Source organism: Ovis canadensis, chromosome 3 (assembly GCF_042477335.2).
Source record: "Ovis canadensis isolate MfBH-ARS-UI-01 breed Bighorn chromosome 3, ARS-UI_OviCan_v2, whole genome shotgun sequence".
NCBI classification, from domain to species: Eukaryota; Metazoa; Chordata; class Mammalia; order Artiodactyla; family Bovidae; genus Ovis; species Ovis canadensis.
This window is the reverse complement of record NC_091247.1, coordinates 156,713,578-156,831,390: the sequence shown is the minus strand read 5'-3', so window position 1 is coordinate 156,831,390 and position 117,813 is coordinate 156,713,578. Positions and strand designations below refer to the sequence as shown.

General features: G+C 40.7%; 1 protein-coding gene across 1 annotated transcript; it reads right to left on the bottom strand.

Annotated features, from left to right (window-relative positions):
- Window positions 1–16,528: 16,528 nt before the first annotated feature.
- CPM (carboxypeptidase M) lies at window positions 16,529–92,106 on the bottom strand. Its single transcript, XM_069584685.1, has 9 exons — window positions 92,055–92,106; window positions 91,588–91,750; window positions 46,725–46,822; window positions 40,553–40,725; window positions 38,783–38,967; window positions 37,927–38,094; window positions 32,654–32,806; window positions 21,761–21,909; window positions 16,529–19,653 (listed from the first exon to the last, which is right to left on the bottom strand). Exons 2-9 carry the CDS (start codon window positions 91,745–91,747, stop codon window positions 19,411–19,413), a joined length of 1,329 nt encoding a protein of 442 aa, XP_069440786.1. The 5' UTR covers window positions 91,748–91,750; window positions 92,055–92,106; the 3' UTR covers window positions 16,529–19,410.
- Window positions 92,107–117,813: the final 25,707 nt, after the last annotated feature.

The following is a 117,813-nucleotide window of genomic DNA, read 5'->3' as shown; positions in this document are numbered from 1 at the left end:
GACTAAACAGATTGTTTTTATACTAGCCGAAAATGTCATAACCTCTCTAAATTGTCCAAAAATTATACATTATTTTAAGAATAACAGAACAGAAAAAATTCTAAAATAACTCTCAAACTGTAGAATAACATCTTGATTTATATTAAATCTTCAACAGAATAGTGAAAGTAACTTTGATTTACAAGGTCCCTGTGTTTTTCTCCTATATATGACAGTTGTACATACTCAAGTGAGGATAATAAAATCAACTGAACTATGATTAAGATAGAACTGAGTGGTAATTTTGTACAGCAAGTTTGTGTGCCAGTTATAGAATATGGTATTAAACTTTAAAAATAACCCCCCCACACACACACCCACCCACCCCCCCTTACCCATGTATATAGATAGGTAGGTGATGACTGAATGGATCAGTACTTAGCCAAAGAGTGTTCCTCAAATAGAGTAAAGCTTAATTTGGGGTTTATAACACTTAAGCTAGGGCTAAGTAGAATTGATCTCTGAAGAGAAAAAAGATTATAAACACCGTATAGTCTTCTCCATAGCTGTGAGTTCCACATCCATGAATTTTAACTTGGTTTGGAAATAGGAAAAAGATACCAGAAAGTTTCAAAAAGAAAACTTGAATTTGTTGTACCCTCTCAACTACATAGCATTTGTGATACATTTGGTGTTCTAAGTAATCTAGAGATTTAATTAAAAGTATATGGGAGAAGGAGAACCGTTGCAAAGTTTATGTGCAGAACTATAGTATTTTATATAAGGGACTTGAGCATCAGATTTTGGTATCCCAGGGATCAGGGGGAATCTTAGAACCAATTCCCTATGGATACTGAAGGACAGCTGTACATTTAGAATGTAACTCAATAATTATGCTCCTTACAAAACATTCAAACTGCTGCAAATAATTTCATTCAACATACACATGGATTACTAATGCAGTCTTGATTGTCTAAATATTTTGATGTAGCATATGTATTTATTGATTTACAAATAAAAGATGTACTGAGTGCTTAAGAATTGTTTAAAAAAATGTGGCTATTGGATCCTATAAGCAGTTTTCCCAGAATGAGTTTTTTACTCGTTTTATTGAGATATAATAGACATACAGTACTCTGCTGTAAGATGTTACAGCATAATGATTTGACTTATTAATAACTAAATGATTATTTCAGTAAGTTTAGTGGACAGCCATTAGATAAATTATAATGATAGAAAACTTTTATTCTTGTGATGAGAACTCAGGGTTTATTCTCTTAACTTTAATGTAGAACGTACAGCAGTGTTAATTACATTTATCATGTTGCGCATTATATCTTTAGTGCTTACAACTGGAAGTTTGTACCTTTTTACTGCCTTCGTCCATTTCCCCTCCCCTAACTCCCCATCTGGTAACCACAAATCTTTTTCTGTTTGTTTGGTTTTGTTGGGAACTATAAAGACCTACAATACTGTGTTCCTGTTATACAACAAAGTCATGTGGTATTCTATACATTTTCAAATGAATACAATGTCTCGTTATGTACTGTGCAAAGATGTTACGTAGTTATTGCCTGTTAATCATACACTGTACATTTCACACCTGAGTCATTTACTTTGCAACTAAGTATTTGTACCTGTTAATCTCCTTCACTTACTTCTTTCCTCCTTTGATCTCTGTGGCAACCACCACTTTCTGATGATGATGCGTTCATGTTTTAGATTCCACATATAGTGAAAGCATGCACGTATTTCACTTGGCATAATACCCTCTAGGTCCATCCATATTCTTGCAAATGGTAAGATCTTGTTTATGGCTAGTCTTGTACAGTGTGTGTATACTACATCTCTATATCTTTACTCATTGTGCATTGATGGGTACTTGGGTTGCTTTCGTATCTTTGCTGCTGTAAATAGTGCTGCAAACATTGAAGTGCATGTAAATTTTTAAATTGGTGCTTTTGGCTTTTCAAGGCCTATGCCTGGAGTGGAGTTGCTGGATGATATGGTAGCTCTATTTTTCCACCTTATTTGCTGTCTTGATAATAGCCATTCTGATAGGTGTGAGGTGAGATCTCATTGAGACTTTGATTTTCATTTCCCTGAGTAGTGATGTTGAGCATCTTTTCATGTCCCTGTTGGCCATCTGTATGTCGTTTTTGGAGAAACATCTGTTCAGATCCTCTGCCCAGTTTTCAGTAGGCTTGTTTTTATTGAACTTAATCTATTTTGAATTTATTTTTGTGAATGGTGTGAGAGAGTAGGCCAGTTTCTTTTGCATGTAGTTGTCCAGATTTCCTAACACTGCTTTTTCAGAATATTTTATTTTTGGTTGTGCTGGTCTTGGTTGCTGCACATGGGCTTTCTCTAGTTGTGGTGAGAGGAGACTGCTCTGTAGTTACAGTGCGAGGGCTTCTCGTTGCGGTGGCTTCTCTTGTTGCTGAGCACTGGCTCTAGGGCTTGAAGGCTCAGTAGTTGGTGGCATATGAGCTTAGTTGCCTCGCAGCATGTGGGATCTTCCTGGACCAGGGACTGGACTGGTGTCCCTTGCGTTGCAAGGCAGATTCTTAAGCACTAGACCACCAAGGAATCCCCCAACACCCCTTATTGAAGTGTTGTGTTTTTCTCATTGTATATCCTTGCCACTTTGTCATAGGTTAAGTAACGATAAGTGTGGGTTTATTTCTGGGCTCTGTATTCTGTTCCATTGACCTATGTGTCTGTTTTTGTGCCAGTACTATCCTGTTACGATGACTATAGCATTATAGTATGGTTTGAACCAGGGAGTGTGAGGCCCTCAGCTTGCTTGTTTTTCCTCAAGACTTTTGGCTGTTCAGGGCATGTGTGTTCTCAGTGAAAAATACCATTTTGGCTGTTCAGGGTGTCTGTGTGTGTGTGTGTTCTCAATGAAAAATACCATTGTGTGTGTATGTGTTTTCTTATGTGTTTTCTCATACAAGTTGTTTAATTAGCTGTAGTTCTGTGAAAAATACCATTAATATTTTAATAAGGATTGAATTGATCTGTAGAGTTCCTTGAGTAGTATATAGTCGTTTTAACAAATCCTTCCAGTCCGTGAACACCGTATGTCTTTCCATTTATCTATATCATCTTCAGTTTCTTTTATTGATGTCCTGTAGTTTCTCAGTACAGGTCTTTAACCTCCTTAGTTACCTTAGTCTTAAATATTTTATTCCTTTTGATGCAGTTCTAAATGGGATTGTTTCCTAATTTCTCTTTCTGATGGTTTGTTGTTAGTGTATATAAATGCAACAGGTGTCTGTATATTGATTTTTGTCTCTGGCAGCTTTACCAAATTCATTGAGCTATAGTAATTTCTGTTGGCATCTTGAGAATTTTCTTTGGTGTTCTGTGTGACTTGCAGGATCTTTGTTCCCTGATCAGAAATCCAACCCAGGGCCACCAAATCCTCACCACTAGACCACCACTAGGGAATTCCAGGATTTTCTATGTATAGTATGTCATCTGTAAGCAGCGACAGTTTACTTTTTTGCAATTTGGATTCTATTTCTCTTTCCTACCTGATTGCTACGACTAGGACTTCCAATGATGTCTTGAATGAAAGTGGCAGGAGTGGACATCACTGTTGTGTTCCTAATGTTAGAGAAGATGCTTTTGCCTTTTCACCATTGAGTATGATGTTAGCTGTGGGCTTGTCATTTATGGCCTTTATTGTTTTGAGGTATGTTTCTTCTATACCACTTTGTTGAGTTTCTATCATAAATGGATGTTGAATTTTGTCATATTTTTCTACATCTGTTGAGATGATCATATGATTTTTGTTCTTCAGTTTGTTAATGTGTATCCCTTTGATTAATTTGCAGGTATTAGTCCATCCCTGGGATAAATGACATTTGATCTTGGTGTATGATCCTTTTAATGAATTGTTGAATTCTGTTTGCTAATATTTTAAGAATTTTTGCATGTGTGTTCATCAGTGATACTGACCTGTAAATTTCTTTTTTAGTGTTATCTTCATTTGGCTTTTGTAGCAGGATGATACTGGTCTTGTAGAGTGAGTTGAGGAAATGTTACTTCCTCTACAGTTTTTTGGAAATAGTTTGAGAAGAATAGATATTAACTCTTCTCTGGAGGATAGAATTCACCTGTGAAGCAGTCTGGTCCTGAACTCTCTTTTCTGAAAGTTGTTTTATTACTGATTCAGTGTTATTCCTGGTAATTGGTTTGTTCACATTTTTATTTGTTCTTAGTTCAGTCTGAGGACATTGTACATTTCTAGGAATTTATCGTTTCTTTGAGGTTGTCCGTTTATCAGTATATAATTGTTGTAATCTGTTATGATCCTTTTTGTAATTCTGTGGTGTCAATTGTAACTTTCCCCTTTTCATTTCTGATTTTATTGATTTGGGCTTTCTTTTGTTGTTGAGACTGGTTAATCAATTTTATCTTTTCAGAGAACCAGCTCTTAGTTTCCTTAATCTCTTGTGTTTTAAATCTCTGTCTCTCTTATTTCTGCTCTAATCTTTTAATTCCTTTCCTTCTGCTCACTTTGGGTTTTATTTGTTCTCCCTTCTCTAGTTCTTTTAGATGTAAGAATAGGTTGTTTATTTGAGGTTTTTCCTTTCCTGAGATGAGCTTGTAGCACTGTAAACTTCCATTAGGACTGCTTTGGCTGCATCACACAGAGTTGGATTGTTACGTTTTTGTTTTCATTTCCGGGTATTTTTAAGTTCCTTTTTTTGTTGATAATCTTCAGTGATCCATTGATTAGTAGCATGTTGTTTAGCAACATATTTACATTTAATGTGATTACTGATAGGTACTTATGGCCATTTTGTTAATAGTTTTGGAATGTTTGTGTGTGTGTGTGTGTGTGTGTGTTTTTTGCAGTTTTTTTCTCCCTTGTTTGTATTTTCTAGTCTCATAACATTGTAGTCAGAAGATGATATGATTTCAGTTTTGTTAAATTTATGGAAACTTGTTTTGTGGTGTGGAAAATCTCTAGACCATTCAGGTATGACCTAAATCAAATCCCTTATGATTATACAGTGGAAGTGAGAAATAGATACAAGGGCCTAGATCTGATAGATACAGTGCCTGATGAACTGTGGAATGAGGTTCATGATATTGTACAGGAGACAGGGATCAAGACCATCCTCATGGAAAAGAAATGCAAAAAAGCAAAATGGCTTTCTGGGGAGGACTTACAAATAGCTGTGAAAAGAAGAGAAGTGAAAAGCAAAGGAGAAAAGTAAAGATACAAGCATCTAAATGCAGAGTTCCAAAGAATAGCAAGAAGAGAGAAGATCAATGCACTATAGTGCTTCAGCGATCAATGCAAAGAAATAGAGGAAAAGAGTAAAATGGGAAAGACTAGAGATCTCTTCAAGAAAATTAGAGATACCAAGGGAATATTTCATGCAAAGATGGGCTCGATAAAGGACAGAAATGGTATGGACCTAACAGAATCAGAAGATATTAAGAAGAGGAGGCAAGCATACACAGAAGAATTGTACAAAAAAGATCTTCATGACCTGGATAATCACGATGGTGTGATCACTCATCTAGAGCCAGACATCCTGAAATGTGAAGTCAAGTGGGCCTTAGAAAGCATCACTACAAACAAAGCTAGTGGAGGTGATGGAATTCCAGTTGAGCTATTGCAAATCCTGAAAGATAATGCTGTCAAAGTGCAAATTTGGAAAACTCAGCAGTGGCCACAGGACTGAAAAAGGTCAGTTTTCATTCCAATCCCAAAGAAAGGCAATGCCAAAGAATGCTCAAACTACCGCACAATTGCACTCATCTCACATGCTAGTAAAGTAATGCTCAAAATTCTCCAAGCCAGCCTTCAGCAATACGTGAACCGTGAACTTCCAGATGTTCAAGCTGGTTTTAGAAAAGGCAGAGGAACCAGAGATCAAATTGCCAACATCCACTGGATCATGGAAAAAGCAAGAGAATTCCAGAAAAAACATCTATTTCTGTTTTATTGACTATGCCAAAGCCTTTGACTGTGGATCACAATAAACTGGAAAATTTCTGAAAGAGATGGGAATACCAGACCACTTGACCTGCCTCTTGAGAAACCTGTATGCAGGTTAGGAAGCAACAGTTAGAACTGAACATGGAACAACAGACTGGTTCCAAATAGGAAAAGGAGTACGTCAAGGCTGTATATTGTCACCCTGCTTGTTTAACTTCTATGCAGAGTACATCATGAGAAACGCTGGACTGGAAGAAACACAAGCTGGAATCAAGATTGCCAGGAGAAATATCAGTCACCTCAGATATGCAGATAACCTCTTAATCTTCTACCCCTATCTTGTCCTCTCTTCCTTTTCCCCTCACCCCTCTGGTAAACACTAGCTTGTTTTCTATATGTTTCTTTTTGTTATATTCACAAGTTTTATTTTTTTAAACTCCCCTTATAAGTGATAGCATACATTATTTTGGCTTTTTTCTGACTGACTTTACTAAACATAACATGGTTCATGTCCATTCATGTTGTTGCAAACAGCAGTTTCATTCTCTTACAGCTAAGTGGTATCCCACTGTGTGTGTGTGTGTGTGTACACACCATATCTTATCTGTTCATTTGTTGATGGACACCTGGGTTGCTTCCATACCTTGGCTATTGTAATAATGCTGCTGTGAACACGGATGTCCTCATTTCTTTTTGTTTGCTTGCTCTTTTCACGTTCAGCTCCAGTGAGTCCCACTGCTGTCTTCTAGCTTGTGGATCCATTCCTCTGTATCGTCTAATCTGCTATTGATTCCTTCTAGTGTATTTTTTATTTCAGTTACTATATTCTTCGTCTCTGGCTCCTCTTTATATTTTATCATGCTTTGTTAAAACTCTCTTAACATTTTGCTCTGTTCACCCACAGCACTTTGTCTCAGGTGTGGAACATCACTGTGATCATTGCCTGGTGACTAGGGCTGTATGCCATAGAGGCACCCCTATTTGTGCCTGAACTCTTCTGTTGTGGTGGGCTGATTACTGTGGGCTGTCTGATGGATGTGGCTGGCCCAAGCCCGGTTGGTTTCCAGGCCTTGCCTTGTGCAGAGGCTGCCATTTGCTGGTGGGTGGGGCTGGATTACAAGGCTGCTGGCTGTGGAGCTTTAGGGGATCCTGGACTCCAGCTAGTCCACCAGTGGAGTGAGTGAAGTGGCGTCGGGGGTTGTGGGGAATGAAGGGGTAAATGTGTCTCAGGTCTAATGTTGGCTTGCTTGTGGGCGGGGCCAGTTGGTGACAGCTGGCTGCCAGGTCTGAGGTGTGGTGTTGGCTTACTGGTGAATGAGTGGGCAGCTGGCTGAGGGTTACAAGGTGTCTTGGAGTTGGTGTCTGCCTGCTGGTGGGTGGGATTGGGGCTTCTTGGGGCTGGTGGTGTCTTGCAGGGAGACAGTGCTGGAGCTAATGCCAACTCACTGGTGGGCAGAACTGGGTTCTCAGGTCTCTGGCTGCAAGGCCCCGAAAGTCCTAGAGCTGGTAGTGTTCTGCTGGTAGGTGGGACTGTATCCTGGACCAGCTGACTGAGGGTCCCAAGGCGTCCCAGAGCTGGTTTTAGCCTGCTGCTGTGCAGGCTTGGGCCCAAGGGGTCCTGTGGCAGGTACAGGCCTACTGGTAGGTGGGCTGGATCTTGATACGGTAGGGCGCAGGGCTGAAGTAGTCCTAGATCTGGTGTCTGCTTGCTGGTGGGCAGGGCCAAGGCCCAGGGTGTCTTGGGGTTAATGCTTACTCACTGGGAGGTAGATCCAGCCCCTGAGGTCTTTAGCCCAGGGTCCTGGAGGTCCCAGAGCTGATGTTTTGTCCTGCTGGTGTGTGGAGTGGTGCCCATAGAATCCTGGCTCCACCCACTGATGGGTGAGCTTTGTCCTGTGAGTAGTGCCCATTGGTGGACCCAACCAGGGTCCGAGCCCTCTGGTAGAGATAGCCAGGTCCTGGGTTGACTATGGGCTTGGGATCATAAGGCAGCAGGCCTGTTGTTGGTGGGACTGTTTCTCCACCTGGTTAGTTGCTTGGCCTGGGCATCCTAATACTGATGCCAAGAGGCTGGTGGGAGGGGCTGGATCCTGAAGCTAATAAGCTGGAGAGAGGACTCCAAAATGGCACTTGCCAGCACCAGTGTTCATGTGATAGAACAAGTTCCCAAAGAGTTGTGCCAGTGTCTGTGTCCCTAGGACAAGCTGCAGTTGCCTCCTGCCTCACCAGGAAACTCCAAGATCAGATGGTGGATCTGACTCAGGCTCCTTGCAAATTGCTGCTTCTGGCCAGAGTCCTGGAATGTGTGAGGGCTTGTGTGCATCTTTAAGAGTGGGGGTCTCTGTTTCCCACAGTCCTCTGGCTCTCCCAGAAGTAAGCCCTATTGGTCTTTAAAGCCAGATGTTCTAAGGGCCCATCCTGGTGCAGGATTCTCTGGGCTGGGGAGCCCATTGTGGGGCTTGGACCACTCACTCCATGGGAGAACTTCTGCAACTTTTAAGTGTCCTCCAATTTGTGGGTCGTTCACCTGGGGCTATGAGTTTTAGCTATATCGCATCACAGGCCCTCTTACATGTCTTGTTACAGTTCCTTTTCTGGATCTTTGATTGAAGATATTTGCTGCTAGTCTTCCAGCTTTTCTCATCAGTAGTTTCCCTGTTGTAATTTTGGTGTTCCTGTAGGAGGAGGTGAGCTCAGGGTCTTCCTATCTGTGGCTATTTTGGCCACATCTCCATTATAATGAGTTTTGTTAAAAATTATATTTGAATATCATTTATTTGGGTAATCAAAGGCACTAGTGTAAGTATGCTGCTGCTTTTAGAATGGCCATGCCTGCCCACTATGGAAGTACACATATATGGGCAGCGTGACCCAGCTGGGAGCTTGTAAGGCATGGAATAAGACCAACTTGAGAATAATGACACAATTTAGTAGGGCCACGAAATGCTGTTGTCTCCCTATTTTGTTCACTTTTGTTACCATACGGCAGGCTGGCTTAAGTAGTTTCTCAGCAAGTGGTAATTCTGAACAGTCTGAAAGGGATGTAGCTAGGGCATGGATGGGACTAGGATTAGCTACCCTGTCACTTGTCAGCATGAAAGGTACTGTTGTAATCGCATGTGACTTCTCTGTGTTGTCTGTGAACCTAAATTCCATGAGGCCAAGAATGTCTTCTTGACTGGGATATACATACAGGTGCTTAATAGGAGTTGATATTGAATAAGTCTAAGCACTGGGACATGAGTCTTGAGCTGGCTTTAAAGCAGGAGATTGTGGGTCCCAAAGCCAAACCAAGATTAGCTGTTGGCGTAACTTAGTTTAGGTTTTTAACTTTGTTCAGTTGGTAAGTCTGATTTTTTATTTTTCATTGTTCAGTCGCTAAGGTACTTATTCAGGGTTGATTTCCTTTAGGATTGACTGGTTTGATCTCCTTGCTGTCCATGGGACTCTCAAGAGTTCTCCAGCACCACAATTTGAAAGCATTAGTTCTTTGGCGCTCAGCCTTCTTTATGGTCCAACTCTCACATCCATACATGACTACTGGAAAAACCATGTTCTTCAACTGCTAAGTTGTATCCAACTCTTTGTGACCCCATGAAATGCAGCACTCCAGGCTTTTCTGTCCATCACTATCTCCTTGAGATTCCTCAAACTCAGTGATGACATCTAACCATTTCATCCTCTGTCACTCCCTTCTCTTGCCCTCGATTTTTCCCAGGATCAGGGTCTTTTCAGTTAGTCAACTCTATGCATCAGGTGGCCAAAGTATTGAAGCTTCAGTTCAGTCACTCAGCCGTGTCCGACTCTTTGCAACCCCGTGGCCTGCAGCACTCCAGGCCTCCCTGTCCATCACCAACTCCTGGAGTTTACCCAAACTCATGTCCATTGAGTCAGTGATGCCAGCCAACCATCTCATCCTGTGTCATCGCCTTCTCCTCCTGCTTTCAAGCATCTATCTTTTCCAGCATCAGAGTCTTTTTCCAATGAGTCAAGTCTTCACATCAGGTGGCCAAAGTATTGGAGTTTCAGCTTCAACATCAGTCCTTCCAATGAACACTCAGGACTGATCTTTAGGATGGACTGGTTGGATCTCCTTGCAGTCCAAGGGACTCAAGAGTCTTCTCCAACACCACAGTTCAAAAGCGTCAATTCTTCAGTGCTCAGCTTTCTTTATAGTCCGTAATTACTGGAAAAACCATAGCCTTTACTAGGTGGACCTTTGTTGGCAAAGTAAAATGTCTCTGCTTTTTAATATGCTGTCTAGTTTGGTCATAACTTTCCTTCCAAGTAGTAAGCATCTTTTAATTTCATGACTGCAGTTACCATCTGCAGTGATTTTGGAGCCCCCCAAAATAAAGTCAGCCACCATTTCCACTGTTTTCCCATCTATTTGCCATGAATTGATGGGATCGGATGCCATGATCTTAGTTTTCTGAATGTTGAGTTTTAAGCCAACTTTTTCACTCTCCTCTTTCACTTTCATCAAGAGGCTTTTTAGTTCCTCTTCACTTTCTGCCATAAGGGTGGTGTCATCTGCATATCTGAGGTTATTGATATTGGCAATCTGAAGGGCATGTCCCTGCTAGTTAGGGCCTGATAAAATGTGGTTCACTGGAGAAGGGAATGGCAAACCACTTCAGTATTCTTGCTTTGAGAACCCCACAAACAGTATGAAAAGGAAAAACCATGGCTTTGGTTTACATATAGACCTTTGTTGGGAAATTGATGTCTCTGCTTTTTTATAAGCTATCTACGTTTGTCATAGATTTTCTCCCAAGGAGCAAATGTCTTTTAATTTCATGGCTGCAGTCACTGTCTTGATTTTAGAACCCAAGAAAATAAACTCTGTCACTGTTTCCACTTTTTCAGCCCTTCTATTTGCCATGAAGTGATGGGACTGAATGCCATGATCATTGTTTTTTGACTGTTGTTTTAAGCCAGCTTTTTCACTCTCCTCTTTCACCATCAAGAGGCTCTTTAATTTCTTTTTGGTTTCTGCCATTAAGGTGGTGTCTTCTGCATATCTGAGGTTACTGATATTTCTCCTGGCAATCTTGATTCCAGCTTGTGCTTCATCCAGCCCAGTGTTTCTCATGATGTACTATGCATATAAGTTAAATAAGCGGGGTGACAATATACAGCTTTGCATTCCTTTCCCAATTCTGAACCAGTCCATTCCATGTCCAGTTCTAACTGTTGCTTCTTGACCTGCATACATGTTTCTCAGGAGACAGGTCAGGTGGTCTGGTATTCCCATCTCTAAGAATTTTCCAGTTTGTTGTGATCCATACAGTTAAAGGCTTTCGCATAGTCAATGAAGCAGAAGTAGATTTTTGGGGAAATTCCCTTGCTTTTTCTGTGATCCAGCAGATGTTGGCAATTTGATCTCTGGTTGCCCTGCCTTTTCTAAATCCAACATGTATATCTGAAAGTTCTTGGTTCACGTAGTGTAGAAACCTAGCTTCAAGGATTTTGAGCATTACTTTGCTAGCATGTGAAATGAATTAATTGTATGGTAGTTTGAACATTCTTTGGCATTGCCTTTCTATGGGATTGGAATGAAAACTTACCCGTCCTGTGGCCACTGCTGTGTTTTCCAAATTTGCTGACATATTGAGTACATTTCTAACAGCATCATCTTTTAGGATTTTAAGTAGTTCAACTGAAATCCTATCACCTCCACTAGCTTTGTTCATAGTAATGCTTCCTAAGACCCACTTGACTTCACACTCCAGGATGTCTGGCTGTAGGTGAGTACTTTTAATAAATGTTTTAAAGCTACTGATTAGATCTGTAGGTTCATGATAGTAACTGCAAATATTCATTGTATTGTGAAAAGGTGATAGTTGCATTTTCTGGTTATTTGGATTCTGAATTGTGTTTTTTGATTTAGTTTACTAAATTTTTTTATTTGATTTACTAAAAAAATTAGTAATATTTACAAAAATTATATTTTAGTAATTTGTTTAAAAACTAGTTTAAAAGTTTGTGGCCATATTGTCTATCACACAGCCGGTTTTCTATAATATAGGGAATTTTTGACATTTACAAATACTGCTTTAAAAAGATAAATATCTGAAAGCACCAGCACATTTAGAAGTTGCTCAGAAGTGTTTAACATAATGGCAAATTATATAATGAACTATTAACAGGAACTAGCAAAGGAAAACAGAAAATAGAACAAGGGCAGTGTGAAGTGACAAGCAATTGTGAGAGTCCCCATGTGGTTAGTAGTTTGTATGAAATGCATGTGAAATTATATATTAATATATTGTTACAAATTATTATTTTGGATAAAAGCACCATCATTGATTGTTTTTAGGAGCGTGGTGATCCGAAAACATCCTTGAATTCTTACCATTCTCTTCTAAAACTCTCCTTTTAAAATTCCTGTTTTAAAAAATTGATAGATATTACCTTCTCTCTCTCTCTCAGCATGGCTTACAAAGTCTTAGTTCCTCCACCGGGGATGGAACCTGGGTCCATGGCAGTGAAAGCAGGGAGTCTTAACCACTGGACCACCAGGGAGTTCCCAATGTTGCCCTCTTATCCTTGTTTCAGTCCTACAGATCTGCCTTCAGAATACAACTATTTAGATATTTACCCAACTACTTAAGGTCAGCTTATCAAAATATCTTTCATATTCCAAATTTCAAAATGTCAACCTTTTCAGAAGATTTTTTTTACTATCATGTTAGGTGAATTTCATTTATTTCTCAGTTAAGTTTCAGTATTTTTATATGCTTATTTTTGGTTCACACCTTCCCAGGCCACATCCTGTACTAGGTCTTCCTCTAAGATCACAGTAACATCTGCCTAGATTGACCTTACCACATTAAAAAAAAAATTCATTTATAGATAATTTACAGATATCTCATGTCACTTCCCTGATTTAAATATTGAAAAAAAACCCTTCAGTAATTTTCCTGCTTGTTGGACGTTATCTCAGATGTTTGCCCAGTCATTCTAGACTTGTAGAGCTCTCTATGAAAGCTTTCTTTTCACCTCTCTCTCAGGTTTCCTGCGGCAGCAAAGCTCATTTGCCTCCTGAGTTTCTCATGACTTCATTTTCATCCTAGTGGGGTGGGACAGGCTAAATTCAGATAGCAGATCTGGTGCTTACTTGCCTTAGTGGCCTTAGAATTCAGTTCAGTTCAGTTCAGTCGCTCAGTCGTGTCCAACTCTTTGCGACCCCATGGACTGCAGCATGCCAGGCCTCCCTGTCCCTCACCAACTCATGTCCATCGAGTCAGTAATGCCATCCAGCCATCTCATCCTCTGTCGTCCCCTTCTCCTCCTGCCTCCAATCCCTGCCAGCATCAGAGTCTTTTCCAATGAATCAACTCTTCGCACAAGGTGGCCAAAATACTGGAGTTTCAGCTTTAGCATCATTCTTTCCAAAGAACACCCAGGACTGATCTTTAGAATGGACTGGTTGGATCTCCTTGCAGTCCAAGGGACTCTCAAGAGTCTTCTCCAACACCACAGTTCAAAAGCATCAATTCTTCGGCGCTCAGCCTTCTTCACAGTCCAACTCTCACATCCATACGTGACCACTGGAAAAACCATAGCCTTGACTAGACGGACCTTTGTTGGCAAAGTAATGTTTCTGCTTTTGAATATGCTATCTAGGTTGGTCATAACTTTCCTTCTAAGGAGTAAGCATCTTTTAATTAGAATTAGAGACAATAAATACAAATCCTGGAATGGAGTCTGGCCAGTGGGAGGGACTTCTTTTAATCATATTCTCCTTGCATCCATTACGACCACAAGTCCACTGATCTAGATTTGAATTCAACTCACCCCCATTTTTTCACCTGTGTTGCCTGAGTACTCTACTCACATTTACAGTCACTGCCTTGCTGCTTTGTATCTTCTCTCCACAGCAGATTATAACATCATTTTGAGTTGTCTTCTAACCCCGGGGGCCTCATGTCCTGTATCCTGTGCACAGTAGGCATTCAGTAAAGGATATTGCTTGGCAGGGAAATCAGCTGTGCAGCTTTCTCAAATTTACAAGAGGAAAAGACAGTTGTTATTGTCCATGCAATAAATTATTACTTAAATGATGAGAAACATTCTAATGAAACAGTGATCTTAAAAAGTTGATATAGTGTCAGATGTGTAATAGAATAACTTTCCCAGTTAAAAACAGAGCATCTCTCTGTATTAATACTTTTTTCACCTTTTCTCACAATCATTTATTTTTTTTTCCTAAGAGACATGTGAGAAGACCAAATCTCTGTAATTAATTCCTTTAACCACCAGATGCAGGCACCGCATTGGGCATTCTCAGAAGGCATCACTAATGGTAGGTAGACTCCTAACAGTATGCACAGAATACTCCCACAAGACAGATTGCCAGACTAGAAAGCAAAGAAATAATACAAATTCTATTACACATAAATCCTTCACTAGTCACCCTTAAGGGTTTCATGAGATAAATACTGTATGTAATAATACTATGCTTTCATGTTGAAGAACATATCCTTAACTTGATCAATTAGAAAAAAATTTAACCTAAGTTAAATCAACTGTTATTTTCATATAAGCTCTGGAAATCTCCATGAATATGTAAGGATGTGTAGCAGTTGTATAAGCTGGTGTTCTGAAATTTGAGGTTCCATTCTTTAAATCAGTCATATTTCTTTCCCTGGTGGCTCAGACAGTAAAGAATCTGCCTACAATGTGGGAAGACCTGGGTTCAGTCCCTGGATGGGGAAGATCCCCTGGAGAAGGGAATGGCTATCCACTCCAGTATTCTTGCCTGGAGAATTGCATGGACAGAGGAGCCTGGTGGGCAACAGTCCATGGGATTGCAAAGAGTTGAACACGACTGAGTGACTAACACTTCTTTCATTACCAAAGTAGCAAGTGGAAAATTTCAAAAATGGAGGAAAAACAAAAACATACTACCATCCCCAAATGTGGGCTAATGCATTAGTTAGTTACTTTTGGCTGTACTGGATCTTGGTTGCTGTGCTCAGAATTTCTGTAGTTCCAGCCGGTGGGTGCCGCTGTCTAGTTGCAGTGCTCAGGCTGCTGCTTATTGCAGTGGCTTCTCTCGTTGCAGAGCACAGGCTCTAGGGCGTGCAGGCTTCAGGAGTTTCGGCTCCTGGGCTCTCGAGCCCAGGCTCAGTAGTTGTGGCACACAGCCTTGGTTGCTCCACAGCATGTGGGATCTTCCTGAATCAGGGATGGAGCCCTGCATCGGCAGGCAGACGCCACCACTGAGACTGCAGAAAAGCCCCCTGGACTAATCCTTTTTAGAATTTACCTTCTTTAACTTTTTCCCTCTATGTCTATTATTTTAAAACTTAGTTTATTTAAAAATTGTATTTTGCTTTGGAAGGTGTAATGGGAGTAAAGAATGCTATAAGGAGCTGCAAATTTAAGTATCAAAATCCAGGGACTTCTAGGGGTCCAGTGTTTAAGACTCTACACTTTCACTGCAGGGGGTGTGGGTTCAATCCCTGGTTGGGTAACTATGATCTCACCTTGGTTGTGATGCAGCCAGAAATTTTTTTTTTTTTAAGTATCAAAGTCTAGGTAAGATATACCAGGAAACTGCTAAAGGCATGTCTATATAATGAAGTCACTCAGTTGTGTCTGACTCTTTGTGACCCCATGGACTGTAGCCCACCAGGCTTCTCCATCCATGGAATTTTCCAGGCAAGAGTACTGGAGTGGGTTGCCATTTCCTTCTTCAGAGGATCTTCCCGACCCAGGGATTGAACCCAGGTCTCCCGTGTTGCCCTCTCTTTCCTCCCTCTCTTTCCTTTTCCTTTCCTTCTGAAAATAGAAAAACTGTCCCCAATTTATTTTTAAATTGAGACACTTATCACTTTTAAATAATTGGTACCTATAAATTAGTTCCTCCTCAGTCTTGTCTCATTTAAACTATTATTTGTTTAGCATGTTTCAGGGGGCATATAGACACGTCCAACTTCTCTGCCCTATGACTAGAAATTCAGTGTTAAGAGGTTGCATCAATGAAGGAATGAGGGTTAGGGCTATTAGTTTTCTAACTCCTAGAAGAGGCAAATTCTTTTTCTGTTTCAAAAGCACTTTGAAATCAATAAGACATTATTTAGGACAAAAGCCCCTTCCCTATATCAGCATTTCCCAAAATGTGTTTGGAAATCTGGATAAGTCAGTTCTTAAGAGATGGCACTAGCCTAAATTATTCAAGCAAAGGTTCCATGGCTGAGTCCGTTGGAGGAATCCACTTTTTTCCTGCATGATTTCTCAGACCCTTTACTACATTAATGTGCACTGGGAATTTTCCAAAGATTTTTTTTGTGCATGTAGTATGTTTTTTGTGTCAGTAGGCATACTTTTCATCCATTATCCGACCCATGCACAAACTAATTTGGATGAATATATGTCATGTAAGCTCTCCTGGAAGGGCTATCTAGGCTTTGAAGAGTTATTGCAATATTATTGCCACATAAAAGGTCATTAGATTTGGTCTTTCCCAGGCTTTGTTTGATGACAATCAGTTCTTTCTGGTATGTGGACTTTGTACACTGGTGTAAGTATGTGGTTTCAAAGTAACATAATGGAAAGAAGCAGCACTCATTTATAGGAATATTAATTCTTTATTGAGAATCAGAAATATTCTGATTTTTACTGAATTCAGAGGTAGTCATGACCCCTACCCAACAAGACTTTATAGTTTTAGACAATTTGTATGTTTTCTTAATTATAGTACAAAAGAAAGTCACTGCGAAAACTTGTAAAATCATCTTATGCAATATCTATAAAAGGCTATGGAGTAGTTCATATGCTAAAGTATGATAAAACAATTTATGGTCAATACAGTACAATGCCTACTTATCAGTGATATAATGTAAACGTCTGTAATGAAGTTAGACGTCTCCCCAAATTTCTGCTTTAGGTGCTGTAAACTTTTTTCTCTTGAACCAAAATTTTCTCCCCTTCCACCCAGTCTAAATCAGTCATAAAATAGGCATCAACTGTATTATCACTGTGTAGAATAAGAACCAGATTTCTCAATAAGCAACTTTCCCTGTTACAGTGAAACAATATGCTATGTTCATTTTTCTATATTCCCTAGGAAAAGATACTTTGTTTCCAGATCGTATAGAACTTTCAATTTAAAATAAGAACTAAAGCAACTCACTTTCCATGAGGAATACACAGCAGTCAGAAATCTGCTTGCCATAGTTGCTATATTTTTCTGTTTGATAACCGCCCGACCCCTTTAACCTAATTTGTATATATAATGTTTTAAGAATAGCAGTTTGCTGGAGCACTTAGTTCACTTATTCAGTTCTCACCGTGTGCTAGGATTTGAGAATAAATAAATTTTCCAAACAAATTAAGTAGACCTTGGTCTCAAAGACCTCACACCAGAGAAAATCAGCCATGGAAGCAGATCATAATACAGTGTGGTAAGTCCCATAACAGAAGTAACCTGTGTGATTTGGGGAGCAAAGAGGCAGGGCCCTCAGATCAATGGGTGGCTGTGGGTGGCGGGGGTGGGGCGTGCGGCGCAATGAAACTGAGAAGTGAAATGGGACAACGGGCAGCAAAGGCTTCCTAAGGGAATTGAAACCTGAACTGAGGTTTCCTTTTGTTTTTTTTTAAAGGGAATCATCGATCTTTAAGTTTTACTTGTTTACTCTTAACAGACTAGTCTTTATTTTTGTCGCAGTTTCACATCAGCAAGTAAGAAAGATGTAATTTACATCTTTTAATTTAGCATGTATGCCTTGAAACCTTCACTTTGTAGAGTACATTATCACAAAGCACCTTATGAAACATTATTTTAATATATAATAGTTACTATCTTCATACATAAAATCTACCATTTTAACCAGTTTGAGTATATAATTCAATGGCATTAAATTCTTTACAATGTTGTACACCCATCATCACTATTTTCAGGACTTCCTTACCTTAAACAGAAACTCTGCACCCAATAGACAGCCTTAACTGAGTTTTAAAGGTGGAGTGGGAAAGAAAATGTAGCGGGTCAGAATGGCACTGCCAGACACAGGGAACACACACGGCATGTTATGTGTGTAGGAACTATATGCAGTTGATTGCTGATTGTTTTAAATAGACCCCTTTCCCTAGTGCTACATGGAGGTTGCATTTGAAGAGGAGAAGGCTGGGAGCAAGGGACCAGTAAAGCTGTTGCTGTGGTGCAAGTGAGTTATGATGGCCTAAACCTGGTGGGGTTAGTAGCCATGAAGAGAATGTAGAATCAACCAACACAAACAACAATCTTTATTGTTATTTGAAATCTTTGCTATTTGATAACATATGAAAGGAATGATTTCATATTTGAATTTGAATAATAATAATTTGAATCCTTTAAAATTCCTTTCATATTGTTATTTGATAACAATCTTTGTTATTATTGTAAATGAAAGTCAGGGACTGACTGAATAGAGGGGATGAAGGAGCAGGAGGAGGTATTAAGGGGGACTTCCAGGTTTTTAGTTTGGTGCTATCAGTAACTGAGACAGAGAATGCAGGAGGGAAAGCAGCTCTGGGGAGAAAAGTATGTACAATTTTTCAACATAATGAATTTGAGGTATCTATGGGTCACATCCAGGTAGATGTGTCCAGTGGGCAGTCAGACCTGAGTCTGAAGTCTGGCATTTGGGGGTCATCAGCATACCTGAGGACTGTGGCATCTGGTTTCAGAAAGGCAGGGACCCTTACTTAACCTATTATTTTGGGGGCTCTGTAGACAAATTTGTCATCCCATCAGGTCTGTATTTTCTTGGGCTTCTGGGACATGGTTGCCTATTTTCTCTTACATTTCCTTAGAACGTTGGCAGAACTTAATATTCCCAGTCCTATGTCATTTCTCCCTGTACTGAAAATTATATATGGCACCATCTCTTCACACGGAGCACACGTGGCAAGGCCTTGCATGTGTTAGCAGTATGCTATATGCTCACTCAGCTGTGTCCCACGCTGCAACCCTTTGCACTGTAGCCCCGCCAAGCTCCTCTGTCCATGGGATTTTTCAGGCAAGAATATTGGAGTGGATTGCCATTTCCTCCTCCAGGGGATCTTCCCGACCCATGTATGTAATAGGTAATCAATAAATATTCATCTTCATTGCTTATATTCAAATGGCTGTCTGTATACAAAATTAGTTGTTTTTTTTTTCCCTTGCAGGAACTTTTTTTAGCTTCTCAAGTTTAACTTCTTATAAATTTCTAAGACCACTTCAAGATTAAGTGTAAGTGAGCAGCACTTGATGGGCAGGTATCTTCCACATTAAGACTAAATCATTCCTTTCATTATCACCGTACATTGGTCGTTGCAGGATTTGAAAACAAACATTTCTCTTCTTAGGGAAGGATCATGGAGTTTATCCAATCAAGGTCCCACAGAGGGAGTTAAGAGTTGCAGTAACCTGGCATGATTAATCCCTGATTCCAGGTGATGATGGGGGTTGAGTTTCACATTTTGCTTTATTTGAACAATATGTGAAAAAGAATCACTAAAAATAAGAACAGACTGGGTTTTGTTGCAGCTGAGTGGCCTTGCAGTTCACTGTAAAGAGGAATCCTGGGACATAAAGGATTTGATTCTGTGATATGATCCAATTGCCCTCTGAATGGAAGTAAAATATCCTTTTTAAGAGCACTGAAGTTCTGGGATTTGGGGGGAATAGTCACCTTTGTGAGATGTGGATCATGTCCAGGGACTGTAACCTGAGAGGAAACAAGAAACAGTTATCTGAGTGATTTCAGATGTTTTGTGGTGCCAGCACTGAAAACCCTGATATCCACTAAAATGCAGCCTTTATGAAACACACGTAACAACCTGCCAGGTCTCCCTGGGCGTAGAAACAGCGTCAGTCCTGCTCGCTGAATGAGTTATCCTGCTGATATGGAGTACTGTGGTTAATGCCGTTGCTGAGAATTACAAAGTGAAATAAAGACAGCTCCTTTATCTGGAGATGTCAGAATTTGAAAGCAACAGACTGATTTCTGTCCCCATCATTTATCATGGATTGCAAAGGTAAAAGAGTTGACTGTTTCTCTTTGTCCCAATCTCTACTTGCTATCCTGATTCGGAATCTAGATTATTTACATGGAAATCTTTTCTCAATTTATTCCATTTTCCTGCAACTGATTTTATATATTTCTGTGTGTGTGTGTGTATAAATGTTATTGCTTCCTTAAAAAGCTTTGATTTTACCTGGTTTTGTCCACAAATCTGAATCTTCAGCTAGGTTTATCTTTTTGGTGGAGGAAATGATCAGGAAAATAACAACAAACGCTAAACTATGGACTGTTATTTACTGAGAAATGCTTTCATTATATATGGTAGTGGGAGAAGAGAATGGGGAATAACATTTACATGACCACTAACCAGCCTGTATTTAGTTATTCATCTCAGCTTCCACAGTCTTACCTTTTCCTTTTGTCCTAGACTAAAGATGATTTGTGCTGCGTTAGTCTAACTAATTGGAAGTCAACAATTTATAACTTTAAATTTTATTAGAGTACAGTTGATTTACAAGTTTTTTGTTTCAGGTGTACAGCAAAGTGAATCTGTTATACATATATGCAAGATGTGGCTTATATATGGGACTGCATAAAAACAATTTAGATTCACCACAAGGAAAACCCTTTTTTTTTCATATAATGAAAATGTCCCAGGGAAAAAAGGGCCTTTTTTAGGCAAAGATTCATAGTAAGTTGGGTCTTTCCAGTTCTGTTTATCTCCTCAGTAGGAGGAGAGACACTCAAGAAAAGGATGAGCACCTCACTCCAAGTGTGCTGGGCACTTTGGGAATAACCCCTGGATTGGGAAGATCCCCTGGAGAAGGAAATGGCAACCCACTTCAGTATTCTTGCCTGGAGAATCCCATGGATGGAGAAGCCTGGTGGGTTACAGTCCACGGGGTCGCAAAGAGTCAGACACGACTGAGCGACTTCACTTTCACTTTCTGGAGCGGGAGTTTCTAATCCTACAGAGTTGTACAAACTGAAAATCATGCCTTTTTTTATGTCCTAAAGACAAAGTAACTACAAAGCCAGTTTTTACTACAGAATAAATGACTACCTTCTCAGGAATAGCTCTGTATGGAATGTATGCTATGGCTGGCATTAGACCCATTAAATAAACTAGATATGACTTGACATTCTAGAGGAAGCCACATCAAAAAGGAAGAGGCACAATCTGGCCTACTAAATCAGCTACTTATTCATTTAGTTCATTTGCATAAACCCACTCAGCTTCAAACTAGGCCATGTATCCTTACAGAAGAAAAGCCTCATAAACATTCATCTAAATAGAATTAAAATCTGGAATTTTACTTGGATTGATTGAAAAACACCTTCATCTGCTTATGAGAAGGCTGCAAAAATATGTCATTTAATATACTGGTAGACTTTGTGGATCAAATTTTATTTGTAATGAATTCTAAGGAACTTGTGTCCCAGTCAGTTTTTTAATAGTAGAGATTATGGTTCATGGAATAGGTGTTAAACTGGTATTTCATGAACCTTGGAAGAACTTTGACTATGTTGGTTGTTTCTATAGGGTTTTTTCAATTTTTTATCATGAGAAATGTGATTTGGCTTCTATTTAAAAAAATTTCCAGTTGGGGAGAAAACATGATTTTGAGTTTGTTTTTACTATTGCCACTTTACCCACTCCCTCTGACAGATGCAAATCTGACATTGACTTTTTATTCTGTCCTGATGTATCTCCTTTTGCATATTCCAGACTTATTTTAGATTCTTTCTAGGTGAGTACGTATTGAGTTCTATAGTATTTTAATAACAGTAACTAGCATTGTATTCTTACCTCTATTACATAGGATCCAGGCAAGAGGAGGAGGTAATACTCTCCAAATTTGTTGGTTCTATAGGGGCAGATATGTTTTCTGTCTTGGACTTCTACAGTTACATTGGATAATGGAGTCTCATTCTGATCAAACACTTGGCCCTTTACACCTGCAAGACAAAAAAGAATTGTGTTAATACCACATTTTATGGCGTAAGAAAAAAAAAATTCTTATAATTGTTTAGAAAAATAAGCCCAATATGTATTAGCTATTCTGAGTTAATAGAGTATTTGAGAAGGGATGGTAAACTTTAAAAAAAATTGAGATATAATAAAAATATATTAGCCTTAGGTATACAACATGGCTAAATATATATATGTACTGTGAAGTATTCACCAAAATATGCTCAGTTAACATAGTTACACCTTTTTTGCGTGGTGATAACTTTTATTTTACTTTCTTAGCAAATTTCAAGTATACAATACAGTATTAACTATATTTACCGTGCTGTATACTACCTCCCCAGGACTTATTTAAACATACCACATTTTCTCTATCTATTTATCCATCTGATTAAGTTGCTTCCATTTCTTTTGGATAAATACCCTTAAGTAGAATTACTGGATCATATAGTAGTTCTGTTTCTAGTTTTTCTTAGACGCTCCATACTGTTTCCATAGTGCTGCACCAATTTACATTCCTGTCAATAGTGCAGAAGGGTTCTCTTTTCTCCACATCCCTGCCAACACTTGTTACTTCTTGTCCTTTGACAACAGCCGTTCTACCAGGGGTAAGGTGATATCTCTTATTTGTCTTTAACTTTTGACATATTAATTACAATATGTCTTGATGTGGGTCTCTTTTGGTTTATTTGGAATTCTCCAGGCTTCCTTGATCTGGATGTCTGCTTCCTTCTAGGAAGTTCCAGGTTAGGGAACTTTTCAGCCTTTTTTTCCTTCAAGTAAGTTTTCTGTGTCTGCACCTTCTGGGATTCCTGTAATGTAAATGTTGGCCTGCTTGATGTTGTCTCGTAAGTTCTTTAGGCCGTCTTCACTCTTTTTCATTCTTTTTCTTTTCGCTGCTATGATTGGATGAATTCCATTGTCCTGTCCTTGGATTTACTTTCCTTTCTCCCGTCTCAGCTCGTGTGTTGTTGTACCCCTCCACTGTATTTATTTTTCAGCTCCATGACTTCTGTTTGGTACTTTCTTATATTTTCTTTCTGTTGAAATTATTTTGTTCATGCATAGTTCTGCTGAACTCAGGGAGCATCTTTATGACCACTGTTTTGAACTCTATCATGTACATCACTTACCTCTATTTCATTAAGCTCTTTTCTGGGGTTTTATCTTGTTGTTTGATTTGGAACGTAGTCCTCTGTGCTGACACTGTGTTGGTTTATATGTATTAGATAAAACAACCATCGCTCCCAGTCTTGAAGGAGTGGGTTCATGTAAGAGATGAATTTACTATTCAACCCTACCCCAGCTCTGGGTTTTGTCTCCAATCTTTGTGATTACCCAAGCTGCTTACTTTAGTCTTAATGATTCCCATAGTTGAGAGTATGCCAAGGCCTGTTAGTGTCTCAAAGGGGAATATTTTGCACAAAGGTTCAGGTGTACTGGAAGCCAAACCCTCAGACAGCAGCTTTGAAGGTATACAAATATATCTCTTTCGGGGAAGGCTGGGAGATGAGTGTTTCTGTCTATTGCTTTTGCACTGAGCCCTGGGGTGACAGCCAGTTAAGAACCATTTCTTTGTTTGATATCATCTCTTTGAACTCGTGAGAATCAGGCCAGGAAAGAATGTGTTCTCTGGGTAGTAGCCACAAAAGCCAAGGGGCTAGAAAGGTATACAAGCTCCTTTCTTGAAGACAAGTTGAGAGTGAAGATGGTGCCCAGTGACATCTAGAGAGGACTGTAGTCAGCCACTAGATGTAAATTTAATTAGAAGCCTGCTCCTTAAGCCACAACTATGAAGACAAACTAATGGTCCTCTTTCTCCGGAAGACTGTTTTTGTTTTCCACTGCTGCCTCTCCCCTTGTGTCCTGGGCACAGCTGGTTAAGAACTCCTTTTCTGTTTGTTACAGTCCCGTGGGATCCATGAACAAAAGCCCTGCTGGTCAAACAGAACCAGGAAATGAAGGGGTGGCAGCTGTAGAAAACAGGGCACCAGACAAGTGCACAGACTCCTTTCCAGGAGACACTGGGATCCTGCAGGGAGGTGGAGGGACAGGGCAGAGATGGCAGCCTCCATCTTCGGAGAGTATTTCAGCTGACCCCTAGATATGCGTTAAATGAAATGACTGCCCCTCAGGCTGAAGCTTTCAGACAGGCAACTAGGCTTCTTTCACAGAAAGGCTGGGCACTTTTCCATCAGCTGCCTTAGCACGAGGTCCTGGGGGATAGCCAGGTAAGTCTGTGTGATTCCTTGAAGAACCGTTTCTCAGTTTGCTATAGCTTTGTGGGTCTCATGTATGCATGCCCTCTCATTTTCAAGGCTATATGTTTCAAGAGTCTCTGGAAGGAACCAGTCCTGCTGACACCTGGACTTTAAGCCCAGCGAGACTGGTATTGAACTTCTGACCTAGAGCTGCACATTTAAGTTCACTGTTATTAGGTGACAAGATGGTGGAGTAGAAGGACAGGCTCACCTCTTATGGAAACACCACTGACCAAAAAAAACCCTGGAATCTACCAAAAGAGATACCCTACCTTCAAAGAAAAGGAAGAAGCCACAGCAAGACAGCAGGTGGGAGGTACAATCCTGATGAAACCAAATCCCATACATGTTGGGTGGGTGACCCATAGGCTTCAAAATAATTATACCACAGAAATTCTATAGGATTGAAAGTTCTGAGCTCCGTATCAGGCTTCCCAGCCTGGGAGTTGGGCAATGGGAAGGAGTCATCCCTAGAGAATCTAGCTTTCAAGGCCAGTGGGGTTTGATAGCAGGAATTCCACAAAACTAGGGGAAACAAAAATTCCATTATTGGCAGGCATGCACAGGGTCTCATACGCACCAGAACCCAGGAAAGAAGCAAAGACCTCATAATCGACTGGGCCAGACTTACCTGCCAGTATTGCAGGGTCTGCCGTGGAGGTGGGGGTGATGGCTGTGGCTCACTGCAGGGACAGGGACACTGAAGTGGTAGTTCTGGGGAGTTTTCATTGGCACGAGCCCTCGGGAAGGCTGCCATTTTCTCACCAAGACTTGTCCCTGCCCAAAAGCCTGTAGGCACCAATGCTGGGAAGCCCAGGTCAAATAATCAAAATGGTAGGAATACAGCCTCACCCATCAGCAGACAGACTGTTTAATGTCTTCTTGAGCACATAGCTGCCCACTAACCACACACCCTGACACAGCCCTGCCCACCAGAGGGACAAAACTCATATCCACCCACAATGGGCAAAACTCAGTCCCTCACACCCGGAAGCCTGTACAAGCCTCTTAAACAGCCTCATCTACCAGGAGGCCAACAGCAGAAGCAAGAAGAGCTACAACCCTGCAGCCTGTTGAATGGAAGCTGCAATCACAGAAAGTCAGACAGAGTGGCAGAGAACTATGTCCCAGATGAGTGAACAAGATAAAATGCCAGGACAAAAACTAATTGAAGGGGAGATAGGCAATCTATCTGAAAAAGAATTCGGAGTAATGATAGAAAAGATATTCCAAGATCTCAGAAAAAGAATGGAGGCATAGATTGAGAAGATACAAGAAATGTTCAACAAAAACCTAGAACTAAAGAACAAAGAGATGAAAAGTTACAATCAATGAAATGAAACAGTACCCTAGAAGGAATCAATGGAGTAACAGGCAGAAGGATGGATGAGTAAGCCAGAAGACAGAATGGGGGAAAGACTGTTGTAAGAGCCAAAGACGGACACTACACAATGATCAAGGAATCAACCTAAGAAGATATGACAACTGTAAATACATAGGCACCCAGCATAGGACCACCTCAATATATAAGGAAAATACCAACAGCCGCAAAAGGAGAGATTGACAGTAATAGTAGGGAACTTTAATACCCCACTTTCATCACTGAACAGATCAGTTAGAGAATCAATAAGGAAACATAGGCCTTAAATGATACATTAGACCAAGCTGTATTCTTGACACCTTGAAATTTTAAGAATACAGTTAATAAAAGGCCATATATATTTTAAGACTCCACTCATTTTAAATCCTATTTTCCCATCTCAGTCTATTTCATTGACAAGTCATGTTATCTTAATGACATAAAATGTAATCAAATGTAAACCTCCACTTTGATTTTTTCCTCTTTTGCATTAAAAAAAATTGGTTCCATTTATACTTATTCCTACTAGAGCTAACCTTTGAGCAATGCAAGTGTTAGGGACATCGACCCTCCACACAGTTGAAAATCCACATACAGCTTTATGGTTGGTGCTCTCAGCGCTGGCAGAGTCCACCAACCATGAACTGGGTATTACTAGAGTAGATATTTAGTGAAAAAATGAAACCAGCCCCCCACCCCACCCCACGCATATAAGTGTATTCATGCAGTTCATACATGTGTTGTTCAAGGGTCATATGTATCCTTTTGGTCTTTAGGTACTACTCAACTGTTAAAATCAGTCATAATTTAGTAACCTGATTCTGCATTTATTCATTGAATTTCAGTGGCATTCATTTTTTGAAGAGAGATTTACATTATGTCCCAAGTCACTTAACATTCCCAAGCCTCAATTCCATCACCTATAAAATGGGCATCATATGTATATACCTTCCAGGATTGTCATGAAGATCAAATACAAGAGGAGGCTCAACAAATATTAATCCATTTCTTAATCCTTCTCTTTCTTATTTGGATGAGAAAAATGATACAAAGGAATCGAAAGACCACAGCTATGTAAGTCTGAAGTTGAATAGATACACTACATAAATTGCTGGGATCTCAATTCAACTTTGTTCCTCAGGAGCAAGAATATGTGAGGAAAGAAGCTATGCTTAGGTCTTCCTTCCTTAGGCCTCTGAACTAGCTTATAGTCTTCCTACTGCTTGGAAAATCTGTGCATTTATGCAAGATAGCTTGTGGTACTGGCAGTATGTGCGTTGGCATCTTTTGTATTTTTCATCTTCTTCAAAACCAAAAAAAAAAAAACACCACAAAACACCCAACTCATAGAAAAGTACATCCTTTGACATCTAAGATAATGCTAGAATAAGACTCAGGATGTTTGAAACTATCACAACATTGTTGATTGGCTATACTCCAATATAAAAAGTTTAAAAAGATTCAGGATGCAAGGCAGAAGATACCAAGAAAAAAATTCCATGGTACTTAAAAAAAATCAGCAAACAGTAATCAAAACAGCATGGTACTGGCACAAAAACAGACATATGGATCAATGGAACAGAACTGAGAGCCCAGAAATAAACCCACCAACCTGTGGTCAATCTTCAACAAAGGAGACAAAAGAAATACACAATGGAGAAAAGACGGTCTCTTTAACAAGTGGTGTCAGGAAAGCTGGACAGCTGCCTGTAAATTAATGAAGTTAGAACACACACCATACACAAAAATAAACTCAAAATGGCTTAAAGACAAATATAAAACATGACACTATAAAACTCCTAGAAGAGAACATAGGCAAAATATTCTCTGATGTAAATCATAGCAGTTTTCTTAGGTTTCCCAAGGCAGTAGAAATAAAAACAAAAACAAATGGGACCTAATCAAACTACAAGCTTTTGGGCAGCAAGGGAAATCATAAACAAAATGAAAAGACCACTGGGAGAAAATATTTACAAATGATCCAACTGACAAGGGATTAATCTCCAGAATATATAAATAGTGGGGCTTCCCTTGTAGCTCAGTTGGTAAGAAATCTGCCTGAAATGCAGGAGACCTGGGTTCAGTTCCTGGGTCAGGAAGATACCCTGGAGAAGGAAATGGCAACCCACTCCAGTATTCTTGCCTGGAGAATCCCATAGACAGAGGAGCCTGGCAGGCTACAGTCCATGGGGTCACAAGAGTCGGACATGACTTAGTGACTAAACCTCCTATATAAACAGCTCATACAACTCAAAAATATAAGAAAAATGGGCAGAACTAGACAATTCTCCAAAGAAGACATACAGATGGCCAACAGGCATAAAAAGATGCTCAACATTGCTAATTGCTAGAGAAATGCAAATCAAAATTACAATTAGATATCATCTCACCCAATACAGAAAAGGCAATGGTACCCCACTCCAGTACTCTTGCCTGGAAAATCCCATGGGCGGAGGAGCCTGGTAGGTTGCTGTCCATGGGGTCGCTAAGAGTCTGACATGACTGAGCGACTTCACTTTCACTTTTCACTTTCATGCATTGGAGAAGGAAATGGCAACCCACTCCAGTGTTCTTGCCTGGAGAATCCCAGGGACGGGGGAGTCTGGTGGGCTGCCATCTATGGGGTTGCACAGAGTCGGACACGACTGAAGCGACTTAGCAGTAGCACCCTGGTTAGAATGGCCATCATTAAAAAGTCTACAAATAACAAATGCTGGAGAGGGTATGGAGAAAAGGAAACCTGCCTACAGTGTTGGTAGGAATGTAAGTTGGTACAGTCTCTATGGCAAACAGTATGCAGATGCTTCAAGAAATAGTATTGCTATGTAATCCAGCAATCCCACTCCCAGGCATGTATCCAGACAAAACTAAAATTCAAAAAGATACATGTATCCCTATGTTAACAGCACTATTCACAAAGGTCAAGACATGAATGTCCTTTGGCAGATGAATGGATAAAGAAGATGCTGTATATACATACAGACCACAGAGAACAGTCTTGTGGTTGCCAAGGGGGAGGGGGTGGGAGAGAGATGTCCTGGGGGTTGGGGATTAGCAGATGCAAGCTGTCTAAAATGGATAAACAACAAGGTCCTACCGGGAACTATGAATAATACCCTGTGATAAATCAGAAAGGAATATGAAAAATATATAAAACTATATGTTATATATACATATATAATACTGAGTCACTTTGCGGTACAGCAGAAATTAAGACATTGTAAATCAATTATACTTCAGATTTTAAAAAAGTTAGCATTTCCTTCTTGGCTGGAAATGGTTGCTACGCTTTAACAGAACAGATCTGAATTTTTTGACAGTCTATGAACAGTGCTTTTGGATGACCTTAGATACGCACACAGCCCCCCATATCATCTGTGAAACTGAAGAAAGATTTCCAGGGACCTATAGTCTGCCTATCCTCAAGTATGGGGAAACAAAGAGTAATTTGGATTCAGTTGCTAAAGTGTTCATATTCAAATTTGACTTTCATTCAATGTCCTCTAAAGATTAAAAGATTCATTTCTGTATATCCCTTACCCAAACCTAGAGACAGTAGTTCAAGTTGGGAATATCTGAATATCACTGTTACTGAACAAACACAGACCATGCGTAACTACAGAATTTCTGTTAGAGGATAACCCCATACCACCAGCCAAATGTAAGCTACCTTTGGATCTTATATGTCTTTTCAATACTCTGTCCAGGCACCACCAAACTTTTCACTTATAAGTGACTGTTTTACTAAAAGAGATGATTTATTTTGATATGTTAAAATTGAAAATGGGAAAAGGACCAGTAGATCCAAAGATTTGCAGATAATAGTCAGCACTATGACATCAGGGGAACAAAAAGCAAAATTCTAAAAAACGTTCATGTAATAGGCAAAGGAGAATGAAATCTGAGACAAATTTTGTGGCCACACCTGGAAATGAGGGGGAGAAATAAATGCACATCCCTTGGGGATGTATCAAACTCCATGGATGAAAAGCACATTCTGGGTAAGAACTGGCCAGAGCACAGTCTGAGATAGTGGTTTTCGGGGGACTGTCCATTCCCATGCCCCCACCTGATGAGCACAGCACAGGTGTCACTGACTTTGGACCCCATGACAGATGTGTTATCTGTGTCTCTCAGGCTTCTGGCACTCAGCACATACCAGATTCTCTCGGGCCCAGGTTGCTTAGGTTTCTGGGTGCCGTGGGCCGGCCATCCCCTAACCTCTGGGTTCAGCTCTGCTCTAAGGAGTTCAGGGGAGAAGACAGCAGCAGATAATGTCATGTCTTGCTCCTCTTTACTTCTCCCCAGAGAGGGAACATTTGGGACATTCCAGGTCCCTAGAATTCAGACTCACCTTAATGTCTGCCTTACCCTCATCTCAACCTGAGCCTGGTCAACCCTCTTAAGCTTGACGACGCAGCAACAAAGAGCCTGAGTTTAGATTGAGGTTGGAGGTGAGATTTAATTGAAAGAATGACCAATCAGAACCTTAGAATAAGCTGGGGTGAGGCAAGGCATATGCTGTCTGTCCCAGCTATCAGTTGACTAAAAACAGTCGAGGCAAGTGACTTGCGAGGTTTCACACAGGCAGATAACAGAACAGCTTAGGCTTTACCCAGGCTCCTGCCCTCTAGACCAGTGGGCCTCAACCCTTTTGTCACCACAGACTGGTTTCATAGAAGACAGTTTTTCTACAGACCAGGGGTGGAGGGATGGTTTTGGTATGAGTCAAGCACATTGCATTTACTGTGCACTTTATTTCCATTATTACTACACCAGCTCCACCTCAGATCATCAGGCACTAGAGAGGCTGGGGGCCCCTGCTCTAGACCAGGTTCTTCCATTAGAGTAAGAGGCCTTTCCTTCCCAGACGAGGACGACTCACCAGAGTCTCTGACCCACCTGGAGATCTCAGATCTTAGCATCATAGCAAGTGGTGAAACTGAACCAATGAATGTGAGGCACCTTGACAAACCTCAATAATTTCCTTAAACCAGAGCAATAACGGTAAAGAAATGGTTGTTTCCGTTATCTGCAAGCATACTCTTTGGCTTCCCACTGGGCACCAATATGGAGAGAAGCGCTCTATCAGGTAACAGTAACCATGCTGTATCAGTATTTTGAAATAGAGTTTCATTATTAAACTAGGGAGGAAAACAAAAGCCCTGTCTTAAACCACAAGGGGGCAGTGCTGATGTATTAATATATATTCACACATATGGTTTAAGTGAACTGTGCACGTCTGATTATAGGGACACGCAGAGAGATGAATATTCTTTATAAAATCTAGTTAATTGGACTTGTAAATGCTTTAAATTAATAACAATAACACTTAGGCCATAATTTGTATGTTTTCTAACAGTTTACAAAGCTCCTGCACTGACAATATCATTTCAGCATTATATTTCAGAGCCCACCTTAACTCAGTGCCCAGTAGTACCCTAACCTTTCCAACTAGTCTGAAATTCATAGAGTGTATTTTGTGTTCCGTTGCATTCCCAGTTTTACTCTTCTAAAGGAGGAATTTTTAGAGTTTACACTAAAAGATTGGTATAGGTAGAAGCCACAGCCAAAGTAGAAATGTGCCTTGTGAAGAAAGTCAAAAGGAGAAACACCAGAACAGAGTCTGGTGACATAATGAAAAAGGAAAAAGACCCAATAATAAGCTCAATAAAAATTATTAAGATGCTGGTTAAAGTACACTAAGATGCTGGTAATACTACATTTTGTAATAACCCCCATCAACCTACTCCATTAATGTCTCAGCCAGTTAGACGCAGTCCTGCCAACTAAAAAATAATGTTTCTGGGAACTTCCTGGGTGGTCCAGTGTCTAAGACTCTGTGCTCCCAATGCAGGGGGCCTAGATCCCACATGCGCACAAGAGTTCGCATGCCACAACTAAAGATCCTGCGTGCCACAACTAAGACCTGGTGCAGCCAAATAAATAAAAATAAATATTTTAAAAATACATAATCTTTCTGTACTTGTGTTTTGGGATGGCAAGAGGTTGGGGGTCAAGTATGAAAGGGGGAAGGAATATCCATATTCGGGATGTATGGCCAAGAGAAGCTTCTAATTGTCCCTGCACTCAGCCCTGTACCCTTCAACTACACCATCTCTTTGCAGCAGGTGGGAAACTTTGGTGTGAAGCATGCAGAAAATCCAGAAATTCTGCAATTATGCAATAGGTCCATGATGAAAACTTCTTCAATACACACACACACCACTTGGCTTCATAACCACTACTCCAGTTCTTGACGCCTTGCTTCCCCCAACTGTTCTGAATGGAGAAGAATAACATGGGCAATGCAGAAGAGCCTTCCACACCCTGCCCAAGGTTCTACCATCACCACAAGCGATGTTCTATTCTTATGCAATGGTTTTCAAAGAGTAGTCCCTGGACCTGCAGCATCCGCATCACCAGGGAAGATGTCAGTCATTCCAGACCCACTAAATCAGAAACTCTGAGGATGGGCCTGGCAATCCATGTTTTAACAAACCCTCCTGGTGAGTCAGTTGCACATGTCTGAGAATGACTGCCCTTGTCACACACCGTCCGCTCATCTGTCATAAAGGTCAGACAGGCATCAAAAAAACAGGCTGCAAAGACTCCCAGTGCCTGGTCATTTGGCACAGTTGAGAGGTGGGAGGGGTTGAAGCTAATGGTGCTAAGTCACCACCCAGTTCTAGAAAAAAATGTAAAATGGCATGTCCAACATTCTCTGGGTCTGTGGTAGTGAATGGCAAATGACAAGCAAACTTGTCTTCTTTCTAAATGGGCGATGATGTAACAGAGTTACAGCCTGTTTTATTGATCTTTTGCCAGATTTCCAGGTCATTCAACATGTAAAACTAGAAGTACCCTGGATTTTACACCCCCATATTAAAGTAACACACACCATGCTCTCTCTTATATGAGCTGATGGGTGCTGCATTTTTCATATGCTGCAGATGCTCATGCAGAGAGAATTCTGAACCGTTAGTTTTGGTGCTAAAAATGAGGCTGGACCCAGAAAACAGAAATAGGGGCTTGCATTTTCTCAACCCAAAGGTTTTGCCAGATGCTATATTTTATGTTAATAGGAATTAATAATAAAATCTTACAAACCTATGTGCACCTGTTTTATATATTCAATCAGCGAATCTTTGTTATCCTTCCAGAAGCTTGGAAGCTTCTCCTTGCGAGGGTATTTACAGCATGACAGCTCCAACGTAATTTCAAAACACTGGGCCCAGATGTAGTTATAATCTTGCATTCCACCTAAACACAAACATATTTAAGTCTTTTAAAAAGTATGAAGTTGGAGTGAAGTCAAGTATCACATATCTTGGAGACAGGTGAATTAGACAGTTGCAATGACAGGACATGTAAACAGGAAAAGATGAATTTGACATATTGGCATGTACAATTGCAGCTTGACATTTTATTATCTAGACATGACCAAGCAATCCTAAATACTCCCATATGGGTAACTGAATCAGAGCTGACTGATGTTCATCTATGCATCCAGATTAACTGAGGAGTAAGGGAAGGGTCCTTTTTAAAAATCACAACTACAAAATTCTTCATATTACATTTCTTTCCTAAATTACATTTTAAACAGAGAGAAACTAGAGTGATATTTCTTTTAAAATATTTCTACAAGCCTTTCATAAACACATTTATTCTGTAAAAATAAGTATATGCTAGCGTGTGAGATGAGTACAATTGTGTGGTAGTCTGAACATTCTTTGGCATTGCCTTTCTTTGGGATTGGGATGAAAACTGACCTTTTCTGGTCCTGTGGCCACTGCTGAGTTTTCCAAATTTGCTGGCATATTGAGTGCAGCACTTTCACAGCATCGTCTTTTAGGATTTGAAATAGCTCAGCTGGAATTCCATCACCTCCACTAGCTTTGTTCGTATAAGGCTTCCTAAGGCCCGCTTAACTTCGCATTCCAGGATGTCTGGCTCTAGGTGAGTGATCACACCATCATGATTATCTGGGTCGTAAAGATCTTTTTTGTATACTTCTGTGTATTCTTGCCACCTCTTCTGTTAGGTCCAAACCATTTCTGTCCTTTATTGTGCTCATCTTTGCATGAAATATTCCCTTAGTATCTCTAATTTTCTTGAAGAGATCTCTAGTTTTTCCAATTCTATTGTTTTCCTCTCTTTGCTCTGAATGCTGAGGAAGGGTTTCTTATCTCTTTGGAACTCTGCATTCAAATGGGTATATCTTTCCTTTTCTCCTCTGCCTTTCACTTCTCTTTCTCAGCTATTTGTAAGGCCTCCTCAGACAACCATTTTGCCTTTTTGCATTTCTTTTTCTTGGGGATGGTCTTGATTCCTACCTCCTATACAATGTTATGAACCTCTTTCCATAGTTCTTCAGGCACTCTATCAGATCTAATCCTGTGAGTCTATTTGTCACTTTCACTGTATAATGTAAGGGATTTGATTTAGGTCATATCTGAATGTTCTAGCGGTTTTCTCTACTTTCTTCAATTTAACTCTGAATTTGGCAATAAGGAATTCATGACTGCACAACTGCACTCATCTCACAGGCTAGCAAAGTAATGTTTAAAATTCTCTAAGCCAGGCTTCAACAGTATGTGAACTGTGAACTTTCAGATGTTCAAGCTGGATTTAGAAAAGGCAGAGGAACCAACATCTGGTGGATCATTGAAAAAGCAAGGGAGTTCCAGAAAAATATCTACTTTTGCTTTACTGACTACGCCAAAGCCTTTGACTATATGGATCCCAGCAAATTGTGGAAAATTCTGAAGGAGATAGGAATACCAGACCACCTGACCCGCCTCCTGAGAAGTCTGTATGCAGGTCAAGAAGTAACAGTTAAATTGGACATGGAACAGCAAACTTGTTCCAAATTGGGGAAGGAGTATGTCAAGGCTATATATTGTCACCCTGCTTATTTAACTTATATGCCGAGTACATCATGCAAAATGCCAGGCTGCATGAAGCACAAGCTGGAATCAAGGTTGCTGGAAGAAATATCAATAACCTTGGATACACAGATGACACCACCCTTTTGGCAGAAAGCAAAGAAGAACTAAATAGCCTATTGATGAAAGTGAAAAGAGGAGAGTGAATAAGTTGGCTTAAAACTCAACATTCAGAAAACTAAGATCATAACATCTGGTCCCATCACATCATGGCAAATAGAAAGGGAAACAATGGAAACAGTGAGAGGCTTTATTTTTGGGGGCTCCCAAATCCCTACGGATGGTGACTGCAGCCATGAAATTAAAAGACGCTTGCTCCTTGAAAGAAAAGCCATGCCCAACCTAGACAGCATATTAAAAAGCAGAGACATTACTTTGCCCACAAAGGCCTGTCTAGTCAAAGCTATGGTTTTTCCAGTAGTGATGTATGAATGTGAGAGTTGGACCATAAAGAAAGCTGAGCACCAAAGAATTGATGCTTTTGAACTGTGGTGTTGGAGAAGACTCTTGAGAGTCCCTTGAACTGCAAGATCAAACCAGTCAATTCTAAAGGAAATCAGTCCTGAATATTCATTGAAAGGACTGATGCTGAAACTCTAATACTTTGGCCACCTGATGCGAAGAACTGACTCATTTGAAAAGACCTCGATGCTGGGAAAGATTGAAAGTAGGAGGAGAAGGGGACAACAGAAGATGAGGTGGTTGGATGGCATCACTGACTTGATGGACATGAGTTTGAGCAAGCTCCAGGAGTTGCTGATGGACAGGGAAGCCTGGTGTGCTGCAGTCCACGGGGTCGCAAAGAGACATGACTGAGCGACTGAAGTACATGAATTTGGAGGAATAATAGCCAATGTTTACTTAGTGTTTGCTATTGCTAGGTACTGTTTGAAGAACTTCGCTGTCAGCTCTAACCCTCACAGTAATTATCACCCATATTTTACAGGTGAGAAACTTAATTACAAATGGTAGGTCATGTACCCAGGGATTCTTGCCAGTGAATGGCTGAAACCAGAGCACATGCCACATTCCTAGACGCCCTGTGCTCTTATCCATCATACCACACTACGTCTGTGGATGAGAGACATGGTGCCATGTGGATTCTTGGGGAGCAGGGGAAGACCCAGGCCCCTGCTGCTTCTGGGATTACCACTGTCCATGCTCACTTTCTAGTTCTTACCTCTCAACACCCTATTTTCAAATGGTTATACTCATATTTTATATTTTTTAAGATGCAAAACTTCTATTTTAAAATCTCTGAATTGGAAAGCATCTTAAATTTGATGGCTGAAAAGCATCATTGTGTTATTAGTTCAGCTGGAAACTTTTTTCTTTATTGGTGGGACATATTTTACAATCACTGGCATCTTAGATTTGACGAAGTATGGTATCTTTGGATGAATTAGTCTCTGCCAGATTTTAATTAGTTATACTTGATATTTGCCTAGTGAAATAAGTTTTTTCAAGTCCATCAGAGTATTTGGGAAGTCATGAAGTAAATATTTATGCTCAGAAAATGGTCAAAATATTACATAACTATTAAGTAATACTTATGTAGGTCCCTGGAGAAGGAAATGGCAACTTACTCCAGTATTCTCTCCTGGAGAATCCCATGGACAGAGGAGCCTGCAGTCCATAGGGTTGCAAAGAGTCGGACACTTTGAAGCAACTTAGCACGCACGCACATAGGTCCCAGTTTTAGCCAGGGAGAATTACTCTTTTCTTCCTTTTCCTTTACTTGCAAGTCTTGTATTTCTAAGCTTATTTTCACCAAGAAATAGAAGAGGAAAAAAAGGAAGAAAGAAATGAAACAAAACAAAAGCCTTTGACTGGATGACTGTCTCAGGTAGAAAGAACGTAAATGGCAAAACAGGTGTGGAAAGCACACCGGATAGAGAACGCCAGCTGCGGAGAGTGTGGGCTGCTCTGGATAAGCCAGACAGGCCTGGCCAGCAAAGGCACACTTGGGAACTACTCACAGCAGCAAAACCAGGTTCCTAGTCAATCTCCCACGCATCTGGATCTGTCTTGGGGAGTCACATAGCACACTGAAGGACAGAGCTGGCCCTGGGCAGGAGGGTCTTTTCCCCCTGTGTGGAGTGGTCAGCGGAGACTAGGCTGCCTGTCTCTCAGACATGGGAGAGAAGTTTGGGGCACTGTGGCATCTGGCTGGGCCTGCCGCCTTCCAGTCATGGTCTAGGCTTATTTACGTTGCCTGGAAAGCTGGCAGAAACCTGCCCAGATATAAAAGTCCCAGCTTGTGCAAGATTACCTGCCTGTGCATCTACGCTGACAAGTGAGGAAGTGGCCCGAGTGTGGAAATGCAGGCTGCGCCTGCTGCTGCCCGGACCTGCTGAGCAGTCTGAAAGGGGGCACTTTTCACCGAGGTGGTGGAAACCTGTTCCCTGCCCACTGTCTCCCCTCTCACCCTTCCGTCCTCCATCCCTCCTATTCTCTCGAGTTTCCAGAATAGGACTATGACACCCTTGGGCTTCTGCTGATATTCTTCCTTCTGACAAGAACATCCCCTCTGCCATGTTCCCTATATGGCAAACTCCTCACTTCCTCCCTCGCCTGGCTATCCTGTTCCAAGGGAGCAAGACTAGAGGGCTCTTCTGTTCAGTCTGCAAAGTGGCTTGAAAAATCAGGAGACTTCCTGGAAACATCCATCTTGCTTCACAACCTGGAAGATCTGGCAGTACTGCCCCCTACTGCTGCATGGCAGTGACTACCTGGATGTAAGTAGCAACACCCCGCTCCCCTGGTGGCTCAGATGGTAAAGAACCTGCCTGCCATTGCAGGAGACTTAAGAGAAGCGGGTTTGATCCCTGGGTCATGAAGATCCCCTGGAGAAGGAAATGGCAACCCACTCCAGTGTTCTTGCCAGGATAATTCCATGGATAGAGGAGCCTGGTGGGCTACAGTCCATGGGTTGCAAAGAGTTGAACACGACTGGGTGACTAACACACAAGCAGCAACTGTCCCCACTGGGTGAGACATAAGAATGACATTTCTCCAAGGCCTTCACTACTTCCTGCTGTGATTTGGCTTTCCACCCCTGTGGTACACTGTGCCTTTTCTAAATCTCTGTTCTTATTCATATGATACTGCCATCATAATTAACTTAAATGTTGCTCTTCTCTGTTAAACTTGGGCTTAATATCTGTGTTCTGTTCATCTTTCTTGGCACAGTTCCCAGCTCCACAGTGACTGCTAAACAAGCGTCTGAACTCAGGCAACTTTGGCAGTAGGGAACATGTCTGAGCATATCTCAAATGGTCGTCCCCCTCCTGGCTCTGTGCTATTAGCTGACAGAGACATGACTAAAGGTACTGCACTGTGCCTGACTAACTTCTCCAACTACTGGGGTCAACAAAGGCCAGCTGGCACCTCTAGGTAAAGACAACTAGAGTAGCAGAATGAAGAGAAACTCACCTTTCAGTGGATACCAGGAGTATCCATTTACAATTCCATTAGAAAACCCTGTTTTAATTCTACATGAATTCCTTTTCATGTCAGGATTCCTTGAAGCATAGGTATTTGCAAGATACTGAAAAACATCATCATCAGGGGTTAAGCTCCGAGAGTATAATGTTCCAGTGGCTGTACATGGAAGACAGACCAAGACCTTTTAGTTGATGTGGAGGAAGTATACAGTACATTAGCCCCTGCATCATCAAATTCCACACAAAGGCTCTCATTTCCTAGAGAGATCCTCTACCCACTTCCAGGAATGTCTCTCTACTCTTATTCCCAGTTTCTGATGGACATAACAAAAGGGATATCGCACAAAATAACCATGTACATGTCCAAGCTCCTCCTCAATTAGCTTAAAAGTTAAATACCTTCTTAGTCATTCTTGTTGATTCCAGGAGATCAGTAAACTTTCCTTAGGTACTGTAGGGATTAAATGAAGCCACTAGAATATTTTAGCTCCTTGGTACATACCTTATCCTACAGTTTTAAGGGGAGTCAGGAATTATTATTCATGGGATTAGTTTTTTTTTTTTTTCAGTCATGTTGTCTCTTGTGTGCTAATATAAATTACAGTTTTACTATTTCACTGATGAATGTCAAGTAATCCCATTTTTGGTTGTCAGTTCAGACACCTTGCCCATCTACTGTTTATAAATTGTAGGAAGGATAGCTCAGAGTTGAGAGAATGAGGCTTTTTCCAACCCTGCCAGAAAAATTAAGTAGGGAGAGAAAGAGTGTGTCCCCGTTCAGAGGTGGAAAGTTTGCAGTCTCACTCTGGATTTAGAGAGCAAGAGCAGGGCCCCTGTGTGCTTACCTGGAACACCATTATCAAATGGGTAACTGGCCACCAGGGCACCACCATGGAGGTTTGCAGAGAGGACAAAGGTCTCTGTAGTCAGCCACTTCATGATTGCCACGGTCTCAGGCTGCCTCGTTACATTATTAAGCTCAAAAGCATCAGGGAAATTTCTATTCAGGTCATAGAGGTTACTATTATCCCTTTAAAAGAAAGAAGTTTTAAGGGTTTACTATTGGTTTATGAGGGAGCAAATTCCTGTAGAGTGTAGACCTTTGCTCTGGGCTCCAGCTGTTTTTCCAGATATGAATACGGAGATGGTGGATGGTTGCCTTGTCAGCCTCCAACGAATTGCACTTGGTATTCACGCACTATGTTGTTGCCTCCAGTGTGACTTGTTCTTGCCAGTGGGACAGGAGTGATTCGGATGTAAGCAGAGGTTGGATAAGTGCTTTGTGTTTTGGGGCTTTTGCTCTGGGAACACTCCCATTTGGAACCCTGAGACCTCACTGCTAGCTACATCAAGGGGCCACATGAAGGAATGAGGGACCCAGGTGAGATCCAGAACTGAAACTCAAGACCCAGGGTCCCAGACAGACCCCCGCTGAGGTCCCAGTCATCGTGGCATGGAGATGGACCCTGCTCTGCCCTGCCCAAATTCCCAACTTACAGAAAAGGTGGCTGTTTCCTCAATTTGGGGGCAGTTTGTTCCATAGCAATTGTTATCAGAATTAATAGGAACATGCTATTTTATACAAATATATTTCTGAAAAGTGGATTGGGTTTGTTGCCATAGTTGTTTAGTCACTAAGTCCCGTCAGACTCTGCGACCCTATGGACTGTAGCCGGCCAGGCTTCTCTATCCATGGGATTTCCCAGGCAAGAGTATTGGAGTGGGTGGCCATTTCCTTCTCCAGGGAATCTTCCTGACACAGGGACCAAACTTGTGTCTCTGGCTTGGCAGATGGATTCTTTACCACTGAGCCACCTGGGAAGACTTGGCCATGTTTAAATATGCTAAAAAAAAACTTATCAGTGGAAGGGAATCCAGTGGTGATTTATCTTTGGTAAAAACAAAATTTTAATTGCACAAGTATCAGTGTTTATCAGACATTTGAGAAATTCCAAACTCCCTGAGGCCATTTAAAATACAATAAACTTTAAATCAGAAATACTACAAGACTCACTCTTCTTTATGTTAGTTATTGGGCTAGCTGAATAAATCAGCCTGCCTATTGAGGGGTCAGGTTCTATACTAGGCCCTGGGATTTCCTAGTGATGAACACTATAGGCAGGGCTCCTGCCCTCGGGTAGACATTAAAGGAGAAACGAGACATTAAAATTGTGCTGTGAGGGTAAAGGGCCAGGTGATATAACTGAGGACCTAACATCCGATAGGCTAGGGAAGGAGGCTTTGAGGAAATGCTGTTGAAACAGGCCAGGGTGGGGCCAATGGGGGCTGAGAATGCCAGAGGTGAGAAGGAAGCCTGTAGTTATAGTTTCAGGGGTGAAGAGGGATCTAAGTGGCTGCAGCAGGGTGACAAGTGGGAAAAGCAATAAAGCCGGAGCAGTGGAGGGTGGGCAGGCACAGGAGTAAACCAGCCTTATTCAGGATTTCTCTTCTCACAGTTAAAGCCATGGGTGGCCCTGAAGAGTTTCCAGCACGGCAGTGACATGGCGCCGGCTATGAGATGTTTCATTAATTCCTCTTGACAGGGCCAAGGTGTCCAGTCTGATGGGGGCCTTTTGTGGTTTTGTTTTCTTTTGCATAGACGGGCCCGTTCTTACCTGCCGTCATTGTAAAAACAGTCAGGCTTTACAACAGCTTCGAATCCATCTGGGTTCATTGAGGGCATGACGTGTATCCGGGTACTATTGATTAGATTTGTGATTTCAGGGTCTCTTCCATCTCTGGTTACAAGATATTCAATTAAATGGAGCAGCAGTTCCCGCCCTACAGCCTGTAGGTGTTAAAACAGAGAAGAGGCTACTTGAGGAAAACAAGGGAAACAGTCCCCAAGGAACAAATTCCCCAACAAGAAGCACTACAGATGATACTTAAAACCAAAACCAGTTGTCAGACCACCGTTTCTTCAGGTACATGGCAATCCATCACTAGTATGCTGCAAAACCTTTTTAATATTTAAAAAAATTTTTTAAGTATCTAATAATTTACTTTTAAAAAATGAACTGGAGTGGAGTAAAGGTTATTTCTTATTATCTTGTTTTCAATTTGCTTGTCTTCCAACTGCTTCCTGGAGTGACGGAGAGAGGCAGAGCTAGAGATCAGGCGTGGGAGCTGAGCATCTTCACGAGCACATGGGACACACGGGAGAGCTGTGGTGCGTGTCTAGGTGGATGGTACATGGAGAACCCCTGCAGCAGACACGCAGATTTGAACACAGAAAAATCCAAATCGGTAATACTCATAATTTAAACAGGTTTCTGATTTCCAGATTCCCCTATTTCCAAGCTCTTCTATTTTCAAATTCCCCTCTTGCACACTTGTGTAATTTTTGCCATACCTCTGTACTTCTGATTTCTAGTCCCATGTTTCGTTGGCACATCATCCTCACAACTTTTTGCCATATCTCCATATTATCTATACTATTATTTAGTTTTCATTTTCTATAAATTGGCTTTCTTTTTACTTACATTAAAAATGATAAACTTTGTATAATTAGCATTTTGCTAGATTTCATGTTTTTAATTATACAGTAAAATAAAAGCATGACTATGAAAATAAACATGGTCATGTGTTTTAGGGGAAAAAAAGGAATTCACATTTTCAGCCTTATTCTGTAAAGATCTGATTCAGTTCAGTTCAGTCGCTCAGTCCGACTCTTTGTGACCCCATGAATCGCAGCACACCAGGCCTCCCTGTTTATCACCAACTCCAGGAGTTCACTCAGACTCACGTCCAATGAGTCAGTGATGCCATCCAGCCATCTCATCCTCTGTCATCCCCTTCTCCTCCTGCCCCCAATCCCTCCCAGCATCACAGTCTTTTCCAATGAGTCAACTCTTCGCATGAGGTGGCCAAAGTACTGGAGTTTCAGCTTTCGCATCATTCCTTCCAAAGAAATCCCAGGGCTGATCTCCTTCAGAAAGATCTGATTAGCCTACATTAATTTTCCCCTGTAAACCTGATCTCAAAGATTCTGCTTCTAAGTAAGGAATATCTACCTCTTGCATGTGATCAGATGTTGCTGAGGGGTTAGGATATGGGAAATCAGTGCAGCAGGTGTTAAATAAGGATGGTGCTGCCAGTGCGTTAATGAAGGCCACGGGCAACAAAAGAATCTTCAGTTATGACTCCATTGTAGCAATTCATGGCTGTGACAAAGAAGGAACAATGCTGCACTCTATATCCCTTGCTGGCAAGCAAAGAGATCACATCTTATGAATCTGGTATCCTAATGGACACAGAATAATTGAAAATGGAACTAAGAAAAATTTAAATATGTGAATTATATATTTATACATAGCCATAAAATTTAGAGTGGAAATAAATTCCATTCTGACTTCAATTTGTTTTTTCTCCCACTCATGTCTGTCTTCTTCCACTACTGTGATTTTTGTTTTTATAGTCCAAATTGTAGGTTGAAAAAGGTCCTTACAAACTAATAACTAAAAAAGTCAAGTGAGTCACACACTGGGTTTCCAATTCGGTGTTTTGGAAGCTCAAGCACATTTGCAAGCTCCTTACTGCCTTCCCTAAAACCAGAGGAGGAGGGGATGGTAATTTTAAGTTGTGAAAGGCTCTACAAGTGGATGTGTGGTTGGTTGGAAGGGGGGCTTTCCTGGCAAGGGGAAGGGAAGATAAAAGGGTCAAGGAAAGGGAGGAGGAAGTGAAATTTCTAAATGCTGGTTTGAGACTGCAGGATGCTGCCCTTAGAGGGATGTACCAGGAAAAACCTGAGGCCCATCTGAGTCCCAGGTCAAGCATGAAGTGAGCCATATTGGAGTGCCCACGTGATTCTAAAAGTAAATTTCCTCTTAACTATCTGAATCATACATTCTCAAGCATGCTTGAACTCAAGACAGGAATTGGCAATGAAATTCATCCACCCACAAGCAAATGAAAACAAAGAGTAAGAAGCTGTGATTAAGCTATACAACTAAATTAAGCAACTGTGGTGCTGTGAGTATAGGATAGAAGGTAAAAGTTAAGGTTTATAGTTAACAGCAAGGGTGAGGGCTAGGGGACGAGGGGGAGATGAGTTTTCAAAGTGCTAATTTTTTCACTTTTCATAGCAATGGGTCATAGGATATTATCCAAAGTTTAAAATATATATATATTTATATAAAATCATTATAATTTCAGTTTTTCCTAATTTTTTGAATTCAGAAGAATCTTATTAATAAGATAATTAATTTCTTATTTTGAGAAATCAACAAGTTCACCAGTCATTTTCACTTTCATTTTCATCAACTTCAGTTCTGTTAAGCTCAAGTAAAGTTATTAAATCTCATACTTCTTAAAGATAATACATATGACACATTTTATTTCCTTTTGATTCCTCTCATTCTATTACTACAGAAATAAAGAGATACGTAGAATAGCATCTGGCAAATAATAATGATGGCTATTTCTGAGTGACAGTATCTTGAATAGTTGTTACACTTATTTTTCTATTTCTTTTAAGTGAAAGAAAACCTATGTTCTTTTTGAAAAAACAAAATCGTGATTCTTTCAAGGACACAAATGTGTGACCAAGGTATCTTCTGTTTGCCTCCATATTCCAAAACAAACCACAAATTCTTAACTGCATAGGGTGAAATAAAAATCTTGGAGGTATGATAAAGAACTGATTAAGAGTCAGATAATCTTAAAACTTGTGAGGTAAACTGATACAATTTCGGAGAGAGTTAAACAAAGTCCTTTTGTTTTCTTGGACCATATTTTCTTGTCTCTGTAAAAGCAAATTTATGTCACATATTATTCAAATTAATTCTTCTCAACCTTAATATAAATGTCTCAAATACTCATTCATGTTTTATGTATAGGCCTCCCTTCATTTAAAATTAAGTCTTTGAACATGAGACCTTAGAGAGACTAAATTTTTTTTTTAATGTGGTCAAAAGTGTTTCCATGGACTTATCCAGCCTTTCATTTAGCTTTCGCTTCCTTTTGGGAGAGTGTGGAGAATCCCTAATGAAGAGCCTGAAAGGCTGGGTAAGCACACTGGCTTCTGGAGTGTTTCTCTGATAATTCATCTGGTCATTAAGAGGGCAATACCCCAGGATGGACCTACAGATTGTCATAGTGAGTGAAGTAAGCCAGACTGAGAAAGAGGAATATTGTATAATATTGTTTATAAAAGGAATCTTTAAAAACATGATACAATTATTTACAAAACAGAAACAGACCCACAGAGAACGAATTTATGGCTAGCAGGGAGGAATGTGGTGGAGAGCGGGGAAGGATAGTTAGGGAGTTTGGGATTAACATACACACAGCACTATATGTAAAACAGATAACCAACGAGGACCCATTGTATAGCACAGGGAACTCTGCTCAATACTATGTAACAACGTAAATGGGAAAAGGCTTTGAAAAAATACAAGTATAAGTAAATCACTTTGCTGTACACCTGAAAGTAACACATTATTAATCAATTATACTCCAAGGTAAAATTAAGTTTTTAGAAAAAGATGGCAAGAACTCAGAAGGCAGAAAATAAATCTCTATCAGTTTTACTTCAATTCAGTCAAGTTGGAACTTGCTAGATAGGTGAAAATGAGTGTTCCAGCACTTATAAGAACAATTGCAAAAAAATGTTGAAGCAACAATCCATAACTGGGTAGTGTATTGTGTAAGACTGAGTGTTGAGGTCCACAAACTCCTAGAAGATCCATGCACCTTGAGGACAGCATTCAAAGCTAGTGTGCCAGAATAGCAAGGAATCCACCCAAAGAAGTTTAAGAACCACTGCCCACAAATGTTATATACGCTGTTTTTAATAGTGGGCCTTGAAAATGCTCTTTAATCCCAAAAGTTCTAAGAGAAGAAGGATGAAGGAGCTGGTTAGACCGAGCTAATCCAAGTGACCCTTCTGCTCCTGGGTTAAGCCATCCCTTTCCCCAGCTCCTGGTGGCACCAGGAGGGTGGAATACACAAGATCTAAATTCAGGATAACAAGTTTCTCAGTGGCCCCCCAAAGCTGTCAGACACTGTTAACAGCTGGGACACACAGAGGGTGACAGGACTTCAGGTCTCCACACCCAAAACACACTGACATTCCTCCCTGTATAATCTCAGTCCTTGGCAGTCGTCAAAGAATCAAGGTAAATGAGTGAGACCTGCTTTGATGGGATACATTAACTACCTGGAGAGCAAGATGTCAGAAATTTGGGAAAGCACAAGCAAATTCAGGGGTGAACAAGAGGAAGGACTCTTGCTTTTTTTTGGAAGTTTCAGTTGAGAGGGTTAAATTCTGAGCAGCAGACTGCAACCTTTTGAAATGCTAGGAATTCAATAAATAAGCTACTGGAGTCATTTGAGAGCCACATGTCTCTTATTAAAAATGGGTTCCATGGGACCCGATCAATTGACCAGATAGCAAAAGGGAAAGGAAGTCTGGGCTGCTATCTATCATGAATAGTTGTTTTATTAAAAACAACTTTGCTCAGACTCCCAGCAATATCAAGCCTTTTTGAGCACAGCCTATTATGCTCAAAAAAGTAACTTCCACCCACCCATAAATCAAATTCAAAGACAAGCCAAGCCACTTTCTCAAACGTTTGCATTTGAGCTCCAGTGACAAGAAGTCCCCTCACTGGTCAGGACAGGTTGAGCAGCATGTCTGGACAGGAAAGGCAGAATTGTGCGTGTGTCACGCAGGGTGGAGCCTGTTCCTATAAAGCCTGGGTTTGGGGAGGCTTGAGTCGGAACAGGAAGCGCAGCATTTGAGTAGTGGATGCTGCCACACTATTGCAGATCTGGAAGTGTTGTAACAAGTCAGCAGGTGGTACTTACAGGATTATGCATCTAAAGTTAAGTGTGTTTGATAAGGTGTGACACAGATCATATGTCAATTTTCTTTACTGTCAAGACTGGAGACTGTCTTTCCCTTCCACTGGATTGCCCAGTTGTGTAGGGTCCTGGGAAACAGGAAATCCTGCAGCTGTCACATTCTTAAAAATATGAGAGCTGAGGAAGTATATACTAAAATATATATCGAAAAGTATGTATAAATATATATTAAAATATATTTTATTGTACATAAAATACATATACAAAAGTATATACTAAACATATATATAACAGTATACATACAAAAACATACTCTGAGGAAGTAAGGTGAGAAATTTTTCGGAACATCTTCAAATGCCTGGCTAGAATGGCTGGGCAGCCAGGAGTCGTAAAAGGGTATTTTGCAAATTATAAGATAAATAACATAAATGAAACAAAATAGAGTCGATCTCTGATAAGCTGGAAAAGAGCAAGATGTTATGATGGAATTTAAGGGTTTGTGGAAAGGTGGGGATGACAGAGCCCTAAGCTTGATGGTCTAAAGTGTCAAAAATGCTAAGTTTTGGATTAAGAGAAAGTGACAAAAGCATTAAAAAGCCAACTAGTAGGAGGCTGGATAGCCAGTTGGGACCTTCTTAGTTCAAATATATCACTCTTCTGCTGGGTCACCTTGATGCTGAGCAGGAGGTGGGGAAAACCAACCCAGGAGGCGTTCAGGGACTTGGACAGCTGTCATTCTTCCAGTCCCCAAACAAAAAACAAGCTCCGGTTACCTGCACAGGGCACTGGGTAAACAACCAAACGGCTGTGATGGATTTTGGGTCATGGCTCCTTCAGTCCTCTCAGAAGGCCTTACAGGAAGACCCTTCCAGATTCTTTGCTACAGTGTCGGCTGTTTCCTCTGCATTTACACAGAGTGCAAGAGACCCAAGGGGAGGTCCTTTGGTGACACGTCAGATACATGTTCAACCACATACATACCTCATCTCCATGCATATTTGCCACGTACTTGAATTCCGGAATCCCAATCCTGTGTTCCCTTGGAGAGCGTCCCACGACGAGAACCCACAGGTTTCTGCCTTTACGGGGGAGAAAGTACAGAAAAATGAGTAGCCTTTTGAAATGATGACTGAACTCTGGTAGAACGAGAATAGTGAACAATGATGCTACTTCTCCCACCTGATGACTGTTTCATGACCAGCTCAGTTCATGCAACTAACACCTCCGTGCCTGGAATGCTTTTAGTTTGCTGCCAGCCAAAATCTTTTCAATCAGCAGAAATATTTAACTTTGTATTCTAGAATGTGACTTAAAAATTGAAGGCTTAGTAGGTTACATAGATCTTATTCTTCCAAAATGTTTAGTAGACTTAGTAGGTTACATAGATCTGATTTTTCCAAAATTATTTTTCCAAAAAGTGTGCTCTGAGTTCCTGGTGCCTTATAGAAGTGATCTTGCTAATTCACACAATAACACAGAAATGATAATTGATAGTTGACTGGGAGGGAGCCATAACTCTCAGTGCAAGGAACATGAAAAAACCAACAGCAAGAAAACATGAAACTCAGAAGGGAGACTGTTTTTACAGTAAATCCTGAGTCTTGTTGTATTCAAACAATCATGTAACAAAGGCTCTCAGCAGTGAGTGTCCATGATGAGCACGGAGTCCTGTCATATAAGCTGGGAACCACAAACAATGCTGACAATGCCTCAAGGAAAACTTGTAAGTCCTAACTCTGCCAGGGATGGTGAGATTTGGACAGAGACTAAACATCATTGAAGATTCGCTCTGGGCAGATGTTACCGTTGCATCTTTGGTTTATATTAACTCAGGCAATCCCTTGTCCCAAGCCAGTAAGATAGATTTTTAACCAGACTTTACAAAATGAAAACACTGACATTCAAAAAATATTAAATAAACTGCTTAAGATCACACAGCTAGGAAGAGGCTGTGATTTGAGCCCCAGAACTAAGACCTGAATTCTGGCCTAAATGACTCAATTCTAGAGCTCTTAACACTAATGAAAACAGCCTGTCACTCAAGAAGCTTGGTGTCCTAATCAGCAAAATGAAGAGGTTTCTTTCGATTCTAAAATCACATTTTTTAAAATACACTTTAAAACTAGAGATTGGGGAAATGTATATTTGATATCTAGCACCTAGATACAAAGTTCACACATCTGTAATAGCTAAACCTTCTGTGGAATTCAAGAAGCCAGGAAAGGAATTTAACAGCAGCCTGTGGGCTAATGTGGAGCCCGTTTCTGCAGAATTTCTAGTGTAGTTCCTTTAATCTGGGGATCTCATAATTGGGGGAATACTCTCTTGCCATAAAGAACTCAGGGAGAAGCAGATAGTGGACTTGTCTTTTCTACCATTAATTCTTAATTTATTATAACAATTGTAGGACAATTCATCTTGACAGGGTAATGCTTTGAATTTAGTAATTGCAGAGATTGTCAAAAAACATCCCCAAAGGGCAGCTTATCTGACTGATGCCACTTGTTCAGTGCCGACTACTCAGGTCATTCATTCACACCCATTTATTTAGTACTATTATATTCAGGCATTTAACCCTACAGATAGTTATACTCTCTACACCCAGTGAGTCTCTGATCTAGAGAAGAACAGCATGCAAGAACATCATTACACTGGACTGTGACATATATGATCACAGAGTGTGTATACGGTACTTGTGTGACTGTAGAATAAAGAAATTTTCCGAGTGGGATCACATAAAACTTTACAGACATAGGGTTTTAGAGCTGACTTCTGACCAGGGTTCTGAACAGTGACTCCAAGTTAGCCATGTGGACAAGTATCAGTACAATCCATTTGGTGGTTTCCCACCAGAACCACTTTATTAACCAGAATCTTTGATTCCCCCATATTACCAATTATCAGATTACCTAGGGCTTCAAATTTAGCATGTTACCATTTTTCATGTGAAGCAAATAAGAGCTTTTTTCTACTAAACTTGGCTCTTTAGGTTTCCTTTTGGGGGATTCTTTTCTGTAGCTATTAATGCTTTCAAGGCTAGAATAACCACAGATCTGTATAGAATATGGTCTGGCCCCCTCACAAGCAAGGAAAAAAATTCAGCATCATCTTGACATTGTTGTTGTTTACAGCTGCTAAGTTGTGTCTGACTTTTTTGCTACCCCATGGCCTATACCCCATTGGGCTCCTCTGTCCATGGGATTTCCCAGGCAAGAATACTGGAGTGGGTTGCAATTTCCTTCTCTAAGGAATCTTTCCAACCCAGGGATCAAACCATGTCTCCTGCATTGGCAGGCAGGTTCTTTACCACTAAACCACCAGGGAAGCCCATCACCTTGCCATAATGTTCCTCAATTGTTTTCTAACTCTGCATTTGCAAAGCCGACCTGTAATATGAAGGATAGCGTAAGACAAGAAAAACCTGCCTTGACATAGGTATTCAATATTATTTGAGGGCTTCCCCAGTGGTCCAGAGGTTAAGAATCTGCCTTGCAATGCAGAGAACACTGGTTTGATCCCTGGTTTGGGAAGATTCTACATACTGTAGAGCAACTAAGCACATAGCACCGCAACTACTAAGCCTGCACCCTAGAATCTGTGTGCCAAAAATTACTGAAGGCCACTCACCCTAGAGCTGGTGCTCCGCAACAAGAGAAGCCAGGGCGATGAGAAACCCACACACTGCGACTAGAGAAAACCACATGCAGTAACAAGACCCAGCACAGCCAAAAAAATACATGCGTGTGTGTGTGTATAATTTGGTTCAAGGAAGTAGCGAAATCAAACCAATAAAATCTAAATGAAGAAATATTGGTAGTAACTCAATCTCAGTTTTAGCATGAATGGCTCCTAAGTGAACAGCAAAATGAGAAACTTACCTTGAATAACCCTCCATGGCACCAAGCCCGAGGATGAAAACCAACCCATAAACCTGAAGATATTCACCCAATGCTTTTGGAAAGCTAAGCCTCTTGAAAGTTTTTAACCAGCCTCTCCAATAAACACTGGTTATCTCTGACTTAGACTAGAGTAAATGCACAAAGGACAGACTATTGACTTTTCACAGCTTGATTGCCAAGTGAGGCTAATTTAAACAAGATTTTTTTTTTCTATCAAGGTTGGACAGGCTGCCTTTATCCCTCCAAGTTCCTGCTTTGAACTTTGAGCACCTACTTTGACTTTGAACTCTTGAGCACCAGGTGTGCTCAAGAGCTCTGAAATGCTCAGCCACTTTCTCTCCACTACAAAGTAAAGAAAACCTGGATTCCAAAATTGTCAGATTCTATGACCAGGAACCCTCTCCGGGCTTGACTCCAAGCCCAGGGATGTGACATGGTGCCCAATTGGGCACCTAACTGGGTTTGCTTGTAGGACCAGAAAAGTGTTACCATTCAAAAGGCTTCACAAAGATCCACAAGGCAAGGAAACAGAAGACTCTAGGTTCAGGAGAGAGTAGGAGGAGAAGCTTGAAAAACAACGTACAGTGTCAACAGGGAGAAACTGAAGGAGTGTTATTCCCCTACTAGAATCACTGGATCGTTGGAAAAGCGCCAATCCCTGAGCCCCATCTCCTAAATCACACTCTAGGGGGAGGACCCCCAACCTGCACTTAACAGGCTCCTTTGGTAATTCTGAGGCCCATTAGAGTTTGGAAGCTGCTCAGATTGAGGCAGTGAATGTCCAGATAGATTTGGGGGGTAAAATCATCTCTTTTTACACACAATCATGAACATGTTTCTATATTAACAAATATACTTTGACTACACCTTTTAAAATGGCTGTTTGCCATACATCAACATGAATCCGCCACGGGTATACACGTGTTCCCCATCTTGAACCCCGCTCCCACCTCCCTCCCCGTACCATCCCTCTGGGTCATCCCAGGGCACCAGCTCCAAGCATCCTGTATCATGCATTGAACCTGGACTGGCGATTCATTTCTTATACGATATTATACATGTTTCAATGCCATTCTCCCAAATCATCCCACCCTCTCCCTCTTCCACAGCGTCCAAAATAAATAAATTTAATTTAAAAAGTGGCTGTTTGATATTTTATTACACAAATGCGGTATCATTCATTCAACAATGCTCCATGGTTAGAGGTCCAACTATAAATAATTTATGTAAATTACAGCATGTCCACTTACATTATGTACAGAATTTTTAATGTAAAATATTTTACCATGGCAAAGAAATCAGAGCACAGAATTATATAGTTACAACCATGTAAAGTGGAGAGTGAAAAAGTTGGCCTAAAGCTCAACATTCAGAAAACAAAGATCATGGCATCCGGTCCCATCACTTCATGGGAAATAGATGGGGAAACAGTGGAAACAGTGTCAGACTTTATTTTTTTGGGCTCCAAAATCACTGCAGATGGTGACTGCAGCCATGAAATTAAAAGATGCTTACTCCTTGGAAGAAAAGTTATGACCAACCTAGATAGCATATTCAAAAGCAGACATTACTTTACCGACTAAGGTCCATCTGTCAAGGCTATGGTTCTTCCTGTGGTCATGTATGGATGTGAGAGTTGGACAGTGAAGAAAACTGACCACCGAAGAATTGATGCTTGTGAACTGTGGTGTTGGAGAAGACTCTTGGAAGTCCCTTGGACTGCAAGGAGATCCAACCAGTCCATTCTGAAGGAGATCAGCCCTGGGTGTTCTTTGGAACGAATGATGGTAAAGCTGAAACTCCAGTACTCTTGCCACCTCATGTGAAGAGTTGACTCATTGGAAAAGACCCTGATGCTGGGAGGGATTGGGGGCAGGAGGAGAAGGGGATGACAGAGGATGAGATGGCTGGATGGCATCACTGACTCGATGGATGTTAGTCTGAATGAACTCCGGAAGTTGGTGATGGACATGGAGGCCTGGCGTGCTGTGATTCATGGGGTCGCCAAGAGTCGGACATGACTGAGCAACTGAACTGAACTGAAAACAGACTATTCACTAACAAAATACCATGGAATGAAACAGCTCCAAAGCATATAAAGCCTTAAATGAAATAATTGATGAGTCCCTATAAGAATTGAAACCAGCACACTATCAGTAAAAATGGGCTAAGTGATAGGGTTATAAAACCAAGACTTTGTTTTCACTTTTCCATCTTTCTAGTTTTTAAAAATAAAACACTAAATCTTATTGTTTATTAAGTTCAGATACTGTGTGCTGAGCTTTATAATACCTGATCTCTACACTTGATAATACTTGATCTTTATAGCACCTCTGTGTGGTGGGTAATACCCACAATTCACTGATATAAGAGGTAGAACCAGGATTCAAACCCAGGTCTGTCTGATTCCAGTATCTGAGTTCTTCTGATGACTCCAGGCTCTTCCTGCAAGTAATAGGTAGGTCAGGGCCAATCCCACTCTGGGGGCATAGTTCCCCAGCAGTTCTTTCAGCATCACACTGCCATAATTTGTCCCTGGAATAAGTTCCAGGATGCTACCTGTCTATGACCATTGAGCCATAGCAATACACCTGAACTTAGGGCTGCCCTACAGGGATGGTCCATACTAGGTGTTGACATAATGACCCCAAGTATGTCTCTACTCTCTGGACACACACCCAGAGAGAAATGGAATCCCTGTGTGGGTGGCCTGGTCCCAGGAGCAGACCTGCAGTGATGACAAGGCTGGTGATATGCAAGTCCAACCCATGAGGCACCAGCCTCCAGGGTGATGGATCAGTTGTTTCCCAGACTAGAATATTTCTCTTTGTGCCCTTACAATTACCCTTTGACCTAAGTCAAAGCTCAGGGGACCTTGCTTGATGCATGAGTTTGCGTCTTCATACGTAAGTGGGACCAACAGCTCTATTGGCAAGACTGATGTAACGCTGGTGAGTTCCTCCTGTCTTCCCTAAAAAAGAAGCCGATGCTCCAACACCAAACCTTCAATCTCACTTATGCTCTTTCCCATTACTACACACACAGAGCCAGCCCGGCATCAAATAATGTCCCAGAGGAGCTGAAAAGTAGCACATAACTTTGGTCGGGTTAAACATGCAATCTCCGTGACCTTGGGCCTGGAAGTGGAAGAGGAAGTCCCTGCTAAGTGGCTTATGACAAACAACACAAACAACTGCAAACAAAACAGGGACAAAGTCTCCAGAATGGCTATGTTTGCACGGCAGCATGACTCACAGTTCAGAGCATTTTATCTATATTCACTTGGCTCTGACAACCGTAAGCATTAGGTACAAAGATTATCCTTTCACACAGGTGGAGGTGCTATCCTAGGGAAGCTCATAAGGCCATGGTTCTCACACGTGGTCCTAAGACCAGTATCATCATGTCCTCTGGGAACTTGTTAGAAATGCACCCTCAGACTCCACCCCTAAGTACCGTGTCAGAGACCCTGGGGGGGGAGGACCTGCAGCCTGTGTCTTAAGGAGCTCCCCAGGGCATCCTTGTGCACGCTAAAGTCTGAGAACCACAGACACAGGGATCGGACTTGTGGACACGGTGGGGGACAGAGAGGCTAGGACGTAACTGGGAAAGTAGCATTGACGTATTTACACTATCACGTGTAAAACAGCTAGTGGGAAGCTGCTATATGGCATAGGGAGCCCGGCCTGGCCATCCATAACAGCCTAGAGTGGTGGGGTGGGAGAGGGGAGGGAGATATATGTATAATTATGGCTGATTGGTATTGTGTTGGTTTCTGCCCTACAACAACACTGTAAAGCCATTATCCTTCAATTAAAGATATACATAAAGCTTGAGAGCCATAGTAAACAAGGATGGAGCTGGATAGCCTATTCAGAGGCTGCTCTGTTCTTAACCATTAGGCTGCACTGTTCCAGTTACCTAGGGGTCAGAAAAGATCAAAGAAATGTGACCCTGTACCCATAAATTGCCATGTGCCATTTCTGGTGTTGAGATCTTTTCTTTCTCCCCTCTGGAGAACTGGAAATGGGAGGAGGAGGTTTCGAGGACCCTATGAGGATGGTCTGAGAAGTTAAAGCTATCATCTCCTTGCTTTAGTATGCAAATCTCAGGCTGGTCTGCAAACTAGTGCACTACCAGCTTGTCCCCAGACTGCTCTACTCAAGGATTACCGGTAAGCCTCAGCGGCTCTGCCCCAAAGCGGTGGAATCTGGAGACAGCTCTACCTCTGAGATCTGTCTGCTAAGCTGACTAGGCTGAAAAAGTAGCGTAGGTGGAGTAGCAATAGGAGGAAAGACATGGACAAAACTCATCTGCTCTACTCAGACCTTTTCTGGGACAAAAAAAAATTCACACACACACACTCTCCCAACATGGCAAATGGCCCAGCAATCGCTGGGGCTTCTGCATTGAACTGAGAAGTCTGGCCAGCCCATGTGAATGCCCAGTCTGTCTGATTCTGTACATGCAAAGCTGTGAACCCATCCTTGGTAAGATGCAATGATTCCAATCCCCAGTCAGCCACATGACATTCTGGAGCTTTAATGCCATTTACTGTGTAGTGGGCAAAGGCACCCCACTCCAGTAATCTTGCCTGGAAAATCCCATGGATGGAGGAGCCTGGTAGGCTGCAGTCCATGGGGCTGCGAAGAGTTGGACACGACTGAGCAACTTCACTTTCACTTTTATGCATTGCAGAAGGAAACGGCAACCCACTCCAGTGTTCTTGTCTGGAGAATCCCAGGGACGGGGGATCCTGGTGGGCTGCCGTCTATGGGGTCGCAGAGTCGGACACGACTGACGTGACTTAGCAGCAGCAGTGTAGAGGGCTTGGAATTCCTGACATTGCTCCTGAATGGAGGAACTTGTCAAGAAGGGGTTCAGCGGTGCAGAAAGAAATCAGGCGACCTAGAGGTCCTTCTGCTACTATGACAAGAGCAAGTGTCCTGCTCTGCCTGGAAGCAGCCATGGGACTGGGCTGCCTCTTGCCTCCGGCAGTTCTAAGTTCTAGCTAGGACCCCGAGTTTTGGTCCCTTTTTCTCCCATGACATCAAAGTATAATCCAAGCCCCTCAGTGTGGCAAGCAGCCTCTCATGGATTGTGGCCTTGCTGCCTCTAGCCTCCTACCACAATTCCTTACACTGGGCTCCAGGCAATCTTAATCATGTGTGCTTCTAATGGGAGCTACCATCAGCCTTGATGCCTATAAATGTACGCTCTTGCTTCCGCATGAATAGTCCTCTATTTGCCTGATCAAAGCGGCCAGCTTCCGCTTGCCTTTCCAAGGCTCAACCAAAAGCCCCCTCCCATCTACCACCTTTCTTACCCTTCTTCCTTGATCCTGTATTTTACCAGCCTGAGTTGCTCTCTCTTTTGAACGTCTCCCACATGCTTCTGCAACCCCTCTCCTAACACTAAAACCACAGGTTTTCCTGCAGGCAAGGGATTGTGCATCTCTGTGCTTGCGGTGGCTAGTGTCATGCCTGGCACAGATATAGTAGGTGGCCCATAAATGGTTGCTAAATGAATGGATGGCTGGAAAAATGATCAAATAAAGAAGTTCAGTTGGAGCCAGGGTCCAGGACCAAAGAAAAGGCTTACAGCTAGTCTAGAGAACTATCTGAGGTGGACTCTGAAAAAGCTACAAATTTCTAGATCAATCCCAGGGTTTTCAGACCTTCTTGGGGATATTTCCATACAAGAGACTGCTGAGGTCCAAACAAAATATCTGGCTTCTGGTTAGACTTCCACCATCATGGGGAGATGGGATTTCATTTGCTTACTTATTTGTCCCCGTGGCACTAATGCTGTGAAACAACACCTGAGAAATGGAGATGTTAGTTTCATGTTACTGCTTCCTGAACAAGTCAGTAGGGAAGTTTGGGGGTTTCAATTTCTAAATCAGAAATTCTTCTGATTGCTTGGGGACATTATCATTTTCAATTGAAGAGAGAGAGGAAAAACCTGAAGTTGTATTGAATTGGAAGACATTTCCCTTCCTTCCTTTTTTTTTTTTTTTAATTTCAAGACTAGTCATGATTCCCAGAGAAGCTGAGTGTTTGTCTCATTAATCACCAACCATCAACCCAAACAAGAAGATGGCAGGAAATTCCTCTGCCTTCCTCCTCTTTCAACTCTACCTTCTCTATCCCTCCCACTCTATTCCCAGGTCAGAAGCCGATAACTCTGTTGCACTTCCTCTAAAAGTTTTTAATTTTTAAGCTATAAAATTAAGAGAATTTTTTTAAAATTAAGTTTTAAAAGCTAGCCATAATTCTCATGTCCCAGCCGCCCTAATTTTTTTATGTTCCCTTCTAGTCTTTTTTTCATAGACAGGAAACTTGCTTTAAATCCCCAAAGTGAAAATCTCTAGAGGCCTCATACTATAAAAAGCTGCGAACTTCCGCTTTTGGTCCCTTAGGGGAGAGGTCAAACAAAATCAGATCTTCTTCTTGAAGAATGGCTCAGTTTTAACAGCCAAATTAAATATCATCTTAAAGTACAAACAAGTACTTGAGATTTTTAAAAAATGCTACTTTAAAAGGTCAATCATTATGGCTGGCTCTACGTTTATTGTCCACTGGTGGGTTCTCTTTTAAGGTTTTCCAGGGGCATTCTGGTTCAGTGTTAGTTTTGGTTCTTTCTTCCCAGTTGGTGGTTTTACTTCTTATACATTCCTGGAGGTGTCACACAGCTGTTTTACAATGAGGTAAATTCAGATCCATTTGGGCCTTTCCTCCATGCTCCCTCCCTCAAACTCCAGTTTGTTGGAGGCCTGCTTATCCTAATTGCCTATTTATTGCTACCATAAGAACTCATCCTTCAGTGGCAAGAAATAATGGCAATTTCTTTACCAGTTTTCTCATAAGCTGTTTAGAAGAACAAAGACCTTTTCTCTCAGTCATCCTACTTGTTGCGTTTGTACCTAAAAGGCTTTCATTTGACAGTAAAGGAAGCCAGGGTTCAGACAGAAATATGCTGACTTTCTGACAGTGGGAGGAGCCCCAAAGTTGCCAAAATGAGGTTCCTTTAAGGTCTAAACTTGACCTTAAAGTAGGACCATTGGTGCTTTTGTGGGATTAACAAAAGTAGACTTTCTTGCTGGTTTTGCTATTCTGAGATTTAAGTTTCACAGTTGGGTCAATAATTTAGTAAGTACATCTAAACCAGAATTTCAACACAACATATGCCTCCAAATAGCATCTGAGAGCTCTTGAAAGATATGCAGTGTCCCTCCAGTGGCACCTTATGTAACGATGCCTTGTGCAGATTTTAGAATCAAATTGCCAGGGTTTAAACCCCCCAGCTTTGCCACTTACTACCCATTGGGTAAATTGCTCAGTCTTGCTGAGTGGATTTAGTTTTTATGTTATAGGATTGATGGTACCTGTACCTCATGGGATTTCTATCTCATTTAATCCTCACAAACTTTATAAACAGTGCCAGAAACATGATGAGCACATGTTTGTTTGAGGGCCTTGAGTTGAATTGATGGGTGATACTACAGGCCCTAAGGACTTCCCTGGTGGTTCAGTTGGTAAAGAATCCACCTGCAACACAGGAGACCTGGGTTCGATCCCTGAGTCAGGAACATCTCCTGGAGAAGGAAATGGCAACCTACTCCAGTATTCTTGCCTGGAGGATCCCATGGGCAGAGAAGCCTGGTGGGCTACAGTCCACGGGGTTGCAAAGAATCAGACACGGCTTAGTGACCACACCACCACCACTACAGGCCCTGGAGATGATGCAGCGTCAGAGCAATGAAAGAAAAATTTCAACTGTAAACAGTGTCCCTAACATATGGACAGAAACATCATGCCCCCAAAATGTGTCTTTCAAAACATGCGCAGATCAGTTCAGGTAGACCAAAATCAGCTACAGTTTTTCCAAAAACTGAAGTGTGGATTCACAGAATGAACAGGCTGTCTTGAGCAAACATGTCCTTCAAAATCAATGATGACAGCATGAAAACTGTCGTGAATGTTCATACCACCAGACATCAGGTGAATCTACTTAAGCCCAAGAACCGAACCTCATTCAAAACTCCCAGAGCTGGTGCTGAGCCTGGAAGCTGCACTGCCACAAGGAGCGAGGAAGCAGACTGCCTTGGCCGCCCTGCTGAACCGTAAGAGCGTCTTTCACAACGTGTCCTTGCGTGGTCTGTTGCCAAAGTGATTGAAGCCATCACTCAGGTTTTAATGGTCTCCAGGAGACAGAGGCTGGAAATCATGTTAAGATTCCCAGTCTGGTCCTGCCGTGGAGAGATGCCAACTCATCACTGTAGGCAGGCAACCCCAGTGCTTGTAGATAAAGAACTGGTTCATTAGGAATCGGTCAATGACAAAAAACTGGTCCAACGGGAGATGGTCAATGTCAACAAAAGGCAGGGGGACTGGCCCAGATTACAAGACTAAAGAGACAGAACACTATAGGCAGTGTGTTTCCAGTTTTTGATTGGATTCTAAGGGGAAAAAATGTTATAAGAGGCATTCTTGGAGCCATTGGAGAACTTGAACATGGACTATATTGTTCATTGACTAATTATTTTCTTAATTCAATGATGATGTGCTGTGGTTAGGAAGAAGTCATATTTAGATGGTGTATGCTTAGATGTTTGTAAGTAAGCATGCTATTTACCATTTCTAATAGTTAACTGGAATCCATAGAGAGCTCATGAGAGACAGAAAGCAAATGTAGCAAAATATTAACAGCTGGTGGACATATAAATGAAAACTGAATATTTAATATTTTTGCAATATTTTATATTTCTATAGGCTTGAAACATTTCAAAATAAAAGCTGGAGGGGACAGGATTTATAAAAGATAATGGTAAAAAAAAAATCATAGCCTGATTCACTGGTTTCTGTAGTTTGCAAAGTGGGATGCAGGGTCAGAAGAGGTCAGAGTTATTCACCTGAAAGGTGAAGTCATGGGTAGGTGGGGGATGGAGGCCCCAAGGTGAGAAATTCACAGGTTGCCTCTTCCTGATGAAAACACAAAACTATACTAGAAAGGGGGTTAAGAAGTTACTATGTAAACTATCCCAAACCGAGACACAATAGCTTATTTTTTAAAAAATTTATTTGGCTGCACTGGGTCTTAGCTGCAGCATGCAAACTCTTAGTTGTGACTTGTGGAATTTAATTCCCTGACCAGGGGTCAAACTTGGACCCCCTGCATTGTGAGCTCAGAGTCTTAGCCACTGGACTATGAGGGAAGAGCCCACAACAGCTTATTAAGTCTCCATATATATTGACAAAGAAAAATCATCTCGATGCAAATGTGAATGTTAACTAAAGGATGTTTCTAAATTTCTATTACAACCAGAAAAAAATTAAAGAAATATTTTTAAATCACATGATTTATGTGATCACTGCGTTTTCTGGTCACCAAGTCATTAACTTAGCAAAGGTCAAGTGATTAACATAGAATAAGAAGCTTGGCTGGTGGGCTTCATTAATCGTGAGTTTCATGTCTTCCTCGGGATTGGGCTTTGGATCAGGGAAAAAAAGATGTAGATGGCTGGAACTTTTCTCTCTGCCTGAATTTGGTCACCACTCCTGTTCGGGCTTTGGGTAGAACGAGCAGTAAGACTGTTACAAGTGAGTAAGCGGAGGGGAGGCAGGCACAGGCCCTGGCTGCTGAGAAGGCAAGGATGAGAAAGAGACTGTGAACGTGAACTTGGAAAGTTTCTGGCTTTCAAGGGTCCTTTCATTTATCCTTTGACAAAATCACAGCATAAATTTGTTGTCAACAAACTTAAGAAGCTACATGATAATCCCTCAACCTCTTTCAAGAGTGGTGAGTATGAGATTTATTTTTTTCCTGTCTTTTGACTATGCTGCATGGTATGTGGGATCTTAGTTCCCCAACCAAGGATTAAACCTATGCCCCCTGCATTGGCAGCATGGAGTCTTAACCACTAGACAACCAGGCAAGTCCCTGTTTCTATTTATTTTTGACATAGCCAAGAAGAATATGAGTATATTTAACATTATAGTTCTACATCATTTAAGCCATCAACTGGTGCCAATTAACTTCTGTAACAAAGCAGCATGTTAAATGCATTGCAAAGTCAACACAAATATAAATATTTACTTCAAAACAAAACCACAAGAATCATTGCTTTGGCATTCACATCTTTGCAACACCCAGAAATTATCTGGGTGTTATCTGCAAATTAACCTTCAGAAATTATTAATGGATTTCTCAAGCTTGCAAGAGTCAGCAGTGATGCTTTCAGCAGACCCATCAACAATTGTCACTCACTGAAGGGCATTATCAGGTGAGCTGCTTTAGTAGGAATTTCTATTGATTTGGGGCTTTTCTAGTGTTGCACTAAGAATTTGATTATTAGGATTACGGAGGGAGTAGCATATTTAAATGATGTCATAATCAAGGAATCTGAGGAAGAATTCAGAGATTTCAGGAAACCATATCTGCTTAAAATCCTGATATTTTACATAATTTCCAAAGTGTTTCACATACTTCCACATGTGATCTTATCACTTAATCCTCAGCAAAAACCCCATGAGATAGGTAAGGCAAGTAGTTTGCTCATTTTACAGTTGAAAGAATAGGCTCTGACGGCTTGGAGTCAAACTAGCTTTTTGTTTTACTCTAGATTAATGTTTGTTCCACACTGCTCCTTCAACATGAAGTAGAACTTCCTCTGTTACCATTTTAGATGCAATAGTTGTTTCTCTTTCTTGGGACAAAGAACTTGAGGCATCTAACTCCTGAATCTATAAGGCATCTGACTCCCAAAATAAACCTACAGCTTCACCTCCCACATCACTCTCCCCTCCCAACAAAAGCAATTCTCAATAAGTCACTTCTCCAATAATGGCATTAGACTCATTAATTAAGAAGCTTTGGGAATGTAATGTGCTTTTGTGTCTAGAAGAGGTTTTGAGACCCTTCTTACCCTTCAAAGTCAACGTTATCTGCAAAGTAGACCTATGTCCACATGGACAAAGAAATGATCATTTATTTTGGAAGTCGCTAAGCTTCCCAACTGTTTCTCTGGCTGTGTATGTACAACTGACTAATCATGAATCTTAAGCTGAAGATCATAGCTTTAACAATGCCATCTTGTACCTATAGCTGCAGCTTTGGCTCAATATGTCCAAGGGAACAACACCGTATGTTCAGGCCCTGAGCTGTCTGCCGGAGCAGACCCAAGATTACATGGATCGCTGCCACTGAACACTTCAAGGTCAGAAAATCTCCCAGAGCCAACTTTTCTGCTTCGGACTATATAATTATCTTGTATGTCAGGTCAGCTTCTACCTTAAAATGTGGGTTGAGCAATGCCCATTTCTAAAGAAGCATGAGGAAATGCAGCTGTTAATCAGCCACCAAAGTTTACTCACCCACTAAAGGACATCTTATCTTGATCTTTGTTAGTTTATGTGTATTTAATGAACAATTATGCCTTTCCAATTTCACAATGATATGAGGCAGCTTGCTCACATAGCACGTGGCTCACTGGCAAACTATTCTCAAGAGAGAGTGGGCCAGATGCCATGTCCAAAAGCTATGATCAATCACATAAGTGTATGATGCACGTCCGGTCTCTTGAAAGGCACCCTCTTTTTCAGGGACTGTGACACAAGAATCTTAGTGAAAGCTCCCAATAGTTGTAAGGAGCCATTCCAGAAACCCCTTTTTTGACTATATTAGACACTTTCCTACAACGGGTCAGTGTGGCCCTGGTGCATCTCACATCTCCTAGGACAGGGACAGCTCTGCACTTATCATCATGGTGGCTGGTCTTCATCCCCTCTGACAGTGTGCCTGTGTTTACTTTAGTTGAGTTTAACACGTTTGGAGACAGGGCCCTTAATCAAGCTGTCACCTAATTCACTTCAGTACTCTCAGTCAAATAATTGGGCTGTTACAGATGAGGCAGATTCTTAAGAAAGGATGGGCAACAAGATTTGCCAGGAATTCTCATTGCTCAACAAGCCAGCAAGCTGGGCCACAGAATTACTAATAGGGCAACACCTTGAGATGTGCTCAACCATCCCTCAGAATCAGGTGCACTCTTGAAGGCCAGTGACTACGTGCTCTTCAAACTGCCCTCCCCACTTAACCCACATGTAAGTGGGCATGAAATAGTATGCGAGGGGCCCACCAGGGAAGCTGGGCAGAACAGCTTTAACCAAGGCATGTGCATTTGGATAGAAGGGGAAGAAGAGGTAGTGGAGGATGTGAATGGTGATAGTTGTGTACAAAGGACTTCTATCTAAAGGAGATAAACTTGAATAGAAAAGAGCTAGGCTTGGAGTTTACTCTCATTCCATTAACATACAGGAGGATTTTTAGATACCTCTCATGCCAGCATGAAAATGATTCAGACAAACCTTGTTGCGGGCATGTTATACAGTGTTTCTGCATTTTTGTGACTCTAAAGTCATTAAGATACATCTCTATCTACCCTATATCCTATAGCATGAGTTCAATCATTTTCAAAAAATTTTTATTTTGCCAATGCCTTGTGGCATGTAAGATTTTAGTTCCCCAACCAGGGATCAAACCTGTGCCCCTGCAGTGGAAGTACAGAATGTTAATTACTGGATCACCAGGGAGGTCTCATGAATAATTCTTTTGCTCATCTTGCATAGTCTTGTTGCTGGCCAGGGTTAAGTAGGTCAAAAGCAGAGTAGGTCGGTAGCATCACTGTGTTTCTTATGAGCAGGTCTCTGGGCTTCCTGCAGCAGTGTTATCTGGGGTATTTGTTAAAACTGCAAACTGTGGGCCCCATCCAGAATGGGAACCTCTAGATATAAATTCAGGACTTTGCATTTTTCCTAATTCCTCAGCTGACTATAATATACACCATTAAAAAAAAAAAAAAAAAAAAAACCTCTTCGGTAAAATACAGTATACATACAGGACACTATACATTTTACAGCTCACTGTGGATTTTACAAACTGAACACACAGATGTCCAGCCAGCATGTGGAAGCACACTTGTGCCTACTCCCAGGCACTATCCATTTCCAACTGTGGATTTACTCATATTGTTGTATGTAAATGTAACTCCTTCTCAGAGCTGTGTAGTATCCCATCCTGTGATGTAAACCATATTGAGAACCATTTCCTTCAGAATGCAGCACACCAGCCCTGCATGGATGTGCCACAGAGCAGTTATGTGTACCTGGAGCCAGACCACATAGGTCCAGACTGTGATTCTGTGACTTCCTCTGTAACACTGGGCCCCTCCTTAGCTCTGGAGCCTGTTTTCTCATGTGTGAAATAAGGCTTATTTCTGTATCTCAATGGGGTTGTTATGAGGGGTATGTGAGCTAATATTTGAAAAGCACTTAAACAGAGCCTGGCACATAGCAATCAACATACATGTTTGATGAATGGATTGGTATTTTTAAACTCATCAGTGTAACACAGACGCTAAAGGATCATATGGATCGAATGCCAAAGGAAGAAGGGTACCAAAGTGGCTTTGCGTGGCTTAGCCCAGACTAGGTCACACTCTACCCGTCCCCCGCTTTAAAGAATTATCTACCTGAATTTTGTTCATTTGTTACCCTATTTCTGCCACTTTTGCTTTCTTATATCTAAAAGAGTGTTAATCAATATGCCACTTTTACTAACCACTGGTAGTCAGAACTAATGGGAATGAAGTGAATCATCCATGCAGTGTTGGATTATTTTTAAATAGGATATTATCCCAAACTCATTTTTGTCCCAGATGATGAATTAATAAATTCTACTATATTACTCCTAGAAACACCAAAAGAATCCAATCTCTGATTCACTCTGGCTTGTTTTCTCATTCTTGTATTCTGAAGTTGACATAGTGTTTATTTGAGATGACTCATGTATTTCCTGAGTTTCTGTAGCTCCCAGGACACAAGGTCAGCCAGAGCTCTTCTTTCTGTCCATATCTAGATTCATTATGACCCAAATGCACTCCACAGGCCACAGCCCTCTTTTCACATCACTTTACCTTTCCTCCTCCGGAGTCCACTTATAAGTATGTTTTCAAAATCATCATTACTCTTTCTGCTTACAGAAATTATGCATACTGTTTAAAAAATTGAACACTTAAAAATATATACTGTAGGATGTGAAATCCATCCACACACCACTCCATTCACTAAAATAGATTCCAGATGGATTCAGGTGCTAAACGTAAAAACTAAAACTACAAAGTACTAGGAAAAGTATAGAATATATTTATGACCTTGGGGGTAAAGAAAGCCTTTTAAAATGAGACGTAAAACAAAAAAGCATAAAGAAAAAGATTGAATATGACTTCATAAAAATTTTAAACTTCTATAAGGCAAAAGATATTGAAAATAACATTTAAAGACAAGCCACAGGATGGGTGAAAATATTTGCCACACGTGTAATAAAGACTATCCTAAATATCTAAGAAGGCCTGCACATAAGTAGAAAAATAGGCATTAGGCACGAGAAAATAAAAATGGCCAATAAACTTGGAATGTAAATTCCATAGGAGCAGGAATTTGCTCACTGCTGTCTCCAGCATCTAGAGCAGTACCCTAATGTTTATTTATCGTGAAGTAAAATGTGAAAACATGCTCATTTTAAGTTTCAATCATGAAATCACAGTTTTAAATGGAGACATATTTTACCCATTGGATTGGAAAAAAAATTTCAGTTTTGGTTAGGAGGTGGGGAAATGTACACACTTGTGTGGTGCTGGAAGTGTAAAATATACATTCTTGTTGTTTAGTCGTTAAGTCATGTCCAACTCTTTTTGCAACCCCATGACTGTACTCCACCAGGTTCCTCTATCCATGGGATTTTCCAGGCAAGACTACTGGACTAGGTTGCCATTTTCTTCTCCAGGGGATCTTACCTGCAACTTCTACATTGACAGGCAGATTCTTTACCACTGAGCCACCAGGGAAGCCCCATAGACATCTGCATCTACCAAGTACAAGAATGCACATACCTTTTGATCTAGCAATGCCAACCCTCAGGAAATTATTGAGCTCATGTGCTCGTTCAAAGGGTATCAATCACAGAACTGTCTGAGATAACTGAAAGTTGTTAAGTGACGAATGCTGCTGCTGCTGCTAAGTTGCTTCAGTCGTGTCTGACTCTGTGCGATAGGCTATGGCAAAGTCAAACCATGAATAGTATGGAGTAGTTTAAAACAATGAGGTATGACTACAGGTACCAATCCATGCCTGCCTCATGCCCCAAAAAGGCAAGCTGCATAACAATATTAACAAAATAATACCCATAAAACAAAACTGTAGACATGTGCATATGATGTTCTCTACATAAATGCATAGAAAAAAGTTTGGATATGACATCTTTTCCTTCATATATATTCTGGAATCTTCCCATGTCAAAAGAAAAAAAATCTAACTTGTTCTTCTACAAAGGTTGTGGAATGTTCCATTGACCAGGTATAGCATGACCTAATCAGTTCCCTATTGATGAATGTACAGTTGTTCTTGAACAGCTTTATCAAGTATAATTCACATAATACACATTTCACCCACTTAAAGTACATAATTCAATGGTTTGGAATATTACATTATTAATTTTTTAAAAAATTATTATTATTATTTTTACTTTACAATATTGTATTGGTTTTGCCACACATCAACATGAATCTGCCATGGGTGTACACGTGTTCCCCAGCCTGAACCTCCCTCCCTATCCCAGTGCACCAGCCCCAAGCATCCTGTATCCTGCATCAAACCTAGACTGGGGATTCGTTTCTTATATGATATTATACATGTTTCAATGCCATTCTCCCAAATCATCCTACCCTCTCCCTCCCCCACAGAGTCCAAATGACTGTTCTATACATCTGTGTCTCTTTTGCTGTCTCGTGTACAGGGTTATCATTACCATCTTTCTAAATTCCATATATATGTGTTAGTATACTGTATTGGTATTTTTCTTTCTGGCTTACTTCATTCTGTATAATAGGCTCCAGTTTCATCCACCTCATTAGAACTGATTCAAATATATTCTTTTTAATGGCTGAGTAATACTCCATTGTATAAATGTACCACAGCTTTCTTATCCATTCATCTGCTGATGGACATCTAGGTTGCTTCCATGTCCTGGCTATTATAAACAGTGCTGCGATGAACATTGGGGTACACGTGTCTGTTTCAATTCTGCTTTCCTCGGTGTGTGTGCCTAGCAGTGGGATTGCTGGCTCATATGGCAGTGCTATTTCCAGTTTTTTAAGGAATCTCCACACTGTTCTCCATAGTGACTGTACTAGTTTGCATTCCCACCAACAGTGTAAGAGGGTTCCCTTTTCTCCACACCCTCTCCAGCATTTATTGCTTGTAGACTTTTGGATCACAGCCATTCTGACTGGCATGAAATGGTACCTCATGGTGGTTTTGATTTGCATTTCTCTGATAATGAGTGATGTTGAGCATCTTTTCATGTGTTTGTTAGCCATCTGTATGTCTTCTTTGGAGAAACGTCTATTTAGTTCTTTGGCCCATTTTTTGATTGTGTCATTTATTTTTCTGGAATTGAACTGCATAAGTTGCTTGTGTATTTTTGAGATTAGTTGTTTGTCAGTTGCTTCATTTGCTATTATTTTCTCCCATTCAGAAGGCTGTCTTTTCACCTTGCTTATAGTTTCCTTTGTTGTGCAGAAGCTTTTAAGTTGAATTAGGTCCCATTTGTTTATTTTTGCTTTTATTTCCAGTATTCTGGGAGGTGGGTCATAGAGGATCCTGCTGTGATTTATGTCAGAGAGTGTTTTGCCTATGTTCTCCTCTAGGAGTTTTATAGTTTCTGGTCTAACATTTAGATCTTTAATCCATTTTGAGTTTATTTTTGTGTATGGTGTTAGAAAGTGATCTAGTTTCATTCTTTTACAGGTGGTTGACCAGTTTACCCAGCACCACTTGTTAAAGAGATTGTCTTTAATCCATTGTATATTCTTGCCTCCTTTGTTGAAGATAAGGTGTCCACAGGTGTGTGGATTTATCTCTGGGCTTTCTATTTTGTTCCATTGATCTATATTTCTGTCTTTGTGCCAGTACCATACTGTCTTGATGACTGTGGCTTTGTAGTAGAGCCTGAAGTCAGGCAGGTTGATTCCTCCAGTTCCATTCTTCTTTCTCAAGATTGCTTTCGCTATTTGAGGTTTTTTGTATTTCCATACAAATTGTGAAATTATTTGTTCTAGCTCTGTGAAAAATACCGCTGGTAGCTTGATAGGGATTGCATTGAATCTGTAGATTGTTTTGGGTAGTATACTCATTTTCACTATATTGATTCTTCTGATCCATGAACATGGTATATTTTTCCATATATTAGGGTCCTCTTTGATTTCTTTCACCAGTGTTTTATAGTTTTCTATATATAGGTCTTTAGTTTCTTTAGGTAGATATATTCCTAAGTATTTTATTCTTTTTGTTGCAATGGTGAATGGAATTGTTTCCTTAATTTCTTTTCCTATTTTCTCATTATTAGTGTATAGGAATGCAAGGGATTTCTGTGTGTTGATTTTATATCGTGCAAATTTACTATATTCATTGATTAGCTCTACTAATTTTCTGGTGGAGTCTTTAGGGTTTCCTATGTAGAGGATCATGTCATCTGCAAACAGTGAGAGTTTTACTTCTTCTTTTCCAATTTGGATTCCTTTTATTTCTTTTTCTGCTCTGATTGCTGTGGCCAAAACTTCCAGAACTATGTTGAATAGTAGTGGTGAAAGTGGGCACCCTTGTCTTGTTCCTGACTTTAGGGGAAATGTTTTCAATTTTTCACCATTGAGGATAATGTTTGCTGTGGGTTTGTCATATACAGTTTTTATTATGTTGAGGTATGTTCCTTCTATTCCTGCTTTCTGGAGAGTTTTTATCATAAATGGCTGTTGAATTTTGTCAAAGGCTTTCTCTGCATCTATTGAGATAATCATATGGCTTTTATTTTTCAATTTGTTAATGTGGTGAATTACATTGATTGATTTGCAGATATTGAAGAATCTTTGCATCCCTGGGATAAAGCCCACTTGGTCATTGTGTATGATCTTTTTACTGTGTTGTTGGATTCTGATCGTTAGAATTTTGTTAAGGATTTTTGCATCTATGTTCATCAGTGATACTGGCCTGTAGTTTTCTTTTTTTCATTAAGTTTTAAAAACTGTGATAAAGCATAAAATTTGTCATTTAAACCATTTCAAGTATACAGTTCAATAGCATTAATTAAATGACTGTATCTTTTATCATAAATAATTCTGTAAACATACATCCTCATACATTCTTTGTGCACATGTGTTCCTCTACAGAATAGGCAGTATATTAAAAAGTAGACACATCACTTTGCCAATACTATGGTTTTTCTAGTAGCCATGTATGGATATGAAAGTTGGATCATGAAGGCTGAGTGCCAAAGAAGTGATGCTTTTGAACTATGGTGTTGGAGAAAACCCTTGAGAGTCCCTTGGACTACAAAGAGATCAAACAAGTCCATCCTAAAGGAAATCAATCCTGAATATTCACTGGAATGACTGATGCTAAAGCTGAAGCTCCAATACTTTGGCCACCTGAGGTGAAGAGCTGACTCGTTAGAAAAGACTCTGATGCTGGGAAAGATTGAAGGCAGGAGCAGAAAGGGATGACAGAGGATGAGATGGTTGGATGGCATCACTGACTTGATGATGGGCATGAGTTTGAGCAAGCTCTGGGAGACGGTGAAGCACAGGGAAGCCTGGCATGCTGCAGTCCATGGGGTTGCAAAGAGTTGGACATGACTGAGTGACCAAACAACAACAGGATAGAAAGCTCTCATCTGCTGAGTACCAGTGATAGGGAGAAATATGTGTGAGTCTTCTCCAAAGATTACTACATCATTGTTAAATGTGATTTTAAATCTCTAAAAAGGTAAGGACTCTATCTCTTTAAAGATAAGGATCTTTGCCAACAAAGGTCTGTCTAGTCAAAGCTATGGTTTTTCCAGTAGTCATGTATGGATGTGAGAGTTGGACTATAAAGAAAACTGAGTGTTGAAGAATTGATGCTTTTGAACTGTGTTGTTGGAGAAGACTCTTGAGAGTCCCTTGAACTGCAAGGGGATCAAACCAGTCCACCCTAAAGGAAATCAGTCCTGAATATTAACTGGAAGGACAGATGCTAAAGCGGAAACTCCAATACTTTGGCCATCTGATGTAAAGAACAGACTCATTGGAAAAGACCCTAATGCTGGGAAAGATTGAAGGCAGGAGGAGAGGACAACAGAGGATGAGATGGTTGGATGGCATCACTGACTTGATGGATGAGTTTGAGCAAGCTTCGGGGTTGGTGATGGACAGAGAAGCCTGGCGTGCTGTGGCCTATGGGGTCGCAAAGAATTGGACATGACTGAGCAACTGAACCAAACTGAGAGAGATAAGGGATTTTCCAAAGCAAATGCAGAAGTAAACAAACAAAAAACTCCGCATCTTCTTAAGTTCATTCAAGTTGTCGAGTATATAAATACAAGCCAGTTAAAGCAAAGGATGGTCTGTCCCCCAGTATCTGAACATGCATATGCTAGACAATGGAATCAGTTATCTGCTATCTGACAGCTTATCCTGAAATTTTTGGTCAAACATACCACAAGCACTGGACCCTGCACTGGACACAGCCTTATCAGGTTTCCTAATCTGAACTTCACAGTCTGATTAGAGGGTGACCTCTGGAAATTCACTTAACCCTATGGTTTTGTGTCTCTCTTCTGTAAAATGAAGGGTCTAGCCTGGCCGCCAGCACTTGTATGGCCCAGGTCACAAGGTTGTGCTGGCAGGAATGAGGTCAGCCTAAAGCCATAGGTGTGCCAGAGCCAACCTCCAGAGACTGAAAGCTCAGGTCTGAATGTGCCAGTGACTTGTTTTGGGGCCCTGAGCAAGTTACTAAACTGCTGGAAAGTCAGTCTTGAAAGCTGTCAATTGGTATTTACCTTACAGGGTGTTGTGACGATTTAATAAGATAAAGCACAAATACTGCCTCCTTGTGCCTGACATCAAAGATTCCTTCAATAAAGGGTAGCTTTGAGTGTTTTAAACACCAAAACATGTGTCAGTGCCATGGTTCCAAGTAGCTAAATACCCCAACTTATATAACAGAATATGCTTCTGTAGCATTTATAATGTGGCAATCACATTCAGTCAATCCTAAATGAAATCAATCCTGAATATTCAATGGAAGGGCTGATGTTGAAGCTCTAATACTTTGGCCACCTGGTGCGAAAAGCTGACTCACTGGAAAAGACCCCAATGCCTGCAAAGACAAAAGGAAAAGGGAGAACACGGAGACAGAGGATGAGATGATTAGATAGCATCACCGACTCAATGGACATAAATTTGAGCAAACTCCAGAAGACAGTGGAGGGCAGAGGAGCCTGGTGTGCTGCAGCCCATGGAACTGTGAAGAGTCAGATATGACTCAGTCACTGAACAACAACAAAATCACATTCTGAGCACTTAACATCTATTAACTTATTTAATCCTCTCAACACCGTATGAGGCAAATATTATCACTTACATTTTACAAAAAAAAAAAACAAAAAGAAGCAGGCACAGAAGGTAAGAAACTCATTCTAGATCACAATTAGTGAATAGCATAACCAGGATTTGAATTCAGGCAATCTCTGTTCTATAGGGTCTATATTCTTAACCACTACCTAAACTGTTATTGTTATTTACAAATATCTGTATTTATTGGTATGGATATAAATACAGTATCTCACCCTATTCTGATAGCTCTCCAGTTTCAATCTCTGATAGTAACAACCCTTTCTTACCAAGATCTTACTAAGATTACTTTGATAGAACATTCAAATTTCACTCTACTACCTAATTTAAAAATCTTTTAAAGTATATGTGCTGCTGAAGCGAGCATTAAAACATCTTTTTAAATGACTGCCAAATGAGAACGTTTTTAAAGGCAGCTATAAAAAGAGTGCATATTAAGAGAGGACATTATTAAACTTCTCACTGGTCACTCATGGCCCCTAAGATCACACTGATTCCTATGAGTATATGATGTTTTGAAAATGAAATGCTTGGTCATTACTTTTTCATATTGGGAAAGTATTCTGTTTCATTAGTTTACTTTATTTCCCAAGAGTTTCCACCTCAAAATTGAACAGTTTTTTCATGTGGTCTCAGAGTTGGACATGACTTAGCAACTGAACAACAACAAGAGAGGCTATGCCTGCCCAGAATACAGTAATGATGTGGGCATGTGGAGGCTCAAGAGTGGGATCTTTTGCCTACTTCAACATATAGGTGATCAGCCAAGATATTGATAGAATATATTTAACATATGGAATATAAAATACTGTATTTTCTAAAAATCTTGTTTTTATCAGTTTCAGAAGGTCCTGAAAAGCCCCTTTGTAAAGCATCACACATATATATATGTCCACACACACACACACACACACACACACACACACATATATATATGTCCAACTAGAAGAGAATGTTCCAAATGGCAGGAATTAATCATCCTTGGCACCCAACAGAGTCTGGCGTGTTTGCCTTGCTTATGGCACTTTCTCAGTCTATCCTTGCAAAGGTTCCACAGTCAATGTGGTAGCTTTCATGTTACCTGTCCCTGGGTTACCGAACCTTTATTCCAATAGATTCTTATGTAAAAATCTAGTGTAAGAAGTTAAGCTGAGCTGCTCTGGTTTAAGGAGCCAACCTGTTGTCTTTCTACCCCCTGAAGTATGCCAAGTCACCTTGACAGAAGTTTCCTGGTTCTAGAGACCATTTGAAAACTGCAGGAACTGGAACTTTGATCCCAGGTTTGAGTTCCTAGCTCTGCTGCCTACCAGCTCAACTGCCTTATGCAACTTTTCCCCAAGCCCCAGATTCCTATCTGTAAAAGAGGATGCGTTAATACTAAGTTGTGTCAGTCATGTTGGATTCGGTCCAACCCCATGGACTGTAGCCCGCCTACCAGCTCAACTGCCTTATGCAACTTTTCCCCAAGCCCCAGATTCCTATCTGTAAAAGAGGATGCGTTAATACTAAGTTGTGTCAGTCATGTTGGATTCGGTCCAACCCCATGGACTGTAGCCCGCCAGGTTCCTCTGTCCATGGAATTCTCCAGGCAAGAATACAGGAGTGGGTTGCCATGTCCTCCCCTGGAGGATCTTCCCAACCTAGGGATCAAACCCATGTTTCTAATATCTCCTGTATCAGCAGACAGGTTCTTTACCACTGTATCATCACCTGGGAAGCTTCTAAAACAGGGAAACACTACTTAGTTCCCAGATTGACATCAGGATTTAAAATAATATGTGAAAGTAGCTAGTATGTAGCAAGCATTCAATAAAATATACAATTTTAATGCTCAAAACCCCCTTTTTATTCCTTTTTAGATTTTTTAAAAAATGTGGACCATTTTTGAAGTCATTGTTGAATTTGTTACAATATTGACCCCATTTTATGTTTAGGTTTTTTGGCCACAAGTCATGCGGGATCTTAGCTCCCCCACCAGAGACTGAAGGCAAGCCCCATGCATTGGAAGGTGACGTCTTAACCACCAGGGAAGTCCCTATTCCTTTTTAAGCATATTTTACCAAGGACAAAGAACAGAATGTTCTGTGGAATCACAGTTCCCTGGGGGCTACGAACTATGCAACTTTAGTGAAGAGTTACGTGAGTCAAAATATTTTTCCTATTTATCACTGTTCTTTGAACAATCTGTTTCCAAAAAACCATAACCAAACTCACAAAGACATAATCTTCCTAAAATTTTGTATTTTCCAGTGAGCACAAACTAAGATACCCTAGGTGCTAAGACATATTAGAAATCATCAATTCTACATAAACACACTGCTATGCATAAAATAGATAACTAATGAGAACCTACTATATATTAGGTTGGTGCAAAAGTAATTGCAGTTTTGCATTGTTGAAATTTGCTGTTAGATATTGGAATACATTCTTAAGCATAATGTGGTTATGTTATATATCATTTTCATGCACATTTCTCATTTTCTGTTTTTTTTTTTTGCTAAGGACTTATTACTTTCTATTTTATATTTATTTTAGACTATTGAAATGATATTAGACAAAAAGCAAATTTGAGAGACTTTTTTTTTTAAATGAGTTCAAAATGGGTCATAGAGCAGTGGAGACAACTCCCAACATCAACAATGCATTTGATCCAGGAATGCTAACAAATGTACAGTGCAGTGGTGGGTCAAGAAGTCTGCAAAGGAGATGAGAGCCTTGAAGGTGAGGTGCATAGTGACTGGTCATCGGAAGCTGACAACAACCAATTGAGAGGATCATCGAAGCCGATCCTCTCCCAACTATATGAGAATATACTGAAGAACTCAGTGTCGACCATTCTATGGTCATGTGGCATTTGAAGAACATTGGAAAGGTGAAAAAGCTCGATAAGTGGATGTTTCATGAGCTGACCACAAATCAAAAAAATCATTCTTTTGAAGTGTCATCTTCCTCTTACTCCTCACAATAACGAACCATTTCTCGATTGGATTGTGATATGTAAAGAATAGTGGAATGTATATGACAACTAGTGATTATCAGCTCAGTGGCTGGACCACGAAGAAGCTCCAAAGCACTTCCCAAAGCCAAACTTGCACCAAAAAGGTCATGGTCACTATTTAGTGGTCTGCTGCTTGTCTGATCCCCTACAGCTTTTTGAATCCTGGTGAAACCATTACATCTGAGAAGTATGCTCAGCAAATTGATGAGATGCACTGAAAACTGCAATGCCTGTAGCTGGCTCTGGTCAACAGAAAGGGCCCAATTCTTCTCCACAACAGGGCCCAACTGCATATCTCACAACCAGTGCTTCAAAAGTTGAATGAATTGGGTTACGAACTTTTGCCTCATCTGCCATATTCATCTGACCTCTCGCCAACTAACTACCACTTCTTCAAGCGTCTCAACAACTTTTTGCAGGGAAACAATATCACAAGCAGCAGGAGTCAGAAAATGTTTTCTAAGAGTTTATGGAATCCCAAAGCATAGGTTTTCATGCTACAGGAATAAACAAACTTATTTCTCATTGGCAAAAATGTATTGATTGTAATGGTTCCTATTTTGATTAATAAAGATGTGTTTGAGCCTAGTTATAATGATTTAAAATTCATGGTCTGAACTGCAATTACTTTTATACCAATGTATTAGCACAGGGAACTCTACTCAGCGCTTTGTGGTGACCTAGATGGGAAGCAAATCAAAAAAGAGGGAATATATGTAACATTGAGCTGATTCACTTTGCTGCAGAGCAGAGACTAACACAACATTGTAAAACAACTATACTCCAGTAAAAATTAATTTTAAAAGTAAGAAAAAAAAAACCCAGGAAACCACTGTCAATTCTCTATCCTTCACTGTGTCTGAGGGCAGCATTCAGTGCCCCAGATGCTGCTTGCAGGACAGTCTCACCCTGCCCCTTACTCCAGTCTATTTTCTCCATTCATTTTACCAAGAATTCCTACCCTGTCACCTGTCTGCCTGGGAATAGTCAAAGCTTTGTCCAATTATCAGCTTCCCTGATAAACCTTTCTCGACTTTCCCAAGCACCCTGGATACCAGGCCTTTGAACATTTACAGCCCTGTTATGGTACTTTTCCCATTAAGGTGACTAGGTATAAGGCCCCGGCCCTAGTTCCTAAAAAGAAAGGTCCAGGTTCTTTGAAGCCTCCTGTCAAGGTTCTGATAAACAACCGGAGGGCAATAAATCAATTGTTGACCGAGTATATAAGTGAATTACTGGAAGACACATTTGGATTATTAACCCAAATCTATCAGTTACCAAGACACAATTTTGGATCAGTTCCTTCATCTATGAAATCTGTTTGTTCTCAGCTCTAAGATAGGTATGTAAATAACTTAGAGCTTTTGTATAGCTTAAATGAGGAAAATCTGTAAAGGGCCTAGCAGAGCACCTGGCACATCACAGGTACTCAGTAAACAGCAGCTGCAGGCCTTTCATTTTCTCTTCCTTGCTGTTCCTACTCAATAACTTGCTGGAAAATGAGACCAAGATTAAGCTCCCTCTCTGTGCTGCTATACAACACTTGAAAAGTTTGAGTGGTTGTAGAGTTGACTCTTAAACAACACAGGGGTCGGGGTGCCAAGCCTCTGAGCAATCAAAAGTCTTGTTTGTAATTTAGTCAGTCCTTTGTATCTGTGGCTCCTCAGAGGATTCAACCAACTGCAGATCATGTAGTCGGTAGTATTTACTATTAAAAAAAACCCACAGTGGACCCATGCAGTTCAAGCTCATGATATTCAAGGGTCAACTGTATTTCACGATAACTCCAATATTGTTTTAAAATAGAAACACTTTCTATCTTGTGCATGGTTGGTAGGCACATACCTTGGTACAGCCACTATAAAAAATGGTACGGAGTTTCCCCCCCCCCACCAAAAAAAATTAAAATTATACCTATCATGAAGAAAAAGTAAAGTGAAAGTGTTATTCACTCAGTCATGTCCGACTCTTTTGTGACCCCATGGGCTGTAGCCTGCGAGGCTCCTCTGTTTGTGGGGATTCTCCAGGCAAGAATACAGGAGTGGGTTGCCATTCCCTTCTTCAGGGGGTCTTCCCGAGCCAGGGACTGAACCCAGGTCTCCTGCATTGCAGGTAAATTCTTTACTGTCTGAGCCACAGGGAAGCCCCAATAACTACCAAATCACCCAGCAATTCCACTTCTGGGTATTTACTTGAAGGAAACAGAATCAGTATCTCCAAGAGGTATCTTCACCCCCAAGTTCAAAAGAGTAGTATTCATAATAGCTGAAACATGGAAACAACTTAAACGTCCACAGATGGATGAATGATAGAGAAAATGTGGTATGCACATAGAATGGAATTTTATTCAGCCATAAAAGAGAAGGCAATCTTGCCACCTGTGACAGCATGGGGGAAATGAGGGCATTATGCTAAGTGAATTAAGACACAGCAATGATCTGACTTATATGTGGAATCTGAAAAAGCTGGAATCACAGAAACAGAGTGGATTGGCAGTTGCCAGAGGCTGGGAAGCAGGGGAAATGGGGAGGTGTTGATCAAGGGAAACAAACTTCCAGTTATAAATTCTGGGGACTTAATAGACAGTACAATGACTACAGGGTTTTCCGATGGCTCAGCAATAAAGAATCTGTCCGCAATACAGGAGATCTGGGTTCAATCCTTGGGTCAGGAAGATGCCCTGGAGTAGGAAATGGCAACCCACTCCAGTATTCTTGCCTGGAAAATTCCACAGACAGAGGAACCTGGTGGGTTACAGTCACATAGGGTTGCGAGAGGAGTCAGACACAACTCAGTGACTACACACACAGTAACTATAGTGAATAATACTGTATTATATGAAGTTGCTGAATGAATGACCAGACTTAAATATTCTCACCACCACCAAAACAAAATAGTATAAACGTGAGGAGGAGATGTTAACTAACCTTTTTCTGATTTTACAGTACATGTGTATCAAATCATCACATCACACAGTTCAAACTTACATAAAATTATACACCAATTATATCTCAATACAGTTAGGAAAAAATTTTAAGTATCTATTCCTAGGTACTCTAACATTTCTCTCTGAATTCTAGATTTAATTATTATTAAATACTTTCAGTATATAAGTCTGGCATAACTATGATTTGTCTCTAAAATGACTGATTAAAAAAAAAATCTTTGTGTGATCTGTGCTCTGTGAGGGCAAAAAAGACACTATGTGCAATGCATCATTAAAATGCTTCTAGTTAAGTTGTATGATTAAAATAAATGATCTTTTAGATTTAAATGAATAATCAGACCCAAATATGGTATTTAAATCAGAACTCTTTATGCTGATTAATTCTGATGACCTATTCTTATTTTTGAAGAAAGTAGGGAAACCCGCTAGACCATTCAGGTATGACCTAAATCAAATCCCTTATGATTATACAGTGGAAGTGAGAAATACATTTAAAGGCCTAGATCTGATAGAGAGAGTGCCTGATGAACTATGGAATGAGGTTCATGACATTGTCCAGGAGACAGGGATCAAGACCATCCCCAAGAAAAAGAAATGCAAAAAAGCAAAATGGCTGTCTGGGGAGGCCTTACAAATAGATGTGAAAAGGAGAGAGGTGAGAAACAAAGGAGAAAAGGAAAGATATAAGCATCTGAATGCAGAGTTCCAAAGAATAGCAAGAGATAAGAAAGCATTCTTCAGCAATCAATGCAAAGAAATAGGGGAAAAGAACAGAATGGGAAAGACTAGAGATCTCTTCAAGAAAATTAGAGATACCAAGGGAACATTTCATGCAAAGATTGTCTCGATAAAGGACAGAAATGGTATGGACCTAAAAGAAGCAGAAGATATTAAGAAGAGGTGGCAAGAATACACAGAAGAACTGTACAAAAAAGATCTTCACAACCCAGATAACCACGATGGTGTGATCACTCATCTAGAGCCAGACATCCTGGAATGTGAAGTCAAGTGGGCCTTAGAAAACATCACTATGAACAAAGCTAGTGGAGGTGATGGAATTCCAGTTGAGCTCTTTCAAATCCTGAAAGATGATGCTGTGAAAGTGCTGCACTCAATAGGCCAGCAAATTTGGAAAACTCAGCAGTGGCCACAGGACTGGAAAAGGTCAGTTTTCATTCCAATCCCAAAGAAAGGCAATGCAAAAGAATGCTCAAACTACCGCACAATTGCACTCATCTCACATGCTAGTAAAGTAATGCTCAAAATTCTCCAAGCCAGGCTTCAGCAATATATGAACTATGAACTTCCACATGTTCAAGCTGGTTTTAGAAAAGGCAGAGGAACCAGAGATCAAATTGCCAACATCCAGTGGATCATGGAAAAAGCAAGAGAGTTCCAGAAAAACATCTACTTCTGCTTTGTTGACTATGCCAAAGCCTTTGACTGTGTGGATCACAACAAACTGTGGAAAATTCTTCAAGAGATGGGAATACCAGACCACCTGACCTGCCTCTTGAGAAATCTGTATGCAGGTCAGGAAGCAATAGTTAGAACTGGACATGGAACAAGAGACTGGTTCCAAATAGGAAAAGGAGTGCGTCAAGGCTGTATATTGTCACCCTGCTTATTTAACTTCTATGCAGAGTACATCATGAGAAATGCTGGACTGGAAGAAACACAAGCTGGAATCAAGATTGCCAGAGAAATATAAATAACCTGAGATATGCAGATGACACCACCCTTATGGTAGAAAGAGAAATGGAACTAAAAAGCCTCTTGATGAAAGTGAAAGAGGAGAGTGATAAAGTTGGCTTAAAGCTCAACATTCAGGAAACGAAGATCATGGCATCTGGTCCCATGACTCCATGGGAAATAGATGGGGAAACAGTGGAAACAGTGTCAGACTTTATTTTTTTGGGGGCTCCAAAATCACTGCAGATGGTGACTGCAGCCATGAAATTAAAAGACACTTACTCCTTGGAAGAAAAGTTATGACCAACCTAGACAGCATATTCAAAAGCAGAGACATTACTTTGCCAACAAAAGTCCATTTAGTCAAGGCTATGGTTTTTCCTGTGGTCATGTATGGATGTGAGAGTTGGACTGTGAAGAAGGCTGAGCACCGAAGAATTGATGCTTTTGAACTGTGGTGTTGGAGAAGACTCTTGAGAGTCCCTTGGACTGCAAGGAGGTCCAACCAGTCCATTCTGAAGGAGATCAGTCCTGGGATTTCTTTGGAAGGAATGATGCTAAAGTTGAAACTCCAGTACTTTGGTGACCTCATGCAAAGAGTTGACTCATTGGAAAAGACTCTGATGCTGGGAGGGATTGGGAGCAGGAGGAGAATGGGACGACAGAGGATGAGATGGCTGGATGGCATCCCTGACTCATTGGACGTGAGTCTGAGTGAACTCCGGGAGTTGGTGATGGACATGGAGGCCTGGCGTGCTGCGATTCATGGGGTCGCAAAGAGTCGGACATGACTGAGCGACTGAACTGAATTGATTCTTATTTTTGTAGATTTAATATTATGCTTTGTTGGTGTTCTAGTTTATTGACCCTGGCATGTTTATATTTTGTCACTATTTTTCTTATTCCAGACATGGCCGTTGCACTTTCTCTTAAAGAGAATCTTTATCGTAATGCAAAGTGAACTGTAAAATAATCAAATTTTCTGCTTAAGAAAGCAAACCTATCAGGCAGGAGTCCCTAGGATGATGATGACTCCCTTTGGGTGAAGCATGAAGTCTTTCACAAGGTAGGCCAGGTCTTCCACAATCTGCCCATCTTGCCTCCTCTTGCCCCTGCATGCTCTCCTCTCCAGCCACATTCAACTTTTGCTCCACAAGGCCCATATGCCCCTTCACCAGCAGACCTTTGAACACACTATATACAGCCTTAACTTCCACCTTTCACCTAACTCACTTCTATCCTTCAGTTGCCCTGCCATCTACTCCCCCAAGGTGAATCCCATCTGCATTCATTAGGATGTCTCTTCCTTCCCATTCATGTCTCAGATCATCAGCTCTATCAGGGCAGGGGCCACATTTGACTTCTTTACCTCTATATTTTTATGCCAGCACATGTCACAAACTATATTAAGCATTTGGTACATGTTTTCTGAATAAATTGAATGAATCTGTCTAGAGATAGAGATTAGCTAATGCAACTTTGGGATCGATCAATTTACGGCCCTCAAACTTCACTTATAACTGCATCCAACATGGTTGGGCAGGACCTCTGCAAGGAAAGGAAAATAGCTGGTCTGCTTTACTCCCTCCTTGCTTATCTCTAGAACACTTAAACTCATCATAATGCCCTTAACCAAACTCTGAGCACTAAACTCCTTCAGTGTTCTCTAATTAATGATGCTATTCTGTACCCGCAAGACAGAGGGTCAGTATATACCAGGCCTAAAGCATTGTTTAAAGTATACAGTAATATTCATAATGGGTACCTCGTACCTAGTGTGGGTATGTGTCTTGGCTGGTCACGATAGTCATGTGACAAGCTCCTGTGAAGAACTCTGGGCCTCCAAGACTTGAGTGGGCTTCTGTGAGTGGAGACAGACTTCAAGTTGGAGAGAAGCATGCATCTGTGCAACCCTCACTGAGAACAGGTAAGCCTATGCTGACTTCTCTAGTCTTTGCTAATGTATCATTATTCTGCGGTGCCTGCACTGTGTCTTTGCTTCATTAATCTTGTCTGTATGAGACTCTGTAGAGTAACGGGTCCTTTGGCAATTTACTAGTGGGTGGTCATGGGACCCCAAGACAGCCTACTTCTTGAACTGCTGCCCTTTTGAGATGTCTATGATACTGCTTTTCATCTTTTTCCTACTTCATTGCTGATTTTTTTCCTAACTCCTTTGCTGGCTTCTATTTCTATCAGACTCAAAAGATTACAGTATCCTACAGCTCTATTCTGCCCCTCTTTTATCTCTACTCTCGTTAGATTTTTTTTTTAATCACATAGGTTTCAATGCCATCTGCATGTTGATGACTCTCATTTCTATAGTCAAAACTTTCCTCCAGACTCCACCTATACACCTGTCTACTAGACATTCCCACTGGATATCTTTTAAGGATTTCAAATTTCTAAAAACGGTCTAAATCAGAGCTCTTTGTTTCAACCAAAACTTGTCCTTTTCTAGCGTTTTCTATCTTGGTAAATAAAACCTCAGACACTCAGCTGCCCAAGCTGGAAACCTGAAAGTCATCTTGGATCTTCTATTGTTCCCTGATCCCTGCCCACTCTCTTCCAATCTATTAGCAAGTATTGTTGGTTTTATTTTCAAAGCAAATCTCGAGTCCCTCCACTTCTCCCCATTTCTAATACAGCATCTTCATCCAAAATACCACCATTAACTGGTGCCTGGATTATTATAACTGAATTATTTTCCCTTCGTCTATACTTTCCTCTTTCTAATTAACTCTCTACTTATCAGCCAAGGAGCAGAGAGCAGCAGAGGATGAGATGGTTAGATAGCACCACTGACTCAATGGATATGAATCTGAGCAAACTCCTGGAGATAGTGACAGACAGGGAAGGCTGGCGTGCTCTAGTTCACGGGGTCGCAAAGAGTCAGACACGACTTAGTGACTGAGCAACATCAACAGCAGCCAAAGTCACAATTTTTCTAAACCCACATCAGATGACTTCATTTTGATGAAAACCATTCAGTAGTTTCCTGTTATCAGAAGAGAATTCAAACTCTCCTTTGAATCGGTGTACCAGGCACTCTATGGACTGTCCCCTGCACCCCTCTCCAGCCTCACCCAAAATATTCTACCCCTGCTCTCTGTGCTCCAGCGCCACTGGCCTCGTTTCTGTTCTTGGAATACAGTAGACTCCTCTGCCCTCAAAACTTCCTCCCTCTCTGCCCACCCCTACACTGTGAGCTAGAGTGTACTGCTGAATCTGAAGGCACCTTCTGTACATTTAGAAGTATACGTTTCTAAAACTCAGAAGATGACCAGGCCCAACTAAATGCTTGTTAAGGCTACAATGTGGTATTTCCAAATTTGTCTGTTTTTTTTTTTTCATAAACAGAAAGGACTTTATTGGTAACAAATGATAACCCTGCCAGGCTTATCTCTAGGACAGCAAGATTATTCAGTCTCTAAGAGTAAGTGTGTTCCTCAACTGAGCAACCTGCATCTCAGCTTTAACTCCACATGCATTTGGTATTATTGGTGGTGGCTTGGTGGTTTAGTTGCTAAGTTGTGTCCAATGCTTGCGATCCCATGGACTATAGCCCTCGAGGTTCCTCTGTCCATGGGATTCTGCAGGCAAGAATACTGGAGTGGGTTGCCATTTGGTATTGTTACCAAGGTGCAAATATATTTAATTATTAATATAATGGGGAAATTTCTGTGAAAGGGCTCCATGTTAAAATGATCTATACTCTCCACACGTCCCCAGGTGTCTACACTTTCACAAGAGTAAACAGTCCCCTTAAAAGAATTTTAATGGATGGGCTTGACTGAGTTACGAACAATGAACAAGGAAATGAATATTTAATAGGGATTAAAAATCAAAGATGCTTTCAACCCTCAATCTGTCTACCTCTGTATTTCCAAAACCTGTACATCTTAAATCTGTAAAGCATTGCAGAGTTTGGAAGGAAAAAAAAAAGACTCTCAAAATTAAGGGATTCCAAGTACCTGCTTTTTGTGTGTGTGTGGTGGGGGGGGTTGTGGTGGGGGGTGGTGGAGAGGGCTTCATCACATGGTCCTTTTCTCTTTTTTTACATTCTCTAAATACACTTGAATTATTTTTGCACTGTTCAAATAAAACCAGGGATATTTATTTAAACTCTTCTTAATGGAAAGGGGGGGGGGGTCTCTCTGTGTATATCTCTTGTATTTACTCTTTTAACACGTTTGGTTAGTGTCTGGGGGGCTGAGTGGAGACGGGGATAAAACCCCTTTAGTTGACAGTGAACAGTTCAGTTATCCCCTTTACTGCCTGAAGGACACTAACATCCCTATTGCCTCCTCCTACATGCCAGTGACTCTCTGTGAGTCCTCCATTACCACTACTCCAAGTTATCATAATATTTTACTGTAGTTTGAGCAAAATACTTTATATGGCCAGAAAACAATTTCATTTTCTTGACACTTATGGGTACATACTATGTATATAACTACATAACGTTGCACAAAGTTATATATAGTATGTGTAACTACATAAATGTCTATAAAAGTATATATAAAAATAAACATCTTATATACATACACATAGCATACTATATACTATACTGTATAAAAATGTATTTACATTAAAGTTTCCTTTACAATGCATGGAAAAACTCTTCAGCTGTGACCCTCAGAGCGCCTGTCACATATAATCAGCACATATTTGGGACTATGATACACAGATGATCAAAGCCTGGTCCCTGCCATCCAGGTGCAATAAAGACAGAGGGGATGGAAGATGCTTAGGAAGAGTCTGCCTCTGCCCAAGCGTCTAGAAAAACGCTTCCAGGAGGAGATGACACTTTGAATTCAGCTCAATCAACGGAATAAATGATCGAGTGGTCCCCAACACCCATTCCTGCTCTGAAAATGTGGCGTGTGCTCAACGTTCACCTGACTACATTCGTAGTACTCCTGTGCACTCTGTTGGAAAGGGGCTCTCAGTTATGTATTGGGAGGACTGTCAGCTCAGGTGACTTTGGTTGTGCTCCCTAGTATGGTTCTAGTTTCCTCAGAGAGATTTCTATCAGAGCAATTTTTTAAAACTGAGTAAACAACTCACTGAAAGCTCTTTGTTTATACAGATTGAAGGTTTGCTTTCTTCTCCCAGACTTTGTGACAGTGCCTGCATATTTGAAGGGTTTACCCTGTTGTTAATGCCTTTATATCCTACCATGAAGGCTGTTATCTTCAGGAAGCTCTGGGGAGGTTCAGGAGCCTAAGGAGCCTAAGTCTGAGGAGCCAGTTTGAAGCCAACTTGTTTGAACTTGGTGGCATTTTTGTGATGCCGTGGAGACTAAACCTCCAGTAGAGCTGTTGATAAAGTTATGCATGTGAAAGGCCACAGACCAGAAAATGTGCATTTTTTAACCATCTGACATGCAGCAGTCCTTACAAAACAGGCATGGGAAACTCTTTTAATGTGGAACTTATGTCTGTTTTTGTATTTTTTATTTAATGTCTGTTTATTTGCACACAAACTCAAATAAGGATTTCCTACCCTCTCAGCAAGCTACTATCTTGCATTGAATGACTACAGAGCTAGAAAGAATACCAATTGCTTTAAATCATTAGATAGGAAGTTCCAATTTAATTTCTTTCCATTAACCCAAATGCATGTTGGTATTTGGTATAATCTTTAAAAATTTAACTTTTTTATAATAACCTATAAGGGAAAAGAATCTGAAATATATATACACACACACATATTTTATGTATATATAAACTAAATCACTTTGCTGCACACCTGAAATACAACATTGTAAATCGACTATACTTCAATTTTTTTTTTTCTGTAATACCCTTATCTTACTTTTTGACTGTATTCTTTGAGAAAGGGACACTCTAAATGCACAAAATAAAGGAAGGAAACAGGGTGAACAGCAGTTAGTTCTCAACTCTAGGTTCTATTTGTCGCTGTGGTGTTACCTCCAGACACACAGCTTTTTGGTTAAGAACTGAAACCACATACCTTTTGGATGCTGGCTACACAAATCGGAAGAGGGTCCTTATCAGCTCTCTGCATCTGTGGTTTTAGACAAACAGTTCTAAACCCTATCAGTTGATGCCTCTTTTCACACCCAATATTTTGCAACTTTTCCTTTATTTACTATGCTGGCATAAAATTCACCGAAAATATTTGCCTATGTAATTTCAAAAAGATTTATATATCAAGGAAAAATAAAAAGAAAGCAATTTATAATAAAACATTATCAATATGTAAATACTTGGGCACCATCCACTAAAAGACACAATGAAAAAGATGCTTATATCAATTCTTGAGACCCACAGTGAAGGCATTTATTACAAATGTAGACTGATAGAGCTGTGTGCCCACTGGTGTCAGGATTTTATGTGAAATATCTCAAAATCAAGTTCAGAGAAAAACATAATAAAATTTTCCTCAATTTGCCTACAGTTACATTCCTGGAAAGTTTGTTACATATTAAAATTGTGAAGGAAAATATTTTGCATTTGTAAATAAAAGAATTGGTTCTAGGTTCAGATGATGGTAAGCTTGTCTTTCACTTATGGAAGACATTAGAAAGTATGGGGGATGATTTTTCACTATGCATGACAATTCTGTGTATTGTTAACACCACCAGGAGGATGCATTATCAGCAAGGTCCCCCATCCAAAGACGTCAAAGTTATGGCCTAAACCGCCCCTCAATTTTCAAAATTCCCCCTAGGGGGCGGTACTGCTCTTAACGAGAAACACTATTATCAACTCCGGAGACGGCATTTAGGAGGGTGGGTGTCCCCAAAGTGTGCAAACCAGAACTTCAGCCTTCTCCTTTTGCCTCATAATCAAACAGTTTTGGTATAAAGAAAAAAATTAAGTCTACACCAAAATATGGAATTCACACTGCTTTGGATGAAACTGCAAATACTGAAAGAGGGTCAAGGAATTCTACAAACTATCACTCAGCACATAAAAAACCATTTAAAACAGACCTTTTCTTGGATGATACAGTATGTTCGTCAACTTTTTCAGAATCATAGGGATCGGGGCAAGGGGAGAGGCAAGGATGTGTGGGGGAAGGGGAAGGGACAAAAAGAGAGAAAAGGTAACGGGAGAAACTGTTCACTTCAGCAAAGTGCTTTTAAGGGTTCACTATTGGGCAAGACAGACTTTGGTTCCAGTCACTCCTCTGTCATTTACTGACTATGGATGATTCATTCAATCTCAATTCTTCCCATGTGAATTGAAGGGTAATAATGGTATTTCACACTCTTACTAGAGTGATTAGGTGAGATGTATATGTAAAGTGCTAGGTAAAGAGTAAAATTCAATCAATGTTGGCTGTCACTATCCTTTAAGTTTCAAATGGCCCTAGAGTATTGGTGTTTGGATATATTTGACATTTGGAACAAAAATTGTTCCTAGACGCAAGAAGCAGAGTAAAATTCTGTTATTTTTTTGGAAATTCTATCTCATCCTCTTCAAACATCATCCTACAAATATGGTGGAAATCTAAATCATTTCATTGTAAGAAAAAAAAGCAGTGTCGTTAAGAAACTGAGTGGTTATAAAACAAGGCTGATATTCCTAAGATGTTTCAGAAAAGGACTTTACATTTCAAGTTAAAGAAGGAGAAAGGCGAACTCAATGTAACCTGAAACCACAAACATGTATATTACAGCTGAAATGCCTAGATTTTCGTGGTCTTCTTGGTATTTGGTCCTCAATATGTCAGTATTTACATCACAAAAAGCATTTTAAGCAGGATCTCAAGCACACTGGCTGTCCGATCACACCTGAGAAATGAACAGAGTGACAGAAAACTGAATACGGTGGCAAAAGTCTCAAATACAATGTTCCTTTCTGAGGGTAAATTGCTAGTCAATGGTAGACAATGAGAGATAGTAGTAGCCAAGGGTAGTAGACAATGAGAGATCTGTCTACGTAAACACAGTACATGCCTCTTTGGAGCTGGAATCCAAGCCAAATTTTAGGAAGATTTTTAAGCACATGCAATGTTATGAAGATTCCTGGCAGAGAAATTCAATAAAATATCTGTTGAAGGAATATAGGACAGTGAGAGTTCATGAGGTAAATGCATGAGAAATAAATTCTCCTTTATACTTTAAAGAATCATGAAAAGTTATCTTTCATCATCATCAAAACACTTAGCATATCTACCTTCTTAGCAAATGTTAAAGTAAACAATATTGTTAACTATAGGCACCCCCCCATACAGTAGATCTCTAGGACATATTCATCCTGATGACCGAAACTCTGTACCCTTTGGTAAATACTACAGAAATCTTTAAAGCCACTAATGCCTGATTTATCATTGATATAAGATTTAGAAGAGTTAAGCATACATTTCTTGTGCGATTATCAAATCAAAACACTCTTTTAGGAAAGAAGTTTGGTTACATGTATCAAATACACAAAACTGCTTTAAGTGCTGGTAATTTCCTTTTTAGAAATGTATCCTCAATAGCAGGTCTTATCCTGACCGGCAGTGCTTATGTAATACTTTACCATGCTCCAGGAATTATTCTAACCACCCAGGGTCACACTGCTACAAAATAGAGAATCTAGAATTTGAACTTGGGCCTTGTGGTTACCAAGCCTGTGTGCACTCTGACAACTTCAGCTGTCTTAGCTACAAAGATGTTCTCTATGGCATTAAAATTTTTTAAAATTAATTTATTTTTAATTGAAGGATAATTGCTTTACAATATTGTGTTGGTTTCTGCCATATATCGACATGAATCAGCCATTGGTATACATATGTCCCCTCCCTTTTGAACCTCCATTTATTTTGAATAACAGGAAAAGTTTAGAAACAAACGAAATGTTCATCAGTGGGGTCTAAGTTAAATAAACAGTAGTACATCCATTGATAGGTCACGTAGCAGGCATTAAAAGTTAAGTTTTAGAAATATGTTTGCACAGGCAAGCAAGTCATTTGGCTCAGTGGGAGGGGCGAAAGACACAAAGGGCATATAGTCTTTCAAGTTTACTACATGTTTCCTTCGGATGGTGAGATTTTAATTTTCTTCTTGGTGCTTTGTTATAACTTCCCAAATTTCTAAATGAACTTGAGTTCCTTTTGTACTCAGAAAAAAAATTGCTCATAACAAACTTCTGTCCAGATCAGCATGGCCCAAAATACAGTGCAAGTCATGTGTGATTTTAAATGTTTTAGAAACCACAACCATGTTAACAAAATTAAAACCAGGTGAAGTTAATTTTTAAATATGTCTTATTTTGCCTATATATTTAAAATATATTACATTTTAACAAGGAATCAATATAAAATAGTAATGGACTATTTTACTTTATGGTACTAAAATCCTCAGAGTCACTTTTGCTGCTGCTGCTGCTGCTAAGTCACTTCAGTCGTGTCCGACTCTGTGCGACCCCATAGACGGCAGCCCCCCAGGCTCCCCCATCCCACTTGCCTAGATTCTCCAGGCAAGAACACTGGAGTGGGTTGCCATTTCCTTCTCCAATGCATGAAAGTGAAAAGGGAAAGTGAAGTCGCTCAGTCGCGTCCGACACTGAGCGATCCCATGGACTGCAGCCTACCAGGCTCCTCTGTCCATGAGACACTTTTAGCTCATCTTAATTTGGTCTGGTCACATTTCAACTGCTCAATAGACAAGTGGCAACTAACTACTGTGTTGGATCTTGGCAGAAGCTTTATTTTCAGATCAAATGTGCCCAAAACATGACTCTGAAACCCTCCACTAACTACCACAATCTCCATGCAACCACATCTATGTGGAACTGCTTCCTCGATGAGAAAGATGTGCTTGAGACCTAACACTTGTCAGCTGTGTGATCTTCAGCAAACTGACTTATCTGTACCTCATTGGACCCATTCCGTAAATGATGTTAATGCCTACTTTGAGATGTTGAGATTTAAAAAACGTATTAAAACACCCAATATGTGAAAAGCACTTTATAACATATTGTTACCTAATCCTTGATCTTTGCAACCTTCCTTATTCAGATAAAGGTCAGACTTAGCAAGAGGAAAGACAAGATTCTTAGAATAGATGTAGGAAATCTTATTTTAAATGGTCCTAGAACTAATTTGAGGGGATGTGAAGAGAAAAGCCGAGGAGTCTATTGATACAACAAATACATTTGTATTTTAAAGGGGGCTATCTGATGGCAGGATACAAATGGCATACTTTTCCGCTTGAAGACTTTCCTTTGGCAAATATTCAAGCCACTAAACAAACATAAAAATCACTGAATATGTGCCAAACACACTCAACAAAGGGACTTAGGAATAATTAAAAAGATAGGGGAAGATAATTACAGTATTGTGATGATGATTTTTGCCATACATCAACATGAATTAGTCACAGGTATAATGTGTTCCCCCATTCTGAACCCCGCTTCTACCCCCTCCCCACCCCTACCCCTCTGGGTTGTCCCAGAGCACTGGCTTTGGGTGGCCTGCTTCATGAATCAAATTTGCACTGGTCATCTATTTTGCATATGGTAATATACATGTTTCAACACCATTCTCTCAAATCATCCCACCCTCTCCTTGTCCTACAGAGCCCAAGTCTGTTCTTTATATCTGTGTCTCTTGCTGCCCTGTATGTAGGACTGTCATTACCATCTTTCTAAATTCCAAATATATGTGTTAATATATAGTATCTGTGTTTCTCTTTCTGATCTGCTTCACTCTGTATAATAGATTCCAGTTTCATCCACCACATTAAAGTTGACTCAAATGTGTTATTTTTAATAGCTGAGTAATATTCCATTGTGTATATGTGCCACAGCTTGCTTATCCATTCATCTGCTGATGGACATCTAGGTTGCTTCCATGTCCTAGCTATTGTAAATAGTGCTGCAATGAACATTGGGGTACATGTGTCTCAATTCTGGTTTCCTCAGGGTGTATGCCCAGCAGTGGGATTGCTGGGTCATACAGTAGTTCTAATCTCCACACTCTTCTCCACAGTGGCTGTACCAGTTTCCCACCAACAGTGTAAGAGGGTTCCCTTTTCTGCACACCCTCTCCAGTGTTTATTGCTTGTAGACTTTTTGATGACGGCCATTCTGATTGGTGTGAGATGGTACCTCATTGTGGTTTTGATTTGCATTTCTCTAATAATGAATGATGTTGTATGCAGAGCTTTTGTGTAGGTTTCAAACATTTCAAAATTAAAAACTGGAAAAATAATCAACTATAATAGAAGGCCATTAATCATGACATGCAATTTTTTTAGCATCACTGTTTATAACAGAGGCCACCAGAAACTATATAGATGGCTCAAAGATGAATGACTAAGAAATTAATATAATCAACGTAAAATATTATCTAGCAACCAATTCCAGAGAAGGCGACGGCACCCCACTCCAGTACTCTTGCCTGGAAAATCCCATGGGCAGAGGAGCCTGGTAGGCTGTGGTCCATGGGGTCGCGAAGAGTCGGACACGACTGAGCGACTTCCCTTTCACTTTTCACTTTCATGCATTGGAGAAGGAAATGGCAACCCACTCCAGTGTTCTTGCCTGGAGAATCCCAGGGACAGGGAAGCCTGGCGGGCTGCCATCTATGGGGTCACACAGAGTCAGACACGACTGAAGTGACTTAGCAGCAGCAGCAACCAATTCACACTAGCAAACCATTCAATTCATAGAAATACATAATGCAATGATATGAACTGGGAGAAAGAAAGCAGACTATAATCCATGATCACAGCAGTGAAAATACATGTGACAGGCATTTACAAAAGCTAAAAATAAATTGGCAAGGTAGAAATATTACTTTCCCTTCTAGGTAAGTTGTCCACATTCATAATAAAAAAAGAAAAATAAATAACACATATGGTAAATCATGTTTGCTAAGTAAGCATCTTACATCAGAGCGCAAGACAACCAGGGAAAACTGTCCATCTAGCAAAAAGAGTACCAACAACCATACAAGGGTTCCCTGGTAACCAGCTCCCAGTTACCAGTGCACAGTTTTACCTCCGGCTCGGAACCCAATAGCAGATTTGGGATTTTTCTTAATCAGAGTAATGATTCAGAGCATACTCAGTACAAACCTTTGACCTAAACTAGCATCACTGTATTTTTTACAGGATAATTCCCCAGTCCTTTAACTACAAGAGTGCACACAGGTAAAAACAGTTAAGCTTGCTGGCTTTCATTATTGCTGTAGTCTGATAGCATGCAGGGTAGATCAAAATAGCTGGTTGACATTGAGAGAGTCCCTGATTTTCTTGCACAAGCACTTTGTGCTTGAAAAAATAGAAGCTACCTCATTTAGTACTTAAAAATTAACAACATTCACATTGCCTTGTGGTTTAAATGATGACTGAACAATAACTCAAGTCAGCTGTGCTCTGTATTTCCTTTATTGATATAATTAGTATTCTTAGATCTTTTAAAGTTGCTCTTCTTTACCCCAGGGGAAAACAATTTCAAAAGGCTATATACATATGCTGATTCAAGATATGCTTTCTCATACATTCAGTCTCTATAATTTTGGATTATAGAGCAATATAGAATAATTCTGGCACCAACTCTTTAGCAATGCTGTTTAAAAACAAAGATGCCATTACGCACAAGCCTAGGATTTTTCTGTTGCATTGCATATAACCAAACTTATGGAACACTGCTTACAATATAAACCACGGCCTTAAGTTTTTGGGAAATGATTACTTCAGAAGATGGTGATTAAGAGACTCCCAAACTGGTTGAAAAACACAGAGCTAAAATTCAGTTGGGGTTGAAACACACCTTATAAAGAGTTGAGATCCAAGAGACTCGTGCACAGATCTTTGATTTACCACTCATTTTGCAGGACTTAAAACCAAAAGAACAGATTTGCAGATTGTTAAAGTATTATTCTGGTGTGGGGAAAAAAAAAAAAAGAGTTGAGATCCAAATTACATACACTTGACAAAACTTAAGTATTAAGTCAACTGGTATGTTTTGGGGGAAGTATCAATATAAGATTAATAATACGTGGTAAAATTATTTGCCTTTTCCCCCAAATATTTAAGCCTTGAAGCAGAATGATCTGAATGCCAATCCTGGTTATAAAACTAACTCGTGATTTGGGTGTTCTTGGGCAAGATACTAATTTCACTATGATTTAGTTTTCCTATCTACTAAAAAAGAATTAATATAATATACATTTTAATGTTTATACTCAATATATGGCTTCCAAATTAAAATATTTAAATGATGAGCATGGAAATACTAGCAGCAATACCAGTCACTGCTATGGTACACTTAATTATTCAGCAATTGTCTTATTCCAATGAATAATTTTTAAAACAGCCTTTTAATCAGTACCAGAGTCATTTTTTTTTACATAACTTTAAGCCATATTATACATGATATAGAAATCTCACCAATAGAACTGCACTATTTCGATTTAAAAGAGACTTGAAGACAGGATCCTAACAGTCTGAATCATATTTAAAGAAGCCATCAAAAAGGGAAACTTGAGATGGGTAAACAGACTTCCTTTGCAAAAGTTTATCTAGAGAACTAAAGGCTAAAATATTCATTCCAAGAAATCTGTCTGCAAAATCCAAAATCAGAACGCCATTCTCGCAAAGCATTCAATGACACCGAATGACAGCGGAGACACTTAGTAAAATTCAGATCTTAGTACTCCCCTGACAAAAAGCAACGCAACACACAAAGGAAGAAACAATCTACACGCAAGACAGTGATGGATTCGCCTGGAGCCCCTCTGAGTAGCTTCATAGAAAGGGGACAGGAAGCTAAGGTATATTTGATGAATGAAACTGAGGACTAGGGGTTTTGGAAAGTACAGGAGACGCACCCTACCTTGCACAGATTTCCCGATACTGTGTAAGTGAGTGATAGAACTGTAGTTTTGGGCAACATTCTTCAGAAACGCTTCCATCTCTGGCTGGTGGTGGTAGCTGAAGTCCAGGGCAGCTACCGCAGGCATCAGCAGCCCTAGCCAGAGGCGGGCGCAGTCCATGTTCTAGAGATGAATAAAAATAATAAAGCTGAGCAGATAAAGCAGGCAGTGGGGTGGAGGGAAAATGTGAATGCTACTAGCTCCCGCTCTGCTCTCTAGTATCAGATCTCCCGACACTAAAGCTCGCTGCTTCCTAAGGAGGTAAAAGTTGGAAGCAACACCTTCGGGAGTTAGCGTACCCAGAGCACCGGCAGCCCCAGGTGCCCACCTTCCCGTAGCCCACCCAGCCCCTCCCCACGTCCCCACCACCCTCCATCGCCCGTCAGTCGCAGCAGCTGCGCCTGACCCAGCACGCCCCAAGCCTCACCCCCGCCCAGGCGCACACCGCCGCCTGGCTGCAGCCGCTTCCCGAGACCAGATATTATAGCTGGGCCAGAGGGGCGGGCGCGCTCAGGTCCCGCCCTCGACATCTGACTGACGTCGCTTTGGCCCACTCAGACACCGCGCGAGGCGCTCCGGGGCGGGGTCTAGCTGGGCGACCCGGGCACCTCTGCCTGCTTCTCACCTGAGCCCGCCGGCGCCCACGCGGCGCGAGGATTCCAGGGCGCGGCGGCTTGTACCGAGGCGCGGCAGAGCTTCCCGAAACTGAGTTACCTTGCGCGGTCTTAGTTTTTGCCGGCGCCCTAGGTTGGAAGTATCCTCACCTCGGCCACGGCTCCGTCCGATGTAGGGGTCCCCTGCGCTCCGCCCAACAGCTGCAGCAAGGGCTGGGACGGCTTCTCGCGTTGGGCGGTGCGGGCCGGCAAGCCCGGGGCTCGCCTGGAGCCCCACGATGAGCCGCGAGTTCCGGGCGGCCGCAGCTGCAGGCGGGCTCATATGCTGTTCCACTCGCCAGGACCACGCTCTCAGACGCTCCAGGCGCCCCCAGCCCTGCGGTCGCGTGGCGTTTCAGAACGTGTGTTCAGAAGTTCTAAATGGATCTTGTGGAGTCCAGGAAATTTTCCGACAAATATTTATAGTGTATGAAAGAAAGAGAAAGTCGCTCAGTCGTGTCCGACTGTTTGCGACCCCGTGGACACTATACAGTCCATGGAATTCTCCAAGCCAGAGTAAAGGAGTGTGTAGCCGTTGCCGTCTCCAAGGGCTTTTCCCAACCTAGTAGGTCTCCCTCACTGCTGGCAGATTCTTTACCAGCTGAGCCACCAGGGAAGTTTGACTAAATCAAAGTTAAATTGAACACTGACAACCTGGAAATCATGTGTAAGAAGGCATCAGAGTCATCATTGTAATGTCGACGCTTCCTCCACCAACGCTGCCCAGGTCAGCTTCAGGGCCTAAAATGCTTCTTTCTGGAAGGATGGAATGGTCTGTGTTTGCACTAGGGACAGCAAGGACTTGACCAAAACCTGAGAGGGTGTGTGGGGAGGGCAAACACCTCACACACCTGTTATACATTATCTATCAGGGTAACAGGAGACTTGTGCCAAGGGTCCAGTAAATGTAAAACGTTTGAAAAGCACTGATTTAGGATAACATTGTCCTTTAACAGACTAAAAACAGTAGTGCCAGGGCACTACCCCAGACGAATTAAACAGAATTTCTGAGGCCTGGGAATGTGAATGGAATGTGCCTTCCAGAGCTGAAAATTGCTAGTCACTCTTCTTTGTGATAGATAGATACGCCAAGCATTTAGGAACCTTCCCAGGAGGCAGAGTTGAGAGGTTTAAGAGCATCATCATCTGGGTTTCTGTCCTTGCTCTGACACTCATTGGTTGTGTCAACTCACTGTACCTTAGTTTCCTAGTCTGTAAGATGGAAATGATCATTGTACTTACCTAAATAACTGGGAGATGTCTATTAAGTAAATAACCTACTTTAATTCATAATTAATCTATAAGCAAAATTTCTAAGAGTTGGAAAATCTTATGATGTTGAGTTGCTGAGCGGACTCAAAAAAAAGTGTGCAGCAGTTACTCTTCTGTTATTTCTACTGTATGACTTTAAGATGTTGTCAGTCATTTGTCAGAGGCCTGAAAGGAGGTGGAATAGGGTTGAGGAGATTAAATTTAGGCAAAATAACTGTAAAGAATGGGAAAGGGAACTGTCAAGGATTCCTGATCTGATGTTAAAAATCATACATTTGGTACAGAAGCAAGTGGCAGTTATGTGATTTCTTTTAGTGGTGACATGGCTGGAGATTGGAGAAGATATTGCTTGGTCCATACTGGGATGGAGATTGCTAGGGTTCTTATTCCAGATAAACAAAGGAGTGAAGTATAGTTGAAATTGCTGTGCTTGGGGTTCATAGTAGGTAGGAAGAGAAGCAAATCTAGGAGAAAGCCAATCAGAGAAAGGAGGTAGGGAGAAAAGGGATTTGAGGGCTGAAGGTCCAGAACCTAGCCACTCAAACTATGGTCCAGACAACATTGACATCACCTGGGAGTTTGCTGGAAATGCAGAATCCTTTGTTTCACTCCAAACCTACTGAATCAAAACGTACATTTAAATAAGATTTCCAGATGATCCCTGAAGTGAAGTTGCTCAGTCGTGTCCGACTCTTTGTGACCCCATGGACTGTAGCCTATCAGGCTCCTCCGTCCATGGGATTTTCCAGGCAAGAGTGCTGGAGTGGATTGCCATTTCCTTATGTACATTCAAATTTTATTTGCAGTGGTCTACAGGTCAAAAAGGCTTAGTGTTAGAGTGTGAAAGATATGGAGGTATATAAGGTTGGCATAAAAGACTAAAACACTACAGTTAACACAGGTGATCTTTCTAACCACGACACCACTATAGGTAAAACCATAATAAGGCAGATAATTTAACATCATGAAAATTAAACATTTTATTCAGGAAATCTCAAAGGTTACCAGAAAAGTTGCAAACTGGAAGAATTGATAGCCCTTACAAAATCAAGAAAGGGCACAGACATTAATAGGCAGTTCACCAAAGCAGTAATACAAATGGTCAATAAACATAGTAAAGCTACTAACCTGCTTAGCAATCAAGGAATTACACATTAGAAGGGGAAAGTAATACTTTGTTTTGCTTATCACCAAGAAAGATTAAAAAATTGATGGTACCTAGAAATGGACAGGATCTGGGAAAATGACATTCCTGCTATTTTAATGGTACTATAAATTGCTACAATATTTTTGGGAGGAAATCTGGGGAATGGACATAAAAATTTAAAATATGCTCTTCTTTGATAAAAACTTAAGCTATAGAAGTAGTTTGGAGAAGTGTTAAATTTATATGTTAGGATATTTATAAGCACCACTGTTTTTAAACTTTTTGCTTTGTATTGGGGTATAGCTGATTTGCAATGTTGTGATAATTTCACAACAAAGGGACTCACCCATGCATATACACGTATCCATTCTCCCCAAACTCCCCTCCCATCCAGGCTTCTGCATAACATTGAGCCGTTTGTGAAAGCACCTGTTTTCAATTGTGACAAAGTAGATAAACAATGGCAGGTTGATTACATCAGTGGTTCTCAACTGGGGGTTAATACTGGCTGCAGGTGACATTTGGGAATAGGTGTGAAGTGTTTTTGATTGATTTGGGGTGGGGGAGGAGGACAGTGCTATTGGCATCTAGTGGGTAGAGGGCAGGAATGCTGCTAAACATTCTTCAGTGACAACACAGCCTCCCACAACAAAGAATTTACTAGCCCCAAATTCTGGTGTTGAGACTGAGACACCTTGGGTTAGATGAAGAATATTATAGCCTTCAGTTCAGTCGCTCAGTCGTGTCTAGCTCTTTGCGCCCCCATGGACTGCAACATACCAGGCTTCCTTGTCCATCACCAGCTCCCAGAGCTTGCTCAAATTTGTGTCCTTCGAGTCAGTGATGCCATCCAACCATCTCATCCTCTGTTGTCCCCTTCTCCTCCTGCCTTCAATCTTTCTCAGCATCAGGGTCTTTTCCAATGAGTCAGATAGCCAAAGTATTGGAGTTTCAGCTTCAGCATCAGTCCTTCCAATGTATATTCAGAGCTGATTTCCTTTAGGATGGACTGGTTTGATCTCCTTGAAGCCTTACAATAAATTATTTTTTCAGTCATATTGATGATGTGGGTCTGTATTTATTGGCTTGGAAAGATAAGTTATTGAGTGGCAAAAAGAAGATTGTAAAAGTAAATGAATAGTCAATTCCCACTTTGGAAAGCAAGCCAACAAACAAAACTATTCCTAGCAAAAAGTTTAAAGGGTTACAAACTGCTGAGTGGTAAGCTTTGAGTTGCAAAGTTCTGATTTTTCTTTTAAAATCTTTCTGTATTTTCTGAAAACAAGTTGCAGTTATACATGTGTTACTTCTTTTCATCAGAAAAACAATGAAGGCATTTTCACCTGAAAGAGCAAAAAGCACATAAGTGTCAGAGATAGACAATTCTCAATGAAGACAAGGTCTGAAATTTCTTTGGAGTAAATTACAGAAGTGAAGAAGGACATTGGAAATGGGATATTAAGGAATTTTAAAAGCTTGGGGAGCAGGTGGATGATTCTGTCATGGGACTCTGAAATTCCCTAAGGTAGTGGCAGGAATCAGAGCAGAAGGGAAGACTATAGTGAATATTTTGTTGTTACCACAACTACTGAAGCCCTCTCGCCTAGAGCCCATGTTCCACAACAAAAGAAGCCACTGCAGATAGAAGCCCGCACACCAAAACTAGAGTGTAATGCTTGCTCACCACACCTGGAGGAAGCCCATGCGCAGCAACAAGGACCCAGTGCAATGAAAAATAAATAAATTAACCGTGCTTAGTCACCCAGTTGTGTCCAACTCTTTGCAACCCCCTGGACTGTAGCCTGCCAGGTTCCTCTGTCCACGGGCATTCTCCAGGCAAGAATACTGGAGTGGGTTGCCATGCCCTCCTTACACTAAAAAAAAAATTAGCATCTTACCAATTTTCTACAAGTTAACATTTAAATTTCTTTTTTATTAAACACAAGTTTGGGTCTATATCTATTAAAGAAATTGATCAATAACTAATAACCTTCTAAAAACAGAACCAGGCCCAAATGGATCACTGGTGAATTCCACCAAATATTTAAGGAAGAATTTTTACTAATTTGCCATAATCTCTTTTAGAGTATGAAAGCAAAGGGGATACTTCATAACTTATTCTATGATGCCAGCATTAAAATCAGACAAATATATTACAAGAAAACTACAGATTGTTATCTCTCATGAACATGGATGCAAAAGTCCTCAACAAAATATTAGCAGGTTGAATCCAAAAAAAGTATAAAAATAATTATATATCATGACCAAGTTGGATTTATGCCAGGTAAACAAGGCTGGTTCAACATTTGAAAACTGAATAAGGTAAACTATTATGTCAATAGACTAACAAAAGAAATACCACATGATCATATCAATACATGCAGAAAAAGCATTTGATAAAACCCAAACCTCATTCTTGATTAAAAACTTCCAGTAAACTAGAAATAGAAGAGAACATTCTCAAATTACTAGAGACTATCTACAAAAAACCTACAGCTAACATCAGAGTTAATGAGAAGAGATGTAAAGTTTTCCTCAAGATCAGGAACAAAGCAAGGATGTCCCCTCTGGCCACTATTTTTTAATATCTTACTGACTGTCCTTGCTAATGAAATCAGGCCAAAAAAAAAAAAAGTATAAATTAAACACAATTGGGAAGGAAGATGCAAAACTGTCTTTGTTTCACAAGTGACATGATTATCTGTGTAGAGAATCTGAAAGAGTTGACAAAACAAACATAAAAACATCTCCTGGAACTAAGAAGTGATTGTTGCAAGGCTGCAGGTGGCAAGGTTAATATATAAAAATCAAATGCTTTCCTACATACTAACAAGTAGGATTTAAAATTTAAAACATAATACCATTATGGCAACCCACTCCAGTATTCTTGCCTGGAGAATTCCATGGATAGAGGAGCCTGGCAGGCTACAGTCCACGGGATCACAAGAATCAGACATGACTTAGTGACTAAATGACCACCACTATTTACATTGGCATCCCCTCAAAAGAAATACTTAGGTATGTATCTAACAAAATCTGTACAGGATCTATATGATGAAAACTATAAAACTCTGATGAACAAAATCAAAGAACTAAATAAATGGAGAGAGATTCGGCATCCATGTACAGAAAAACTCAATATTGTTAGGATGTGGGTTTTTCCTAACTTGATCTGTAGATTCAAAGCAATATCAATTAAAGTCCCAGCAAGTATTTTGTAGATATCAACACACTGAGGCTAAAGTAAATTTGAAATGGCATAAGGAAGACCAACACAATTAATTAAAGGAGAATAACAAAGCTGGACTAACACAGTCCAACTTCGAGACTTACTATAAAGCTACAATAATCAGGACAGTGAGGTACTGGTGAAAGATTAAACAAATGGATCCCTGTCAGTAACCTCTTGTAACTGACTCTTCCCACCCTCAACATCTTCTTTTGTCTGTAACTGAGGAAGGTATTCAAGATGAGGCTTCAGCCATTTGGCAAGTGGCTCAGTTTCTCTGCTCTCGTCCGCATATACACATTATTAAGCTTTGATTTTCTCCTGTTAATGCGTCTCACGCCAATTTAACTTTTAGACCAGCCAGAAGAATCTAGGGCTTCCCCTGATGGCTCGGCAATGAAGAATTCTCCTGCAATCGGGGAAACACAGGAGATGCAGATTTCATCCTTGGGCCAGGAAGATCCCCTGGAGGAGGAGATGGCAATCCACTCCATTATTCTTGCCTGGGAAATCCCACGGACAGAGGAGCCTGATAGGCTACAGTCTATGGGGTTGTAAAGAGTCAGACGTGACTGAGTGGCTAAACACAGAATAATAGGATAGAAGGATAGAGGAAAATTTCTTCCTCCCCAACACAACACCAAAGCCATGAATCACAAAAAGAATAATTGATAAGCTGAACTTCTTTAAAATTAAAGACTTTTGCTCTGCAAAATGACAATATCGAGAGAGCTAAAAGACAAGTCACAGACTGGGAAAAATTATTTGCAAAAGACATATCTGATAAAGGACTGTTATATAAAATATACAAGGAACTCTTAAAACAATAATAAAATAAACAATCTGATTTTAAAATGCGCCAAAGATCTTAACAGATGCTTTGCAAGAGAAGGGATGTAGATGGCAAATAAACATATTAAGAGCTGCTTAATATGTTTATGATATGTTTATAATATGTTTACATACAATATGTTTATATGTTTATAATATGTTATAATATGTTTATGCTTAATATGACTTATGATGCTCCACATCATAAGTCATCATGGAAATGTACATTTAATACTGAGATATCATTACATACTTGTCAGAGTGGGCAAAATCAGGATCACCGATAATACTAAATTCTGATGAGGGTGTGAACTCTCATACATAGCTGGTGGGAGCGCAAAATGGCACAGTCACTTTAGAAGACAGTTTGGTGTTTCCTTACAAAACTTAATATATTCTTACCATACAATTCAGCAATCTTGCTCCTTGGTATTTACCCAACTGAGTTGAAAACATAAGTTGGCCTCACAAAAAACTGCACAGAGATGTTTATAGCAGCTTTATTTATAACTGTCAAAACTTGGAAGCAACAAAGATGTCCTTCAGTAAGTGAATGGATAGACTATTGTGCATTTAGACAGTGGAATATTATTCAGTGCTAAAAAGAAATGAGCTGTCTAGCCATAAAAGACACGGATGAGCTTTAAACACATATTGCTAAGAGAAAGAAGCCAATCTGAAAAGGCCACGTAGTATATGATTCAAACTATAGGACATTCTGGAAAAGACCAAACTTTGGAGAGAGTAAAAAGATCAGCGGTTGCCAGGGTAGGGTTTGGAGGGGTGGGGGATGAATAAACAGAGCACCTAGGATTTTAGGGCAGTAAAAATACTCTGTATGATATTATACTGATGGATATACATCATTACACATTTGTTCAAACCCACAGAATATGCAACACCAAGAGTGAACCCTTAGGTAAACTACGGATGATTGGGTGTTTATGATGTGTCAGTGTAGGTTCATTCTTGATAGAAAATGTATTATTCTAGTGAAAGATGCTGACACTGGAGAGGTTATGCACAGTTAGGGGCAGAGACTGTATGGGAAATCTCCGTACCTCCTTCTTCTCGATCTTGTTGTGAACCTAAAACTGCTCTTTAAAAAAGTGTCTTTGGACTTCTCTGGTGGTCCAGTGGTTAAGAATCTTTTCTGGCAATGCAGAGGACACGCGTTCAGTCCCTGGTCTGGGGAGATTTCTACATGCACCCCAACTACTGAAGCCCTCGTGTTCTAGAACCTGTGCTTGGCAACAAGGGAAGCCGCTGCAATAAGAAGCCTGGGTACTGCAATGAAGAGTAGCCCCTGCTTTCTAGCAGCTAGAGAAGCCTGCTCACAGCAAAGAGCCTGAGCAACAACCCCCCACAGCTGGCCTTTAAAAAAGACTAGTGTTCTGGACATTTCACCTGTAGAATATGATTACTCATACTAATGCCACTCAGTGACTCCACTGCCTGCTGCTTTCCATATCGCTGAGAGAGGCTGGGTATTTACTGTTAGCCTGACTTCCCTCCCTCAGCCCTCCACCTACCTCCTGCAAACTAGCTCCCCCAAATCAAATCTCTGTGTCTGCTTAAATTGAATCTGTTAATTCTTGGTAAAAATAAAAGAAGTGACTTTACAGTGTTGTAGGATGGAAAGATGGCTATTTTTAGTCATTGACATGAAAGTTGTCAGTGGAAAGCTAGACGGTTTCCAGTAAGGTCCAAGATTCTGTCCTTCTCCTAGGCAACCTCAGAGCAATGTCTAAACACTGGGACCCAGAACTTTAAAGAACACAGCTCAACTCAAGCCCTCTGTTGGAAACGAGAACTCTGTAGTCTGTACTGTACATTTGTTGTTGTTGTTTTTGGTTTTGCTCCTTTATTTTTTGAGAGCATTTCGTTAGGGATGACAAGCATTTCACTAGGCATGGTGATTGTGTTTTCTATTTGCTATGCAAGCTTCTGTTGAAATCCAAGCAAAACAGTGCTTTTATCTTGGAGGCACAATCGTAAACATGTTGGCATTCCTTTGGGAGATTTATAAAGGATTTGTGTACACATCTGTGTTCATGATAAACTTCTGAATTCTGGAATTTTTGACAGCACACAGAGAGGAACAGCTGAAAAACGCAAAGTCATCAAAAAGCACAACACAGCTCCTGGAAGAGTTTAGCAATAGATAGCAGTGACTACAAAGGTATCCACCATTATCACGCGCCCATGGTCCCCCTTCAGCACTGCAGGCATCACGGTGAGAGTAAACCTGTTTGCTGCTCTGCCCCACTCTCCCTTCCTTCTTCCCTTCCTTTCTCCCCTCCTTCCTTCCTTCCTCTCTTTTCATTCATTCATTCTTTTATCAATTATTTATTGCTAACCCTGTGCCAGGCACTGTGCTATCTCCTAGGGAGTACAGCTGTGAACAAGACAGGTCAAATCCCTGCCCTTATGTAGCTTACATTCTACAATCAAAATTCTCTGCTGAAGAATCTCATATGCTCAAAGAAACCTGTGATCTTTCTTGGAAGTTGGCTTGGCATTACTTTCTGCCTCTTCCGTCTTATCTTTACGGGTTTGGACCACATTCTACACTGTATAGCATGACCTTTTTGGCTCAACACTTTATCTATCTGCTGACAGTGGAGCAAAATGAAAATTTAATCAGATCAAAGCTTAGACCTGATACTCCAGGGTATCCTAACACACTGATTGAGAACCACTGTCAGGAAAAATCTATGTGGTGTGTATCTAATTTAGTCTAGGAAGATACCCCGATTAGAGTGAGTTGTGCCCTCCACAGCTTCTAGAGCAGTGCTCAGTATATGCTTGCAGATTTATAAATGTTCCTCTAGGAAGGATAGAGCCTCAGTATATAATCCATAATAAGCCATACGGTAAATTGCTACAAACTGTCTGTGAGCCAGGGCTTCCCTGGCGGCTCAGTGGTAGAGAATCTGCCAGCAATGCAGGAGATGAGCCAGACCACCCAAGCGTAAACCCTAACTCTCTCACTTACTGTTTGACCTTGAGCATGTTGCTTAACCTCTCTGTGTTTTCACTTCTTTATACGTAAAATGTGTATGTGTTTGCAATACTCATGGTACCAATCTTATAGGTTTGTAGGGGTTTTATAGGGTTGCATATTATAAATGAGTTGTGATATGTAAAGGACTTATAACAGCACCTGGCATATAGTAAATTTTTTAAAATAAGGATTCTTCAATATATTAATATGCAGTCAACATTCAAATTTTTTATATTGTCTTCTAAATGTTGAATCGTATGTATTTATGTTTTTTAAGTTACTTTTATTGAGTATTACAGACACATACATAAGCACACAAAGAAGTACGCAGCTAAATGCTCACGTAACCACCATCCAGGTCAAGATACAAAATGGTCCAGTTACTTCAGAATTCCCTCTTGTGCCACTTCCCAGTTACTGGGCCTTTCTTCCTTCTGCAGGGTAATCACTTAGCTTTGCAATTTTTATTAGTACAAGCTATGGCATATTATAAATTCTTTATAAGCCCTAAATTGGAGCTATTGTTGTCATTGTTGTTACCACCTAAAGAAAATAAGCAAGACAGAAAGAGGCAAAAGATGTAAGAGACTGCTTCTGCTGCTTCTTTGTTTCTACATCCCAGCTTCTTCCAACATATTCCCAATAGTGGAATAAATCTTAATTACTCATGATAATTAACTGTTAGGAGCAACTGTTAGAAGTGATTTTTTTCTATTAAAAGCATGGTCTCTGAGTGCAAAAATAATTCTCACTTTACCTGCTATACTTAATTTATAGGATAGACTTAAGAGAAAGCTCCCTAGGCCAAATAAGGCAAATTTCCAAAGCCAAGGCAGTAACATTTAGCAGCATTTGCTTGGCTCACTGGGTTATGTTTGGTCACTATCAAACTGTTTGCCATAAAAGCAGATGATAAATGTACTCATATCTATTTAGGAAGCAGTATAGCCACTGAATTCCATTTTCTTCTCTTGCTTTGTTTTAAATGTTGAGCAATAACTATCTTTTGGCTCATTAAGAAAAAATAAACTGTATTTGTTCTCCAATTTTGTTAATATTCCATATCTGCTAAGAAAAGAAAAGGGGTTGTAGAGAAAGAAAAAGATGTATATGTACCAGAATGACAAAGGTGAGACTATTTGATTATAGTTGATACTTGTAAGTGTATCTAATTATCTACTTTTTAAATTCTCATTCCTTCTTTTTTTAATTAAATTAATTTTATTTTTTATTGGAATAACATTGTTATACAATGTTGTGTGTGTTGTAGGTCTTATTGTTGTTCAGTTGCTAAATTGTGTTCAACTCAGCGGAACCATGGACAGCAGCCTGCCAGGCTCCTCTGTCCTCTGTGATCTCTTGGAGTTTGCTCAGATTCATGTCCTTTGAGTCAGTGATGCTATCTAACCATCTCATCCTCTGCTGCCCCCTTCTCTTTTTTGCATTCCATCTTTCCAATGAGTCGGCTCTTTGCATCAGGTGGCCAAAGAAATGGAGCCTCAGCCTCAGCAACAGTCCTCCCAATGAATATTCAAAGTTGATTTCCTTTAGGACTGACTGGTTTGATTTCTTTGCAGTCCAGGGGTAATTATTTACTTTTCAATGATCCTTTTGAAAATAGCCCACATCATGTCCATTCAACAATAATCTCCATGAAATCAAATTTTGAATATATTTAGACAACACCCAAAACAAATTCTCTTGTCTCCTCATGATTGCTTAATTAATTGATTCATTCAGCCTGTCAATAAATAATAATTGACATCAAATAATACACTAAGCACTGTGAATACCACAGTGGAAAAGAGAAACATATCCTTCATACTAATAGAGTTCTTATTGTATTGTGTAAGTCACAGAGACCCACAAATAACTCAGTGATCATTTTGATGTGTTTCACAAAAGGAAAATTACAGGATATTAGGAGGCAGACTAACAGGAGGGTCTAATCAGGTCTGGTGGGCATGAGTGAAGGTCAGAGAAGGCTTTTTCAAAATGTGTCTTTTTAACCCAAAACCTAAAGGATGGAGAAATGGAAGGTTTAGACAAAGAGAATAATGTGTTTTATTTTATAGACTCATGTAGTTTTTATTATATTTGTTCACACCCATTAGAAATAATATTGAGATGAATCATTTCATTTTTTATATATTTATATTGTATTTTCTATTACCAGCACCCTCCACTCTCCAAACAATTCTGATAGCTGTTGCCATCTAAAAGGGTTCTGAAAACCTAATTTCAACATAGAAGTGTAAGCTAAGACAAACCTAGACAGCATATTAAAAAGCAGAGACATTGCTTTGCCGACAAAGGTGTGTCTAGTGAAAGGTATGGTTTTTCCAGTAGTCATGTATGGATGTGAGAGTTGGATCATAAAGAAAATTGAGCACCAAAGAATTGATGCTTTTGAACCCTGGTGTTGGAGAAGACTCTTGAGAGTCCCTTGGATTGCAAGGAGATCAAACCAGTCCATCCTAAAGGAAAACAGTCCTGAATATTCATTGGAAGGACTTATGCTGAAGCTGAAGCTCCAATACTTTGGCCACCTGATGAGAAGAGCTGACTCATTTGAAGACCCTGATGCTGGGAACGATTGAAGGCAGGAAGAGAAGGGAACGACAGAGGATGAGATGGTTGGATGGCATCACCGACTTGATAGACATGAGTTTGAGCAAGCTCCGGGAGTTGACCATGGACAGGGAGGCCTAGCATGCTGCAGTCCATGGGGTCTCAAAGAGTCGGACACGACTGAGCAACAGAACTGAACTGTGTGAGTTTCCTCCCTACCAACAAGCAATTCTCTGGATACAAACTGGGTCTCTTACAATTCAATTCATTTCTGACATTACTGAAACTTAATAAAAAGAAAAATGTTTAAAATGGAATGGGAAGGCCAGAAGAAGGAGCTCTCAGGCCCTACCATTCAACTTCAATTACATTACTAACAAGAGATTTATCTTGCATCTCCAACAGGAAGAAAGCTATTACTTTAGTACCCAGCAGGAGGAAAGAAGAATTTCTCCTTGCCGGGCCATGGTGCTGCCAATGAGACATTCACACTCAACCAATAGAAAGCCACTACCCTTCAAATTCCAGTTTCCACCAACGGATTCTTTTTTTATAGCAGCTCCTTTAAACTCCCCCTTCTCTATAAAAGAACGATCCTCTTCTTTGTTCTCTGGCCTCGCCTGTGGTTTTCCATAGATTGTGTGTCCTGAATTACAATTCTTTGCTGTTTATCAAAGAGACCCATTTTGCTGGTAAAATAGCTGGCTGTTTTTATTGTCTTAAGTTAACACTATCTATACAGAGATAGTATCAGATTCCACAGTTTAAAAGTACAGTTCTGCAAGACTGGTCCATGATCCTCCTATGCCTACATCTCCCTTCATCAGATAATCACGGATCTAGGTTATCACTTGAGCTTCTCACCATTTGGCTGTAGGTTGGAGGTTTCCACGACACCCTCCTTGGATTCAATTAATTTGCGGGAACGGCTCACAAAACTCAAAGAAACATTCTACTTACTGGATCACCAGTTTACTGTAAAAGAATATAGCGTAGGAACAGCCAAATGGAAGAGATGGCTAGAGCAGGGTATGCGGGAGGGACCCTGAGTTTTCATGCTCTCCAGGTGAGCGCTTATCCCAAATCTCCACCAACCCAGAAGCTGAGCCCCCACCTTTTCAGTTTTATGGAGGGTTCATTATATTGGCAAAATTGATTAACTCGTTGCCCACTGGTAATTGATTCTCCCTCCCTCCCTGACCCAGGCGATAGAATGGAAAGTTCCAACTCTCTTATCAAGTGGTTGGTTCTCCTGGGAACCAGTCCTGATCCTTAGGTGCAAAAGTGAAAGTGAAGTCGCTCAGTGATGTTTGACTCTTTGCAACCCCATGGACTATAGCTTACCAGGCTTCTCTGTCCATGGGATTTTCCAGGCGAGAATACTGGAGTGGGTTGCCATTTCCTTCTCCAGGAGATCTTCCCAAACCAGGGATTGAACCCAGGTTTCCTGCATTGTAGGCAGATGCTTTACCGTCTGAGCCACTAGGGAAGTCCTAGTTAGGTGCAAAAGTCGTCTCAATTTTACATAACAAGAAATATCTTTATGTTCTCAACACTTAGGACATTCTAAGCATTTTAGGAGCTCTATGCCAGAAACTTGATGAAGACCAAATATTTATTTCTTATTATAAATCACAACATCGCAGTATCTGAAAGCAAGTTCTCAAGACCCAAAATAGAATCTAACAAATGAACAAATAGGACCCAAATCTTTAAGGGTTCTGCGCTTTTGCAGGGCTAGGCCTTTATTTAACTCCTGTTGGGGATTATCTTCAGACTATGGATGAGTCATTTCTGTTTTACCTTTCCACAATCAACAGAAATATGGAAACTTAAGCTTTATAATTGTCCCTTTGATTTGTGCCCCTAAATAACTGAGGTTTCATTATCTATCTGTAATAGTTGGAATATGGGTATCAGATAAATAATGCTAACCATTTATTTTCTGGAGTTTTCCCTGGAAGTGTGAAACTACCTGTTTCATGATCTTAAATGATCATTCTCTGGGGAAGAAGGAAGAGGGGTGATGAGTGGCCTTGTTCATCTGCTCACTTCTGGAGTGAAGGTGGAGATGGCTGCTCCTAAACTGGACGGACTGAAAGAGTAGAAAACGGTCTGGTTCCCCAGAGGGCAATAGAGGCACATGTACTGAAGTGAACAGTGCACAGACTAGATCAGTGCCTGTTCCAACCCTCTAGGTTTTCACAGTTCCAAATTTCTGATTGCAGTGCTGTGAGAACAGGTTCCTCTATGATTAAATCAAGCACGAACACATTCCATTCTGGAGAGTATGTAGAACTGCTTTGGGAGAGCCACTCAGCCAGAAAAGCTACTGCAAGTACAGTTTGGTGGTCCCAGAAACACTAGACGTGAAATTAGATGGCTGACCTAGCCAAGCCCACTCCTGCTTCAGAATCATGGGAAGCATGAAAATAATTACTAAGGGCATTAATATACTGCATGTGTGTGCTAAGTCACTTCAGTTGTGTCTGGCTCTTTGCAACCCTATGGACCGCCAGGCTCCTCTGTCCATGTGATTCTTTAGGCAAGAATACTGGAGTGGGTTGCCATGACTGCCTCCAGGGAATCTTCCCAACCCAGGGATTGAACCTGTGTATCTTAGGTCTCCTGCATCGGCAGGCGGGTTCTTTACCACTGGCGCCACCTGGGAAGCCCATACTGCATAATATCGTGCAGTATGTTAATGTTATAAATATTGGCTTTCAAGAAATGGAAATCTTCTTTTGTAAGTTGTAACAGTAAAGCAACCAGGAGTCAGAGTGAAGAAAATTTACATTGTGGCAATTAAGCTAAGCTGGAACCCTATTTCCCAGATCTCCTTTCCCTGCATAGTTCTGGGTTGCTATGCCGCAAGAGATATTTTGCCAAGATTTGGAAGGTGGGAGTGAAACATCTATTTTTTCTATTCTCAGAAGGTCAGGGCAGAGTCTCAGAGCTGTTGCAGCTCAGCCTTCTTTGTTGGTTCACATGGTTGATGTAGAGAAGCTGGGCCCACAGCTCCTCCAGATCCTTCCAGATCTCCTCCTTCAGCTTCCATGATCCCTGGGCCAGGTGAGTGTTTACCCCTAACCTAAAGGTGCTCCAGCACATGTCTTTCTCACATGACAGTTGGAGGCTTGAAGCAGATGGGTACCAGTGTGGGTTCCAGTCTGCTCGGGAGGGTTCCAGCCAGTCCCTGGAGGCTCTTGTTTGTCCTTGCTCTCTCCCACTTCATGTCCATCTTTCCTTCCTGACTACCTGCCTTGCAGACCACAGGCCCCAGCACCAGACACAGAAGCAATAGCCTTAGACCATTTAACAAGGTCCAACAATTGCCCATTCAAGTCCAATCCTTAAATCCCTCACTCTGTATCATTCCTAGTGGTGTTACTTCTCTGATTGAACTCCAGCTGACATAGGACTTTCAACATATAGACTGTAAAGCCTGACAATACGATGGCACCACTTCTAACTGTGTGATCTTGGGCAACTTAATCTCTCTGAGCCTCACTTTCCCCATCTGTTAAATGGGAACACTAGTTCCCGCCTTCTAAGATAATAAATGTCACAAGATAACAAATGAAAATCACTTAACAGTGTTTAGTTTTCAACAACATTCAACAATTTTGTGTGTGTGTGTGGCAGGAGGAGAAGGCTGCCAAGTTTGGGGAATACAATGGAGAATAGACAAGCTAGTCCCTGCTTCAATCTTGCTTGGAGTTCAGCAGGGGATACAGACAAGTTTGGGATAATTATTAAGTATAATGGGATGTGTATTGCTACAAGGGGAGGGAAGAGGAGGATGGGAGGACTGGCTTAGAACTGGTGGTGGGCAGGGGTGGGGTACATCCAGGAAGGATACCGAGAGGAGGTGGCATCTAAACTGAGACATGAAGGCAGTTAGAAGCCCTTGAGCCATCTAAGAAGAGGGCACTGTGTGAGCAAATCTAAGAGGTAAATATCAGAGTTGTTGTTGTTGTTGAGTTGCTAAGTCATGTCCAACTCTTTGCAACCCCACGGGCAGCACACCAGTCTCCCCTGTCCTTCACTTTTTCCTGGAGTTGCTCAAACTCATGTCAATTGAGTTGGTGACACCATCCAACCAGAGTCTGATCATTGTTATCACCATCAGAGTTCATATGGCATATGCTGAATGTTGGCCCTCCTGGCCTTTGAGTCCAGAGCAGAGAGGAGGGATGGAGAGTGGGGCAGGCAGTGTCCAGGAGAGTGGAGCACCACCAGGAACCAGGAGGCCCATTCAGAAGCCAACTGGTCTGGCAGTGAGACTGCCCCTAGATCAGGAGTGAAATACTGTATAGTAAAAAGCAGTGTTAGGACTGTGTTCTAGCAAATGTTGAGTTTTTTGAAATTGAAATATAGTTGATATATAATATTATATTAGTTTCAGGTGTACTAAGTAATGATCTGAAATTTGTATACATTATAAAAGGATCACCATGATAAGTCTAGTAACCAAGTGCCCCCATACAAATTTATAACAATACCATTGACCATGTTCCTAATGCTGTATATTAACTCCCTGTGACTTATATATTATCCCTGGAGGAGGGCATGGCAACCCACTCCAGTAATCTTGCCTGAAGAATCCTATAGACAAAGGAGCCTGGCAGGCTACAGTCCATAGTGTTGCACAGAGTCGGACACAACTGAAGCGACTTTGCATGAACGCACAACTTAAATATTATATAACTGGAAGTTTGTATTTCTTAACCCCTTTCACCTATTTTGCCAACTTCCCCACCCCACTCCCTTCTAAGCAATCACCATTTGTTCTCTGTATCTATAAGTCTGTGTCCATTTTGTTTTGTTTGCTTGTTTCTTTGGTTTTTTAAGTTCAACCTATAAGTGAAATTAGGCAAAATTTGTCCTTCTCTGTTTGACTTATTTCACTTGGCATAATACCCACATGAGGGAAGGAAAGAAGGGCAGAAAAAAGGAACAAGACACAATGAGTTACATCATGTGAAGGCCACAGGAGAACCATGTGAGGAGAGAAAAGAAGTTGGAGTCTGTGAGTGGGTGCTGACTGATTTGGACCTTTGTCTTATCTCTCCTAGACCTGTGTGCCTGCTTATTGTCGTTGCACTGGAGGTGACTGGCGGTGGGGGACAGAGAACTTCACATCCAGATCATCAAGAAAGTGTACCTTCTTGATGTGTTAGTTCAGTTCAGTTCAGTTGCTCAGTCGTGTCTGACCCTTTGAGACCCCATGGACTACAGCACACCAGGCTTCCCTGTCCATCACCAACTCCCAGAGGTTGCTCAAACTCATGTCCATCAAGTCAGTGATGCCATCCAACAATTTCATCCTCTGTTGTCCCCTTCTCCTCCTGCCCCGAATCTTTCCCAGCATCAGGATCTTTTCCAATGAGTCAGTTCTTCGCATCAGGTGGCCAAAGTATTGGAGCTTCAGCTTCAGCATCAGTCCTTCCAATGAATATTCAGGACTGATTTCCATTAGGATGGACTGGTTTAATCTCCTTGCATTTCGAGGGACTTTTGAGAGTCTTCTCCAGCACCACTCACTTAAGGTTTATTTCTGGGGGCAAATCCTCTATTATTTTAAAAATGTATCCAGACTTCCAATGGTCACAACTCTGTGTTTTCAATGCAGGGGGCATAGGTTCCATCCCTGGTTGGAGAACTAAGATTCTGTATGCCATGTGGCACACCCAAAAAGAAAAAAGAAAAGAACATTAAGGGGAAAAAAAGATTTTAAAAAATGTATCCAACAGATATATTATGGGACAGAATGAAAACACCACTGTTTTGGTTTTAGGATGAAAATTAGCCTTCAAAGAAATGTCATCATTGAAGAGAGCTTTTTCTTGTTCTTCCCTCAGACCCAGGTCAGTGGGTCTTCCAAGGCTCCTTTGTTCTGATGTTGGGAGGACTTGGGAGGAGAAAGGATTTGACCAGAAACTGGTCAAGAAGTACCAGTTTAAAGTCCAGGTGAGAGTCAGGCCTGAACTTGCTTTTCCCTGAAAGCTACTTCTTGCCAGTTCCCATCTCTGGGTAGGGCTACACAATTTGTAGGGCCCAGGGCAACATGGAGATGTGAGGTTCCATGTTCAAACATCATTAAGAATTTTGAGACACTGAAGCCACAGTGTCAAACCCAGAGCCAGTCTCACTTGGTCTCAGTGGTGCAGGTCTCAAGTCATGAAGCTGTCTCTGCCCCCACTCTCCCCTCTTCCAAACACACACCTGGGACATTTCTGAGGTGGAGCACTGGCTGGAGAGAGGGAAGAGAGATGTCTCCCCAGTTTGTCCTATTTATAATCTTTTCACACTTTCTCCAAGTTGTTGGGAGGAGGATGGGCCGGGCAAGATTCCATGGAGGCTGCATCTTGTCAGTGAGTCCTGCAGGGGACCTGAGGTCTGTCTGCTTCCCCATGCGAGCACGTAGGTGGAAATCCACTTGTGGCTGACCTTATACACCTGTGCTGTGCTTACAGGAGGGTCAAAAGAAAGAGCTCTGCCTGGCTGATTATCTCTTCATCCAAAATTTACAGGTGATCTAACCCAAACTACCGGAGAAGGCAATGGAAACTCACTCCAGTACTCTTGCCTGGCAAATCCCACGGATGGAGGAGCCTGGTAGGCTGCAGTCCACGGGGTCGCTAGGAGTCAGACATAACTGAGCGACTTCACTTTCACTTTTCACTTTCATGCATTGGAGAAGGAAATGGCAACTCACTCCAGTGTTCTTGCCTGGAGAATCCCAGGGACAGGGGAGCCTGGTGGGCTGCCGTCTCTGGGGTCGCACAGAGTTGGACATGACTGAAGCAACTTAGCAGCAGCAGCAGCAACCCAAACTACTATTTCTCAAGGAGATACAGTCAGGCCAAGAAGGTAGATATCAGTTTCTAGAAACTAGCTTTTTCTACAAGTTATTATTGTGGGACCCAGCCTAGGACATTGATGCAAATTGTCCTTCAGAATATCTGACTTGATATTATATAATAAACTCAAACAGTACACTTCACACGATAGGGTAATAAAGAGCCTTTTCCAACATGTCTATATTTTCTCTTTTCTTTTCCCTTTATAGGATCTCCTTTTGCAGTTAAAAATCTTACAGAAGCAGTTCTTTCTAATTTCCATGCCTGGAATATCTTTCCTTCTAATTCTATTTGTTAATCTAGCCTTCAAGGCCTATTTCAGAAGTCACAATCTTTTCAAGAATTTTTTCAGACAGTTCCAATCCTATATTCCTTTGTTTTTCCTATTTATTTTGTAACGTGTCCTAAGATACCTGTTCAACAAGTATTCATTGCACACCTACTAAGGACCAGATATACCTTTCTTTCTCTACTTTGGATTTATTTATTCACAAATACTGACTTGTATTAGCTTGGGCACTGCTCTGGTCCAAATGTCTCAGTCCCTTCAAAATTCATATATTCAAAACCTAATGTCCAAGTTGGTGGAATTAAGCAGTGGAGTCTGGGAGGTACTTAAGTCATGAGGATGGAGCCCTTATGGATGGTACTGATGCTCTTATGAAAGAGACCCCACGGAGCTTCAGCCATGTGAGGACACAGCAAGAAGCAGGCTGTCTATTTACCAGGAAAGTGAAAGTCACTCAGTCGGGTCTGACTCTGCCACCCCATGGACTGTAACCCGCCAGGCTCCTCTGTTCATGGGATTCTCCAGCCAAGAATACTGGAGTGGGTTGCCACGCCCTCCTTCAGGTGACCTTCTCAACCCAGGAATTTAACTCAGGTCTCCTACATTGCAGGTGGATTCTCTACCATCTGAGCCACCAGGCAAACCCATTTCACCAGGAAGGCCTTGCCAAATATCAGATCTGCCAGGGCCATGAACCTGAACTTCCCAGCCTCCAGAACCGTGAGAATTTCTGTTGTTTACAAGCCAACCAGTCCATGCCATTTTGTTATAGCAGCTCAAACAGACTGAGACAAGTGCCTTCTGCATCTGGGTGTTGGCTTATAGTGGTAATCCAGAGAGATAGTCTCTGCCCTTGTGGTGCTGGTGGCCAGGTGGTAGAGAGGGTTCTTGTTAGCTTTTTGAAGCAGAGATCACTTGTGACTCATCTCTGTGTCTCCTTCCCCAGCAATACAGTCCCTTCTCTCGACTATCTGCTGAATAAAAATCTTTGTTGAATTAAATGGAGTATGCTATTATTTCAGCAGCACTCTGTGACAAGTGTAATAAAAGTCTGCCACAATTCCAGGCCAATGCTTTGCTAGTTGTGGGAATTGTTATACTACAAATATCTTAACCACGGAAGTCAACACTCCATGTTTATAGTAGCTTTGTTAGCATTACAACATAGAAATTCATCAGGCGTGAGTGATTCCCAGTCAGGTTTTATATTTTTGTTAGACTTTTTACAATTGCTTTTATTAGTTATTCCCTCATGATGTCTTGGAGAGCTACCCCATAAATTTATTAATGCTAGTTATTTAGAAGTTCCTTCATGGCATTTCAAGATTTATGAGCTAAGTAGGCGGCAATAAAAACTTCACAACATTTTTTTCTGTGCATTTTCTGTGTGTCACATAGTTTAGAAAAATAAAAAACCTTTGGGAGACCATCGTGTGCTCCAGCACAGCTTTAGCAGTATTGTCCAACCTGGAAGAATATGGCATCTATTTCTTCAGTCCCCCTCACTATGTTCCCATTGCTCTGAACCTGCCTTGTCAAGGTTGCCAGAGACCTCCAATGACCACGCATCTGTCTGCATCTTATGCAGCCTCTCATCTGCACCCAGCAGAGTCCACGCTCCCTCTCCATGAAACATGACTCTCTCTTGGCTTCTGGGCCACACATAGTCCAGATCTTTATCCTGCTCAATGGCTCCTTTGCTAACTTCTCTGCTTATCCTCTAAGTGGTGGCATTCTGTATGTCTGTGTGTTTAGTTGCTGAACAGTATTATATGTTACATGTGTATAATGTAGCAATTCACAATTTTAAAAGGTTGTACTCCATTTATAGTTATTAGAAAACATTGGTTATATTTCCCATGGTGTACAGTATATCCTTGTAGTTTATTTCATACCTAATAGTTTGTACTTTTTATACCCCTACCCTATGTTGTCCCTGCCCCCTTCCCTCTCCCCACTGGTAATCACTAGTTTGTTCTCTATATCTGTGAGTCCGCTTCTTTTTTGTTATATTCACTAGCTTGTCGTATTTTTTTAAGTGGTGGCATTCTTGATTCCTCATCTTCTTCATTTGCCCTCCCTCAGATGATCTCAACCCGACCCATGGTTTTACCTTCCATCTATAGGCCATGACTCTCAAATTTAAAATTTTATCCCTGACTTCTCCTATGTGCTCCAGACTTACTATCCAAATGTTCACTTGGTAATTCTACTTGGATGTTTAATAGACATCGCAAACTCAACACTTTCTAAAAACAGCTCTTGATTTCCCCACCTGAATCTGTTTCACCGAACTCCCTCCCCCACGCAGGTTTTCCACCTCAGAAAATGACACCGCAGTGCAATCAGTTATTCACACCAAAAACCCGGGAGTCATTCTTGACTCGTCTCTTTCCTTTCTTCCTCGCCATGTGCAATACATCCCTAAGTTCTGTTGATTCTATCTCCAAGATACACGCTGACTCTGCTACTGACACCCCCAACTGGTGCCATCCTGGCCCAAGCCACCATTAGCTCTGTCCTAACTGCCCTCTGGGCCTCCTGTCTGACACCATAGTCACAATGCAAATGCCGAAGGTGTTGTTTTAAAACATAAACAGAATATATCATCCCCCTGCTTAAAATGCTCCAGCGGCTTCCAGTCACAGTCAGATTCAAACCTGAAGCCTCTTCCTGTCCTCTAAGATCCAACATGAACTGGCCCCTGCATAGCTCTCCCCACTCCATCTCCCTCCATCATCCTACATTCTAGCTATAACCACCTTGAACACACACGGTTGCCTCTTATCGTAGGGCCTTTGCACTAGCACTTCCATGTACAGATATGCTCTTTTTCCAGGCCATCCCATGTCTGGTTCCTTCATTAGGGTCTCAGCATCAATATCATCTCCCCAGAAAACCCTTCTTTGACCACTCAGCTATTGCTTCCAGCCCACACCCTAAGTAGTCATTTCTCTTCATGTCACCATGTCTTATTTTTATCACAGCACTTATTATTACCAAATATTTTATTATTTGTCTCTAGGTTTCCTCCCCACATGCCTAGAACATAAGCTGCATGAGAATAGGGACTTGGTCACCTTGTCCCATGTTGTGTGTCCCGACACAGTCTATGTAAGTCCTTGGTACATGTTTGATGATCAAATACAGAAACAAATAAAACATATTTCAGAAAAAGCCAATCCAGTCCTGTCAACAGAATGCCATGTAATAAATTATGAGACTCAGGGGTGTTTCAAAATCTCAATTGGCTAGCCAGAAATTTCAACCTTCAAAGTCACTCCACGAACCACTGTCTTGAAAGATCATTGTTATTATAAAAGGAGAAGTTTCATGCTATCTTGTTAAAACATAATTTCATTGAAACATAAGCCTGAGTTAGTAATCAGATTATTTTCATTTTGGGAATTTGAATGGGACCAAAGACAAGTAAATTATACTGAAAGTGTGAGAGAGATTAAGAGCTGGCTACATGGAGACACTACCCTATCAGGACAGAAACAGGAGAAAAATTAGCAGAAGGGAGGAAGTCCATCCCTCCAGAGGCCCAAATTGGAAAGAGGGTGAAGAAAAGTTTCACTGAGTACTTTCCGTCCATGAACACCGTGTAAGTGCCTAAGGGACAGCAGAGAAGCGAAACACAGACTTCATATCTCAGCGCCTTCTGGGAAAGCTGACTCTATAGTGATTTCTGGTGAGAAAGGATGACCAGGTTTAATATATAAATGCACTAACATTTCATTCTGCCATATCCCTGGTTTTCTCTCCTGATATCAGTTAATATCTCTATAAGCAAAAATCGGTTAGCCTCAGGGTTTATAAAATTCACTAAAACATACCAATATAAATGTAAATGTTACTCTACTGATTTGGAAAGGATTCTGGAAATAAGTCTCAGATAAACATATCAATACATTCTTTGTTCATTTATACAAATGGTCTTTTTATGGCTTTTGAGACTTGTCTGAATCAGTCAATGTAAGAATTTGTGTTTCTGATAGGTGTTGGCCTTGTAAAACTAGAGAAAAAAGGTCACATTTTCTTTAACATATGAATGAACAAATGATTCATTCTGGGAAACATTTAGTTTTGACATTCTTGGGTTCTTCTTTCTTCATTAGCTTCACAGATTTTTCAATAAGGTATAGACACTGGATAGACCTCATTCATAAGGAAACAGTAAGATAAATGGAGTGGCTAATGTCTATCAGTTTGAAACTTGTAAATATTTATGAGAAAATTATATCCGTCTTTGTGAGGATTTCTGTTTGAATCATGAATGTAACTTTAATGTGCTCTAGCCTCTCTTTAAATTAATTGTAGATTCAGTATTTAGTATTGCAATGCTACATGGCAAAATTAGTATGAAAATTTTGTATAAAATGGCTATATTGAAACTTGAATAAAAGGGACAATTCTTCTGTACTCATATGACCCTTCCCGCAGCTAAGCATCACATTTTGGAATCAGTGACCAAAGTCCTGGACTAACTCAATACTAATCTGTGGAGCCCAATGCACAATTAAAATGCGAGGCCCCTTGTCAAAAAATTATTAAGAATTTCAAGATGGCAAGAACAGAGAATTAAACCCAGCATGGCGCTTTTCTAAGCCTGGGGCCCTCATGGGGCTGCACAGGTCTTGAGCCCAGGAAGCTGGCCTTACCTAGGTTTTTATTTTAGATCTTCTAAGTATGATTTGTTCAAGTGAACTTGACGTTTTGAAACCACCTTTCCCTAATTGTAGAACAGGTAAGAAGAATTATATTCTTACAGTTAAGCATACTGATTACCTGTAACATCTGAGGAAGGAAATCAAGTTGTTTTTCTAATTGCAATGTTTAAGTAAAAGAAAATAAAACTGTAAAACAATCTTCTAATATAAGGGTTTCTCCTGACAAGCGTCATCTAATTTAAACTTGCGAATCTTTTAGTAAGAACTTCAAAATCACTTCAGAATATTAGTCCCAAGTATTTACTAGCCCAGGCAAATATTTTAATACCTGTCCTACCATCTAGTGGTTACCAGACTTGGCTGATCATCATAAATATTTGGAGACCATTTAAAAAACACAGATTCTGCAACTCACCCTGGGGTCCAGTGGTTAAGACTTTGCCCTTTCACTGCAGAGGTCACTGGAACTAAGATCCCGCAGCCACACAGTGAGGCAAAATAAACAAACAAAAAGTTAGGTTATTTTAAATAGTGTGTTTCACCATCCGTTTGTTTTTTTTAATTATTTATTTTTATTTTGGCTGCACTGGGTCTTTGATGCTGAGCACTGGGTCTTTGAGGCTTTCTCTAGTTGCGCCGAGCAGGGGCTGCTCTTTGTTGCGTGAGGCTCGCTGCACAGCTTCTCTTGTTGTGGAGCACAGGCTCCAGGGCTCGTGGGCTTCAGTAGTTGTGGCTTCCCGAAACTCTAGGGTGTGGGCTCAGTAGTTTTGGCACACGGGCTTAGTTGCTCCACAATATGCGGAATTTTCCAGGAGCAGGGATCTAACTGGTGTCCCCTGCATTGCAAGGCAAATTCCTAACCATGATTCCACCAGGGATTCCTCATGGTCTCTTAAAGTAGGTTTTAAAAAGTTTTAGTTGTGGTAAAATTCACATACCACCATAACCATTTTAAGTTTACAGTCCAGTTGTTAAGTACATATATTCATATTGTTGTATAACCAATATCCAGGATTTTTTCATTTTGTGAAAATGAAAGTCTGTACCCATTGAACAACCCATTTTCTCCTCCCTAAGCCTATGATAACCCCTATTCTACTTTCTTCTCTGAATCTGACAACTCTAGATACCTTATACAAGTGGAATCACACAGTTTGTCTTTTTTTGGTGTGTAACTGGCTTAGTTAACTTAGTACAATTTCCTCAAGTTTCATCCATGTTGTAGCATATGTCAGAATTTCCTTCCTTTTTAAGGATGAATCATATGTACATAGGCTCCATTGTATGTACATACCACATTTCATCAGTTCATTCATCTGTTGATGGACATATGGGTTGCTAGTCTTTTATTTTGTACTCCCGAAAGGCCTTAGTCAAGATATTCCTTCAAAATAAGTGCAGTGTTCGCCTCAAAGAGAATCCCACTGAATAAAATTGCTCCATTATCATCAACAGCAAATTTGTGTTTCGACTGCTAGGTTAAATAAAAGCAAGTCAAGCCATCATTAGGTAAAATAATGCTACTGTTTAAGGAAGTAACATCATCAGTCTGAGTTCCAGGGTCCCCACTGGTAAATGCTGGATAAGTGACCTTGACTCATCTTTGCAGCTCATCTGTGCACAGTAGCTTGGAACCAGAGGAATGAAT

Coding starts and splice junctions, on each gene's coding strand:
- CPM (XM_069584685.1), bottom strand. CDS start 91,747: ATGGACTGCGCCCGCCTCTGGCTAGGGCTGCTGATGCCTGCGGTAGCT. Junction 38,095..38,782: donor ATTTGATAATGGTGTTCCAG/GTAAGCACACAG, acceptor TTCCATGTACAG/CCACTGGAACATTATACTCT. Junction 21,910..32,653: donor TATAAAACAGGTGCACATAG/GTTTGTAAGATT, acceptor TTTGTCTTGCAG/GTGTAAAGGGCCAAGTGTTT.